Source organism: Ursus americanus, chromosome 4, assembly GCF_024610735.1.
Source record: "Ursus americanus isolate L20-20 chromosome 4, mUrsAme1.1.p, whole genome shotgun sequence".
Classification (NCBI taxonomy): Eukaryota; Metazoa; Chordata; class Mammalia; order Carnivora; family Ursidae; genus Ursus; species Ursus americanus.
Window position 1 is genome coordinate 6,544,205 of NC_142130.1, and position 144,179 is coordinate 6,688,383.

General features: G+C 38.1%; 1 protein-coding gene across 1 annotated transcript; it reads right to left on the reverse strand.

The window, feature by feature from the left end:
• Positions 1-24,504: 24,504 nt before the first annotated feature.
• On the reverse strand, positions 24,505-115,907 carry ZBBX (zinc finger B-box domain containing). Its single transcript, XM_087861371.1, has 18 exons — positions 115,840-115,907; positions 111,536-111,649; positions 109,136-109,226; positions 102,226-102,274; positions 100,992-101,101; positions 94,958-95,053; positions 86,029-86,184; positions 80,844-81,018; positions 75,984-76,104; positions 62,230-62,339; positions 61,741-61,841; positions 60,515-60,594; positions 58,209-58,348; positions 53,242-53,549; positions 49,015-49,168; positions 48,124-48,240; positions 39,289-39,546; positions 24,505-24,602 (listed from the first exon to the last, which is right to left on the reverse strand). Exons 1-18 carry the CDS (start codon positions 115,905-115,907, stop codon positions 24,505-24,507), a joined length of 2,346 nt encoding a protein of 781 aa, XP_087717497.1.
• Between the last annotated feature and the right edge of the window lie 28,272 nt (positions 115,908-144,179).

The following is a 144,179-nucleotide window of genomic DNA, read 5'->3' on the forward strand; positions in this document are numbered from 1 at the left end:
AACTTCTGTCGTGAAGATGGAAGCCTTGGCAAGAGTGTGTGTGAGCAGGTAAAAAAAGTGCCGTCTACTTAATTCTGAGAACCAAATCTGTGTAGATAGAATACAATATTGAACCCACCTCCTGATGAATGGATCAACTAGGGTTTTCTTCCCTGTGTGTTGAACCTTAAGGAAAGTGCAATAAACTTAATAGTAGGTGAGAACACTGGATAGATAACATCTTTTTTTTTAATGATTTTTTTATTATATTATGTTAGTCACCATACAGTACATCCCCGGTTTGGATAGATAACATCTTACAACCCACAACTTCTGTCATGAAGACGGAAACTTTTGCAAAGTTGTGCTGAAAGCATAAGGAAAGTGGCAGAGACTTAGCTTCAAGAAAGGACTGTACTGAATCCATCCTTCAAGGCACATCTGTCATGAAGTTGGAATCATTCTCAGAAGTGCGTTTCTCAGCATAAGGGAATTATCGTAAGCTTAACTTTATGAAAGAACTCCATAGAAAACCATCTGAAACTCACATCTTCTCTCATGAAGCTGGAAGCATTGGGTCAAGCGTGAGGGAACGTGTAAAGAAATGCCATTTACTCAACTCTAAGCACCAAGCCTCTATAGAGAGAATGCAACTTCAAGCATCCTGATGCATGAAGAGGAAAGCTTTTTCAAATATCTGTGTTGAATGGTAAGAGAAGTGCCATATGCTTAACACTAAGAAAAAGCACCATCTAGAGACGACCTTCCAAATCACACCTACCTTCATGAAGTTGGATATATTTTCCATAAGCGCATATGAAAACCTAAGTAACGTGCTGCATGCTCAAGGAAGAACACCCTTTGGAAAAGATCATCCAACTCACATCTTCTGTAATGAAGATGGAAGTACTTGCAGAAGTGTGAGTGAAAGTGTAAGGAGAGGTTCTATCTAAGTAGTTGTGAGAACCAAGTCTGTCTTGATAGAAGGCAACATTGAACTCACATCGTGACCCATGAATATACACGTGTTTTCCAATACGTGTGTTGAACCTTAGGAAAGGGCAATATACACAAATCTCAGTCATATTACTGGTGGACATTATCTTGACACCATTGTTTCCTAGGGAAAACGGTGTGGACTTTTCCCTATTACTACAAACCCAATTTTGAGAAGGGATACCTATGCATGAGGGAGCTTTAGTTGAAGGATGGTTCCTAGACACTGTGGTCTATAACATATAAGAATGTGACACAATGTTCATGTTTCCAAACCACTTTGTTAAACCCTTCGTTACTGGTGAAAGATGATGTTCATTGATCTTTAATTGTATAGTGTTGTGTCTTTGAGAGAAGTGTTTGGCACTTTCGTCAGGCTTCCAGACCACTTTGGTTAATGCTTCCATATTCATGAATAATGATGTTAGGGCTAAATAGGTTCGAGTACACTGTTGTTTCTTTTCTTTTCTTTTTTTTTTTTTAATTTTCTACCAGGTTTTATTCATGTGGATGATATATTTTGTCACTTGTCAACTGTCATTGGCCCCTGGCTAAATCATGTTTATCTTTAATTATACTAATTTTATTATTGGAAAATCACGTAAAATTAAATTATTCCTCAGAAAGAAGCACATACATTGAAAAAATTAGAGTTCTCTTAATGGATGTGTACTGGACAGAAAAGTAAAATATCACTCTAATTTTTGCTTAAAATATTTGAATAGGTTTATGATCTCTGCAACCCCACATAGAAATACTATTGAAAAATAGGTTGGTGCTCCAGCTTCATGAGGTGAGAATATAAAAACTGCATTTTAGATTTTTCTATTCTTTTGAGTGAGGTTTGGATGGCTATCTATTTCCCCCTTAGGACTGCCTTTGCAGTATCCCATAGGTTTGGACCATTGTGTTTTCATTCACGTTGGTCTCCATAAATTGTTTAAATTGATTTTTGATTTCCTGGTTTATCGAGTCATTCCTGAGCAGGATGGTTCTTAGTCTCCAAGTGTTTGAGGTTCTTCCAAATTTTTCCTTGTGGTTGAGTTTCAATTCAAAGCGTTGTGGTCTGAGAATATGCAGGAAATAATTTCAGTCTTTTGGCATCGGTTGAGACGTGTTTTGTGTCCCAGAACATGGTCTATTCTTGAGAATGTTCCATGGGCATTAGTATAGAAAGAGTACTTTGGTTCTGGGATATAGTGTTCTATATATATATCTATGAGGTCCAACTCGTCCAGTATGGCATTCAAAGCTCTTGTTTCTTTGCTGATTTCTTGCTTAGGTGATCTGTCTATTGCTGAGAGTGGAGTGTTGAGGTCTCCTACTATTAGTGTATTTTTATCTATTGTCTCTTTATTGTGGTTAAGAGTTGGCTTGTGTATCTTGCTGCTCCCCTGTTGGGGGCATATATATTTATAATTGTCATATCCACTTGTTGGATACATCCTTTAAGAATAATATAGTGCCCTTCTGTGTCTCTAACTATAGTCTTTAGTTTAAAATCCAATCTGTCTGATATGAGAGTTGCTACCCCAGCTTTCTTTTGAGGTCCATTGTTGTGAAAGATGGTATTCCATCCCTTTACTTTCAGTCTGAATGTATCTTTAGGTTCAAAATTAGTCTCTTGTAGACAGCAAATAGATGGGTCATGTCTTTTTATCCAATCTGCAACCCTGTGGTGGTTTGTGGGAGCATTTAGGCCATTTACATTGAGACTGATTATTGAGAGATATGATTTTAATGATGCCATATTGCGAGTAAAGTCTTTGTTTCTATAGATTGTGACTTTCTCTTCTGTATCACTCTTGGGGCCTTTTTACTTTTATAGAACCCCCCCTTAATACCTCCTGTAGGGCTGGTTTCGTGGTTACGAAATTGGTCAATGACTGGAGATTCTGGAAGATCTTTATTTCTCCATCAATTCTGAATGAAAGCCTTGCTGGAAAAAGGATCCTTGGCTGCATGTTTTTCTCTGAAAGAGCTTTAAAAATGCCCCCCCGACCCCTTCTCTCGTTCCAGGTCTGTGTAGACAGGTCTCACGTAATTCTGATCCTTTGCCTTGGTACGTGAGAAATTTCTTTGCCCTGGCTGCTTTCAATACTGTATCTTTGGATCTAATATTTGCGAAATGCACTATGATGTGACATGGTGTAGGTTTGTCATGGTTGAGCTTGGGAGGGGTTCTCTCTGCCTCTTGGACACGAATGTTTGTTCCCCTTGCTAGATTAGGGAAGTTTTCAACTACAATTTGTTCAAATATCTCTTCTAGACCTCTGTTTTTCTCCACCCCCTCGGGGATGCTGATGATTCTGCCATTGGAACTTTTCATTGAGTCAGTAATCTCCTGTAACCTACATTCCTGAGTGTGAATTTTTTTGAGTCCAGATTCTATTTTAGCTTTTTCTTCTACTAACCCAACCTCCAATTCGCTGATACGTTCTTCTGCCTCATTCATGCTTGCTGTCAGAGCCTCTAAATCAAAATCATTAGCCATGAGGGAAATTCAAATCAAAATCACACTAAGATACCACCTTACACCAGTTAGAATGGCAAAAATTGACAAGGCAAGAAACAACAATTGCTGGAGAGGATGTGGAGAAAGGGGATCCCTCCTACATTGTTGGTGGGAATGCAAGTTGCTACAGCCACTCTGGAAAACAGTGTGGAGGTCCCTTAAAAAGGTAAAAATTGAGCTACCCTATGACCTAGCCATTGCACTACTGGGTATTTACCCCAAAGATACAGACGTAGTAAAGAGAAGGGCCATATGCACCCCAATGTTCATAGCAGCATTGTCCACAATAGCTAAATCGTGGAAGGAACCGAGATGCCCTTTAATGGATGACTGGATTAAGAAGCTGTGGTCCATATATACAATGGAATATTACTCAGCTATCAGAAAGAATGATTTCTCAACATTTGCTGCAACATGGACGGCACTGGAGTAGATAATGCTAAATGAAATAAGTCTAGCAGAGAAAGACAATATCATATGATTTCTCTCATCTATGGAACATAAGAACTAGGAAGATCGGTAGGGGAAGAAAGAGATAAAGAAAGGGAGGTAATCAGAAGGGGGAATGAAGCATGAGAGACTATGGACTCTGAGAAACAAACTGAGGGCTTCAGAGGGTAGTGGGGTGGGGGAATGGGATAGACTGGTGATGGGTAGTAAGGAGGGCACGTATTGCATGGTGCACTGGGTCTTATACTCAACTAATGAATCATCGAACTTTACATCAGAAACCAGGGATGTACTGTATGGTGACTAACATAATAAAAAAATTAAAATAAAAAAAAGAGATGTTGGGAGGCTGTGTTTAATGTAAAATTTGGTCATTTCTGAAGCAACTTCTAAATCTTGATGCCATTAGATGTCAAGAAACCTAAAATAGTTTAAATGCACTATATTTTACTTTTTGTATATAATGATTTCCTTCTTTTCTATTTCTTTTTTTTACACTGTTTTTTCTTACAAGTAAGTTTATTGCATTTTCGTTACATTACCACAATCACTTACGATAGGGATTCCACATTAACCAAAGATATTTAAGTTGTAAGATGGTTCCTGTACACTGTTGTTTCTCAGTTATAAGATCGTAGGCCTTACGTAATGGTACCAAAACCACTTTGATTTATGATTCCATATTCAGGAATGCTGATGTGACTTGAAGGGAATAATCCTGACACAGTTGTTTCTTAGCTATGAGTATGTGGACGTATCCTTAGGCCTACACAACCAATGTTGAATAGGAATCAGTATTGAGATGGCTGATGTTAGTTGAAGCTGTTTTCCTGTACACTGTGGTTTATTTCCAATAATGATGGGGCACAGTCCTTGAGACTCCAGAACCTTTTCATTAATGCTTCCATATTCGTGAAAGATGATGTTAACTGTTAATGCTATTCTGTAAAGTGGTTTTGTCTAATAGGTATGTGGTCCTTTCCTTCTGATTCCACCTCAACCTTGGTTCATGTTTCCATATGTGAGAATGGGGATGTTCGTTGTAAGGGCTTCTATCCTATACACGGTTGTTTCTTAGATATATGTATGTGGTCCATTGGTGATTCATACACCCCCTATTTCCTGAAGGGATGTAGAATCACGAGGGTGATGTTAGTTGAGGGCGGTTCCTATACACTGTTGTTTCTTACAAATATGTACGTAGACCTTTCCTAATACTTCTACCACCACTTTGATTCATGCTTCCCTATTCAGAATCAATGATGATACTGGTGGACATTATCTTGACACCATTGTTTCATAGACATAAGGGAGTGGACGACTCCCTATTACTACAAACCCAATTTTGAGAAGGGTTACCTATGCATGAGGGAGCATAGTTGAAGGACGGTTCCTAGACACTATTGTCTATTACATATAAGAATGTGGCACAATGTTCATGTTTCCATACCACTATGGTGAACTCTTCCTTACTCGTGAAAGAGGATGTTCATTGGTCTTTCCTTGTATAGTGTTGTGTCTCAGAGATAAGTGTTTAGCACTTTCGTCAGGCTTCCAGAACCACTGTGGTTAATGCTTCCATATTCATAAATGATGATGTTAGGGCTACGTGGGTTCCGGTACACTGTTGTTTCTTACAGATAAGTTTATGCCATTTAAATTAGGGTCCACATACTTATAGCTAAGAAACAACGGTGTCAGGATAATGCACTTCAAGTCACATCAGCCTTCCCAAAGATTGAAGCAGGAATCAAGGTAGTATGGTACCCTTCGTAAGTCCTACCAACATACCTGAGAACAACAGTGTACAGGAACACTCTTACAACGCACAATATCTTTGGTTAATGTGGAATCCCTGTCGTAAGTGGTTGTGGCAACGTAACGTAAGTGCCATAAAATTATCTGTAAGAACAAACAGTGTACAGAAACCCACATAGCACTAACAACATCATTCATGAACATGGAAGCATTAACCAAAGAGGTCGTGGAAGCCTGACAAAAGTGCCAAACACTTATCTCTGAGACACAACACTAAACAAGGAAAGACCAATGAACATCATCTTTCACGAGTAAGGAAGCATTAATGAAAAGGTTCTGGAATCTCGAGGACTCTTCCCCAACCTTATTGGTAATAAACAACCGTGTACAGGTAAACACCTTCAACTCACATCAGTCTACTCAGTACTGATCCCGATTCAACACTGGGTGTGCAGGCCTAGGGAAAGGTCCACATACTTATAGCTAAGAAACAATGCTGTCAGGATAATGTCCATTAAGGCACATCAGCCTTCCTGAAGATGGAAGTAGGAATCAAGGCATTATGTTACCCTTAAGTAATGCCTACGAACATATAACTGAGAAACAACAGTGTACAGGAACCCTCTTACAATGTACATATCTTTGGTTAATGTGGAATCCATATCATAAGTGGTTGTGGCAACGTAAGGAAAATGCCATAAACTTATCTGTAAGAAACAACAGTGTACAGGAACCCACGTAGCCCTAACATCATCATTCGTGAATATGGATGCATTATCCAAAGTGGTTTTGGAAGCCTGACGAAAGTGCCAAACACTTATTTCTGAGACACAGCACTATGAAAACAAAGAACAATGATCATCGTCTTTCATGATAAGGAACGTTGACCATAATGGCATGCAAAGATGAACATTGTGCCACATTGCTTTATGTAATAGACAACAGTGTCGAGGAACCGTCCTGCAACTAAAGCACCCTCATGCATAGGTATCCCTTTTCAAAAATGGGTTTGCAGACCTAGGAAAAAGTCCACACCCTTTTCTGTAAGAAACAATGGTGTGAAGATAATATCCACCAGTAACATCATCAATTATGAAGAGGGAAGCATGAATCAAAGTGGTTGTGGAAACATTAGGAAAGGTCTACGTACATATCGGTAAGAAACAACAGTGTATATGAACCACACTCAACTAACATCACCCTCATGATTCTACATCGCTTCAGAAAATAGGGGGTTATGAATCACCAAAGCACCGCATACATACATCTAGGAAACAACAGTGTATAGCAAAGAATCCCATACAATGAACATCACCATTCACGAATATGGAAACATGAACCAAGGAGGAGGAGGAATCAGAAGGAAAGTACCACATACTTAACCCTAGACAACATCGCTTTACAGAGTAGCATTAATAATTAACATCATCTTTCACGAATATGGAAGCATTAATGAAAAAGTTTTGGATTTTCAAGGACTGTGCCCCATCCTTATTGGTAATAAACCACATTGTACAGGAAAACACCTTCAACTAACATCAGCCTCCTCAATACTGATCTCTATTCAACATTGGGTGTGTAGGTCTAGGGAAAGGTCCACATACTTATAGCTAAGAAACAACAGTGTCGGATGGCAGAGGAGTAGGGGACCCCTTTTTCAGCCGGTCCCCTGAGTCGAGTTGGATAGGTACCAAAAACAGATATCGGAAGATAAGCGGAAGGGGGAGGGAGATGCCATGTTCGGGCACCAGGAAGTGGTAGCCACCTACACGGGGGAGCAGGTGGAAATGCGGACCGGCACCAGCGAGAGAGCAGACTGAGACCGTGAGCCAGGAACGTGTGCCACCAGATTGAAACAGAGCTCCGGTGTGCTCACTGGAACTAGACTGAGACCGGGAGCTCTGGGAGCATGCTGGGGCAGCTGGTGGCTGGCGGTGTTAGAAACACAAAGGACAGAGACGGGCCGGCCCTGGAAGTGAGGGCTGGGACCAGGGGTATGGGGCACACATCCCATGACGCTGCAGGGCTGAGCAGCACCAACAGAAACAGAGTTAAAGTGGCCAGAACATCAGTGGAGAGCAGTCTGCGATCCCTCTGTTTGGAGACAGACTGGGAAACAAACATTCGTGTTCAAGAGGCAGAGAGGACCCCTCCCAAGCTCAACCACGACAAACCTACGCCATGTCACGTCACAGTGCAATTCGCAAATATTAGATCCAAGGATACAGTATTGAAAGCGGTCAGGGCAAAGAAATTTCTCACGTACCAAGGCAAAGGTATCAGAATTACATCAGACCTGTCTACACAGACCTGGAATTAGAGAAAGGGTTGGGGGGCATTTTTAAAGCTCTTTCAGAGAAAAACATGCAGCCAAGGATTCTTTATCCAGCAAGGCTGTCATTCAGAATTGATGGAGAAATAAAGACCTTCCAGAATCGCCAGTCATTGACCAATTTCGTAACCACGAGATTATCCCTACAGGAGGTATTAAGGGGGTTTCTATAAAAGTAAAAAGGCCCCAAGAGTGATACAGAAGAGAAAGTCACAATCTATAGAAACAAAGACTTTACTGGCAATATGGCATCATTAAAATCATATTTCTCAATAATCAGTCTCAATGTAAATGGCCTAAATGCTCCCACAAACCACCACAGGGTTGCAGATTGGATAAAAAGACATGACCCATCTATTTGCTGTCTACAAGAGACTAATTTTGAACCTAAAGATACATTCAGACTGAAAGTAAGGGGCTGGAGTACCATCTTTAATACCAATGGACCTCAAAAGAAACCTGGGGTAGTAATTCTCATATCAGACAGATTGGATTTTAAACTATAGGCTATAGTTAGAGACACAGAAGGGCACTATATTATTCTTAAAGGATGTATCCAACAAGTGGATATGACAATTATAAATATATATGCCCCCAACAGGGGAGCAGCAAGATACACAAGCCAACTCTTAACCACAATAAAGAGACATGTGATGAGTAGTAAGGAGGGTACGTATTGCATGGTGCAGTGGGTGTTATACGCAACCAATGAATCATGGAACCTTACATCAGAAACCAGGGATGTACTGTATGGTGACTAACATAATAAAAAAAACATTAAAATTAAAAAAATACACTAATAGTAGGAAACCTCAACACTCCACTCTCAGCAATAGACAGATCACCTAAGCAAGAAATCAGCAAAGAAACAAGAGCTTTGAATTCCATTCATGACAAGTTGGACCTCAAAGATATATTATATAGAACACTACACCACAGAACCAAAGAATACACTCTATTTTAATGCCCATGGAACTTTCTCAAGAACACACCATGTTCTGGGTCACAAAACAGGTCACAACCGATACCAAAAGACTGAAATTATTTCCTGCATATTCTCAGACCACAACGCTCTGAAATTGGAACTCAACCACAAGGAAAAATTTGGAAGAAACTCAAACACTTGGAGACTAAGAACCATCCTGCTCAGGAATGACTCGATAAACCAGGAAATCAAAAATCAATTTAAACAATTTATGGAGACCAACATGAATGAAAACATAATGGTCCAAAACCTATGGGATACTGCAAAGGCAGTCCTAAGGGGGAAATACATAACCATCCAAACCTCACTCAAAAGAATAGAAAAATCTAAAATGCAGTTTTTATATTCTCACCTCAAGAAGCTGGAAAGCAACAGAAGGACAGGCCTAATCCACACACAAGGAAGCAGTTGACCAAGATTAGAGCAGAAACCAATGAATTAGAAACCAGGAGTACAGTTGAGCAGATCAACAGACTAGAAGCTGGTTCTTTGAGAGAATCAATAAAATTGACAGACCACTTGCATGACTTATCCAAAAGAATAGAGAAAGGACCCAAATTAATAAAATTATGAATGAAAAAGGAGAGGTCACAACCAACACCAATGAAATTGGAAGGATTATTAGAAACTTTTATCAACAGCTTTATGCCAATAAATTAAGCAATCTGGAAGAGGTGGAGGACTTCCTTGAAACCTATAAACTACCAAGACTGATACAGGAAGAAATTGATTTTTTAAGAGGCCAATTAATTATGAAGAGAATGAGTCATCGATAAACAACTTTCCAAATAACAAAACTCCACGCCTGGATGGTTTTCCTGGGGAATTCTACCAAACATTCAAAGAAGAAATAATACCTATTCTCCTAAAGCTATTTTAAAAAAGAGAAACAGAAGGAAAGCTACCAAAGTCATTCTATGAGGCCAATATTACCTTGATCCCCAAACCAGGCAAAGACCGCATCAAAAGGGAGAATTACAGACCAATTTCCCTAAGGAATATGGATGCCACAATTCTCAACAAGAACCTTGCTAATAGAATCCAACAGTACATTAAAAGGATTATCCATCATGACCAAGTGGGATTCATCCCTGGGATGTAAGGGTGGTCCAACATTTGCAAATCTATCAGTGTCATAGATTTTATCAACAAGAAAAAAGCCAAAAATCCTACGATCCTCTCAATAGATGCAGAAAAAGCATTTGACAAAATACAGCATCCTTTCCTGATTAAAATCCTTCAGTGTAGGAATAGAGGGTACATTCCTCAATCCCATAAAAACTAGCTATGAAAAGCCTACAGCAAATATCATTCTCAATGGGGAAAAGCTGGAAGACTTTCCCTTAAGATCAGGAACACGACAAGGATGCCCACTCTCGCCACTATTATTCAACATAGTACTAGAAGTCCTTGCAACAGCAATCAGACAACAAAATGGGATCAAAGGTATCCACATCGGCAAAGAAGAAGTCAAAATGTCTCTCTTCGCAGATGACATGATACTCTATATGGAAAACCCAAAAGAATCCATGCACAAACTATTAGAAGTTATGGAGCAATTCAGTAATGTGGCGGGATACAAAATCAATGCTCAGAAATCAGTTGCATTTCTATACATGAATAATGAGACTGAAGAAAGATAAATTAGGGAATCCATCCAATTTAAAATAGCACCAAAAATCATACGTTACCTTGGAATTAACCAGAGACGTAAAGGACCTATATTCTAGAAACTACAAATCACTCTTGAAAAACATTGAGGAAGACACAAAAAGATGGAAGAATATTCCATGCTCATGGATCGTTAGAATTAACATAGTTAAAATGTCCATGTTACCCAGAGCAATCTACACTTTCAATGCCATCCCAATCAAAATACCAATGACAATTTTCAAAGAACTGGAACAAATAGCCCTTAAATTTGTATGGAACCAGAAAAGGCCCCGAATCACCAAGGAAGTGTTGAAAAGGAAAGACAAAGCTGGCATCACAATGCCGGATTTCAAGCTGTACTACAAAGCTGTGATCACAAAGACAGCATGGTACTGGCACAAAAACAGACACATAGACCAATGGAACAGAATAGAGAACCCAGAAATGGACTCTCGGCTCTTTGGGCAACTAATCTTTGACAAAGCAGGAAAAAACATCCAGTGGAAAAAAGACAATCTCTTCAGTAAATGGTGCTGGGAAAATTGGACAGCTACATGCAAAAGAATGAAACTTGACCACTCTCCCACACCATACACAGAGATAAACTCCAAATGGATGAAAGACCTTGATGTGAGACAGGAATCCATCAAAATCCTAGAGGAGAGCATAGGCAACAACCTCTACGACATCAGCCAAAGCAACCTTTTTCATGACACATCTCCAAAGGCAAGAGAAACAAAAGATAAAATGAACTTGTGGGACATCATCAAGATAAAAAGCTTCTGCACAGCCAAGGAAACAGTCAAAAAAACTAAGAGGGAGCCCACGGAATGGGAGAAAATATTTGCAAATGGTACTACAGATAAAGGACTGGTATCCAAGATCTACAAAGAACTTCTCAAACTCAATACGTGAGAAACAAATAAACAAATCATAAAATGGGCAGAAGATATGAACAGACACTTTTCCGATGAAGACATACAAATGGCTAACAGACACATGAAAAAATGTTTGAAATCTTTAGCCATCAGGGAAATTCTCGTCAAAACCACACTGAGATACCACCTTACACCAGTTAGAATGGCAAAAATTAAGAAGGCAAGAAACAACAATTGCTGGAGAGGATGTGGAGAAAGGGGGCCCCTCTTACATTGTTGGTGGGAATGCACATTGGTACAGCCACTCTGGAAAACAGTGTGGAGGTCCCTTAAAAAGTTAAAAATTGAGCTACCCTATGATCCAGCCATTGCAATACTGGGTATTTACCCCAAAGATACAGATGTAGTGAAGAGAAGGGCCATACGCACCCCAAAGTTCATAGTAGCATTGTCTACAATAGCTAAATCTTGGAAGGCGCTGAGATGCCCTTCAACGGATGATTGGATTAAGAAGTTGTGGTCCATATATACAATGGAATATTATTCAGCTATCAAAAAGAATGATTTCTCAATATTTGCTGCAACATAGACGGCACTGGAGGAGTTAATGCTAAGTGAAATAAGTCAGGAAGAGAAAGACAATTATATGGTTTCTCTCATCTATGGAACATAAGAACTGGAAGATCGGTAGGAGAAGAAAGGGATTAAGAAAGGGGGGGTAATCAGAAGGGGGAATGAAGCATGAGAGACTATGGACTCTGAGAAACAATCTGAGGGCTTTAGAGGGGAGGGGTGGGGGATGGGGATAAGCTGGTGATGGGTAATGAGGAGGGCACGTATTGCATGGTGCACTGGGTGTTATACGCACCTAATAAATCATCGAACTTTACTTAAAAAACCAGGGATGTACTGTATGGTGACTAACATAATATAATAAAAACTATTTTTAAAAAAAGACTTCCTTTGATTAAAGGGAACTCTTATTACATTCAGCTTCACCATTTGAACATGGGCTTTTAATGGTTTCCTTTCCAAGCCTTTCTCTTTGCCTTCTTCTTACCTGTGTGAATCCCTGATCCCACATCACAACATCCCCCCCACACCAGAACACACACACATGGATAAAAACTGTTCTCTGTACACCATACACCCTGAGTACTGCGAAAGTAAATGAGGAAATGCAGACAAGAGAGAAATCAAGCAAGTACTGTAACTCTGAAGGCTGGACATCTACTGAGTTGAAAGAATTGACCAAACATCAGAAACTTGAAAAGAAGGTTTTCCTTTAAAGTTGATTCTTCCTTAGTGGGCTTAAGTACCTACGTTCTTTACTGGTATTTCCTCAAGAGTGCGACAATCCAAAGGCGGTTTTGCGGTAAAAATTTGTGGGTGCTGTCTTCATATTTGTTTTGCAAGTACACATATTTCAGGACACCAGGCTGGCTCGGTCAGTCAGAGGACCATGCGACTGCAACTCTTGGTCTGCGGGAGGTCGTGAGTTCCAGCACCACACTGGATGGGTGTGGAGATTACATAAACAACCATCCGGCAAAAGGAATTAGAATCGCTACGGTGATTTCAAACAAAACAAAACAAATGAAAACAAAACAAAACTTGGAAATAAAGTCGCCCCTGGTTTAATGCTTATTTCTAGACACGACGACAGAGACCCTGTGAGTTTGCCAGACAGAGACATGTGGATTGATGGCACGGAACAGATACCCAAACAGATATGCTCAAGCCCTACAGAAGTTTGACAAATTCTAAGTGAAATAAGTCAAGCAGAGAAAGACAATTATCATACGGTTTTCTCATCTATGGAACATAAGAACTAGGAAGATCAGTAGGGGAAGAAAGGGATAAAGAAGCAGGGGTAATCAGAAGCGGGAATGAAGGATGAGAGACTATGGACTCTGAGAAACAAACTGAGGGCTTCAGAGGGGAGGGGGTTGGGGAATGGGATAGGCTGGTGATGGGTAGTAAGGAGGGCACGTATTGCATGGTGCACTGGGTGTTATACGCAACTAATGAATCATCGAACTTTACATGAGAAACCGGGGATGTACTGTATGGTGACTAACATAATAAAAAAAACATTTAAAAAAAAGAAGTTTGACAAATTCTCAAAGGCCATTCGAAGGAGGAAGGATGACCCACCTCCCCATGACATCAGACGGTAATCAGACATCCACAGACCAAACACGCAGGCAGGCAGGCAGGCAGACAAAGGAACAAGAAAGCTGGGGCACCCGGGTGGCTCAGTCGGTTAAGCGTCTCCCTTTGGCTCAGGTCATGATCAAAGGGTCCTGGGATCAAGCCCCCCCATCGGGGGCTCCGTGTTCACCAGGGAATTTGCTTCTCTCTCTCACCCTCCTCCCCACTTGTCCACCCCCTCAAAATTGTTTTAATTAAAGAAAGAAGGAAAGCAAGCAAGCAAGCAAGCAAGCAAGCTTTGACCTAAACAGCCACACTTCCCCCCTAAGACAAATGTGAACTTAAAATGGATCACACACTGCCATGGGAAGCATAAAACTGGAACACACCTGGGGGGGCAGGGGGTGACTCTAAGAGAAAATTTAAGGAACTAGAACCAGGTAAAGAGAGTTTAAGACTTGACACCAGAGGTGTTATCCATGAAAAAGAAACGGGGAGGTTGGAGGTCATCAAAATTAAAAACCTAGGCTCTGTGAAACACCCTCTCAAGAGGGCCAAATGACAAAGGACACACAGAGGCCTGGGGGATTTGTGTGGGGGGGGGGCTTGTGGCTCAGAAAGAAACAAAATGAATAAATGCTCCCAGAGGTTGGATCAGGGTCACCAGGTGAACAGCGGTACAATCCGTTCAGATGGGAGGTCTGGCACATGGCCAAGGCAAGGAAGAAGACCAAGATTTTAGGATTAGGTCCCCTTGAATAGGTCGTGTCCACGAGGCTACTGAGTCAGAAAGTCAGCTAGGCAGTTTTATGTCTAATTCCGAATGGACATGAAGTCTGGGGTTTATAAGCAGAAAGTCCATAATCGGTCACCCAGAGGTGATTAAACACAGAGAAAAACCGTAGCGACAATAGACTCTGTAGGGCCCAGGGTCAAACTACGGCCGGTGGGGGTGGGGGTGGGGGTGGGGGTACACTTCACATTTTAACACTCAGCCTAAGGAGCCCATGCTGAGGAACACTGCCACTGCAGAGGAGGACCGTCAGGAACGGTAGGAACAACAGGAGCAAGACATCGCCGGCTGTCAGGAACCACGGAGGGGATGAGAGATTCCCAAGGAACAAGGACCAGTGAGCCACTTACCCAGACTGCACTCAAGGAAACCAGAACTTGTCATCCCTAAAAGGTGCCACTTTGGTAAATGGCTTACTTTGAATTCAACCCACTGGAAACACAGCAGCTGCAAGAAGGATATTCTGACCCTTCTTTTCTTCATGAGAGCAAGAGATCGAACTTCCGTGTGAAAGGTACCTGCCCCGGAACCAGGAAGAAGACAGACATTCTTCATCACCAGAGACAAGGGGAGGGGACCGGGAGAATTAGGGTCTGAACAATCCACGTCAATAAACCCTCTTCCACTAGCCCCTGTCTTCCCGGGGACGTCTCTCACCATGGCCTAGTGGCCTGCCTGTCCCTTTCCCAAACCCCTTTGTCTTCTCCATTCTTCACAAGTTGGCTGATGCCTTGTCTTTATTCTCGTGTGAAGGCTCCCGTGCCCCATGTAAACACCCACTAACCGTCGTATGCCCTTCTCCCGTGAGTCTCTTGTGTCGGTCACCATCCTAGGCCCAGCCAGAGACCCCCAAGAGGGTAGAGGAGAATCTCTCCTTCCCTGCCCCCCGGGGGCCTAGATTGTCAACTGGAATGTCGGTGTCGGGCTTGATGAGGAGAGCGAAGAAAAGAGAAATGAAGCGACAATGTGGTCTCCTTACAACTTGCAGCCCGCCGATAAATCCCTGAGACATACAGGTGTAACACCCCTATAACTCTCTCAGGGATTTTTTTTTTACGTTTTACCAATGAAGATTTGCTGTAGTCAGTGTCACTTTACTCTCATAACCACAGACGCCCGGGATATGCTAACACCCCTCTATCAACCTGTGGCCCACTGACACACATCTAAAGGGCCTCATGACTCGTGCTTTGCTAAAACAATAGGGACTGACCTTACCTTGACAAGAGCTAGCCCTGCAAGGTCTTGGAGACCTTTCTCTCAGGATACACAAATTCCTTAGAGACTTACCTTAGCCCTAACGCCCAGTCACTAGAAGCTGTGTCACCAGTTAATGCCTCACAGTCCCAGTGCGGCTCTTTCCGCCCATAGGTCCTGTCCCCATGCTATAATAAAAGCACCTTGTTGCACCAGAAACATCTCAAGAATTCTTTCTTGACCGCATGCTTGGCAGCTCCCCATCAGGTTTGCTTGTCTGTCCCTTCTTGTGTTTGTTCCTTCGTGTGTGTGTGTGTGTGTGTGTGTGTGTGTGTGTGTGCACATTTGTCTGTCTGTCTAGTGGGGCTTTATTTATTTTTTTAGAGTGATTTCAGGTTCACCACAAAACTGACTGGCGAATGCCCATATGCCACCTGCTCTGCCATCGCTCACTGCTCCCAGCCCCACCACCCAACATGCAGAGGCGCAGGTGTGCTCCCTCAGAGCTTCCCACTCACCCATCTGTGCCAGAGCCGGTGTGTTATTACAATGGATCAATCCACACTGAGGCATCATCATCACCCACTCAGAGTACAGAGTTTACAATAGGGTTCACTCTTGGTGTTGTCCATTCTATGGGTCTTGACAAAGGTATCTTACCATCATAGTAGCCTACTCAGTAGTTCCACTGCCTTAAAAATCCTCTGTGTTCTGCCTATTCATCATCCCCCGCCACACACCCAACCCCGCCAAAACCCCTGGCAACTTACAGATCTTTTTTTTTCTTCCCTCCCTCCCTTCATCTTTTTAAAAAATTTTTTTAATTTTTTTATTATGTTAGTCACCATACAGTACATCCCTGGTTTCTGATGTAAAGTTCGATGATTCATTAGTTGCGTATAACACCCAGTGCACCATGCAATACGTGCACCAGCCTATCCCATTTCCCCACTCCCCTCCCCTCTGAAACCCTCAGTTTCTCAGAGTCCTTTGTCTCCCATGCTTTATTTCCCTTTCTGATTACTCCCCCTTTCTTTATCCCTTTCTTCTCCTACAGATCTTCCTAGTTCTTACGTTCCATAAATGAGAGAATCCATATGATAGTTGTCATTCTCTGCTTGTCTTATTTCACTTAGCATTATCTCCTCCAGTGCTGTCCATATTGCATCAAATGTTGAGAAATCGTTGGTCTTTCCTTGTATACTGCTGTGTCTCCGAGATAAGTGTTTGGCACTTTCGTCAGGCTTCCACGACTACTTTGGTTAATGCTTCCATATTCATGTATGATGATGATAGGACTAAGTGCATTCGAGTACACTGTTGTTTCTTACAGATTAAGTTTATGGCATTTTCGTTACATTGTCACAACCACTTACGATAGGATTCCACATTAACCAAAGATAGTGTACGTTGTAAGATGGTTCCTGTACACGGCTGTTTCTCCCCTATATGTTTGTAGGCCTTACGTAGTGGTACCATAACCACTTTGATTCCTACTTCCATCTTCAGGAATGCTGATGTGACTTGAAGGGCATTATCCTGACACCATTGTTTCTTAGCTATAAGTATGTGGGCCTTTCACCAGGCCTACACACCCAATGTTGAATAGGGATCAGTATTGAGGAGGCTGATGTTAGTTGAAGGTGTTTTCCTGTACACAGTGTTTTATTACCAATAAGGATGAAGCACATGCTACGAGATTCCAGAAAGTTTTGATTAATACTTCCATATTCGTGAAAGATAATGTTAATTGTTAATGCTATTCTGTAAGGTGGTGTTGTCTAGGGAATCATATGTGGTCCTTTCCTTCTGATTCCACCTCCACCTTGTTTCATTTTTCCTTATGCATGTACAGTGATGTTCGTTTTAAGGGGTTCTTTCCTGTACACTGTTGTTTCTTAGATATATGTATGCGGTACTTTGGTGATTCATACACCCCCCCTATTTACTGAAGGGATGTAGAATCATGAGGGTGATGTTGAGACGGTTCCTATGCAATGTTGTTTCTTACAGATATGTACGTACACCTTTCCTAATGCTTCCAAAAGCACTTTGATTCATGCTTCCCTATTCATAATCGATGATGTTACTGGTGGACATTCTCTTGACACCATTGTTTCCTAGAGTTAAGGGTGTGGACGTTTCCCTAGGACTACAAACATAATTTTGAGAAGGGATACCTATGCATGAGGGAGCATTAGTTGAAGGACTGTTCCTAGACACAGTTGTCTATTACATATAAGAATGGGCACAATTTTATGTTTCCATACAACTGTGGTGAATGTTTCCTTACTCATGAAAGATGATGTTCATTGGTCTTTCCTTGCATAGTGTTGTGTCTCAGAGATAAGTGTTTGGCACTTTCATCAGGCTTCCACGACTACTTTGGTTAATGCTTCCATATTCATGAATAATGATGTTAGGGCTAAGTGGGTTCCCGTACAGTGTTGTTTCTTACAGATAAGTTTATGGCACTTTTGTTTCATTGCCACAACCACTTACGATAGGGATTCCATATCAACCAAACATATTGTACGTTGTAAGATGGTTCCTGTACATTGTTGCTTCACAACTATATGTTTGTAGACCTTTCCTAATGGTACCATAACCACCTTTATTCATGCTTCCATCTTCAGGAAGGCTAATGTTGACTTGAAGGGCATTATACTGACACTGATGTTTCTTAACTATAAGTATGCTGACCTTTCCCTAGGCCTATTCACCCAATGTTGAATAGGGATCACTATTGAGGAGGCTGATGCTGGTTGAAGGTGTTTTCCTGTAAACAGTGGTGTATTACCAATAAGGAAGGGGCACAGTCCTAGAGATTCCAGAACCTTTTTATTAAAGCTTCCATATTCGTGAAAGATGATGTTAATTATTAATGCTATTCTGTAAACTGATGTTGTCTAGGGACAGGTATGTGGTCCTTTCCTTCTGATTCCACCTCCAACATGGCTCATGATTCCATATGCGTGAATGGTGATGCTCGCTGTAAGTGCTATTTTGCTGTACTCAGTTGTTTCTTAGATATATGTATGCGGGCTTTTCGTAATTCATTCACCCCCTATTTTCTGAAGGGATGTAGAATCATGAGGGTGATGTTAGTTCAGGGCGGTTGCTATACACTGTTTTTTTTTTTAATGTTTTTTATTATATTATGTTAGTCACCATACAGTACATCCCTGGTTTCTGACGTAAAGTTCGATGATTCATTAGTTGCGTATAACACCCAGTACACCATGCAATACGTGCCCTCCTTACTACCCATCCCGTCTATCCCATTCCCCCAACCTCCCTCCCCTCTGAAGCCCTCAGTTTGTTTCTCAGAGTCCATAGTCTCTCATGCTTCATTCCCCCTTCTGATTACCCCCCCTTCTTCATCCCTTTCTTCCCCTACTGATCTTCACAGTACTTATGTTCCATAGATAAGAGAAATCATACGATAATTGTCTTTCTCTGCTTGACTTATTTCACATAGCTTTATCTCCTCCAGTGCCGTCCATGTTGCAGCAAATGTTGAGAAATCATTCTTTCTGATAGCTGAGTAATATTCCATTGTATATATGGACCACAGCTTCTTAATCCAGTCATCTGTTAAAGGGCATCTCGATTCCTTCCACGATTTAGCTATTGTGGACAATGCTGCTATGAATATTGGGGTGCATATGGACCTTCTCTTCACTACGTCTGTATCTTTGGGGTAAATACCAGTAGTGCAATGGCTGGGTCATAGGGTAGCTCAATTTTTAACCTTTTTTTTTTAAATGATTTTTTATTATATTGTTAGTCACCATACAGTAAATCCCCGGTTTCCGATGTAAGGCTTGATGATTCATTAGTTGTGTATAACACCCAGTGCACCATGCAATACGTGCCCTCCTTACTACCCATCACCGGTCTATCCCATTCTCCCACCCCCTCCCCTCTGAGGCCCTCAGTTTGTTTCTCATAGTCCATAGTCTCTCATGTTTCATTCCCCCTTCTGATTACCACCCCTTTCTTTATCCCTTTCTTCCCCTACTGATCATCCTAGTTCTTATGTTCCATAGATGAGAGAAATCATATGATAATTGTCTTTCTCTGCTTTACTTATTTCACTTAGCATTTTTAACCTTTTAAGGGACCTCCACACTGTTTTCCAGAGTGGCTGTACCAATTTGCATTCCCACAAACAATGTAGGAGGGATCCCCTTTCTCCACATCCTCTCCAGCAATTGTTGTTTCTTGCCTTGTCAATTTTTGCCATTCTAACTGGCATAAGGTGGTATCTTAGTGTGGTTTTGATTTGAATTTCCCTGATGACTAATGATTTTGAACATTTTTTCATGTGTTGTTTCTTACAGATATGTACGTAGACCTTTCCTAATGCTTCCACAACCACTTTGATTCATGCTTCCCTATTCATAATCGATGATCTTACTGGTAGATATTATCTTGACACTGTTGTTTCCTAGAGAAAAGTTTGTGACTTATCCCTAGGACTGCAAACACAATTTTGAGAAGGGATACCTATGCAAGAGTTGGCATTAATTGGAGGACTGTTCCTGGACACTGCTGTCTATTACATATAAGAATGTGGCACAATGTTCATATTTCCAAACCACTATGGTGAACTCTTCCTTACTCATGAAAGATGATGTTCGTTGGTCTTTCCTTGTATAGTGTTGTGTCTCAGAGATAAATGTTTGGCCCTTTCTTCAGGCTTCCATGACCACTTTGGTTAATGCTTCCATATTCATGAATGATGATGTATGGGCTAAGTGGGTTCCCATACACTGTTGTTTCTTACAGATAAGTTTATGGCATCTTTGTTACATTGCCACAAATACTTATGATGGGAATCCACATTAACCAATGATATTGTATGTTGTAAGATGGTTCCTGTATACTGTTGTTTCTCAGGTATATGTTCGTAGGCCTTACCTAATGGTACCAAAACCACCTTAATTCATGCTTCCATCTTCAGGAAGGCTGATGTGACTTGAAGGGCATTGTCCTGACACCATTGTTTCTTAGCTATATGTATGCTGACCTTTCCCTAAGCCTACACACCCAATGTTGAATAGGGATCAGTATTGAGGAGACTGATATTAGTTGAAGGTGTTTTCCTGTACACAGTGGTTTATTACCAGTAAGGATGGGGCACAGTCCTTGAGTTTCCAGAACCTTTTCATTAATGCTTCCATATTTGTGAAAGATGATGTTAACTGTTAATGCTATTCTGTAAAGTGGTGTTGTCTAGAGATAGGTATGTGGTCCTTTCCTTCTGATTCTACCTCCACCTTGGTTCATGTTTCCACATGCGTGAATGTCGATGTCTGTTGTAAGGGGTTCTTTCCTGTACAGTGTTGTTTCTTAGATATATGTATGCGATCATTGGTGATTCATACATCCCCTATTTTCTGAAGGGATGCAGAATCATGAGGGTGATGTTAATTGAGGGCGGTTCCTATACACTGTTGTTTCTTACAGATATGTATGTAGACCTTTCCTAATGCTTCCACAACCACTTTGATTCATGGTTCCCTATTCATACTTGATGATGTTAATGGTGGACATTATCTTGACACCGTTGTTTCCTTGAGATAAGGGTGCAGACGTTTCCCTAGGACTACAAACCCAATTTTGAGCAGGGATAACTATGCAGGAGGTTGCTTTAATTGGAGGACGGTTCCTAGACCCTGATCTCAACTATGTTTAGGAATGTGGCACAATGTTTTTGTTTCAAACCACTTTTGTAAACCTTTCCTTACTCGTGAAAGATGATGTTCATTGGCCTTTCCTTGTATAGTGTTGTGTCTCAGAGATAAGTGTTTGGCACTTTCGTCAGGCTTCCACTACGAGTTTGGTGAATGCTTCCATTTTCATGAATGATGATGTTAGGGCTATGTGGTTTCCCGTACACTGGTGCTTCTAACAGATGATTTTATGGAACTTTGGTTATGTTGCCACAACAACTTATGATAGGGATTCCACATTCACCAAAGATATTGTACGCTGTAAGATGGTTCCCGTACACTCTTGTTTCTTAGCTATATGTTCTCAGACCTTTCCTTTTTTTTTATAATAATATTTTTTTGTTATATTATGTTAGTCAACATACAGTACATCCCTGGTTTCTGATGTAAAGTTTGATGATTCATTAGTTGCGTATAACACCTAGTGTTCCATGCAATACGTGTCCTCCTTACTACCCATTAGCAGCCTATCCCATTCCCCCAGCCCCTCCCCTCTGAAGCCCTCTGTTTGTTTCCCAGAGTGCATAATCTCTCATGGTTCATTCCTTTTCTTTAACCCCCCCTTTCTTCTTCCAATTCTTCTCCTACCAATCTTCCTACTTCTTATGTTCCATAAATGAGTGAAACCATATGATAATTGTCTTTCTCTGCTTGAGTTATTTCACTTACCATTATCTCCTCCAGTGCCATCCATGTTGCAGCAAATGTTGAGAAATCATTCGTTTTGATAGCTGAGTAATATTCCATTGTATATATGGACCATAGCTTCTTAATCCAGTCATCTGTTGAAGGGCATCTCAGCTCCTTCCATGATTCAGCTATTGTGGACAATGCCGCTATGAACATTGGGGTGCATATGGCCTTCTCTTCACTACGTCTGTATATTTGGGCTATATACCCAGTAGTGCAGTGGCTGTATCATAGGTAGCTCAATTTTTAACTTTTTAAGGGACCTCCACACTGTTTTCCAGAGTGGCTGTACCAACTTGCATTCCCACCAACAATGTAGAAGGGATCCCCTTTCTCCACATCCTCTCCAACAATTGTTGTTTCTTGCCTTGTCAGTTTTTGCCATTCTAACTGGCTTAAGGTGGTATCTTAGTATGGTTTTGATTTGATTTTCCTTGATGGCTAATGATTTTGAACATTTTTTCATGTGTCTGTTAGCCATTTGAATATCTTCATTGGAGAAGTGTCTGTTCATATCTTTTGCCCATTTTATGATTTGTTTACTTGTTTCTCATGTATTGAGTTTGAGAAGTTCTTTGTAGATTTTGGATACCAGTCTTTTCTCTGTGATATCTTTTGCAAATATATTCTCCATTCTCAGGGCTTCCTCTTAGTTTTTTTGACTGTTACCTTGGCTCTGCAAAAGCTTTTTATGTGCTCCATCCTTATATGTGATAAACCACTGTATACATGAAAACACCTTCAACTAACATCACCATTCTTTTTTTTTTTTAAAGATTTTATTTATTTATGTGACAGAGAGACAACCAGTGAAAGAGGGAAAACAGCAGGGGGAGTGGGAGAGGAAGAAGCAGGCACCCAGTGGAGGAGCCCGATATGGGACTCGATCCCAGAACGCCGGGATCACGCCCTGAGCCAAAGGCAGACACTTAATGACTGTGCCACCCAGGCGCCCCAATATCACCATTTTTAATAGTGATCCCTATTCAACATTGGGTGTATAGGCGTAGGGAAATGTCCACGTATATATAGCTAAGAAACAACAGTGACAGTATAATGCCCTTCAAGTCACATCAGCTGTCCAGAAGATGGAAGCATGAATTAAAGTGATTATGGTACCATAAGGAAAGCCCTGCGAACATATAGCTACAAAACAATAGTGTAGAGGAACCATCTTACAACATACAATATCTTTGGTTAATATGGAATTCCAATCATAAGTGGTTGTGGTAATGTAACGAAGGTGCCATAAACTTATCTGTAAGAAAAAACAGTGTTCAGGAACCCACATAGCCCTAACATCATCATTCATGAATTTGGAAGCATTAACCAAAGTGGCAGTGGAAGCCTGACGAAAGTGCCAAACACTTATCTTTGAGACACAACACTATACAAGGAACAACCAATGAACATCATCTTTCACGAGTAAGGAAGAGTTCACCATAGTGGTATGGAAATATGAACATTGTGCCACATTCTTATATGTAATATACGACAGTGTCTAGGAACCATCCTTCAAGTAAAGCTCACTCATGCATAGGTATCCCTTCTCAAAATTGGGTTTATAGTCTTGAGAAACATCCACACCCTTATCTCTAGGAAACAACGGTGTCAAGATAATGTCCACCAGTAACATCATCAATTATGAATAGGGAAGCATGAATCAAAGTGGTTGGGGAAGCATTAGGAAAGGTCTATGTACATATCTGTAAGAAACAACAGTGTATAGGAACCACCCTCAACTAACATCACCCTCATGACTCTACATCCCTTCAGAAGATAGGGGGTGTGTGAATCACCAAAGCACTGCATACATATATCTAAGAAACAACAGTGTACAGGAAAGAACCCCTTACAACGAACATCGCCATTCACACATATGGAAACATGAACCAAGGTGGAGGTGGAATCAGAAGTAAAGGACCACATACCTATCCCTAGACAACACCACTTTACAGAAGAGCATTAATAATTAACATCATCTTTCACAAATATGGAAGCATTAATGAAAAGTTCTGGAATCTCGAGGACTGTGCCCCATCCTTATTGGTAATAAAACACTGTGTACAGGAAAACACCTTCAACTAACATCACCCTCCTCAGTACTGATCTCTATTCAACATTGGGTGTGTAGGCCTAGGGAAAGGTCTACATACTTATAGTTAAGAAACAACGGTATCAGGACAATGCCCTTCAAGTCACATCAGCCTTCCTGAAGATGGAAGCATGAATTAAGTTGGTACAGTACCTTTAGGTAAGGCCTACAAACATATATCTGAGAAACAACAGTGTACAGGAACCATCTTAGAACATACAATAACTTTGGTTAATGTGGAATCCCTATCGTAAGTGGTTGTGGCAACATAATGAAAATGCCATTGAGTTATCTGTGGTGAGTGCTGTAGAATCCCGCCTGCTGGGAGCTGCCTATGAGGTAGCCGGGGCAGGCGGGCCAGCGGCAGCGGCAGCAGAGGACAGTTTCTGCAAACAAAACCAAATGACAGAGGAGGAGTTAAGATTGTGGAGGAGTAGTGGTCCCCTTTTTCAGCCGGTCCCCTGAGTCGAGTTGGATAGGTACCAGACCATCCTGAACATAGACGGAATCAGATTGAGATGCAGGAAGATACATCTAGATCTCTACAAATGAACATCTCCAGCACTGAGTATTGAGGTACGAAGCAGGGAGCCATGAAGCCACGCACAGTTATCGGATGACAAATGGAAGGGGGAGGGAGCCGCCGCCATTGGGCGCCAGAAAGCGTAGTCACCTGCACTGGGAAGCGGGCAGACTCTCGGACTGGCACCTGCTAGAGAGCAGACTGAGACCTTGAGCCAGGGAATGCATGTGACCAGACTGAAACGGAGCTCCGGAGCACGTGCGAACCACACTGAAACGGAGATCTGGAGCACGTGGGGGCAGCTGGTGGCTGGCGGCTGGTGGTATTAGAAGTACAAAGGACAGAGATGTGCCGGCCCTAGAAGTGAGGGCTGGGATGCCGAGTGTGGGGCGCACATGCCGGGAAGGTGCAGGGTTGAGCAGCACCAATAGAAACAGAGTTAAAGTGGCCAGAACACCAGTGGAGAATGGTGCACGATCCCTCTGTTCTGAGACAGAGGCTGAGATTCGGCTACTGCTGCTCTGACTCTCAGAAGAGGCACAGCATACCACCAGTGAAAGCCACCAGAGAACAAAAGCCTGGAATTACAGGCTCACAGTGTGCCCATCCACATTCCCCATCCCAGGGGATATGGAGACTCTACCCACACAGGGTTGCCCGAGTATCGGAGCAGCAGGCCCCCCTCCAGAAGGCAGGCTGAAAAAGCAAGAAGCCCACATGCCTAAGGTCCCTATAAAACAAGTTAGCACTGCCTGGGTCCTGGTCAATAATTTGGGCTCTGGACAACCCTGCAACCTCTCCTCATTAGAATGACGAGAAGAAGAAATCTCCCCCAGCAAAGAAAAGACAATGAGTCTGTGGCCTCTGCCACAGAACTAATGGATATGGATATAACCAAATTATCAGAAATGGAATTCAGAGTAACAATGGGCAAGATGATGTGTAGACTTGAAAAAAGTATTAACAAAAATGTTAATGAGAATATAGAATCTCTAAGGGTGGAAATGAGAGTGAATCTGGCAGAAATTAAAAATTCCATGAATCAAATGAAGTCAAAACTAGAGGCTCTGGGGCGCCTGGGTGGCACAGCGGTTAAGCGTCTGCCTTCGGCTCAGGGTGTGATTGCGGCATTCTGGGATCGAGCCCCACATCAGGTTCTTCCGCTATGAGCCTGCTTCTTCCTCTCCCACTCCCCCTGCTTGTGTTCCCTCTCTCGCTGGCTGTCTCTATCTCTGTCAAATAAATAAATAAAATCTTTAAAAAAAAAAAACCTAGAGGCTCTGATGGCCAGGGTAAATGAGGCAGAAGAACGTATTGGTGAATTGGAGGATGGGTTAGTACAAGAGAAAGCTAAAATAGAAAATTGGCTCCAAAAATCCAATTTCAAAATGTAGGTTATGGGATATTACTGACTCAATGAAACGTTCCAATGTCACAATCATCAGCATCCCCGAGGGGGTGGAGAAAAACAGAGGACTAGAAGAGATGTTGGAAGCAATTGTAGCTGAAAACTTCCCTAATCTAGCAAAGGAAACAAGCATGCATGTCCAAGAGGCAGAGGGGACCCCTCCCAAGCTCAACCAGGACAAACCTACACCACGTCACGTCATAGTGCATTTCACAAATATTAGATCCAAAGTTACAGTATTGACAGCGGCCAGGGCAATGAAATTTCTCACGTACCAAGGCAAAGGTATCAGAATTATGTCAGACCTGTCTACACCTGGAATGAGAGAAAGGGTTGGGGAGGCATTTTTAAAGCTCTTTCAGAGAAAAACATGCAGAAAAGGATCCTTTATCCAGCAAGGCTGTCATTCAGAATTGATGGAGAAATAAAGACCTTCCAGAATCGCCAGTCATTGACCAATTTCATAACCACGAAACCAGCCCTACAGGAGGTATTAAGGGGGGTTCTATAAAAGTAAAAAGACCCTAAGAGTGATACAGAACAGAAAGTCACAATCTATAGAAACAAAGACTTACAGGCAACATGGCATCATTAAAATCATATCTCTCAATAATTAGTCTCAATGTAAATGGCCTAAATGCTCCCATAAACTGACACAGGGTTGCCGATTGGATAAAAAAAAAACATGACCCATCCATTTGCTCTCTACAAGAGACTCATTTTGAACCTAAAGATACATCCAAACTGAAAGTAAAGGGATGGAATACCATCTATCATGCCAATAGACCTCAAAAGAAAGCTGGGGTAGCAATTCTCATATCAGATAGATTGGATTTTAAACTAAAGGCTATAGTTAGAGATACAGAAGGGCACTATATTATTCTTAAAGGATGTATCCAACAAGTGGATATGACAATTATAAGTATATATATGCCCCCAACAGGGGAGCAGCAAGATACACAAGCCAACTCTTAACCACAATAAAGAGACATATAGATAAAAATACAATAATAGTAGGGGACCTCAACACTCCACTATCAGCAATAGAGAGCACCTAAGCAGAAAATGGACAAAGAAGCAGGAGCTTTGAATGCCATACATGAGGAGTTGGACCTCAAAGATATATATAGAAAAATACACCCCAGAAGCAAAGAATACTCTTTCTATTTTAATGCCCATGGAACATTCTCAAGAATAGACCATGTTCTGGGTCACAAAACATGTCTCAACCGATACCAGAAGACTGAAATTATTCCCTGCATATTCTCAGACCACAACGCTCTGAAATTGGAACTCAACCACAAGGAAAAATTTGGAAGAACCTCAAACACTTGGAGACTAAGAACCATCCTGCTCAGGAATGATTCGATAAATGAGGAAATCAAAAATCAAATTAAACAAGAGGAGTTAAGATGGCAGAGGAGTAGGGGACCCCTTTTTCAGCCGGTCCCCTGAGTTGAGCTGGATAGGTAACAGACCAGCCTAAATAACCACAGAATCAGCCTGAGACGCAGGAAGATACATCTGGATCTCTACAAATGAACATCTCCAGCGCTGAGTATTGAGGTACCAAGAGGGGAGCCGTAAAACAGCGCACAGATATCGGAAGATAAACAGAAGGGGGAGGGAGCCGCCGCGTTTGGGCACCGGGAAACGGCAGCCACCTGCACGGGGGAGCGGGCGGACCCATGGTGGGCACCCACGAGAAAGTGGACTGACAGTGAGCCGTGAATGCGCGCCACCAGGCATCTCACGGAACACCGTTATCCCGGTGTGCTCACGGGATCCAGACTGAGACCGGGAGCTCCCAGAGCGTGCGCAGGGCGGCTGGCGGCTGGCGGGCCACCTGCACGGGGGAGCGGGCGGACTTGCGGTCGGCACCCGTGAAACAGCAGACTGAGACCCTGAACCGGGTGCGCGCGCCACCAGGCTTCTCACGGAACTCCGCAATCGAGGTGTGCTCACCGGGCATAGACTTAGACCAGGAGACCCGGGAGCGCGCGGGGCAGCCGGTGGCTGGCGGCATTAGAAACACAAAGGACAGAGACGCGCCGGCCCTGGACGTGAGGGCAGGGACGCCGGGTGTGGGGTGCACATCCCAGGATGCTGCAGGGTTGAGCAGCACCAACAGCAACAGAGTTAAAGTGGCCAGAACATCAGTGGAGAATGGGCCGCAATCCCTCTGTTCTGTGACAATGCAGCCTCTGCGGCTCTGACTCTCAGAAGAGGCATAGCCGACTGCCAGGGAAAGCAGCCAGAGAACAAAAGCCTGGAAATACCGGCTCACAGCGTGCCCATCCCCATCCCCCCTTGCGGGGGACACGGAGACTCTACCCAAACAGGGTTGCCTGAGTATCGGCGCGGCAGGCCCCTACCCCAGAACACAGAAGGCAGGCTGAAAAATCAAGAAGCCCACAACCCGGGGGCGCCTGGGTGGCGCAGTCATTGAGCGCATGTCTCCGGCTTAGGGCGTGATCCCAGCGTTCCGGAAAGGAGTCCCTCATCGGGCTCCTCCACTGGGAACCTGCTTCTTCCTCTCCCACTCCCCTACTTCTATTTCCCGTTCTTGCTGACTGTCTGTCTCCCTCTCTTAGATAAATAAATAAATAAAATCTTTAAAGAAGCAGCCCACATCTCTAAGATCCCTATAAAACAAGGGGCACGGCCTGGGACCCAGTCAATAATTTGGGCTCTGGACAACCCCGCAACATCTCCTCATCAGAATGACAAGAAGAAGCCCCCCCCCCAGCAAAGAAAAGACAGTGAGTCTGTGGCCTCTGCCACAGAAATAATGGATATGGATGTAACCAAATTATCAGAAATGGAATTCAGAGTAACGATGGTCAAAATTATGAGCAGAATTGAAAAAAGTATTAATGAAAAGGTTTCTGAGAATATAGAATCCCTAAGGTCAGAAATGAGAGCGAATTTGACAGAAATTAAAAATTCTATGAGCCAAATGCAGGCAAAACTACAGGCTCTGACGGCCAGGGTCACTGAAGCAGAGGAAAGGGTTAGTGAATTGGAGGATGGGTTAATAGAGGAAAAAATGAAAATAGAAGATGCTTTTAAAAAAATCCACGTCCACGAATGTTGGCTACGGGAGATTACTGACTCAACGAAACGATCCAATGTTAGAATCATCGTCATCCCCGAGGGGGTGGAGAAAAACAGAGGTCTAGAAGAGATATTTGAACAAATTGTAGCTGAAAACTTCCCTAATCTAGCAAGGGAAACAAACATTCATGTCCAAGAGGCAGAGAGGACCCCTCCCAAGCTCAACCACGACAAACCTATGCCACGTCACGTCATAGTGCATTTCGCAAATATTAGATCCAAGGATACAGTATTGAAAGTGGCCAGGACAAAGAAATTTCTCATGTACCAAGGCAAAGGCATCAGAATTACGTGAGACCTGTCTACACAGACCTGGAATGAGAGAAAGTGTTGGGGGAGCATTTTTAAAGCTCTTTCAGAGAAAAACATGCAGCCAAGGATCCTTTATCCAGCAAGGCTGTCATTCAGAATTGATGGAGAAATAAAGACATTTCAGAATCGCCAGTCACTAACCAATTTCGTAACCACGAAACCAGCCCTACAGGAGATATTAAGGGGGGTTCTATAAAAGTAAAAAGGCCCCAAGAGTGATACAGAACAGAAAGTCACAGCCAATACAAAGACTTTACTGACAACATGGCAGAATTAAAAGCATATCTCTCAGTACTCAGTCTTAATATTAATGGCTTAAATTCTTCCTTAAGTGACACAGGGTTGCAGATTGGATAAAAAGAGACGACGCATCCATTTGCTGTCTACAAGAGACTCATTTCGAACCCAAAGATGCATTCAGACTGAGAGTAAGGGGATGGAGTACCATCTTTCACGCAAATGGACCTCAAAAGAAAGCTGGGGTAGCAATTCTCATATCAGATAAATTGGATTTTAAACTACAGACTATAGTTAGAGACGCAGAAGGGCACTATATTATTCTTAAAGGAAGTATTCAAAAGTGGATATGACAATTATAAATATATATGCCCCCAACAGGGGAGCAGCAAGATACACAAGCCAACTCTTAACCAGAATAAAGAGACATATAAATAAAAATACATTAATAGTAGGGGACCTCAACACTCCACTCTCAGAAATAGAACACCCTGGCAAAAACTAAGCAAAGAATCAAAGGCTTTGAATGCCATACTCGACGAGTTGGACCTCATAGATATATATAGAACACTACACCCCAGAACCAAAGAATACTCATTCTATTCTAATGCCCATGGGACATTCTCAAGAATAGACCATGTTCTGGGACACAAAACAGGTCTCAGCCGATACCAAAAGATTGAAATTATCCCCTGCATATTCTCAGACCACAACGCTCTGAAAGTGGAACTCAACCACAAGGAAAAATTTGGAAGAAACTCAAACACTTGGAGACTAAGAACCATCCTGCTCAGGAATGACTCAATAAACCAGGAAATCAAAAATCAATTTAAACAATTTATGGAGACCAATGAGAATGAAAATACAACAGTCCAAAACCTATGGGATACTGCAAAGGCAGTCCTAAGGGGGAAATACATAGCCATCCAAGCCTCACTCAAAAGAATAGAAAAATCTAAAATGCAGTTTTTATATTCTCACCTCAAGAAGCTGGAACAGCACCAGAGGGACAGGCCTAATCCACACACGAGGAAGCAGTTGACCAAAATTAGAGCTGAAATCAATCAAGCAGAAACCAGAAGTACAGTAGAGCAGATCAACAGGACTAGAAGCTGGTTCTTGGAGAGAATCAATAAAATTGACAGACCACTGGCAAGACGTATCCAAAAGAAAAGAGAAAGGACCCAGATTATTAAAATTATGAATGAAAAAGGAGAGGTCACGACGAACACCATTGAAATTGGAAGGATTATTAGAAATTTTTATCAACAGCTATATGCCAATAAACTAAGCAATCTGGAAGAGATGGAATCCTTCCTGGAAACCTATAAACTACCAAGATTGAAACAGGAAGAAATTGATTTCTTAAACTGGTCAATTAATTATGAAGAAATTGAATCAGTGATAAACAACCTTCCAAATAACAAAACTCCAGGCCTGGACGTTTTTCCTGGGGAATTCTACCAAACATTCAAAGAAGAAATAATACCTATTCTCCTAAAGCTATTTCAAAAAATAGAAACAGAAGGAAAGCTACCAAGCTCATTCTATGAGGCCAATATTACCTTGATCCCCAAACCAGGCAAAGACCCCCTCAAAAAGGAGAATTACAGACCGATTTCCCTAATGAATATGGACGCCAAAATCCTCAACAAGATACTTGCTAATAGAATCCAGCAATTCATTAAAAGGATTATCCATCACGATCAAGTGGGATTCATACCTGGGATGCAAGCGTGGTTCAATATTCGCAAATCAATCAGCGTGATACATCATATCAACAAGAAAAGACTCAGGAAACATATGATCCTCTCAATCGATGCCAAAAAAGCATTTGACAAAATACAGCATCCTTTCCTGATTAAAACCCTTCAGAGTGTAGGAATAGAAGGTACATTTCTCAATCTCATAAAAGCCATCTATGAAAAGCCTACTGCAAATATTATTCTCAATGGGGAAAAGCTGGAAGCCTTTCCCTTAAGATCAGGAACACGACAAGGATGCCCACTCTCGCCACTATTATTCAACATAGTACTAGAAGTCCTTGCAACACCAATCAGACGACAAAAAGGGATCAAAGGTATTCAAATCGGCAAAGAAGAAGTCAAAATGTCTCTCTTCGCAGATGACATGATACTCTATATGGAAAACCCCAAAGAAGCCACTCCCAAACTATTAGAAGTTATAGAGCAATTCAGTAACGTGGTGGGATACAAAATCAATGCTCAGAAATCAGTTGCATTTCTGTACATGAATAACGAGACAGAAGAAAGAGAAATTAGGGAATCCATTCCATTTACAATAGCACCAAAAACCAAAGTTACCTTGGAATTAACTTAACCAGAGACATAAAGGACCTATATTCTAGAAACTATAAATCACTCTTGAAAGACATTGAGGAAGACATAAAAAGATGGAAAGATATTCCATGCTCATGGATCGGAAGAATTAACATAGTTAAAATGTCCATGCTACCCAGAGCAATCTACACTTTCAATGCTATCCCGATCAAAATACCGATGACATTTTTCAAAGAACTGGAACAAATAGTCCTTAAATTTGTATGGAAACAGAAAAGGCCCCGAATCTCCAAGGATCTGTTGAAAAGGAAAAACAAAGCTGGGGGCATCACAATGCCAGATTTCGAGCTGTACTACAAAGCTGTGATCACAAAGACAGGATGGTACTGGCACAAAAACAGACACATAGACCAATGGAACAGAATAGAGAGCCCAGAAATGGACCCTCAGCTCTTTGGGCAACTAATATTTGATAAAGCAGGAAAAAACATCTGGTGGAAAAAAGACAGTCTCTTCAATAAATGGTGCTGGGAAAATTGGACAGCTACATGCAAAAGAATGAAACTTGACCACTATCTCACACCATACACAAAAATAAACTCCAAATGGATGACAGACCTCGATGTGAGACAGGAATCCATCAAAATTCTAGAGGAGAACATAGGCAGCAACCTCTACGACATCGGCCAAAGCAACCTTTTTCATGGTACATCCCCAAAGGCAAGAGAAACAAAAGATAAAATGAATTTATGGGACTTCATCAAGATTAAAAGTTTCTGCACAGCCAAGGAAACAGTCAGAAAAACTAAGAGGCAGCCCACGGAATGGGAGAATATATTTGCAAATGACACTACAGATAAAGGACTGGTATCCAAGGTCTACAAACAACTTCTCAAACTCAATACACGAGAAACAAATAAACAAATCAAAAAATGGGCAGAAGATATGAACAGACACTTTTCCAATGAAGACATACAAATGGCTAACAGACACATGAAAAAAGGTTCAAAATCATTAGCCATCAAGGAAATTCAAATCAAAACCACACTGAGATACCACCTTACGCCAGTTAGAATGGCAAAAATAGACAAGGCAAGAAACAACAATTGTTGGAGAGGATGTGGAGAAAGGGGATCCCTCCTATATTGTTGGTGGGAATGCAAGTTGGTACAGCAACCCTGGAAAACAGAGTGGAGGTCCCTTAAAAAGTTAAAAATTGAGCTACCCTATGATCCAGTCATTGCACTACTGGGTGTTTACCCCAAAGATACAGACGTAGTAAAGAGAAGGGCCACATGCACACCAATGTTCATAGCAGCAATGTCCACAATAGCTAAATCGTGGATGGAGCCGAGATGCCCTTCAACAGATGACTGGATTAAGAAGTTGTGGTCCATATATACAATGGAATATTACTCAGCTATCAGAAAGAACGAGTTCTCAACATTTGCTACAACATGGACGGCACTGGAGGAGATAATGCTAAGTGAAATAAGTCAAGCAGACAAAGACAACTATCATATGATTTCCCTCATCTATGGAACATAAGAACTAGGATGATCAGTAGGGGAAGAAAGGGATAAAGAAAGGGGGGGTAATCAGAGGGGGGAATGAAACATGAGAGCCTATGGACTATGAGAAACAAACTGAGGGCCACAGAGTGGAGGGGGGTGGGTGAATGGGATAGGCCGGTGATGGGTAGTAAGGAGGGCATGTATTGCATGGTGCACTGGGTGTTATACACAACTAATGAATCATCGAGCCTTACATCGGAAACCGGGGATGTACTGTATGGTGACTAACATAATATAATAAAAAATCATTATAAAAAAAAATAAAGCATACAAGCTGCAGGATGACATACTTAGCCAAAAAAAAAAAAAAAATCAAATTAAACAATTTATGGAAACCAACGAGAATGAGAACACAACAGTCCAAAACCTATGGGATACTGCAAAGGCAGTCCTAAGGGGAAAATATATAGCCATCCAAGCCTCACTCAAAAGGATAGAAAAATCTAAAATGCAGTTTTTATATTCTCACCTCAAGAAGCTGGAACAGCAACAGAGGAACAGGCCTAATCCACGCACAAGGAAGCAGTTGATCAAGACTAGAGCAGAAATCAATGAATTAGAAACCAGGAGCACAGTAGAGCAGATCAACAGAACTAGAAGCTGGTTCTTTGAAAGAGTAAATAAAAATTGACAGACCACTGGCAAGACTTATCCAAAAAATAGAGAAAGGACCCAAATTAATAAAATTATGAATGAAGAGGTTGAGGTCACAACCAACACCAAAGAAATTGGAAGGCTTATTAGACACTTTTATCAACAGCTTTATGCCAATAAATTTAGTAATCTGGAAGAGATGGAGGCCTCCTGGAAACCTATAAACTGCCAAGACTGAAACAGGAAGAAATTGATTTTCTAAAGAGGCCAATTAATTATGAAGAGGTTGAAACAGTGATAAAAAACCTTCCAAGATACAAAACGCCAGGAACGGATGGTTTTCCCAGGGAATTCTACCAAACATTCAAAGAAGAAATAATACCTATTCTCCTAAAGCTATTTCAAAAAATAGAAACAGAAGGAAAGCTACCAAACTCATTCTATGAGGTCAATATTACCTTAATCCCCAAAACAGGCAAAGACCCCATCAAAAAGGAGAATTACAGACCGATTTCCCTAATGAATATGGACGCCAAAATACTCAACAAGATCCTTGCTAATAGAATCCAACAGCACATTAAAACGATTATCCATCATGACCAAGTGGGATTCATCCCTGGGACACAAGGGTGCTTCAACATTTGCAAATCTATCAGTGTCATAGATTTTATCAACAAGAAAAAAGCCAAAAATCATATGATCCTCTCAATAGATGCAGAAAAAGCATTTGACAAAATACAGCATCCTTTCCTGATTAAAACCCTTCAGAGTGTAGGGATAGAGGGTACATTCCTCAATCTCATAATAACCATCTATGAAAAGCCTACGTAAATATCATTCTCAATGGTGAAAAGCTGGAAACCTTTCCCTTAAGGTCAGGAACACGACAAGGATGCCCACTCTTGCCACTATTATTCAACATAGTACTAGAAGTCCTTGCAACAGCAATCAAGCAAAAAAAAGGAATAAAATGTATCCAACTCAGCAAACAAGAAGTCAAAATGTCTCTCTTTGCAGATGACATGATACTTTATATGGAAAACCCAAAAGAATCCACTCCCAAACTATTAGAAGTTATAGAGCAATTCAGTAACATGGTGGGATATAAAATCAATGCTCAGAAATCAGTTGCATTTCTATACACGAACAATGAGACTGAAGAAAGAAAAATTAGGGAATCCATTCCATTTACAATAGCACCAAAAACCATACGTTACCTTGGAATTAATGTAACCAGAGATGTAAAGGACCTATATTCTATAAACTACAAATCATTCTCAAAAAACATTGAAGAAGACACAAAAAGATGGAAAAATATTCCATGCTCATGGATCGTTAGAATTAACATAGTTAAAATGTCCATGCTACCCAGAGCAATGTACACTTTAATCCTATCCTGATCAAAATACCGATGACATTTTTCAAAGAACTGGAACAAACAGCCCTTAAATTTGTGTGGAAGCAGAAAAGGCCCCAAATCGCCAAGGAAGTGTTGAAAAGGAAAGACAAAGCTGGGGGTACCACAATGCCGGATTTCAAGCTGTACTACAAAGCTGTGATCACAAAGACAGTATGATACTGGCACAAAAACAGACACATAGACCAATGGAATAGAATAGAAAACCCAGAAATGGACTCTCGGCTCTTTGGGTAACTAATCTTTGACAAAGCAGGAAAAAACATCTGGTGGAAAAAAAGACAGTCTTTTCAATAAATGGTTCTGGGAAAATTGGACAGCTACATGCAAAAGAATGAAACTTGACCACTCTCTCATACCATAGACAAAGATAAACTCTAAATGGATGAATGTCCTCGATGTGAGACAGGAATCCATCAAAATCCTAGAGGAGAGCATAGGCAGCAACCTCTACGACATCGGCCACAGCAACCTTTTTCATGACACATCTCCAAAGGAAAGAGAACAAAAGATAAAATGAACTTGTGGGACTTCATCAAGATAAAAACTTCTGCACAGCCAAGGAAACAGTCAAAAAAACTAAGAGGGAGCCCACGGAATGGGAGAAAATATTTGCAAATGGTACTACAGATAAAAGACTGGTATCCAAGGTCTACAAACAACTTCTCAAACTCAATACGTGAGAAACAAATAAACAAATCATAAAGTGGGCAGAAGATATGAACAGACACTTTTCCAATGAAGACATACAAATGGCTAACAGACACATGAAAAAGTGTTCAAAATCATTATCCATCAGGGAAATTCCAATCAAAACCACAGTAAGATACCACCTTACACCAGTTAGAATGGCAAAAATTGACAAGGCAAGAAACAACAAATGCTGGAGAGGATGTGGAGAAAGGGGATCCCTCCTACATTGTTGGTGGGAATGCAAGTTGGTACAGCCACTCTGGAAAACAGTGTGGAGGTCCCTTAAAAAGTTAAAAATTGAGTTACCCTATGATCCAGCCATTGCAATACTGGGTATTTACCCCAACGATACAGACGTAGTGAATAGAAGGGCCATATGCACACCAATGTTCATAGCAGCAATGTCCACAATAGGTAAATCGTGGAAGGAACCGAGATGCCCTTCAACAGATGATTGGATTAAGAAGCTGTGGTCCAGGGGCGCCTGGGTGGCACAGCGGTTAAGCGTCTGCCTTCAGCTCAGGGCGTCATCCTGGCATTATGGGATCGAGCCCCACATCAGGCTCTTCCGCTATGAACCTGCTTCTTCCTCTCCCACTCCCCCTGCTTGTGTTCCCTCTCTTGCTGGCTGTCTCTATCTCTGTCGAATAAATAAATAAAATCTTAAAAAAAAAAGAAGCTGTGGTCCATTTATACAATGGAATTTACTCAGGTATCAAAAGGAATGATTTCTCAACATTTGCTGCAACACTGGACGGCATTGGAGGAGATAATGCTAAGTGAAATAAGAAGAGAAAGACAATTATCATATGGTTTCTCTCATCTATGGAACATAAGATTTAGAAAGATTGGTAGAAGAAAGGGATTAAGAAAGGGGTGCAATCAGAAGGGGGAATGAAGCATGAGAGACTATGGACTCTGAGAAACAAACTGCGGGCTTCAGAGGGGAGGGGAGTGGGGGAATGCGATAGGCTGATGATGGGTAGTAAGGAGGGCACGTATTGCATGGTGCACTGGGTGTTATACGCAACTAATGAATCATCAAATTTTACATCGGAACCCAGGGATGTACTGTATGGTGACTAACATAATATAATAAAAAAATATTACTATAAAAAATAAATGAAAAATTAAGGCCTGAAAGAAAATAAATAAATAAATATATTTAACCAAAAGTTAACAGGGAAAACTGTGCTAAACTAACTAGTATCAAAAATCAGGGACGGAAGACAGTTGAGAAATGTCTACTAAGTGCAGAGGAAAAAACTATGATCCACTAAATTAAGCTAGCTAACTTGCCAATCGAACATAAAGATGAAACAGGCATTCTCAAGATTTCCACAATCAAATCTTCTACAAAAGAATCAAAATAAAAGGCTCAAAATTGGAAAGTCATAATGAAAATGCTAGTTCTGGTCATTTAATGTAATATGAATTTTTACTAAGAAAAAGAAAAGAAAAGGAAACCTCAAAAACGAAAAAAAAATAGCAATATATTCAATTACATAAATGTAATTTATATATGTATTTATATATATAATTTTTGTATAAAATACAATTATAATCACACGTTAAAAAAAAAGAACAGGGGTGCCTAGGTGAGCCTCCTACTCTTAGTTTCTGCTCTGGTCCTTATCTCAGGGTCATGGGGATCAAGCCCGCCCTCGGGCTCACTGGCTTAATGAGGTCTGCTGAAATTTCTCTCTCCCTCCCGCTGCCCCTCCCCTGTGTGCTCTCTCTCTCTCTCTCAAATAAATGGATAAATCTTTAAAAAACGAAAAAAGAAACAAAAAAATGAGTCCTCCTCTTATATAGGGATTTAATTGTGATTGCCTAAAACTAAGTCATATATAGTTACAAATGGCCTTCATAGTTTAGTGTTTCTTTTTTCCTTTTTCCTTAATTTTTAAAGGGATATTTATAAAAAGTTACAGGATAGACCATATAAACTTGCCAATATCCCACTGTTTCTTGTGTACAAAATGTCAGTTTCATATATTTCCGCTTAATATTTTTGTGATGAAAAAATACTTCTCTGAAATGTACAATTTCCTTTAGTTTCACTTCAATTTTTCTTTTGTTAAACTGGGTAAAAACATAATTATTTAAAAATATGTAGAGCATAAATATATTTTCATAAAATTTTTACTGTCTTTCCTTCAATCTATTCATCCTTCTATGTATTTTTATATGTACACTCATGATATAAACAGATGTTTAAAATGATGCTTATCAAATAATATGGTTGTTTTCGGAGGAGTAAGATTTTTGTGGGGATTTGGGCTTCCTTTTTAGTATTTTGTTGTATTTCTTTCAAGGATATGGGTATGATTTGCTAGACTCCAACCACTGAGGTTTAGGAAAGAGAATGCACAAGTATAATTTCTCCTTCAACTGGTCAACATTGATAACCAGCAGCACTGACATCAACTGGGTACTTGTCAGATGTGCAGAATCCTGGGCCCCACCCCAGAATTTTAACAAGACTCCCGGGGCATTTGTATACACATTGAAATTTGACAAATACTTCTTTAAAAGATCTAACAGCTCAATTCTCCAACAAGGGTGTTGGGCGGTTGCTTTCATAAAAGCTACAGAGATTAGCTGCTCAGCAGATTTGTAGAAAGGAGAAAAAAATTATTTTTTTTGTCCACATGAAGTTCTTTATGCTATATTTTAACTGTGTATTACATAGGAGAAGGGGGCCATCTCTGGTGTGGGCGTCCATACACTTTAGAACATTCTCAGGGTGATGTCAAGAGACATCCAAGGAAACAAACACAAAGGTTGGTGGTTAAATAAGGGAGAGGGACAGCCTTGTTTTTGTGGAGAGTGATATGAAGAATCAAGCAGAAGGCAGAGTTAACATTGTCTAAAGTGAAAAAAAATAGCATTACCTGCAAGATTTCTCAGCACATTTAACTCTTTTTCCAAACTGTCTAAGGTTTGCTCATCAGCAGTGTCATCTAAGAAAGGCTCACTATGGTCAGTAACATCAATATATTCAATTTCTGAAATTTCAGAAGCAGCTCTAGATAATGATCGAGCAGCTGCACTTCTTGATCGAGGATGGGAGGAGACACGGCAGCTGGAGCCTTTTTTAACAGAGTTGGAAAGGGATAAATTTGCTGTTGAAGGTCTCTGTGATATCTGGCCTAAAATGAAAAATAAAAAAATTTTACATCAACTTTAAAAAAAATTCTGAATGAATGCTTAAAGATATAAAATACCAGCCCCCTAAATCTAGAGCAGTTAAGGTCATGCAACAGAGTTTAAGGGAAAGTGGGCTCAAAATTATCATGCATTCTGGTTTACCACAATGTTTTAATCCCAAGTTACTTTCCTATGTCATAAAGAACACTTCTGGGTTATTATTCCCTTTTTTTCTACCTTCAGAAAAAGACAGCTAATTTTGATATTAACTAAAACAAAACATCTGTAAACCAAGTTAATTCAAGACAAATTTAGTATCTAATCTTTTTTAGTTTCCAATGTTCAATCTTATAATCTATTCCATAAACATTCCAAACTGTGTCGTGTTTCTTAAATTCTCAGATGATACCACACTGTGCCTTGTAAGAGAGAAAAACTCATAGAATAGACATGGTAGCACTTCCTAATGAATTTTAGTTGATGATGTGTAACATTCTTCTATTAAGACAAACATGGAGACAAAATACTAGTATGCAAAATCTTTTAGAAAAACACAGGTTTTCAAGAAATTGAGATCATATTTCTAATTTTCCTAAATAGTTCACTTTCTGCTGCTTTGGAGGGCACTTTAGTGGAAAAGTTCCAGAAACATAGATCTAACTCAGGTTATTACTTTGTTCCACTAAGGCAGTCACAAGTTGGTCTTGACCTATTTCAAAGGTTGATTTAGTTGTTTTCTTCAACATGTGTGTTTCTTTCATAGGAGGAAAAAAATCCCTTCAAATCTTACACTATCACAAAATAACTATATTTCTCTCTCTCTCTATGTACATATACCTATTGATAGATAGATACATATATCTATCTTTTTGTACTGCTCATAAGATTCTTTAATGAAGGCCAAGGGAATATTCAAAGTACAAATTTAGAAATTCATAGTGTAGGTATATTTTTATATGTATTAAATCAGTGTTCTGATTTAGATTAATATATTTATATTAAATATAAATAATTTATAAGATAACCTTGTATTCCCTTAATACAAATGGGCTTTGTGTAAAATATGGATTATTTAAAGAAGCGCTATTGTCAATATCATGAAAATCATGATTTGAATGAATGTATGCCATTATAACATTATGCCCACTCAACTCGAATGAAAATGTAAGATTCAGAAGAGTAACTACAGGTAGTTGTCATGTATTAAACATTTAATAACTACTGAGTTTGTCTTTTTTTAAACTTAAAAATCTACTTTGAATGTAGCTAGTATTCTAAGAAGCATCCTAATGCAGTGTGTAATTAAGCAATTAAAACTGACAAAGGTAAGTCCCAAAGGGCACCAATTTTAATGAACATTTCAGAAATCAATTTTGAAAACATTTTTTGTTGGAATGAAATTATGAATAAATTAAAATAAGATTCTGACCTTTTAGTCTATGTACACAGAGACAATTATGAAGAAAAATTATTGACAAAAATGCATCTATGTTTGAGGACATATAAATGTAAATATCCCTATGGATTACTTTAATGGCTAGAATTTGGAAATAATTTCCCCTTTCACCTGTAACACACGAGTACATCATATATAAAATACACAAATACATAAAAATACATGATACACAAAAAGCAATCTTGCCATTCCTACATAATAAAACAGTGGTAGGAACAGCCATCGTGGAAGTACGTGAGTGTAACAGTAATTCAACTATATGAATTGAAACTTCTGCATCTACAGAGAACATGAGACCCTTCTATTTGTATTGTGCTCTGTGCCAGTCAAGTAAACTTCAGAGGAATGCAGAACTCTGATTAAAATAAAGCAAGTGGAAAACGTTATGAGGAAGACCCGGACTTCTGCCAACACAGGCAAATATAAGTTGATAAAAATTTAGCATAATATAGATGTCCTTCAGAGGATTCAGAAGAGCACAAACACTTTGCAAACTCTTGTGACAACATCTGGTTGCCACAGTATTAGAGGTTAATTGATCCCAATCAAGAAGGAATGTACATTGAGGGTGGGCCAGACCTAACGCTTAGCATTCAGCAAACAGACCATCTTTTTAATGGAAAATATGTTTAAAGAATAATTTAAAGTCCCCAAAACATAGAAAGAGTCAGAAGAAGCTTCAATCTGGTCCTTGATTTATTTATTTTGTTTATTTAGGGGAGTATATCATTCTTTCTACAAGCTTATTAATGTAGAAGCTTATTAATGCTATCACCGGGGTTAAGATTTGAAACACTGTTAAGACTGACACTAATGAGAAATGCAACGATTGAAGGAAGCATTCCATATTTTTTTAAAAAGTCCAGTTTGTAGATTATAAACATAAGAAATTCCTTTTGGAGTAACTTGTGCCATTGCTGGCAGTGTAATCTTAGGAAATTATAGATTACCACTGACCACAGTTACACTCTAAAAATAACTAAAGAAATTGTTCTTGGTATTAGCTAAAGAATATATGCTCTATGACTACTAATGAGACCATGCCATATATTGGTAAGATAAAAGAGAAGGGTGCTTTGCACTATATTAATGGGCATAAGAATGCTGACAAGGTTATGAAAGTATGCATCACTCACTGAATGGTATTTAGTACAATAACTTTTATTGCCAGTCTAAATAAAAACATTAGAATTGGATGAAACATCAGTGAGGAACATGCTTTTTGCACCGTGTTTCAATAACAAATAACATCTGATAAGGAGCCACTATTTTATTCCTGAATAAAGGTTGCAAAGCATCATTGCCTTTTGACATTCTTGTTCTCCTAAACATTTATACATAAAACATAAAAACGTATTTTCTAAGAGTTCTTAACACATATATGGACGTTTTATTTAGCAGTATGGGTTAGTAGAAAGAAGACTAAACTGGGAAGCACTTGCCCAGTCTCACTGAATTAGAAATCACCTTGTGACCTGAGACATGCAAATTCATATTTCACCTGCAAAAGTTAGGAGTAATTTAGGAGTTTGACAGAATGAGGTCTTAAATCCCCTTCAACTCTGAGAGCCTATGAATTAATAACCAATCCAATTAAATTACAAAATCATTTGTCAAATCCTAAAATTGCCAGGCACTGTGTCAGGATCAGGGTACTCAAAAGTGAATGAGACATTGCCTCTACCCTCAAGTTGTACTCCAAATCAATACATAGTCCTGCTCTCCTGCTTCACTCCTTCAGACACACTTGCTAAGTGATGACAATATGCCAGGCTGTGTTCCATCACTCAGGACACCACAAAGAAAAGGACAAGCTAGGTTCTCACTTTCTTTCCAACCAAGTATAAGGTGAGCAGAAAATAAACAAGTAGGATAATTTAATCTAGTAATAGGATCTAGGAGAAGGACAAAAGAAGGTAAATGTGACTGAGGGGTTTCAAGAGGCTGGCATTAGGTAGGGTGGTTTCAGAAGACCTCTCTAAGGAGGAAGCATCTGGGCTGAGCTGGAAAAATGGGAAAGAATCAATCATATGAAAAAGGTGTGAAGAGGGAGAAAGAGGCTACAAACCATCCCAGGTTAGACAGAAGAGCAAATTCTAAATGTAACAAGCAAGAGAGAGTGTGGCCTGTGTGAGAACAAAAAGAAGCCATTTTAGCTGCACTGTGGGAGAGGATGCGGTTGGCTGAGTTGGGCAAGGCTAACTCAGTACTGCTGTGTGATATCTGGTAAGAAATGCTGTTTTTTTGTTTTTCTTTTTTATTCTGTCTTCTACAAGAAGCTATAAAATGCTTTTAAGCAGGAGATTGACAAGGTGCCATTTATGCTTTAAGTTTACAGAAAATGTGATTAGTTCCCTATAAATTATAAACAATTCACTCACTGACTATAAATGGTAGAATTTGATGGAAACTACTTATTGAAACTTGTTTTCAGGAAAGGCAAAAAGTGAAATTGAGACACAAATGAGAGAGGATGGACAACTGGCTTGGGCCCATCTTGGGCAATAAAGGTAGAAGCAGTCAGATCTGGGATCAGTATTAGAGCTGAACTCAGCAGGCTCTAGGGATGACCAGGCTGTGGTGGGGAGGAGAAAGACAAGATGGCTCCTGATTTGGAGACTTACCGATGTTTACACGGTTGTGCAGACAGAGATAGGAAGATGCGGTGGGCAAGCAGGAGGTTTTGGTGGGGGTTGGGGAGGCTCAAAGGGCTTGCTGCTAAACATGGCTGTATTTCATAGCTATTAGGTTTCTACATTCACAAACTTAAAAATCTTACAGAAGAATTCCTTTATACACTAGCATAATTTCAGAATATACTATTTTGATAACTTGCGGCACAGCCAGAAAAATTTTATTTTTATTTCAGGCTACTGCTTCTGTTCAGAAAGTCCTTTCCCTCTGGCCCTAACTGGTAAATCTTACTAATTTTTTAAGACTAAGCTGAAATGTCATCTGGTCTCCAACACCTTGGTGATCTACACCTTTTAATGGCAAAGCAATCACTTTACTATCTCCATTCCTAAAAAGACTTTGCACGTACCTACCTCTGTTATAGCTGGTCACATGTACCTGTTGGTCTCCAAAAGTATGTTGCTCACAGTCCTTTCATAAAATGTGTATTTAATATGGGGTGATTTATACACATAAATGCATGTATCTATACAGAAGTTTTCCCTGAGTATGATTTTTAGACTGTCTACAGTAGCATAACATGGAATTGTTGATAAAATAAATGCAAATTCCTAGACCCTATCTCAGCTTTAATAAATGAGAATCTTAAGAGTGAGGTGGCAAAATCCACACCACAACAGGTTTCCCAGGTGGTTGTGCTCAAACTAACATTTGAGAACCTCTGCACTAGACTAAGCTCTTGGAATACAGGGACGAGAGCTGATTCTGTATCGCCAGTGTCTGGCAGTGCTCCTACAAATATTTCTTATAGTAAATTATTGATTTCAACTGATCACTCCAAATTGAGACTTTAAGGCATTTGGCTACTTATCTATAAAGATTTGCCTTAGTAAGATCAGGAACACGACAAGGATGCCCACTCTCACCACTATTATTCAACATAGTACTAGAAGTCCTTGCAACAGCAATCAGACAACAAAAAGGGATAAAATGTATCAACATCGGCAAAGAAGAAGTCAAACTGTCTCTCTTCGCAGATGACATGATACTCTATATGGAAAACCCAAAAGAATCCACTCCCAAACTATTAGAAGTTATAGAGCAATTCAGTAATGTGGCGGGATACAAAATCAGTGCTCAGAAATCAGTTGCATTTCCATATACGAATAATGAGACTGAAGAAAGAGAAATTAGGGAATCCATCCCATTTACAATAGCACCAAAAATCATATGTTACCTTGGAATTAACTTAACCAGAGACGTAAAGGACCTATATTCTAGAAACTACAAATCACTGATGAAAGACATTCAAGAAGACACAAAAAGATGGAAAAATATCCCATGCTCATGGATCAGAAGAATTTACATAGTTAAAATGTCCATGCTACCCAGAGCAATCTACACTTTCAATGCTATCCCGATCAAAATACCGAGGACATTTTTCAAAGAACTGGAACAAATAGCCCTTAAATTTGTATGGAACCAGAAAAGGCCCTGAATCACCAAGGAATTGTTGAAAAAGAAAGACAAAGCTGGGGGCATCACAATGCCGGATTTCAAGCTGTACTACAAAGCTGTGATCACAAAGACAGCATGGTACTGGCACAAAAACAGACACATAGACCAATGGAACAGAATAGAGAACCCAGAAATGGACTCTCGGCTCTTTGGGCAGCTAATTTTTGATAAAGCAGGAAAAAACATCTGGTGGAAAAAAGACAGTCTCTTCAATAAATGGTTCTGGGAAAATTGGACAGCTACATGCAAAAGAATGAAACTTGACCACTCTCTCACACCATAGACAAAGATAAACTCTAAATGGATGAAAGACCTCGATGTGAGAAAGGAATCCATCAAAATCCTAGAGGAGAGCATAGGCAACAACCTCTACGACATCAGCCACAGCAACCTTTTTCATGACACATCTCCAAAGGCAAGAGAAACAAAAGATAAAATGAACTTGTGGGACTTCGTCAAGATAAAAATCCTCTGGGGCGCCTGGGTGGCACAGCGGTTAAGCGTCTGCCTTCGGCTCAGGGTGTGATCCCAGTGTTGTGGAATCGAGCCCCACATCAGGCTTCTCTGCTATGAGCCTGCTTCTTCCTCTCCCGCTCCCCCTGCTTGTGTTCCCTCTCTCGCTGGCTGTCTGTCTCTCTGTCAAATAAATAAATAAAATCTTAAAAAAAAAAAAAAAGATAAAAATCCTCTGCACAGCCAAGGAAAGAGTCAAAAAAACTAAGAGGCAGCCCACGGAATGGGAGAATGTATTTGCAAATGGTACTACAGATAAAAGACTGGTTTCTAAGATCTACAAAGAACTTCTGAAACTCAATACGCGAGAAACAAATAAACAAATCATAAAGTGGGCAGAAGATATGAACAGACACTTTTCCAATGAAGACATACAAATGGCTAACAGACACATGAAAAAATGTTCAAAATCATTATCCGTCAGGGAAATTCAAATCAAAACCACACTGAGATACCACCTTACGCCAGTTAGAATGGCAAAAATTGACAAGGCAAAAAACAATTGCTGGAGAGGATGTGGAGAAAGGGGATCCCTCCTACATTGTTGTTGGGAATGCAATTTGGTACAGCCACTCTGGAAAACAGTGTGGAGGTCCCTTAAAAAGTTAAAAATTGAGCTACCCTATGACCCAGCCACTGCACTACTGGGTATTTACCCCAACGATACAGACATAGTGAAGAGAAGGGCCATATGCACCCCAATGTTCATAGCAGCTTTGTCCACAATAGCTAAATCATGGAAGGAACCGAGATGCCCTTCAACAGATGATTGGATTAAGAAGTTGTGGTCCATATATACAATGGAATATTACTCAGCTATCAGAAAGAACGATTTCTCAACATTTGCTGCAACATGGATGGCACTGGAGGAGATAATGCTAAGTGAAATAAGAAGAGAAAGACAATTATCATATGATTTCTCTCATCTATGGAACATAAGAACTAGGAAGATCGGTAGGAGAAGAAAGGGATAAAGAAAGGAGAGGGTAATCAGAAGGGGGAATGAAGCATGAGAGACTATGGACTCTGAGAAACAAACTGCGGGCTTCAGAGGGGAGGGCGGTGGGGAATGGGATAGACTGGTGATGGGTAGTAAGGAGGGCACGTATTGCATGGTGCACTGGGTGTTATACGCAACTAATGAATCATCGAACTTTACATCAAAAACCAAGGATGTACTGTATGGTGACTAATATAATAAAAAAACATTTAAAAAGAAAGATTTGTCTTAGTAACAAATTTCTCATAGCATGCATGTGCTTTTCGGCACATATGGTAACTTAAAACAGTTCCTTTGACCACCTCGGAAGGAAGCTCCCAGACTTTTTGAAGCTGCTTGAGACATTGACAGGAGAACAGGTACCTAATTATAGAGCCAAAAAACATTTATCATAAATGGATGGTTTTTCCACACACACACACAAAATTCTAAATCTCACAGGTTCTCAACATAAATGCATATGAAAGGGAAATAAGCTAGCCAAGGAGTTTGAATCATAGGATTTAGGGCAAGAGAGACATATAAATCTTACGCATTTGGACAAATCATATGTAATTAAATCTCTGGCTTGAAGATGGCCCTCAGACGAAGGCAAATAACCCCTTTTGTCAAGTGTTCCTCTAAACCTGTGTGCTCCTGGAGATCAGGGAACATACTTATGCGTCCCTTTTCCCTCGGGGCCCAGCATCAGGCCAACATACTCAACACACATCTGTTGAATTACCTTAATTCATCAGTCATGTACAGCAACTTCACATGAAATTCAGCATAAAGCAAACTTACTGCAGCAGGTGTTAGTAGATAACAATAACGACCTAATGAAACTACTGATTTTAATGATGTCAAAATCTCTGTGTACACTCTCTAGGAAAATATTACGATGAGATTCAACATGTCAAAAGAGTTATCCTATAGACAATCTTGCAATTATTTGGGTTTGAGAATGGAGTTAATGAATTTAAATCAAGATCCTAGGGTTAACACATTTAGCACTAGGTGTAGAACAGAGGTGTCTCAACCACAGCTACAAGCAGCAATCTTAACCTAATACATTCCTTTCACAAATGGCTATGTCTGATCATAATATGAACCAAGTGGATGATATGCAAAATCTAGTACAAATCCACCATTTCCTAAGAGTGTAATAAAACTGAGTATGTATTTTATAAGTATTGTTTAAAATATACACCATACCCTGAGCTCCATTTCAAAAAATACTATTCACTAATACATTGTTGCAAAAATAACCAAGACTTAACTCTTACTGTTGAGAAGAACATGACTAGTCTTGCTCTTTTGGGTTTGGAAGAAAAATGGAAGGCAGCCAGTTAAAATGAATAAGTTCACATTATGAAACTGCAAAAACTAATTTTCAGGTACCCACTAAACTTCTCAGAGACAAACTAAAAAACACAGTGAGTCATCAGCACGGCACTGCGGCCTTCCCGCTGATCTTACCCATCCTTTGTTGTGTTCTACTCATTGACGGGTTCTGGGCACTCGGCAGAACACCCAAGGCGACTGCACTATCAGCATATGCACTTATGCTATTGTCTGGAATCCACTCTCTGTCTCCTGAAATGGAAAAATGGCAAACTAATTTAAATCTTAAAAAGGAGAGAAATCCATGTTATTGCTTTATTTTATTTATCGTCTTACTGGATAATACTTAACTAACTAAGGATCATTGATAACAGTGAGGTATATATTATAAAAGACAGAAATCTCATAATTATACAATAAAAACCATGAGATTTGCATAGCATAATAAAAAGAAATAAACTCTAAATTGCAAAGATACTACACACACATTTGAATAAAAACAAATACTTTTCTGAGTATATAACAATATAACATAACGTATAATAGTCAGTACATGAATAAACACATCTGAATACATGGGAAGCCTAAGAATATAGGTGACACCATGACCTAACTTTCAGAAGGAAATTCCATCTATGTTTCAAAAATCTCACAGATTCTGAGATTTTGAGATTTGCTTCTAAGATGGTATTTAAGAATCATCATACAACACTTAGCAGCTAATGAACTGATTCAAAGAGTTTCTATTTCACAATTTAGTAAAGGCTACATTTCTAAATTCTAAAAATAATCTCTCCTCAGTCTCATTATACTTATATTCTCTCACATTCTGAGAGTAGCCTTAAATATAAATATGTGGCAACTCACACGGGGTTAATAATTTCAGCTGGAGAAGCAGAAAATGACTTAACTCATTGAATAGAATTGCCCAGTATTTCCTAAAATGAGGATGAGCTGTTTAAAAAAAAAGTGTCAGAAAATTGTTAGGTTGGTCCACAAGCCATCTGATTTCATGTCTGAATTTACCTGCAATTGTAATCCTAGTACTGGAATAGCTGCATTCTAAGCTATGAGAAGGAAGTAAGTTGAGTCTTTCATTTTTATCAAAAATAAAGAATCTTTCAAGTCCTTGATATTGTTCAGTTATAGGCTTACTTCTGAGGGCTATTTCTTGTAACAACTAGGAAACAAAATATTCAACAAAATTAAGTTTATTTTATCTCATCAACATAAAGCAGCACATTCATTCATTGAGCACCTACTGTATTCTTGGCACAGATTCTGCCCTAATCGGATTTAGGTTCTAACACAACATTTATATATAGTAAGTTCTGAAAAATATATAAACTGCAATTATAATTATCTGAAAGTTGCCATCAATCCAAGGAGAACAGAAGTTCACAAAAGAAAAAGTTCTCCTTTCTCCCTTCTTTTACTTTCTTCCCTTAGTGTCTTTGTGCATAAGTTACTCTGGGAAATGGAATCTCCCTCATATGCTGTGTTTTTGAATTAGTATCTTTGTTTATACATAAACTAATTTCAAAGATGAAAGTAGAATACCAAGGGGAATAAATCTGGTCATAGACAAAATCCAAGTTAACAAAATACTCATCATGAAGCAAACATCCATGTAGTAAAACTGAAGCAAGAGCAAGCTCAGTAATTTGAGAAGTTCATACAATTAGAAACTAGCAGACCTAGGTCTGGCTGATGTGAAGCTTAGGCTTATTTCTCCATCCTATGAATTCATTTTGTGATATGCTTTCATCCTAGGGAAGAATATTAATGGGATTAAAACATACATGAGTCTAGTAAGAAACAGATCAGAGATTCAGAAGTGAGAGCTCTAGATGGACTTAAAAGGTAATCAGAGTTCTCTCAGTACTTAACAGTTCCCTAATGGATCTAATTAATGTACAAATGCAGTCTGTTTCGGACTAGTAAACAATTCACAAAAAATATTATAACTCAATTCAAATGTATAAATCAGATAAATGATAAAGTATTACAAAACAAAGCTAGCGACTGATAAAGCACCTCCTTCAAAGACAAGTCCAAGTTGGCTCTACTCATGGCATCTTCCCTGGCTGTCCCGGACACTGATTATCAATTTATAGCACCCCTTCAGCTCTAGTGCAGCTCTTATATGGATTAGACAACTGCAAATCTGGTACGTTTTTTAAAGCATCAGTTGAGAGATAAGAAGAAATTGGGTTGGTTTGTTTCCCAAACTCACAAAGTTAACTACCGGTGGTTTCAGAACCAGAACCAAGAGCCCCTAACTAGTCCGTGTTCTTCCTGGCACCCAACCCTACCCCCTGCTGCTGCTCTACAACCTGGTACTGAAATCCATAGCTTCCACTTTTATGAAGGACTCAGTTTCTGAAAAGTGAAGCGCAAAATGAACTATCGTGCACTCAAGTGGAAGTCAAGTAATTCTACTGCTAAAAATCGCCCCTACTGCTCACTCTTAAATTTTCTACTACAGCAAAATAGATTTTTTAAAAATTTTTTTATAATGTTTTTTTTTATTATATTATGTTAGTCACCATACAGTACATCCCTGGTTTCTGATGTAAAGTTTGAGGACTCCATCAAGATAAAAAGCAAAATAGATTTTTAAGTAGTCTCTGCTCAAGGAATGGCTTCTACTAGAGCAGGAAGAGAATAAAAACAGTTCATGTCTAGTCATCACGGATGAAATCAAAGTAGATTCTACTGCTGTATATAAAGCACCATTCTCTATATGACATAATCATTTACTTTTTTTTACAATAGTAGTATAAGGAATCAAAATATGGTTAGTAGTTTTGTAACATTTCAATTTTAATTATGAAATACTTTAAATATGTAGATATGTATTACATATGACATGACTTGATCACACAATTTAATATCAGTAATTAAAAATATTTGTTTCACGAGCACCTGGGTGGCACAGTCAGTCGAATGTCTGGCTCTTGGTTTCAGCTCGGGTCGTGATCTCGAAGTAGTGTAATTGAGCCCCCTGTCTGGCTCCACGCTCAGCATGTAGTCTTCTTCAGATTCTCTCTGCCCCTCCCCCACCCTCTCAAATAAATAAATAAAATCTTTAAAAAAAATTTGCTTCAGATAGCCATATCAAAAAAAATAGGCTTTAGAGCTAATTGTATTATTGCATTGAAGTAGACATACTTAATTCCAATGCATGTTTTTGACTATTACTACATCTGAATGTATCCATAAAATGTTATAAATTTCTTAAATATTTCCAAAAATACTTATCTCCATGTGTCCTTTTACATTTAAATTTTAATGTCATATTTTTGAGATGTATCCATATAAATAGAAGTAGTCCTATGTCATTCATTTTAACTGCTTGATTGCTTTCCATTATACAAATTACCACAGATTACATATCTGTGAGCTTTGGCCAAATGCCTTTTATTAGGTTACAGCAGAGAATGTCTCCCCCTAGGGCACAGCTCAGGAAGGCTTGCACTCAGTATAAAAGAATTGGGGTCCTTATGCTCAGGAATCCTCTCCCATAACACAGGACACTGCACGTGTAGGTTGTCACCTAGTCCTCTTCATGAGGCCATGTGGAAATTGAAAATTAGAGTTCTGCTTGCAGAAATTCATTCTGATTATTTTCTTCACTGGGGGAGGAGGAAGAAAAGCTCATCTGCAATGAGGCTTTGTTTTTGAGATCTATTATCGGCTAAATTGTGAGAACATCTTCTAGAAGGGATTGGATTTCTTTTGGCAGACACATTAAGGTATCAATAGACACAGATTAAAATTAATGTGAATTTGTTGGCTTGGAGCTTCTGAGCAAGAAATCTGTATCTAAACTGTAAACCTATGTTAAATGAAAGCCCAAGATTTCCATTTTTCAGGTAAGATATTTTATTGACCTGTCCCAGATCCTATGCAGAAATCAGTTTCTCTTCATCTTGTTGCATCTGTAAGTATGTCTCCCAGGGTAGTCCTTCAGGGACAGAGAAGACTTCTAGGGATCAAAAGTTTTTGCAAAGGTCTCAGTTCCAACTTTGCACTTCAAAAAGGAAGAAGACCCGCCACAGAGTGGGCCCAAAAATCCAATCCCCAAGCAGACGTGGCAACAGCTCAATAGTCATTCTTCTATGTTTTGGTCCCACCTTCACTTTAGACACCATGGAGATTCATTTCAAATGACTTTGAAGGGTTGTTACAATATTTGACTTGCCTAATTTCCAAAAAAATGTATTAGGTAATCACAATTACCTAAGATTTTTAATATATAGAACAGAGATTCAAATATAGCTTCAAAACTTGGCATTAATGTAACAATGAGCTACTTTACTTGTTCTCTAAGATGAAATGAAAACTATACCCCTATTTCTTTATTAGCCGTGTTTCTAAAGGAACTGCCTTTAAAACTATGAGAAACAAACTGAGGGCCTCAGAGGGGAGGGGCGTGGGGGAATGGGATAGACCAGTGATGGGTAGTAAGGAGGGCACGTATTGCATGGTGCACTGGGTGTTGTACGCAACTAATGAATCATCGAGCCTTACATCGGAAACCAGGGATGTACTGTATGGTGACTACCATAATATAATAAAAAATCATTAAAAAAAATAAAAAATAAATAAAACCTTATACTAACATTAAGCTACAAAAACTGGTTCTAATCTACATATCTGCATTTATTTCATTTTAACCAGTGACTATACAGTAAAAAGCTAGAAAGGATTTATTATACTAAGTTATTCATAATAATAAATTTCATTTAGAAAAGTAACAGCTCTCTTAGTATGGTGCATGAGGTGGGCCTTAAAGTGTTATTTGTCACATAAAACCATTTGTTATAATGGCATTTACCATATTAGAATTTGTCCTGTAGGTCATTAACATTCTTTCCCATATGAGTCATCTTCGACTATCTCAAGATAATATAAGGTAGCACATTTTAACTTCAATAGGTAGTAATGTTTAAGAATATACGGTGTCGGGGTGCCTGGGTGGCACAGCGGTTAAGCGTCTGCCTTCGGCTCAGGGCGTGATCCCGGCGTTATGGGATCGAGCCCCACATCAGGCTCCTCTGCTATGAGCCTGCTTCTTCCTCTCCCACTCCCCCTGCTTGTGTTCCCTCTCTCGCTGGCTGTCTCTATCTCTGTCAAATAAATAAATAAAATCTTAAAAAAAAAAAAAGAATATATGGTGTCAATATAAAATTTTCTTATGACATTTTGTATAACATTTTTAATCTAATAAACATAACAGAGATTTACCAGAGGTGACTCTGTAGTTTTAGAATCTTCAAAGTTTGGCCTCTCGTGCAGATTGCTAAATTCCAAGGATTCTTTGATGTCCTGAGATAATTGCTCCTTAATGGAAGGTTTTTCTAAATCTATACTTGGCAAATAATCCTTGCTCTCAAGTGATACGCAGGAATCACCAGACTTTTGATTACTTTTCATATCTATCATTTTCTCCTTGAAATTTCTTTCAGAAAAGCTGCTTTCCCCTAATTTCTCAATGGCAGGAGAATAAACATCAGGATCCACACTGATGTCAAATTTTGCATTTGAAGTTCCTGCTGTTGAAAACAATTATTTACAAAAGTTAAATAAGCTGATTAGACTGTTAATAAACCAAAACTTCTGTGGTATAAACCTTTATCAATAAGCACTATTTTAGCAACATTTCTTTACTGAGATCTCAGTGGTAAAATACTTTTACTCTGCTTATGTTTATAAATGATAATCATAATTACTGATGTATTCAAACCTTGATGAACCAGACTAATGGAAAAAGGCAAGATTTTATTTGTAATGAAATTTCAAAATTGATGCACATTTTTATTTCAGCCTGTGGTTCAATTCCCCCCTTCCCACATCCTCTCCCACTCAAGTTTTACAATGGCAATTTATGAAAAATAATGCAGAGAGAACTGAATTTCCACATTTTGCCTCTTTTCCTTAGCATGCCTGGTGATGAGGTGAGGGCAAGGGGAAATCTGAAGATGAAGGAACAGTACAAGTTAGGGGCACAGAAAATGTTTCAGCTGGGACACCTGCCTCTGGAAAGCTACAAAATGAGCAAGATTATATTAGTCACCACCTCCTTATGTCTGCTTTAAATAAATGAGTTTCTTTAGATCATTGGTTTTCAACCTTGGTGCACAATGGAATCATCTGAAGGTACTCTTTAAAATTGTCAAATGTATATAAAACTTCAAATGTATATAAGCCTGACCCCAAACCAATTAAATCAGACACTGGGAGTGGGATTCAAGCACTGTTTTTTTCCACCTCCGTCCACCAAGTTCTCCAGGTGATTATAATGTGCAGCCAGGGTTGTGAAACATTGGTCTAAATTTTAGAAAGAATAAAAATCCTTTAACAATTTTTGCACCATACTGCACTCATTTTAAATAAAAATATGTATATTGTTATCCAGACTGAATATAGCTTCATCTGATTATCTCTATGCTCTTTCCAATATAAATATCTTATCTCTATAAATAGATGGTATAAAATAGTAAAGGCTATGACTAAAATACTATCCAGTGATGTAAATTCTGCCTTGCTGCCCAAAGGACTTACTCGTTGCAATCAAATGTTTGTATCACTTGGCAATTACACATAGTATTTAGAACCTCCATTTCCAACAACTATCACCTCTTAAATCACACAAGTACTATCAGAAATACAGTAACTTGTATATCAGAGAAATACTTTTACAAGTAAAACTTTATAAAAGCTATTCAGTTTAAGGAAACTTCCATTAAAATGCTGTATTTTCTTCCTAAACTTGAATAGAAATTAGTTGATTTTTTTGGTACAAAGAGTTGCCATTTCCTATACATAAATGTCTATAACTAACCTCTGCAGTATTTTTGTAAAATTGCAAAACTCCATTATTAGGATCAGTTGATGCTCAAGAGGGGACAAAGCAGCATTTTAATAATCTTTAAAAATGTGATGCAGAAAGTATAGGTATGATTTAATTTAGTTTATTCATTGGAAGTTCCATTAAGTCATAAAAATCAGATGCCTTGGCTCAACATTTGAAAATCAATTAATTTGTCACATCAATAGGCTAAGGAAGAAAAATCACAGGATCATATCAGTAGATGCAAACCAGAAATGAAAGGGAACTTCCTCAACTTGATAAAGATATAAAAAGCCCTAGAGTTAACATCATACTTAATAATGATAAACTAGATGCTTTAATCCTAAGATCAGGAACTAGTTAAGGAGCTCCCCTCTTACAACTCCTTTCCAACATCGCACTACTAATAACACAATACCATTAGCAAACAAAAAATGAAATACTTAAGAATGAACCTAACAAAATACGTATAAGAGCTATATGAGGAAAACTACAAATATCTGATGAAAGAAATCAAAGAACTAAATAAATGGAGAGATAGTCCATGTTCACAAATAGGAAGACTCAACATTGTCAAAATGTCACTTCTTCCCAACTTGATCTATAGATTCAGTGCAACCCCAGTTAAAATCCCAGCAAGTTATTTTGTGAATATTGATAAACTGATTCTAAAGCTTATATGGAGAGGTAAAAGACCCCGAAAAGCCAACACAATATGGAAGGAGAAGAACGTCACAGGACTGACACTACACAACTTCAAAAACTACTAAACAATTATAGTAACCAAAACAATGTGGTAATAGTAAAAGTATAGAAAAATAGATCAATAGAACATAATGGAGAATCTATAGATAGTCCCACATAAATACAGTCAACTGATCTTTGCCAAACAGCAAAGGCAAAGTGATAGAGAAAAGACAGTCTTTATAAGTGATACTAGAACTAGACATCCACATGCCCCCAAATTAATCCGGACACAGACTTTCCACCCTTCACAAAAATTAACTCAAAAGAGTGACAGACCTAAATGGGAAATGCAAAACTGTAAAACCCTTAGGACATAAAAAATCTAGATGATCCTGGGTATGTTAATGACATTTTAAGATACACACCAAGGACAGGATCCATGAAAGAAATAATTGATAAGGTGAATGTCATTAAAATTAAAATTCTGTTCTGTAAAAGACACTGTCAAGAGAATGAGAAGACAAGCCATAGACTTAGAGAAAATATTTGCAAAACACATATCTGATAGAGTACTGTTATCCCAAATATTAAAAAATCTAAAATTTCAACAGTAAGAAAGTGGAGAGTTCAATTAAAAAGTAGGCCAACAACCTTAATAGACACTTCATCAAAGAAGATATACAGATGGCAAATAAGCATATGAAAATCTGTTCAACATCATATGCTATTGGGGAATTGCAAGTTAAAACAACAATGAAATCTATTCCACAATTTTTGGAATGACAAAAATCCAAAACTCTGACAATACCAAATGCTGGCAAGAATGTGGAGAACAGGAACTCTCATTCATTGCTGATGGGAATGCAAAATGGTACAGCCACTTTGGAAGACAGTTTGGTGATTTCTTACAAAACTAAACATATTCTTACCATGTGATCTAACAATTCCAATCCTTGGTATTTATCCAAATGAGTTGAAAAGTTATGTTCAAATATACATGGATGTTTATAGCAGCTTTATTCATAATTGCCAAAACTCAGAATCAACCAAGTTGTCCTTCAATAGGTGAATATCTAAATAAATTGTGATACACCCAGACAATGAAGGATTATTCAGTACTAAAAAAAAAAAAAAGGAGCTATCAAGCCATAAAAAGACATGGAGGCACCTTTAAGTGCATATTACTAGGTGAAAAAAGCCAATATGAAAAGATTACATAGTGTATCATTCCAGCTCCATGACATTCTGGAAAAGGCTAAATTATAAAGTAAAAAGATCAGTAGTTGCCAGGAGTTAGGAGGGAGGGTGGTAACACAAAAAGGCAGGGCACAGAGTATTTTTAGGGCAATATAATGATTTTTTATGATACTATAATGGTAGATACATGTCATTATAAATTTGTCTAAGCCCACAGAATGTACAATACCAAGAGTGAACCCTAATGTGAACTATGGACTTTGGGTGATAATAGTGTGTCAACGTATGTTTGTTGATTGTAGCAAATGTACTACTCTCATTTGGGAAGTTGATAGTAGGACGAGCTATGAGTTTGTGAAGACACAGTGTATATGGGAACATTCTGTATTTCCTGCCCAATTTTGTTGTGAACCTAAAACTGCTCTAAAAAATAAAGCCTATTTACATAAATTATCTTTAAAGTAACACTTAGTGGGTATTTATATTCAGCATTTTCCCAAAGGTAACTGGAACACCATACTCCAGGTAGGTAAGAAAATATCTTTTTGGAGCCTTGTAAAGTCCTAAATTCCCATGTGGATATAGTTCATAGTTGGTCATAATAATTTAGAGGTTTATTAGTTGCAGATGTCAAGACCAGCAGGATTACCACAGATTATGGTTCTCTACTACCCAATCAGAAGGTAATCATCAGTTTTACAACTAGTTATTTTAAATAATGATCTTAAGTATCTCTCAAATCCTTCATATTAGATATATTTGTCTTTCTGAAAATCCTAAATAGATTAAACATAATATTTGAAAGGCAGATTAGAAACAATCTAGTTCCTATGTTTTAGTTTAGGAAAATGCGATCTAAGAAAGCAAGTGACGTGTTCAAGGTCACACAATGATTTAAGGCAGAAATGGAAATGAAATTTGACTCCCAGACCAAGATAATTTATTGTGACTGTCTTTAAATGGTGCTCTCACCATCTAGAAATTGAAACCAGACATTTGCATACAGCATTCTAATCTATAAATTCTAAGGAAACTACTAGTAACAACAATGTAGATATATAAATGTGACGATTTGTTTGGTTTGGTTTTATCAATTATGTGAAACTTTACATCAAATTCAAATATTTTGGGAGAAGATTTAATGCAAGGGAGGGCAACAGGGTGCCAATTAGATTTTCATTACTAAAATCCCACCCATGTAACCTTTGAAATGCTAGCTCAGTCCACAATAACTTTTAGAGACACCAGCCAACATTGGCTGCTTTCCTTCTGAATATAGACATTGTTGCCCATTGACTGAAAAGAGTATTTGCTAGAAAATTATTTATTTTCAACCAAGTTTTTCTAAGTATTAAATTTTCTGGGCTTAAAATGAACAGCATAATAGGTAAAGTTTCACATACTGCAATACCTACAGGTTTTATTAACTTGCCAACATTCATTGTTAATAATATTAATCCATAAGAAAAAAAGTTACCTTTTGAGTTATTTTTACAGTAAGAAGAGCTGTTGTTCAGATGAAGATGTAAGAGCTCTGTTTTTCCCTTGGTGAAAACATGATGTTGATGGATGTCAGTTTCATATAGAAAAGTGTTCTGATAATCATGAAATGTGCAACTTTCATGTTTCAGGACAAGCAAAAGAGAAGAGTTGAAAGAAATGATATAGAAAAGAAAGTAAAAAGTCCCATCTTATTAAAACAAATACAGTAAAACCTTTAGGGAATAGGGTTATTCACATTAATTTAATATTTTTTTTAACCTTACTGTGGACACATTCTAAACCACAAGTAACTAAATAGTATTATGGATTTTAAAGAAAGAGGCAACTGGGCCAAATCTGATTTAACTGAACAATGTCAAATGAAAACTTCTTTTAAAAAATATTCTGAAATAAGTTTGGTTCTTTATATTCTTTCTTCTAAAAATGGAGAGTTACCTTTTAAGCTCATTGAAATCTGATAAAACCAGGGTTTTATTACTTAAATAAACTTTTTGTTTGTCAATGAACTATCAGAGTCAAAAAGCCATATGTGATATTTATTTTCAATTTTTAATGATGGTTACTATATACTAGCATACATACAATTTAAATAACATTTTCTATGAATTGAATGATATATTCAATAATATCCAATATTTTTTGCAAGCTTTACATAGTACCACCATAAAAATTGATTATGTTCCTGTGTCACTTATGATTCTTTATGGTTCTTCTTAGAAAAGAAGAAACACGGGACACCCGGGTGGCACAGTGTGTTAAGTGTCTGCCTTTTGCTCAGGTCATGATCCCAGGACATGGAGTCCTGCATCTGGCTCCTTGCTTAGCAGGGAGCCTGCTTCTCCCCCTGATGGCTGCTCCCCCTGCTTGTGCTCTCTCTTTCTCTCAGACAAATAAATAAAATCTTTTTTTTTTTAAAGATTTTATTTATTTATTCGACAGAGATAGAGACAGCCAGCGAGAGAGGGAACACAAGCAGGGGGACTGGGAGAGGAAGAAGCAGGCTCATAGCGGAGGAGCCTGATGTGGGGCTCGATCCCATAACACCGGGATCACGCCCTGAGCCGAAGGCAGACGCTTAACCGCTATGCCACCCAGGCGCCCCAATAAATAAAATCTTTTAAAAAAAGGAAGGAAGGAACTCTATAGGCACCTCCAAACCCAAGATGCAAAACCAGTGCCAAACCATGATCAGTAACATTCTCTGCCTTCTGTAACACCCTACATGGAGGTCAAAGCAGGGCATGTGATAAGATATATAAAAGAATCAAATTAGAGAGCAGATATGTCATTCATTTCCTTAGGAATACAGTAGTCCATACAAATCTCTTATCTACTGACTAAAAGGTTATCTCCTGCCAAAAGCACATTTGCTGCTAGGTATCTGGGTCTATGTCTCCAAACATGGGGCTTTCAGGTCCAAGGGCATCCCTTAGGCCCACTGCTGTTCCAAAATGCTGATAGGGCCTGTGCTGATCTGAACATATAAACAAAAAATTGGTGTAGGGGCTACTTAATAGGAACTTCACTCTGCTCTTTACCCAATTTAATACTTTGTAGTCAAAACACATGAAACCCTAGCTAAAGTTTCAACAGCAAAGGAGTCCTTTTATCATTACTAACAGATACAGCTAGATATTATTTTTCACTTGGAAATGACAAAATTCTAAAAAAAGTTATAAAGTGAACTATTATACTTCACTTGTTTAATTTACCACACAGTGGTAAATTAATGTACCTAGTAAGTAATCTATAGTTTGGGAGTTCTTTTGTCTTTCAAACTAATCATTAATATATCTGTTTTTATTTAGGGTTCATAGCAAACTGAAATAAGAAAAATCCAAAGAGTATCTTTGGAGAAAAGAAGAAAGCTCATATGACATATGTCATCCTTGGTAAGCCATTTCAAATAATAACGCTGAAGTCAGAAGTTATCTATTAAGTAATCCAGATATTAGGTAAGAATATAAATGTATCATTACAGCCACTTTTCTAATTACTGAATGTTGGCAAATATTAGCAATATTGTACACAAATTTAAATGCGGCTTTAGTAGAATATATTCTAACATTGAAGTCACATGTTTTTTACATCATGAATTTCTTTTTTTTAATGTTTTTTTATTATATTATGTTAGTCACCATACAGTACATCCCTGGTTTCTGATGTAAAGTTCGATGATTCATTAGTTGCGTATAACATCATGAATTTCTCATTTAAAGAGATAGTTGATTTGGGGGTAGGTTTTTAATTAGCATCAAAAGTGAATTAGAAAGATCTTACCTTTGTTGACTGTCTGCATCTGCTAACTCAACTTTATAGGGCACTATGTCTCCTGGTTCTTCAAATTCCTCTTCATAAGTCTTATTAAATGCACGTAGTATAATATTAGTATGTTCAATAAATGTATTTTACATTAACCAGTTAACTTGTATGTAGTATTTAGAGAATTTTCTTCCTACAAAGAATGTCATTAGCTTTCTGGCTATGTGCCATAGAACATTAGTTCTAGAAGATCTAAACAAATTCAACAACTATTTGTTGAGGGCATTTGCTTTGTCAGCCATTTTATCACTACTATCACACCTAGAAATAACACTAACAGCCATTTGATTATGTAACTACTGAGTGCCAAGTAGGCTAGTGACTGAAATGTTTTTAGTTCTCTGCATAGCATGTTATAAGCTTACTCTGTGCATCAACAAAACAGAGAGAAACACACATACATATGTAAGCACACGTGCTTATTTGTTAAATATCTTAAATTTATCCAGAGGAGAATTAAAATGTCTCTAGGCACACATGCACATAGAGGAGAAGCTATTAACCGAAAGAAGAAAGTAGTATTTAAAGAGATATTTCTTCCCTTCTAGTCTTTTTCTGTGACAGCCACAGGGAGAGAATTATCAAGGACAAGTAGTACATTTAGCTACCAGATGACTAGAAAGTCAGAAATGTGCTAAGTTTGTCAAAACTTAAACTTTCAGCATAAGCTCTACCCCTGATTGGCTCAAGCTCCAGTTGATTCTACTTTGTATCTTCTAGAGGTTTGTATTCAAATTATTATTATACTAAATCCCTTAAATATTATTACTATTTTTCCTTTAAATAGAAAATAATATTAGATGACATTCAAGAAATTACATGTATACAAATTATATTAAATAGATACCATATTAGGAGACTAATTTTTGCTTAAAAAGACTAGTAACATAAAGAACTAAATAAAACAAACACTAAACTACATTTCTATAAGCTAAAAGTAGTACATTTCCCACGCTACATGCTTCCAAAAATGGCACAGTATCAGTACAGCTCACAAATTTACTGCCTACATTAAAGATAATACTGTTTTATTCCTTTCAACATATTTAATTCAAACTCTTGTAAATTTCCTTTCCAACAATATTGAATTATGAAAAAAGTCTTGTTGAAAATACTATGTAGTTGTAATTACATGTTATGAATTTCTTGTTTATTAAGTAATAGAGTAGTCATTATGCACTTACATCATCCAGTTCAACTATTTTTAGAGATGGCTCAGGTCTCTCTATGTTTAATTCTTCTACTGGCAGAAAAAGCTCTGGGTATTGTACTTTGGTCTCCTCAACTAGGATATAAGATTAGGAAATAATATCATCAAAGAATATACTTCACCTGATAATTCCCTATCTTCAAATAACATAGTCAACAATAAAAGAATAATGTTCTCTTGTGCATCCACACTGATATGTAAATGCTATCAGTTTCCCCAGCTCAAGTTAAAATACACATTTTCTTAACATTCAGTGTTTAAATAAACAAAATGATTTATTTTAAGGCAAAGTAAATCTATGGAATGGGAAGAGGAGTGTGCTTGAGTCTGATCTAGAGATAAAGAGTGCATAGCCCAGTTGAGGATAACATAGTAAAAAAACCAAAAGCAGATGCTGACTAATGTTTAGTGTGTAAAATTTGAAATAATAAATTAGAAAATATCTAATCAAGTCTGAACTAACCATCACTATCTTCATCACTTTCATTCTGGGAACACTGTGCCTCACTAGCAGTTTTACATTGAGGTATGAATGTATCCGGTAGCATGTTTTGAAGTTGCTCCTGTGGTGTTCTACAAAACAAGAAAGAAGCATTATAAGACTAAAATTTATTATCTGAAATTTTCCCAGATGAGGTCTGGATTTATTTCACAATCGAGTGAGTATGCAAAATTAATGATGAAACCAAAGCTGTGCCTCTAATTCACAGAAGTATGATTGCATAATAGAATCTTAATCTACTAAAATAATTTTGTAAACCAAATTAACATCACACAAGATTTTTCTTTTTTTTTTAATTTTTATTTATTTATTTTTTGAGAGAGAGATGAGCACAAGCAGGGTAGGGGCATAGGAGAGGGAGAAGCAGACTCCCCGCTCAGCAGGCAAGCCAGATGTGGGGCTCCATCCCAGGACCCTGGGATCAGGACCTGAGCCATCCAGGCACCCACACACAAGATTTTTCAATTTCAGGTCCTACTATTTTTCGTTTAGGATGAAAATCCAAGTTATGATAGAAGTCAGTGTTCTTGCAGAAGCCACCTGGAGTCCATGAAACATACTACACTATTTAAAAAGCTAATTTATGTGGGCCCCTGGGTGGCTCAGTTGGTTAAGTGGCTGACTCTTGGTTTCAGTTTAGGTCATGATCTCAGGATCCTGGAATCAAATCCTGCATCAGGCTCCACACTTAGTGGGGAATCTGCTTGAGGATTCTCTTTCTCCTTCTCCCTCTGCCCCTCTCCCCATCACGTTCTCTCTTTCTCTCAAATAAATAAATCTTTTTTTAAAAAAGCACTGATTTATGAATGTGTGTTATATATTACAGCCTAGGTAATGTGTTGATAAGTACTAAGGGAACCTAAAGACATTCTTTTAAACTTTCACCAAGCCAGTAGGGTGATAAAATCTGCTCCCACAATATGAACATAGTATGTTCTGGCTGTCCCATTTATCACCCAATTAATGAGGTCTGATATGGCCCATCTCGTATAGAAGGCAATGAAATACAGGAATTCTCAAAGGTCAAGATTATGCATCTGGTTCCAGAGGATAGTCCCAAGTTATTGAGAAGGTGGCACTTTTCAATCAAGAATATAAGTAGCTACAGCCCTTCCAGACCATAACAGCTCATGGAGTCGTCATGTAAAAGTCAGGGCCTTCTTAATGATAATAGTATGTAGCATTGATACAAAGCTTAAAATGTACCAGGCTCCACTCTAACTAATTTGGGGTATTAAATATTCATAGGTATGTTAAATAGGCACCAGTATTATCTTACTTTTACAGATGAGAAAACTGAGGCACAAAGAAGTAAATCAACCTGTTCAAAGTCATTCAGGTAGTAAATGCAGAAGAGAATTTGAACCCAAGGAGTCCATCTCCCCAAGTCAATGTTCTTAACCATTACTCTATATGGCCTCTCTCCCAGTTTGCAAAGGCAATAAAATTTGATAATCTGGCAGTCTATGGCTAACTGCATTTTCCCAATATATGTAATGTATATATCAGAACACTCCAAAATATTTATAAATTATTCAGCTTTGTGTCTTAACAAATTTGATGGGTGTGACATCTTACATCTATAATTTAATTAAGTGATGAAAAACATTAAAGAGTAAAGGTCAAAACAAACTGGCACCTGGGCACCAGAAACCTCTTTCCAGTTTGACACAGATATACTGTACAAAAAACTCAATCATAGATGCACACGAATGTACTTTTATCCAGGACTCCTCTCTGAAGTAAAAATTTACCTAATTTAATGAGCAAAGCCCTGAACCAAGGCTTATACTCCAGACAACAGAGTATTGGAACTACTGATTGCTTATTCTAAACTACAATATTTTGTAGACCAAGATATTTTACAGGATTTGCTCACAAACAAACTACTAATTAGTCAATGAACTAGGTCTGTATTCTGGCTTTTGGGACCTTGGCACCATTCCTTGCTTAAAAGGTCATGCCACATAAATAAAGGGTGAAATATCTTTTAGAATAAGATTTCCTCACCAGATTTTCCTCAAAATTTAAACAAATATTTATTGAAGACTGACTAATTGATGGGTACACACTACTGAATGTCATACCTAAAAGACTGTTATGGGCATTACACTTTACAAGAGATATAAACAGCATGGACAGCAGTTGCATAGGAATAACGAGAAGAGTATTTGAATGAACTTAAAGCCCTGCCACATAAACCACAAGGGGATACAACTATATACCTAGTAAAATGACCACCACTGGAGTTAAGATGGCAGAGGAGTAGGAGACCCCTTTTTCAGCCGGTCCCCTGAGTCGAGTTGAATAGGTACCAGACCATCCTGAACATTAACGGAATCAGCATGAGACACAGGAGATCTGGATCTCTACAAATGAACATCTCCAGTGCTGAGTATTGAGGTAGGAAGCGGGGAGCCGCGAAACCGTGCAAGATATTGGAAGATAAATGGAAGGGGGAGGGAGCCACCGCGTTCGGGCGCCGGGAAGCGGTAGCCACCTGCACAGAGGAGTGAGCGGTCTCACGGACCAGCACCCGCGAGAGAGCGGACTGAGACCATGAGCCAGGGGACACATGCCACCAGACTGAAATGGAGCTCCAGTGTGCTCACTGGAACCAGACTGAGACCTGGAGCTCCGGGAGTGTGCAGGGGTGGCTGGCAGCTAGCAGCTGGCATCTAGCAGCTGGCGGTGTTAGAAACACAAAGGACAGAGGAAGTGAGGGCTGGGACGCCCGGTGTGGGGCGCAAATCCCGGGACACTGCAGGGCTGAGCAGCACCAATAGAAACAGAGGTAAAGTGGCCAGAATATCAGTGGAGAATGGTCCACGATCCCTCTGTTCTGAGACAGAGGCTGAGATTCAGCCACTGCTGCTCTGACTCTCAGAAGAGGCACAGCAAACCACCAGCGAAAGCCGCCAGAGAACAAAAGCCTGGAAAGACCGGCTCACAGTATGCCCACCACCATCCCCCCTCGCAGGGGACACAGAGACGCTACCCAAACAGGGTTGCCTGAGTATCGGTGCAGCAGGCCCCTCCCAGAGAAGGCAGACTGAAAAATCAAGAAGCCCACATCCCTAAGATCCCTATAAAACAAGGGCTCACGGCCTGGGTCCCGGTCAATAATTTGGGCTCTGGACAACCCCGCAACCTCTCCTCATCATAATGATGAGAAGGAGAAATCCCCCACAGCAAAGAAAAGACAATGAGTCTGTGGCCTCTGTCACAGAACTAATGGTTACGGATATAACCAAATTATCAGAAATGGAATTCAGAGTAACAATGGACAAGATGATGTGTAGACTTGAAAAAGTATTAACTAAAACGTTAATGAGAATATAGAATCTCTAAGGGTGGAAATGAGAGCGAATCTGGCAGAAATTAAAAATTCTGTGAGCCAAATGCAGTCAAAACTAGAGGATCTGACAGGCACGGTGACTGAGGCAGAAGAACGTATTGGCGAATTGGAGGATGGGTTAGTACAAGAGAAAGCTAAAATAGAAACTTGGCTCAAAAAAATCCAATCCCAAGAATGTAGGTTACGGGAGATTACTGACTCAATGAAACGTTCCAATGTCAGAATCATCGGCATCCCCAAGGGGGTGGAGAATAACAGAGGTCTAGAAGAGATATTTGAACAAATTGTAGCTGAAAACAACCCTAATCTAGCAAGGGAAACAAACATTCGTATCCAAGAGGCAGAGAGGACCTCTCCCAAGCTCAACCACGACAAACCTACACCACATCACGTCATAGTGAAATTGCAAATATTAGATCCAAGGATACATTATTGAAAGCGGGCAGGACAAAGAAATTTCTCATGTACCAAGGCAAAGGCATCAGAATTACGTCAGACCTGTCTACACAGACCTGGAATGAGAGAAAGGATTGGGCGGGGGGGGGCATTTTTAAAGCTCTTTCAGAGAAAAACATGCAGCCAAGGATCCTTTATCCAGCAAGGCTGTCATTCAGAATTGATGGAGAAATAAAGAACTTACAGAATCGCCAGTCATTGACCAATTTCATAACCACGAAACCAGCCCTACAGGAGATGTCAAGGGGGTTCTATAAAGGTGAAAAGGCCCCAAGAGTGATACAGAACAGAAAGTCACAATCTATAAAAACAAAGACTTTACAGGCAACATGGCATCTTTAAAATCATATCTCTCAATATTCAGTCTCAATGTAAATGGCTTAAATGCTCCCATAATGACACAGGGTTGCAGATTGGATAAAAAGACATGACCCATCCATGTGCTGTCTACAAGGGACTCATTTTGAACCTAAAGATGCATTCAGACTGAAAGTAAAGGCATGGAATACCATCTTTCACGCCAATGGACCTCACAAGAAAGCTGGGGTAGCAATTCTCATATCAGACAGATTGGATTTTAAACTAAAGACTATAGGTAGAGACACCGAAGGTCACTATATTATTCTTAAAGGATGTCTCCAACAAGTGGATATGACAATTGTAAATATATATGCCCCCGAAAGGAGAGCAGCAAGATACACAAGCCAACTCTTAACCACAATAAAGAGACATATAGATAAAAATATGTTAATAGTAGAGGACCTCAACACTCCACTATCAGAAATAGACAGAATACCTATGCAAAAAATCGACAAAGAAACAAGAGCTTTGAATGCCATACTCGACCAGTTGGACCTCATAGATATGTATAGAACACTACACCCCAAAACCAAAGAATACTCATTCTATTCTAATGCCCATGGAACATTCTCAAGAATAGACTATGTTCTGGGACACAAAAAAGGTCTCAACCGATACCAAAAGACTGAAATTATTCCTGCATATTCTCAGACCACAACGCTTTGAAATTGGAACTCAACCACAAGGAAAAATTTGGAAGAAACTCAAACATTTGGAGACTAAGAACCATCCTGCTCAGGAATGATTCAATAAACCAGGAAATCAAAAATCGATTTAAACAATTTATGGAGACCAACGAGAATGAAAACACAACAGTCCAAAACCTATGGGATACTGCAAAGGCAGTCCTAAGGGGGAAATACATAGCCATTCAAGCCTCACTCAAAAGAATAGAAAATTCTAAAATGCAGTTTTTATATTCTCACCTCAAGAAGCTGGAACAGCAACAGAGGGACAGGCCTAATCCACGCACGAGGAAGCAGTTGACCAAAATTAGAGCTGAAATCAATCAGGTAGAAACCAGAAGTACAGTAGAGCAGATCAACAGGACTAGAAGCTTGTTCTTGGAGAGAATCAATAAAATTGACAGACCACTGGCAAGACTTATCCAAAAGAATAGAGAAAGGACCCAAATTAATGAAATTATGAATGAAAAGGTAGAGGTCACAACCAACACCAATGAAATTGGAAGGATTATTAGAAACTTTTATCAACAGCTATATGCCAATAAATTAAGCAATCTGGAAGAGATGGAGGCCTTCCTGGAAACCCATAAACTAACAAGACTGAAACAGGAAGAAATTGATTTTTAAGAGGCCAATTAATTATGAAGAGATTGAGTCAGTGATAAACAACCTTCCAAATAACAAAACTCCAGGCCCGGACGGTTTTTGGGGAATTCTACCAAACATTCAAAGAAGAAATAATACCTATTCTCCTAAAGCTTTTGAAAACATAGAGACAGAAGGAAAGCTACCAAACTCATTCTATGAGGCCAGTATTACCTTGATCCCCAAACCAGGCAAAGACCCCAACAAAAAGGAGAATTACACACCGATTTCCCTAATGAATATGGATGCCAAAATCCTCAAGAAGATCCTGGCAAATAAAATCCAACTGTACATTAAAAGGATTATCCATCATGACCAAGTGGGATTCAGCCCTGGGATGCAGGGGTGGTACAACATTCGCAAATCTATCAGTGTCTTAGATTTTATTCAGAAACAAAAATTTAGAAACCATATGATTCTCTCAATTGATGCTGATTAAAACCCTTCAGAGTGTAGGAAGAGAGGGTTCATTTCTCAAGACCATAAAAGCCATCTATGAAAAGCCTACAGCAATTATTATTCTCAATGGGGAAAAGCTGGAAGCCTTTCCCTTAAGATCAGGAACACGACAAGGATGCCCACTCTCGCCACTATTATTCAACATAGCACTAGAAGTCCTTGCAACAGCAATCAGACGACAAAAAGGGATCAAAGGTATCCAAATCGGCAAAGAAGAAGTCAAAATGTACTGTATGGTGACTAACATAATATAATAAAAAATCATTATTAAAAAAAAAATGTCTCTCTTCGCAGATGACATGATACTCTATATGGAAAACCCAAAAGAAGCCACTCCCAAACTATTAGAAGTTATAGAGCAATTCAGTAATGTGGCGGGATACAAAATCAATGCTCAGAAATCAGTTGCATTTCTACACACGAACAATGAGACTGAAGAAAGAGAAATTAGGGACTCCATCCCATTTAAAATAGCACCAAAAATTATACGTTACCTTGGAATTAACTTAACCAGAGATGTAAAGGACCTATATTCTAGAAACTATAAATCAATCTTGAAAGACATTGAGGAAGACACAAAAGATGGAAGAATATTCCATGCTCATGGATCGGAAGAATTAACATAGTTAAAATGTCCATGCTACCCAGTGCAATGTATATCTTCAACGCTATCCCGATCAAAATACCGAGGACATTTTTCAAAGAACTGGCACAAATAGCCCTTAAATTTGTATGGAACCAGAAAAGGCCCTGAATCACCAAGGAAGTGTTGAAAAGGAAAAACAAAACTGGGGGTATCACAATGCCGGATTTCGAGCTGTACTACAAAGCTGTGATCACAAAGAAAGCATGGTACTGGCACAAAAACAGACACATAGACCAATGGAACAGATTAGAGAACCCAGAAATGGACCCTCGGCTCTTTGGGCAACTCATCTTTGATAAAGTAGGAAAAAACAGCCGGTGGAAAAAAGACAGTCTCTTCAATAAATGGTGCTGGGAAAATTGGACAGCTACATACAAAAGAATGAAACCTGACCACTCTCTCACACCATAGACAAAGATAAACTCCAAATGGATGAAAGACCTCAATGTGAGACAGGAATCCATCAAATTCCTGGAGGACAACATAGGCAAGAACCTCTACGACATCGGCCACAGCAACCTTTTTCATGATACATCCCCAAAGGCAAGAGAAACAAAAGATAAAATGAACTTGTGGGACTTCATCAAGATTAAAAGTTTCTGCACAGCCAAGGAAACAATCAAAAAAACCTAAGAGGCAGTCCACAGAATGGGAGAATATATTTGCAAATGATGCTACAGATAAAAGACTGGTATCCAAGATCTATAAAGAACTTCTCAAACTCAATACACGAGAAACAAATAAACAAATCAAAAAATGGGCAGAAGATATGAACAGACACTTTTCCAATGATGACATACAAATGGCTAATAGGCACATGAAAAAATGTCAAAATCATTATCCACCAGGGAAATTCAAATCAAAACCACACTGAAATACCACCTTACACCAGTTAGAATGGCAAAAATTGACAAGGCAAGAAACAACAATTGCTGGAGAGGATGTGGAGAAAGGGGATCCCTCCTACATTGTTGGTGGGAATGCAAGTTGGTACAGCAACCCTGGAAAACAGAGTGGAGGTCCCTTAAAAAGTTAAAAATTGAGCTACCCTATGACCCAGCCATTGCACTACTGGGTATTTACCCCAAAGATACAGGCATAGTGAAGAGAAGGGAGTTCTCAACATTTGCTGCAACATGGATGGCACTGGAAGAGATAATGCTAAGTGAAATAAGTCAAGCAGAGAAAGACAATTATCATATGATTTCTCTCATCTATGGAACATAAGAACTAGGAAGATTGGTAGGGGAAGAAGGGGATAAAGAAAGGGGGTAATTAGAAGGGGGAATGAAGCATGAGAGACTATGGACTCTGAGAAACATACTGAGGGCTTCAGAGGGGAGGGGGATGGGGGAATGGGATAGGCTGGTTATGCGTAGTAAGGAGGGCACATATTGCATGGTGCACTGGGTGTTATACGCAACTAATGAATCATCGAACTTTACATCAGAAACCAGGGATGTACTGTATGGTGACTAACATAATATAATTTAAAAATTTTTTTAAAAAGAGTAGATATAAAGCAGAAGGTTTGGAGTGTTACAAGTTGAATGTTTAAAAGTATACTATACTATATACTAAAAAGTATACTATATACTAAAATCACTAATGAATTACTTGTCATTCAAAAAAAAAAAATGACCACCACCAAACAAACAAAAAACCCTGAAAATACCAGGCTCTGTTGAAGTTAGAGAGCAACCAGAAGTCATACATTGAGGGAAAGGACACAAACTGTGCAGCTGCTTTGCAGAAATGGTCAGAGAGTTTCTCATAAAGATAAACATCCACTTACTATATGATCTAGCCATCTCAGTCCCAGGTATTTACCCGGGGAATTAAAAACTTATATTCAAGCAAAAACCTATCTGCAAATCTTTCTAACCCGTTTAGTCATAATTGCCAAAAACTAGAAATCAGCAGGATGTTCTTCAATAGATTAATGGATAAACTGTACATCAGGATGATGAAATCTCCCCCACAATAAAAAAAGAATGGATTTTGATTCACTGAAGAACACAGATGACTCTTAAATGCATTTTGCTAAGGAAAGGACACAAAAGACTACATATGGTGTGGTCTCATTTATATGACATTCAGAAAAAGGCAAATATGTATGGATAGAAACAGATTGATGGTTGTCATGTGTTGAGGAAGAAGGGCTGAGTACAAAGGGGAAGCAAAAGGGAATTTGGGGGCAATGAAAATGTGGTGTTTGGTACTATGGAGAACACTTGACTCCAGGCATTTGTAAAAACCCACAGAACTGTATACAAGTTCATGCTATTCAAATTTTAAAAAGTACTTGGGATATGGACATAACCCAGTAAATGGCAGAACTACTCTAAAGAAGATGGGGAAGAAATGAGGGCCACGGCCTCAGTAACTTTGGAGAAAAAAGATTCTGACTGTATAGTGTAGGCTAAAGATAAAAAGCACCGCACACAAACAATGCACTGTAGTGTATATACAGAGAGAGTAGTGTATATATACACATATACACACGGGATGATAAATGAATAAATATATCATAGATAATGAAAGCCAAGGTTCTCACTGTAGGTGAAAGAAACTAAAAATAAGCAAAGGGAGAACGTGATGCTGGTTTAGAGTCAGAGGTATGAGTACACTCATGTTTACTTTAACAGATATTCAGGTAGATAGATACAGAAATATATTTGGCTGTATGTTTATAGTGGGTAAGTATACATACATATATTTCCTAGATGATCTCTGGGAAAACCTAGGCTCTGTGGTACCTTTGTAGCCATGAACATACCTATAATCCAGATCTTGGTTTTTGAATACCATTTTCCAAATAATTCAAATAATCAAGATTATTTGGAAAATTTATTTCTGGCCTAGGGCACAAAAATGCATCTTGGGTGCCAGAAAAATGAAGGATGTTACAAGCAAACCAACCAATAAACAAAAAAGGATGAGACTATGTTGAAAGCAGAGAGGAGTCAACCTGAATCAGCTCTCAAGCCAGGAGCCATTTGAGTCACAAAATAAGTAACAATAGTATGGGATATCAATCCAAAAAACAAAACACATATCCATGCGTCTACACAAATTAATAACTGAGTAAATAAATGAAAGAGGGGAAGGGATAGTCTTCCTTGAAGGATTCTAATTAATAAGTATAGTAGAAATGGAGGAAACAGAAAATCCCTAGCTATTCTGCTTCTGGCAAAAGCCACTGATATATGAAAATTAGTAGAGGAAAGTTGAAGGAAAAACAGGATTTTTGTATCACCTCAAGGTATCTCCCCTAAAACCTTTATTACTTACTATGATATGAATGTACCCCCTCCCCAAATTCCTATGTTGAGATCCTAACACCCAACATGATGGCATTAAGAGGTGGGGTCTCTGGGAGGTGATTAGGTCATGAAGGTATAGACCTCATGTGGGACTGATGCCCTTATAGAAGAGAGCCAAAAGAGTGATGTGAGGACACAGCAAAAAGATGGCCTTCTATGAACTAGGAAGCAGGCCATCACTAGGCTCTGAGTATGCCAATATCTTGATCTTGGACTTCCAACCTCCAGAACTCTGAGAAATAACTCTCTGTTGTTTTCAAGGCACCCAATTTATGTTATTCTGTTACAACATCCCAAATGGACAAAGCCAAAAATTGGTACCAGAAGTGGGGTGCTGCTAAAAATGTGGAAGCAGCCTTGGAACTCACTGATGGGTAGAGGCTGAAAGAGGTTTAAAGTTGGTACTAGAAAAAAATATATACTGCTATGAAAGAACCCTTAAAGACAATTCTGGTGAGGACCCAAAAAGAGGAGAACAGAGGAAAAGCCTCAGTCTTCTTACAGAATACCTAAGTAATCCTGAACAGAGTGTCAGTAGAAATATGGATGGATGGTAAATGCCATTCTGCTTAGGTATCAAATGGAAATAAGAAACATATTATTGGATACTGGAGGAAAGGCAATTTTCATTAATAAAGTGGTAAAGAACTTGGCTGAATTGTGTCTATGTCCTGGTATTTTATGTAAAGTAGAACTTACAAGCGAAATTATTTCTATGGCTGAGGCAATTTCTAAGCAAAGTATTGGAGGAGAGGCTTGGTTTCTCTTGACTGCTCATAGTAAAATGCAAGAAGGGAGAAATGACTTAAAGACAGAATTATTAATCAAAATATAAGCAAAACTGAAATATTTGGAATATTCTCAGAATATACATATTGAAAAAGAATGAGAGGGTCTATTCAGGAGAGAAGAAGAAGTAAATGGCCAAAGGGTCACCTGACAGGGAGATTAATCAGAGTCGTCCAAATAGAAGTCATGACTTTTATCAGAGACAATGGAAAAAATGACCTCCAAAGGCAATTAAAAAATCATCAGGGCTATCCCTCCCACTTCAGGCACAGAAAGCTCCAGGCCACAAGAGCACCTATTGGGGCAATGCCTGGTGAAACTATGGGGGCAAGGAAGCCCTGGTAATCCCAAGCTAGAAAAGCCACATGATTTCAGCCCAAGGGAATCACAGGATGCAACCCCACATAGAGCCATCATATGAATGGGACCACACAAAGCCATAGGGGTAGAGCCACCCAAAGTCTTGGGAGCCAGCCCCTGCCCAGCATAGCCATAGGGACACTGCCTTAGTGTGTCTGGAAGGCAGAACCCCTACTCTAGTGTGTCTGGAAGGTGGGATCTCCATCCCAGTGGGCCTTGGAGTGCAGAGCATCAATGAAGAGGATAATTTTAAGACAAGGTTTAGTAGAATTTGCCCTGTGGGGTTTCAGACTTGCTTAGAACCTGCTACTCCTTTCTTTTTTCCTATTTCTCTCTTTTGGAATGGAAATATTATCCCATGCCTGTCCCACCATTATATTTTAGAAACACATAATGTGTTTGATTTCATAGGTTCATAGAAAGCAATTTGCCTCAGAATGAATCATACATTGAATCTTATCCATATCTGATTTAGGTGATATTTAGATGAGACTCTGGACTTTAAACGTGAGTTTATGCTAGAAGAAGTGAAACTTTCGGGGCTTTTAGGATAGAATGAATATATTTTGCCTGTGAGACTGACGAACCTTGCAGGGGCCAGGGCAGAAAGCTCTGTTTGGAGTGGTTCGTATGTTGCAATCCTAACTCCAAAGTGATAGTATTAGGAGGTGGGCCTTTGGGAGGTGATGGAGTCATAAGGATAGAGCCCTCATGAATGGGATTAGTGCCCTTACAAAAGAGACCTGAGAGAGTTCCCTTGCCCACTCTGCCACATGAGGACGCAGTGGGAAGGCCATCTGTGAACCAAGAAGCTGGCTCTCTCCAGATACCTAATCTGCTGGCACCCTTTACTTGGATTTCCCATCCTTAAAAACTGAAACATGAATGTTTGTGTACATAAGCTACCTGGTCTATGGTACTCTGTGTAATAGCCCAAGACATTATTTACAAAGGAAAAGAGTGAGTGTGCAGTGGAGAAACTCGGTGAGCACCACTTTAACCACGGGCTTAAAGGTTAACATACTGGTAATGAGATATACTGACAGTATGATCCTGTGATGCCACACACTGAGAAGGGCGCATCCTCTCTGTGTTATCCTTCCTCAAAATGCACAACCTCAATCTAATTATGAAAAAAAAATCAGATCCAAATTGAGTATATTCTATGAAACACCTGGCAAGTACTCTTGAAAAATGTCAGGGTCTGAGAAAAACAAGGAAAGACTGAGGAAGTGTAATGGATGAGAAGTTATGATTAAAAAAAAAAAAAAGGCAATGTGAGATCTGGATTGGATCCTGAAGTGGAATAGACAACAGTGGAAAAACTGATGAAATCCGAATAAAGTCTGTAGTTTAATTAATAATATTGTACCAATGTTAATTTCTTGGCTTTGATACATGCACTATGGTTATGTAAGATGTTGCCATTATGGAAAGCTGAATGAATGATATGTGGGAAATCTTAATACTGTTTTACAACTCCTCAGTATGCCTTATTTCAAAATTTAAAAAAAATTTAAACCTTGCCACATGAAAAACAGTTAAATGTGCATAGAAGTAGATAGTAACCTGTCAAACAAAAGTTTCAAGGAAGGTATAAGGGCTGACTTCAAAAATCTAAAGGAATGCCATGGAGAGGAAGAATTCGATTTGCTCTGTATTGGCTTAATTGGTAGAGTTGAGACCATGTTTAGAAACCAGTCAGAAACAAATTACAGCTCACTAAGAGGTCAGCAGGCAGAAATTTCCAAAGATGGAATGGGCCATCTCAGGGGATAGTTTTATATGATTGAAGGTGAAGCAAGGGCTTGATGACCACTCCTCAGGTACATTCTAGACAGGTCCTCCAACACATTGCTCCCCAAAATGCAGCTCAGAGACCAGAATTACCCACACTAGTATCAGCTGGGAGCTGTTAGAAATTCAGAATTGCAGAGTGTCAGGTCCCACCCAGACCTAGTGAAGAAGAATCTGTATTTTGCCAGTCTACCGGTGATTCACAGGCACAATAAAATGTGAGCAGTACTGCCATAGGGCAAAGTGAGCCTTTAAAGGTACCTCCCAATACAGATCTTATTTGATCATAAAATTGTAAATGACTCTAACATGTACCTAGTCGTAATTCTGGTCTGATATTTAATAGTTTAACTTTTAAACAATTTATGAAATGGCACCTCTAATGATATAGTCTTTGAATAAAATAATTAAATACTATTAATAAAACTATAATATTAAAGGTCTAATTAACTTAAAAGTAGATTCTGAAAGTAGAGCCTCAAAAGTTTATGCTAATGTAAAAAAATGAGAGCAATATCTTTTCAAAGTAATCTTTCATTATCACATTGTTTTTGCTATTATTCTTAAATTCTATACCATATTTGTGCATTTCCTCAGATGCACATTTGCATTTCTCCTAGCAAACTCTAAATTAATGGTGCATCACATACATAAATAAAATTTAAATTCTTATTAAACAGTAGAAGCTTCACAGGGATTTAATATTGCTTTAAAATTATTTATGCAAATGTGAAGCACACATATAAAATTGCTACAGAAAAGCATGTCACACAAGCCAGGAACATAAATAGCTTTTATATTTCTTATTAATAATGCAAGACTTCAGAAAATACCTTCTGTGTTTTTTAAGCCATAATTTTTCCATATAGGATAGACTGTCTTCTTTAAATTCAATGTTGAGTGGTTCTCTCCAAATTTTCAGATTAGTTTGTACTTCACATTCTTCCAATGAGTCTATAAAAATAAATATAATGTGCAAAATTAAGGTAATCTATAAATTACATCTCTCAATATACAAAACTTACCATTTTTGAAACAAATATGCTTTGATATTTATCTATGCAATCAACAGTTCTAGGTTTAATTAATGCAAATGTGTTAAATACTAGTGATTTATTAAATGACTGTATAGACAGTTTTCTTCAATAATCCCTTGAAATGAAAGAATCTTATGATTCATAAGGTTTTTAAAAGCAACCAATTCTCAGGGATGTACTGTATGGTGACTAACATAATATAATAAAAAAAAACATTAAAATAAAAAAATTTTTAAAAAGCAACCAATTCTTTTCAATGATAAATACAAACAGGTTCATTATATATTCTATCAATGCACACACACATAAAGGTATGTATTATAGCCACTGACAATAATATTTACATATTATGGGAAACAGAAAATAAATAACTCAGAATGGCACCTGGAGGAGACAACTGTCCTCATGAATTTATATCTACATGGCAATTCACTTCCAGATGCTTAAGATGTTTCTGAAGTACTACTAAATTAAAACCACTATTCAGAGATATTTAAAACTGATGGAGATTTCTGGGAAAGAAAGCAGTGTAAATCCAGGATTACCAGTCTCTCCACCTTCCTGGATACTATCCCTCTCTCCAAACTGATCATCATAGGAGGAGAAAAATTGCTGAAGGAGAAGAAAGGGAAGTAGTAAAGAGGAGAAAAATTATTTTCAAAGACTGAAATTAGAGATTAGTTCCAACTTCATACAACATGGCTGTTAATGAATAGCTTCCAGAACAGCCAAATGCAGAAACTAAATAGAAAGAAACCAAAATAATTTAAGTCACACTACCCCTATTCTTCCCAAAAAGTGGAACTGTGTTGAAGAAAGCAATTGGAGGAAGTACTGAGCAACACCTCCAGAATACACTAAACTGAAAGAATGGGAGTTAAGGATGTGAGCAAAAGGAGATCCCTCTACTATGGGTCCTCCTTTCCAGTGCAAAACAAAGTATCTCTTGATAGGAAAGCTGAAGCTAAAAATGAGGATTCACTTTTTTCTCTGTCTAGTCATAAAGAAGAGCCACTCTGCTTGAGAGATAACCCCCAGATCTATCAGGTGAGGAGGAGGAAGGAAGTAAAGCAGCTGACCTGTGATTCACTCTTCTCCCATTACCAATGGTACATCCCCAGGAAATAAAGATGGCAGGTGACCTAGGTTAATTTGTTTGTGAATATGTTAATAACTGGACCTTCTGGCAAATAGATTAATGATATTTATGGAAGCAGACTCTTATCTGTTTAATGCATTTAACAGGACAGCCCTTGTTTAGAATTACTTATAGAAAACATATCTAGGACACATGGATCTATGAAACATGTCCCCTTGAAAAGTGCCACAGAAGCTACATAACTAAGGTTTTGGTTTGCTCCCTTGTTTTCACGGGTCTCTGGCTACCTTTTGTGAGAATTTGTGTGAGATACCCCAGTATTCATACTGATTGGATGGTGGGTGTTTTTCTCAATAGACAGTGCCAAAGTCTTAAGGTGAACATAGCTTTTGATGTGTTTCAAGAGGTGTTGGAAGAACAGCCAGGCAGCCAGTGTAGCTGAAACAGAACAAGCCAGAAGGAGAATAAGTGGGAGGTGAGATCACAGAGATAACGGACTTCAGATTACCTTGAACCCTCCACGCCATTGTAAGTACTTGCCTTTCACACTAAAGGAAATGAGCCTTTGGAGTTCACTTAAAATGAAACTAAATTAGAAACTAAATTAGAGGGGTGCCTGAGTGGCTCAGTTGGTTAAGCGTCTGCCTTCAGCTCAGGTCATGATTCCAGGGTCCTGGGATTGAGTTGTGTGTATCAGGGTCCCTCCTCAGTGGGGAGTCTGTTTCTCCCTCTCCCTCTCCTTTTGCCCCTCCCCCTGCTCATGCTATCTCTCTGTCAAATAAAAAATAAAATCTTTGAAAAGACAAAAAATGAAATCAATATCAGAAATAACTAGAAAACTTGAAAATTCAAAGCATGTTACTAAGCTAAATGGCCAAGAAGCATATAAAAAGATACTCAATATCATTTGTAATGAGTTACACAAAATAAATATGCCATTTCATCTTTATCAGAGCAGCAAAAATTTAAAAATCTGACAAAGTGTTGATGATAATGGGAGGCGATCAAACCTCTTATCTACTGCAGCTGGCAGTATAAACTGATACAAATACTTTGGTAAATAATTCAGTTTTACCTAGTATAGTCAAAGACATACACAGCCTATGACCCAGCTATTCCACTCCCAGGAAAAGACATCCTAGAAATGTCTGCACATGTGTACCAAGAGACCTACAGACAAATATTCATACCAGCATTGTTTGTAATGGCAAAATGGGAACCAATCCCAAAACCCATCAACATTTAAACAGGTAAATAGTGGTATTTTCATATAGCAGACGACTTAGGCAGTAAAAATGAATAAAATACAACTATCCACATCTTCATGGGTAAATCTCAGTAAATAATAGTGAGTGAAGTAGGTTGCAAAAGAATACCTACAATAGCTTTCCACTTACCGAATGTTCAAATACATGCAAATTTAACAATTTATTGTTTAGAGATACACACGTATAGTAAACTACAAGGAAATTTTTTTTAAAATGAAAAAATACAGAATCTAGGTTAGTGACAATCTCTTAGAGAGGAGGAAAGAGAGGTGCCTGGGTGGCTCAGTGGGTTAAGCGTCTGCCCTCAGCTCAGGTAATGATCTCAGGGTCCTGGGATTAAGTCCGGAATAAGCTCCTTGCTCAGCAGGGAGTCTCTTTCTCCCTCCCTCTCTTCCACCTCCCCCCTTTCATGCTCTCTTTCCCTCTGTCAACTAAATAAACAAAATCTTAAAAAAAAAAAAGAGGAGGAAAGAAGAGAACAGGTGCTTACTGCTTTTTCTCCAGAATCTATACAAATTTTGTAAATGTTCTTTTGTATCAACTTAATATGTTAGGAAAAGAAAAATATTGGCAAACATATATATATGGTACACACAGAGTTTTTTATATATATATATAAATACTCTGGGTCAAAAATATCATATATCAACAGAGGTCCTCATCTTAATGATTTCTCTTCAGCAACCACTGACACAACATTTCTACATTTAAAAATTTATTTTAAGGTAATTGTACAAGCACACAAATAGCTAAGATGGTCATTATAACTTATTTTACCATACTGAAAATTAGAAACAAAATATCCATCAATAAAATTCTGATTAAGTAAATCATGGCATACAGAGTATTATGCAACAGTTACAAATGATGATACACAACTGTATTTATATGGAAAGCTGTCCATACAGAATCTAAGCAAAACAGTTACAAATAGCATGTATAGTGTCACCCCATTTATGCCTGTGTTTGTGCAACTGTGTCTATTGAAAAACATGTACCAACATGTTAACATTGCTTATCTTTAGATGGTTGAATTAGGTTATTTTCATTTTCTTCTTGGTTAACTTTTTGTTATAACAAAATCATGTAAAATAATCATTATATTATTATTATAATATAGTTATCTACACTATGAAAAACAATTTTTTTTCTTCTCTAACCCTATCTGATTTTTCAAATCAGTCCCTTTATTATTTTAAACACTATGTCTTTCAAAGTAAACAATCAAAAAGGTATTTTTATAGAAGACTTTTCCCTTTCAGAGTAGAAAAGTAAAAAATACATCAAAATTTGAAAGTTCAAATAAAAAGCACATAAAATAACATAGTCAATGAGAATTACATTAAGATACATGCTACAAAGAGAGTATATAAATAAAATCTTGGAAATATTAATGAAACTGATGTAGCATGAATAAGGGTAGGGAAAAATACTTCAAACAATATTATTTGGTAAAAAATCCAATTCTAATTGGAAGATGGTATGTAATACCTTGACATTAGGAATTACACTGTTATGAAGAATGAATAATCAGGAAAGTTCTTGTGCTGGAAAAAAAATGAAGTAAAAATAATAAAATTGGATGCTGACAATAAAGATTCATGATTGAAATTCATTATCTAACATTTTATTTTCAGTGAAAAGCAATTGAGAGTCGCTATAAGATTCTGAGTAATAAAATTAATAAATCAAATAGTTTTAAAAGTATGATATTCCTCAAGAGATTCTGGGAAATGTAAAGCTGAGACAGTATGCGCCTCAGTCGTCCAATCTGCAATGTCTAGAATATGGGGGCAAAAACCATCAAGAAAAAATAAAAATAAGAAATATCCTTTCGACAGGAAAAAAAAAGATAAGTCAATTCTCCTTCTTAAGTTCATAGCCATCCTTGAACTATATTTTTTCAAGACACATACAAAAAAGTTCTTTACTTCTCTATATCACAGATTCTCTTGTTTTATGTATACATACAGTTCAATAAAGGAACAGTTGTCCTGATGACACTTTCTGCCAGGAGTGGGGAAGCTGAAAGCATCCAATTCTCCATTCATTTGACAGTCTGAGTTTACATAGGAAACAAACACAAATCTCCCCAGTGCTCAAGTCAGGGCTCTATAAATATCAAACCACTTACCCCTGGTTGTGCAGTGAGTGCTCTTTTGAGGAGTTACATCAGACTGTTATCCTAATGCTAACAGTTTTTGAACATTGCATTTATATTCACAGAGAATGGAGATAAAATAAATTCAGGTTCATTTTATAACATTCATTTTATAAAAATAGCTGTACCTGCTTTTGCTTCATGTAAGTTGTGTTTCTCATTGTCATCTTGATGTCCAGTTCTCCATTGATTTAAAGCTTCCTGAAAGGACTGGGCAGAAGCTTCTTCATCAAATGACCCTTCACAGAGGAGCCTATCTTTTGGATTCGAACATTCTGCTTTTTTTGTGGTTGGAACTTCTACCTAAATCAATTAAAAGTGCATCTAAGTGTGCTTTCCTAAATTTTTCATATCTTAAAATGCAGGTAGCATTAATTATTAGGCATTTTGGATCATACACTACTTTTTAACTGAAAAACGGAATGCTTTTAAGTTGCACTTATGTATATGTTTTCCTGATTTCTTTTTCTTTCTTTCTTTTCTTTCTTTCTTTCTTTTCTTTCTTTCTTTCTTTCTTTCTTTCTTTCTTTCTTTCTTTCTTTCTTTCTTTCTTTCTTTCTTTCTTTCTTTTTCTCTCTTTCTCTCTTTCTTTCTTTCTTTCTTAATATCTTTTTATTACATTATGTTAGTCACCACACAGTACATCCCTGGTTTCTGATGTAAAGTTTGATGATTCATTAGCTGCATATAACACCCAGTACACCATGCAATATGTGCCCTCCTTACTACCTATCACCGGTCTATCCCATTCCCCCACCGCCCTCCCCTCTGAAGCCCGCAGTTTGTTTCTCAGAGTCCATAGTCTCTTATGCTTCATTCCCCCTTCTGATTACCCCCCCCCCTTTCTTTACCACTTTCTCCTCCTACCGATCTTTCTAGTTCTTATGTTCCATATGAGAGAAACCATATGATACTTGTCTTTCTCTGCTTGACTTATTTCAATTAGCATTATATCCTCCAGTGCCGTCCATGTTGCAGCAAATGTTGAGAAATCATTCTTTTTAATGGCTGAATAATATTCCATTATATATATGGACCACAACTTCTTAATCCAGTCATCTGTTGAAGGGCATCTCAGTTCCTTCCACGAGTTAGCTATTGTGGACAATGTTGCTATGAACACTGGAGTGCATATGGCCCTTCTCTTCACTATATCTGTATCTTTGGGGTAAATACCCAGTATTGCAATGGCTGGGTCATAGGGTAGCTCAATTTTTAACTTTCTAAGGGACCTCCACACTGTTTTCCAGAGTGGCTGTCCCAACTTGCATTCCCACCAACAATGTAGGAGGGATCCCCTTTCTCCACATCCTCTCCGACAATTGTTGTTTCTTGCCTTGTCTATTTTTGCCATTCTAACTGGTGTAAGGTGGCATCTTACTATGGTTTTCATTTGAATTTCCCTGATGGATAATGATTTTGAACATTTTTTCATGTGTCTGTTAGCCATTTGTATTTCTTCATTGGAAAAGTATCTCTTCATATCTTCTGCCCATTTTATGATTTGTTTATCTGTTTCTCGTGTATTGAGTTTGAGAAGTTCTTTATAGATCTTGGATACCAGTCTTTTATCTGTAGTATCATTTGCAAATATATTCTGATTCCTGATTTCTTTAAAACCATATCAACAATTAGAAATGGTGCAAGAGACAAATAAAAGATTAGTTGCCCAAAGAGCCTAAGGTCCATTTCTGGGTTCTCTATTCTGTTCCATTGGTCCATGTGTCTATTTTTGTGCCAGTACCATGCTGTCTTTGTGATCACAGCTTTGTAATACAGCTTGAAATCCAGCATTGTGATGCCCCCAGCTTTGTTTTTCCTTTTCAACAGTTCCTTGGTGATTCAGGGCCTTTTCTGGTTCCATACAAATTTAAGGACTATTTGTGCCAATTCTTTGAATAATGTCCTCGGTATTTTGATCGGGATAGCATTGAAAGTGTAGATTACTCTGAGTAGCATGGACATTTTAACTATGTTAATGCTTCCGATCCATGAGCATGGAATATTTTTCCATCTTTTTGTGTCTTCTTCAATGTCTTTCAAGAGTGATTTATAGTTTCTAGAATATAGATCCTTTACATCTCTGGTTAAGTTAATTCCAAGGTAACGTATGGTTTTTGGTGCTATTGTAATGGGATGGATTCCCTGATTTCTCTTTCTTCAGTCTCATTATTCATGTACAGAAGATAAAATGAACTTGTGGGACTTCATCAAGATAAAAATCTTCTGCACAGCCAAGGAAACAGTCAAAAAAACTAAGAGGCATCCCACAGAATGGGAGAATATATTTGCAAATGATGCTACAGATAAAAGACTGGTATCCAAGATCTACAAAGAACTTCTCAAACTCAATACGCGAGAAACAAATAAACAAATCAAAAAATGGGCAGAAGATATGAACAGACACTTTTCCAATGAAGACATACAAATGGCTAACAGACACATGAAAAAAGGTTCAAAATCATTAGCCATCAGGGAAATTCAAATCAAAACCACACTGAGATACCACCTTACGCCAGTTAGAATGGCAAAAATAGACAAGGCAAGAAACAACAATTGTTGGAGAGGATGTGGAGAAAGGGGATCCCTCCTACATTGTTGGTGGGAATGCAGGTTGGTGCAGCCACTCTGGAAAACAGTGTGGAGGTCCCTTAAAAAGTTAAAAATTGAGCTACCCTATGACCCAGCCATTGCAATACTGGGTATTTACCCCAAAGATACAGACATAGTGAAGAGAAGGGCGATATGCACCCCAATGTTCATAGCAGCATTGTCCACAATAGCCAAATCATGGAAGGAACCGAGACGCCCTTCAACAGATGACTGGATTCAGAAGTTGTGGTCCATATATACAATGGAATATTCCTCAGCTATCAGAAGGAATGAGTTCTCAACATTTGCTGCAACATGGATGGCACTGGAGGATATAATGCTAAGTGAAATAAGTCAAGCAGAGAAAGACAATTATCATATGATTTCTCTCCTCTATGGAACATAAGAACTAGGAAGATCGGTAGGGGAAGAAAGGGATAAAGAAAGGGGGGGTAATCAGAAGGGGGAATGAAGCATGAGAGACTATGGACTCTGAGAAACAAACTGCGGGCTTCAGAGGGGAGGGGGGTGAGAGAATGGGATGGGCTGGTGATGGGTAGTGAGGAGCACACGTGTTGCATGGTGCACTTGGTGTTATACGCAACCAGGAAGCATCGAGCTTTACATCGCAAACCAGGGATGTACTGTATGGCGACTAACATAATATAATAGAAAAACAGTAAAATAAAAAAAATGTTTATAAATAGTAAAAAAAGTTAAAAAAATAAAAATAAAAATATAGTATGAAAAAGATTTTATGGAGAAATTCTCAAAACTTTTTTTTATTCAAGAGTATTACTAATTTCCAATTGTATTGATATGTTCAGAGTATATAGCCTTAATGTTCTCTTTTTTTCCTAATTTGTTGAGATTTTTGTAAACTTACACAAATTTTATGCATGTCCCATATATGCTTAGAAATACCAATTCTCTCCTTGTTGGATATATGCATGTACATGTCTGTTGTATCAAACTCATGGGTTCTACCAATTCTCTTCCTTTGTATTCATGTTTCTAATTGATCTATCACTGGGTTTCTGAGTGAAAGTTGTGTCAAAGTTTCCCATTAATGTTGTGGATTTCCAGTCTCTTCTTGTTTTCTTATCCATATTTATTTCATTTACTTCAGAGTTATGTTTTTATGACTAATCTAATAATTGGTATAATTAATCAACTAATTGGTACAATAGTTCAATAATTTGTATATCCTCCTGGTGGGTTATACCAATATGAAATATTCCTCTTGTCCCTTTTGATTTTTGTCTTTTGCTTTCTTTTGCTTGGTGTTACTATTGTTACACCTGACTTCAGTTTTGTTAGCATTTTCTTCATGTGCCTTTCTCAAATTTGTTTTCAGTTTCATGTGTCATTTTGATTAAAATGTGTTCCTTTTAAACTGGAAACAAATAAAAAAATAATAAAATAAACAACATATTGCTTTTTGCTGTCTACAAGAGACTCATTTTGAACCCAAAGATACATTCAGACTGAAAGTAAAGGGAAGGAATACCATCTTTCACGCAAATGGACCTCAAAAGAAAGCTGGGGTAGCAATTCTCCTAGCAGATAGATTGGATTTTAAACTAAAGACTATAGTTAGAGACGCAGAAGGGCACTATATTATTCTTAAAGGATGTATCCAACAAGTGGATATGACAATTATAAATATATATGCCCCCAACAGGGGAGCAGCAAGATACACAAGCCAACTCTTAACCACAATAAAGAGACATATAGATAAAAATACATTAATAGTAGGGAACCTCAACACCCCACTATCAGAAATAGACAGAACACCTTGCAAATACTAAGCAAAGAATCAAAGGCTTTGAATGCCATACTCGACGAGTTGGACCTCATAGATATGTATAGAACACTACACCCCAGAACCAAAGAATACTCATTCTATTCTAATGCCCATGGAACATTCTCAAGAATAGACTATGTTCTGGGACACAAAACAGGTCTCAACCAATACCAAAAGATTGAAATTATCCCCTGCATATTCTCAGACCACAACGCTCTGAAATTGGAACTCAACCACAAGGAAAAATTTGGAAGAAACTCAAACACTTGGAGACTAAGAACCATTATTAAAAAAAATTAAAAAAATAAAAATAAAGGAATGAGGATTATTACATAGATCAAAATTTGAGGAAGCTTGTTTTTTTGCTAAAGAATCAATATAACAAGTCTATTACAAAATAATCATGAGCTGATGAAAGCTTATCTAGCACATCATGGGTTCCATAGTTAATCTGAATAACGACCAGAATTTGGTGTAAATTCAATTTTAAATAACTATAAAATTGCCTGTCACCTAAAAAAACAAAAAACCAAAAAAACCTAACAACTTGGCAGAGCCTCTCTGAAATCCTGACTAAAATAAAATTGTTATATTACATTGTGTTATTTTTTTTTCATGTTTCTCCCAAATACTCATTCATTTCCTAACATGGTAGCAATGTCCAGAAAGCAACATGATCAAATAATCATTTATTTAAAAAAAACAGTCTTCAGTAGAATCAAACCAGTCTCCTTAAAAGGATTTTTATAGTCAAGATGTTTTTAAGTCATAAAACAAACAAACAAATAAATAAATATTAAACAACAATGTGATAAAATAATCTACAAAACTCTATAGCTCTAGTTAAGTCTGTAAATGACAGTGTCCATGATCATGTATGACAGAAAATATCTACTCTGTTTTCCTTAGCTTACCCCAGAGTTGCTCCCCTGTAGAAGAAACCTGGGTTTATTCTGACTTTTACTAATCTCTTTTGTAGAGTGATTCTCCCCTTTGGGTTCATCTGGATTGACTTCCTTGATAAATCGATGGGCAACATCCAATACATTGGATAATATTTGAGATTTTGCCTGTTAAAAAAGAAGCAAAATAGGACTAAAAAGACTAATTATGTCAGTCTAAGTAACTTAGATACATTAAATCCTATTTTTATTATGCTGTGATTACTAAAATCCAATACATTTCATTTAATATTTCAAAATACAAATTGACATTTACATCAACCAATATAATAGTGGCAGTTGCCATCTATTGAGCAGCTAGTTTGGTCTCATACTATCCCAAGTATCTTAAAAACATATCATTTAATCTTCAACTTTAAAGCATTACTATTTTTCTCTCTGTTTTAAGGATAAAGAAATGAAAGCTCTGATGTTTAAGTAACTTAGGCCTGGTCACATGGTGAGAGGGTGGCAGAGCTGGGAAATAACCCCAGGTGTGTATAATTCTAATGACTCATAGCCTTTCTACCATGTCAACTCCAAATAGACAGATGTGTTATTTTTGTGCAACAGAAAGAAGTAAATATAACTAATACAGTAGGAGCCTGAATAAGCAGTAATGAGTATGGCTTGGTGATAAAACATCTTTAGAAAGTATTAACTATTCAAAAATGAACATCAGGAAGTGCCTCTACCTGTAGGTTCCTAGTAAAGTCCAAGCTGTTCCTCATTTAGTATCTTTGCTTATGAGTTTCACTTACCAGGGAGGCCTTCCCTCCTCTACCATCTTCTTTGCCTGGCAGACTCCTACTTCTCCTTCTAGAGTCATCCCAAATTCCTCCCACAGGTCTAGGAACCTTTCTTTGCCCTCCTCGCTCTGGCTGTGTGAGGTGCCCATCCTCTGTACCTCTTCATATCCAAAGTAGATCTTTAGTAGCCCTACAATATTGATTGTACATCACCTTTTGGTGTCTATCTATTCCATCATACCATATAAGTTCACAGAAGGAAAAAATTTTGTCTTAAATCTTTCTACAGCTACCACAGTGCCTGGCATATAACATATGGTAAAAATAAGGTGGTGGTGGAGGGAGAGGAAGATCTCCCACCAGCAACTACTCTGATCTGCCCTAGGACTCTGTAGGATTCTGGGCTCCATGTGAGCTTGAACCAAACCACCTACAGGGTGAGACTCTGAAAACCTGGTATTAGAAAGACAAGCAATAGGTCGTACTCCTTTAGCAAATGTCCTCAAGACAGAGAAAAACTTCAGCAGGGGTTAGAAATAATTATTTTGTACTTTCCCATGGAAATATTCCTATTTTTAAATTTTCATCTAGTTACCTATTTAAATAACTAAGATTACATTGAAACTTCCCAGTTACGACCTTTTATAGATCTGTTAAGAGTCACTGCAATCTCTATCGCTTCTCGGCCTTTTGGCTAAGATCAAGTGAAGAGTCACTGCAATCTCATTCTGGAATAAACCACTGAAGATCAAATTAATTAGTGTTATTTCATGCTGAATTAATGAATTACCTATGAAAAATGACTAATGTCATCTATGCACATTTAAATATACATATATGTAGGCACAGATATCAGTGATATAGCTGCTCTAAATTTTCCTAGTGATCATCAAAAAGCCTATATAGACCTATATAATACTTATTTTTCAAAGAAATTCAAGCCAATGGTAATGCTTTACCAAAAAAATATTTTTTAAACAGAGTAATCCAATATAAACCTGATTTTAAATTCCCTAGACTAGAGATCTATTGATTTCAAAAGTTGTTAGGAGGTCTAGTTTTCATTTTACACATTCATAAAAGTAGTAAAAACAACAGTATTAATTTTACATAAAATTATGAAGGTAGAATTATTTTTCAAATACATGTTTATTTACATAACACAAAACAAAGGTTATTCCTGTGCTAAAATGGATCCTGCTATCAATGTTCCAATTGATGGTTATAACATTTTTAGGTAGCATATTAAGAGACTCTGAAATGGCACACACACAAAAATGATTTCATTTCTACATTTACTGCTAAAATGTAAGATAAACATCATGGATAATTAATAAAGTGAAATGCTATAAATGAATATCTTAAAATTCTATTAATTTGGTATAAACAAAATGCCAATAAATGGGAATTTTCTTTCCTAGAATATCTTACATTTAAATATTACATTTCTTAAAAAAATTTTTTTTTTTTGACAGAGAGACAGACAGCCAGCGAGAGAGGGAACACAAGCAGGGGGAGTGGGAGAGGAAGAAGCAGGCTCACAGCAGAGGAGCCTGATGTGGGGCTCGATCCCATAATGCCAGGATCATGCCCTGAGCCGGAGGCAGACGCCCAACCACTGTGCCACCCAGGCGCCGCTAAAAAATTTGTTTTTAATTAAAAAAATTACTTTTCTCAGTCGTAAGAGTGTATATACATTTTTCTTATTCTTGGACAGATATTATGATCCCCATTACATAGACAAGGAAACTCAAGCTCATAAAGCTTAGATGAAAGCCAAATGGTACAAAATATTGCAACTTGAGTTAGAACCAAGATCTTTCGGGGAGTGGAGTTAAGATGCCAGAGGAGTAGGGGACCCCTTTTTCAGCTGGTCCCCTGAGTCGAGCTGAATAGGTACGAGACTATCCTGAACATCCACGGAATCAGCCTTAGATGCAGGAAGATATATCTGGATCTCTACAAATGAACATCTCCAGCAATGAGTATAGAGGTACGAAGCAGGGAGCCATGAAACCGCGCACAGATATCGGAAGATAAATGGAAGGGGGAGGGAGCCACCGCATTCAGGCGCCGGGAAGAAGTAGGCACCTGCACAGGGGAGCAGGCGGACTCGCGGACCAGCACCCGCGAGAGAGCAGACTGAGACCGAGAGCCGGGGAATGCATGCCACCAGACTGACAGAGCTCCGGTGCGCTCACTGGAACCAGACTGACTGGGAGCTCCAGAGTGCACGGGGGTGGCTGGCAGCTGGCAGTGTTAGAAACACAAATGACAGAGACGCGCCAGCCCTGGAAGTGAGGGCTGCGACGCCGGGTGTGGGGCGCACATCCCAGGACGCTGCAGGGTTGAGCAGCACCAACAGAAACAGAGTTAAAGTGGCCAGAACATCAGTGGAGAGTGGTCTGCGATCCCTCTGCTCTGAGACAGGCTGGGATTCGGCCACTGCTGCTCTGACTCTCAGAAGAGGCACAGCAAACTGCCAGGGAAAGCCGCCAGAGAACAAAAGCCTGGAAATACCAGCTCACAGTGTGCCCATCCCCATCCCCCCTCGCAGGACATGGAGACTCTACCCAAACAGGGTTGCCTGAGTATCAGAGCGGCAGGACCCTCCCCCAGAAGGCAGGTTGAAAAAGAAAGAAGCCCACATCCCTAAGGTCCCTATAAAACAAGTGCGCACTGCATGGGTCCTGGTCAATAATTTGGGCTCTGGACAATCCCGCAACCTCCCCTCATCAGAATGACAAGAAGGAGAAATCCCCCCCCAGCAAAGAAAAGACGATGAGTCTGTGGCCTCTGCCACAGAACTAATGGATATGGATATAATCAAATTATCAGAAATGGAGTTCAGAGTAACAATGGTCAAGATGATGTGTAGACTTGACAAAAGTATTAACGGAAATGTTAATGAGAATATAGAATCTCTAAGGGTGGAAATGAGAGCGAAACTGGCAGAAATTAAAAATTCTATGAATCAAACACAGTCAAAACTAGAGGCTCTGACGGCCAGGGTGAATGAGGCAGAAGAACATATTGGCGAACTGGAGGATGGGTTAGTACAAGAGAAAGCTAAAATAGAAACTTGGCTCAAAAAAATCCAATCTCAAGAATGTAGGTTACGGGAGATTACGAACTCAATGAAACATTCCAATGTCAGAATCATCGGCATCCCGAGGGGGTGGAGAAAAACAGAGGTCTAGAAGAGATATTGGAACCAATTGTAGCTGAAAACTTCCCTAATATAGCAAAGGCAACAAGCATTCGTGTCCAAGAGGCAGAGAGGGCCCCTCCCAAGCTCAACCACGAGAAACCTACGCCACGTCACGTCATAGTTCATTTCGCAAATATTAGATCCAAGGATACAGTATTGAAAGCGGCCAGGACAAAGAAATTTCTCACGGACCAAGGCAAAGGTATCATAATTATGTCAGACCTGTCTACACAGACCTGGAATGAGAGAAAGGGATGGGGGGGGGCATTTTTAAAGCTCTTTCAGAGAAAAACATGCAGCCAAGGATCCTTTATCCAGCAAGGCTGTCATTCAGAATTGATGGAGAAATAAAGACCTTCCAGAATCGCCAGTCATTGACCAATTTTGTAACCACGAACCAGACTTACAGGAGGTATTAAGGGGGTTCCATAAAGGTAAAAAGGCCCCAAGAGTGATACAGAACAGAAATTTACAATCTATAGAAACAAAGACGTTACAGGCAACATGGCATCATTAAAATAATCTCTCTCAATAATCAGTCTCAATGTAAATGGCCTAAATGCTCCCATAAAGCACCACGGGGTTGCAGATTGGATAAAAAGACATGACCCATCCATGTGCTGTCTACAAGAGGCTAATTTTGAACCTAAAGATACATTCAGACTGAAAGTAAAGGCATGGATTACCATCTTTCATGCCAATGGACCTCAAAAGAAAGCTGGGGTAGCAATTCTCATATCAGACAGATTGGATTTGAAACTAAAGACTATAGTTAGAGATACAGAAGGGAACTATATTATTTTTAAAGGATGTATCCAACAAGTGGATATGACAATTATAAGTATATATGCCCCAACAGGAGAGCAGCAAGATACACAAGCCAACTCTTAACCACAATAAAGAGACATATAGATGAAAATACATTAATAGTAGGGGACCTCAACACTCCACTATCAGAAATAGACAGAGCACCGGAGCAGAAAATCGACAAAGAAACAAAAGCTTTGAATGCCATACTCGACGAGTTGGACCTCATAGATATGTATAGAACACTACACCCCAGAACCAAAGAATACTCATTCTATTCTAATGCCCATGGAACATTCTCAAGAATAGACTATGTTCTGGGACACAAAAAAGGTCTCAACCGATACCAAAAGACTGAAATTATTCCTGCATATTCTCAGACCACAACGCTTTGAAATTGGAACTCAACCACAAGGAAAAATTTGGAAGATACTCAAACACGTGGAGACTAAGAACCATCCTGCTCAGGAATGACTCAATAAACCAGAAAATCAAAAATCAATCTAAACAATTTATGGAGACACCAAGGAGAATGACAACACAACGGTCCAAAACCTATAGGATACTGCAAAGGCAGTCCTAAGAGGGAAATACATAGCCATCCAAGCCTCACTCAAAGAATAGAAAAATCTAAAATGCAGTTTTTATATTCTCACCTCAAGAAGCTGGGACAGCAACAGAGGAACAGGCCTAATCCACACACGAGAAAGCAGTTGACCAAGATTAGAGCGGAAATCAATGAATTAGAAACCAGGAGTACAGTAGAGCAGATCAACAGAACTAGAAGCTGGTTCTTTGAAAGAGTAAATAAAATTGACAGACCACTGGCAAGACTTATCCAAAAGAATAGAGAAAGGACCCAAATTAATGAAATTATGAATGAAAAGGTAGAGGTCACAACCAACACCAATGAAATTGGAAGGATTATTAGAAACTTTTATCAACAGCTTTATGCCAATAAATTAAGCAATCTGGAAGAGATGGAGGACTTCCTGGAAACTTATAAACTACCAAGACTGAAACAAGAAGAAATTGATTTTTTACACAGCCCAATTAATTATGAAGAGATTGAAACAGTGATTAAAAAAAACCTTCCAAAAAACAAAACTCCAGGCCCGGACAGTTTTCCTGGGGTATTCTACCAAACATTCAAAGAAGAAATAATACTTATTCTACTAAAGCTATTTCAAAAAATAGAAACAGAAGGAAAGCTACCAAACTCATTCTATGAGGCCAATATTACCTTGATCCCCAAACCAGGCAAAGACCCCAGCAAAAAGGAGATTTACAGACCGATTTCCCTAATGAATATCGACGCCAAAATCCTCAACAAGATCCTTGCTAATAGAATCCAACAGTACATTAAAAGGATTATCCATCATGACCAAGTGGGATTCATCACTGGGATGCAAGCGTGGTTCAACATTTGCAAATCGATCAGCGTGATACATCATATCAACAAGAAAAGACTCAGGAACCATATGATCCTCTCAATTGATGCAGAAAAAGCATTTGACAAAATACAGCATCCTTTTCTGATTAAAACCCTTCAGAGTGTAGGAATAGAGGGTACTTTTCTCAATCTCATAAAAGCCATCTATGAAAGCCTACAGCTAATATTATACTCAATGGGGAAAAGCTGGAAGCCTTTCCCTTAAGATCAGGAACACGACAAGGATGCCCACTCTCACCACTATTATTCAACATAGTACTAGAAGTCCTTGCAACAGCAATCAGACAACAAAAAGGGATAAAAGGTATCCACATCGGCAAAGAAGAAGTCAAACTGTCTCTCTTCGCAGATGACATGATACTCTATATGGAATATCCAAAAGAAGCCACTCCCAAACTATTAGAAGTTATACAGCAATTCAGTTATGTGGCGGGATACAAAATCAATGCTCAGAAATCAGTTGCATTTCTATATACGAATAATGAGACTGAAGAAAGAGAAATTAGGGACTCCATCCCATTTACAATAGCACCAAAAACCATACGTTACCTTGGAATTAACTTAACCAGAGTCGTAAAGGACCTATATTCTAGAAACTACAAATCACTCACGAAAAACTTTGAGGAAGACACAAAAAGATGGAAAAATATCCCATGCTCATGGATTGGAAGAATTTACATAGTTAAAATGTCCATGCTACCCGGAGCAATCTACACTTTCAATGCTATCCCGATCAAAATACCGAGGACATATTTCAAAGAACTGGAACAAAGAGTCCTTAAATTTGTATGGAACCAGAAAAGGCCCTGAATCGCTAAGGAATTGTTGAAAAAGAAAGACAAAGCTGGGGGCATCACAATGCCGGATTTCAAGCTGTACTACAAAGCTGTGATCACAAAGACAGCATGGTACTGGCACAAAAATAGACACATAGACCAACGGAACAGAATAGAGAACCCAGAAATGGACCCTCGGCTCTTTGGGCAACTAATTTTTGATAAAGCAGGAAAAAACATCCGGTGGAAAAAAGACAATCTCTTCAATAAATTGTGCTGGGAAAATTGGACAGCTAAATGCAAAAGAATGAAACTTGACCACTCTCTCACACCGTACACAAAGATAAACTCTAAATGGTTGAAAGACCTCGATGGGGACAGGAATCCATCAAAATCCTAGAGGAGAACATAGGCAACAACCTCTACAGCATCAGCCAAAGCAACCTTTTTCATGACACATCTCCAAAGGCAAGAGAAACAAAAGATAAAATGAACATGTGGGACTTCATCAAAATAAAAAGCTTCTTCACAGCCATGGATACAATCAATTAAACTAGGAGGCAGCCCACGGAATGGGAGAATACATTTGCAAATGATGCTACAGATAAAAGACTGGTATCCAAGATCTACAAAGAACTTCTCAAACTCAATATGCAAGAAACAAATAAACAAATCATAAAGTGGGCAGAAGATAAGAACAGACACTTCTCCAATGAAGACATACAAATGGCTAACAAACACATGAAAAAAGGTTCAAAATCATTAGCCATCAGGGAAATTCAAATCAAAACCACACTAAGATACCACCTTACACCAGCTAGAGTGGCAAAAGTAGAGAAGGCAGGAAACAGCAATTGCTGGAGAGGATTTGGAGAAAGGGGATCCCTCCTACATTGTTGGTGGGAATGCAGGTTGGTGCAGCCACTCTGGAAAACAGTGTGGAGGTCCCTTAAAAAGTTAAAAATTGAGCTACCCTATGACCCAGCCATTGCAATACTGGGTATTTACCCCAAAGATACAGGCATAGTGAAGGGAAGGGCCATATGCACCCCAATGTTCATAGCAGCATTGTCCACAATAGCTAAATCGTGGAAGGAACCGAGATGCCCTGCAACAGATGACTAGATTAAGAAGTTGTGGTCCATATATACAATGGAATATTACTCAGCTATCAGAAAGAATGAGTTCTCAACATTTGCTGCAACATGGACGGCACTGGAGGAGATAATGCTAAGTGAAATAAGTCAAGCAGAGAAAGACAATTATCATATGGTTTCTCTCATCTATGGAACATAAGAACTAGGAAGATCGGTAGGGGAAGAAAGGGATAAAGAAAGGGGGGGTAATCAGAAGGGGGAATGAAGCATGAGAGACTATGGACTCTGAGAAACAAACTGAGGGCTTCAGAGGGGAGGGGTGTGGGGGAATGCGATAGACTGGTGATGGGTAGTAAGGAGGGCATGTACTGCATGGTGCACTGGCTGTTATATGCAACTAATGAATCATCGAACTTTGCATCAGAAACCAGGGATGTACTGTATGGTTACTAACATAATAAAAAAACATTAAAACAAATACTTAAACTATGTGTTCATTTGAAACCACAATAGATAAAAATACTGTCTAATTTTTAAATGTCAAGTTCACAGATAAAATGCGTGATCTAAAAACTCTAATCAAGCTAATGTCTCGAACTATATTAAAAACACAGTTTAAATAGCAAACTAGAACCCAGATTAGCACTTAGCAAAATATTTTTAATATATATGTAAAGACTGTACAAAATAGAATTTTAGAAATTAATATAAGTCATCCTAAATTCTAGATAATTAAGCATGTTTTAAATGTCTTTGTTTTGAAACATTTTATAAATACGTTTCGAGTAAAGCATTTTAAAAAGTCGTACCTGTAAATGAGTTGTTCTATGGAGCTTCAGTGCCCCCTTCTGGTGAATTTTATCAAAGCAACCCAAACAATAATCTTCTCCACATTCAAGGCACACCTTAAAAAGATATTAAAATATCACACAATCTTTTTCAGAGGGGAGGGGGTGGGGGAATGGGATAGACCGGTGATGGGTAGTAAGGAGGGCATGTATTTCATGGTGCACTGGGTGTTATACGCAACTAATGAATCATCGAACTTTACATCAGAAACCAGGGATGGTTTGGTGACTAACATAATATAATAAAAAAACATTTAAAAAAAAGAATATTTGAATAAACCCAAAATTCTCCCACAAAAGTACTTATTAACTACAAAAGGAAAAAAATGGTAAGTTAACAGTGGAAAGATCCAATGGACATCACCTTAACAAATGACTGATGTTTGTATCATCAATAATGAAATCAGCCCACAATGTACACCTCATGATAAGGTGCACTGAGAAGGACACGATATCACTTCTGGGATATTCTGGCCAAAGTGCATAATCAGAACCTAATAATGAGAAAACTTCAGAGACACCCAAGCTGTGTCAAATGTCAAAGTCGTGAAAGACAAAGAAAGGCTGGGGAAGTGTTCCAAATTTAAAAACCCTAGAGAGGCATGAAAGCCAAATGCAATGTGTGAGCCTGGGTTAGAAATAAAAATATCTGTAAACAACTCTAATGAAATAATTGGTGAATTGGAATGTAGACAATAAATCAGAAAATAGTAAAAAAATGTCACAATCTTTAATAATATGACTTTGAGAAAACATTTGCATAAAGAAGTCAGCGTTCTCATCTTTATTTCTCCATTTGCATGCCTAGATGTCATCAGAATTGAGAAGCCCAAGGAAACTAGAACAATTTGACCTGAAAAATTAACTTGCAAACTTTAATTACTCTCATATCAAAATAAATATAGTGGCTGCAAGTAGCTTTTAGATATATGTGTTTGATGCATAGCCACACATTTACCAAACACTTACTGTTCTAAGGGCTTCATATGTTTCATCACTGAATCCTCACAACAACCCTATAAGATTAACATGATTATTGTATCTCCATTGTGAAGAGGAAGTAACAAAGGAATATAATGATTGGGAATATGCCCAGTCACACAGCTAATGGAGCCAGGATTTTAATCCCACAGTCTGGCTCAAAACACAAGCTCTCAAGAAACCAGGGATGTACTGTATGGTGACTAACATAATATAATAAAAAAACATTAAAAAAAAAAAAACTCAAGCTCTCGCCCATGACCCAAATTACTAAAAATCGCATTGACCATTAATCAAAGCACTAATCATTTATTGAAAAACCTTGATAAAATCTGCAATAAAATAAAACCCAATTTGTCAAATGACTACATGGGAGATATTTATCAAAATCCAAATGTATTTTTTTCAAAAGTGATTAGCTATTCAGAACTGGATTTTTTATTTAAGTGAAAGAAAAATAAACCCTGTCCCTAATACCAGAACTAGTCCTAACATCCTTTCAACTCATGTTTCAAGAACAACAGTCTCTTACAGAAATGATGATTAAAACATTATCTAGATCCATAATTTTTAAGTGCAAAATCAAATATAAAGCTATAATTTCACATACATAAATGGTGTTACTATTGTATTAAGGTATATTTCAAAATGTATTCTGCATAATTTTTATTTAACATATCTGTTAATATTTTAATAAATTTCTCAGACATATTTGGCACTGTCTTTACAATGTAATATAGAAGACTGAAAATCAGTTTGAACATCAAATTCTAAGCCAAGTATTTGTTAACAACAGATTTTTAATGAAAGTAGCCAAACAGATGTTGTAGACTGGAAGATCAAAGCTGGAATTGCAGAGTAAGCTTATATATTTTGTTATACAAGCATATTTGGATTTAAATTGAGTTAAAATAACCACAAACTGGAAAATCTTTTTAGGCAGTTTGTATAACTGGCAGAAACATACTAAAAACGTAGATAAGGACTCCATTCCACCACAGATGCTTGTTCAATGATGGAATACCCAAGTGCAGTTTTAGCAAATATCTTTTTAATTTGATCAAGCCTAGATCAGTTGTGCTAAGCCTTTAGAATCCCTTTGAGTTTAATTAAATTATCTACATTTGCCAAATTAATATGTAATTTTTAACGATCCATTTCACTTTTGCCATGCACAAACAGCCTAAAGCTACTGGAATTTCTTTTAAAAATAAGAAATGTGGAGGTCTGGGGTTTTATTTTTACCATCAATGTATGTGAATGCATCAGGAGATATGAAAATGTGCCAACAACAAAAAACATAATTTACTGTCTCCTTTCCATGTGCCAGGCACAATGCTAACTATTTCATATGCATTAACCATTATTTCATTAGATGTGCCTAACTTGAATTTTTAAATAACTTATTGTGATGCTTGACAAATATCATGGGACATTACTTTCATTTCAAATCGAACAACATACTTTCTTAAAATCCAAGCAAAATTGTTTAAGAATGTGTAGGGTCTAAATCCTGGCTTCTACTCGTAACAGTTTTAAGGCAAATCAGACTTTTAATCACTGCACACATCATCACTCTTGTCCGCTTTCCAGACAAGGCATGTGCCATTTATCTTAGTCTGGGATGTCCTCTTCTTGCTTTTCCTTCTCTTTGGAAAAACGCATCCTTTATTTCCAGGTCAGGTTTTCCTACCTACATGCCATATTGTTCAAATTCCATGGCCTTTAAACAGTGCTCAACACAGAACAGGATTCACAAGAAACATTGACAGCTCCTACATAAATACTTTGTTCAGATGATGGACGGTGGACCCCCGCAATTCAATTCAGCCAGTAAGTTTCTTTTAGCTTTCATACTTCCAACTTCAGGAATATTAACATCGTTTGTATTTTTTAAACATTTATGGATAGGTAAATTTGTGAAGATTTCTTAAATTTTTGTCCATCACTACATCAAATAAGATAAGAAAACAGCATGATGTAATAGTAAGAGCATTGTACCAAGAGCCAAGATTTTATATTTAATATTGCTATTAGCACTTTATTTGACTTAACAGAATTCTAACTCTCTTTGACCAGCTAAAACTGCCATGGAAATAGGATAGTAATAGAATCTCAAATCAGAAATGATGATGGCCAAATTCTCTGAAACTATAACAAATATCATTATAGTATTAGATATAATATTAGATATTAGATATAATATTAGATATAATATTAGATATATTAGATATTAGATATGATCATTAAATATTATATATATAAATATTTATATTTATATATAAATTAAATATATTATAAATATATTATATTTTTATATAATAATAATTATATTACTATATATAATATATATAATATAATATATATATAATATATATACTATATTATATATATTATATATAATATATAAATATATAATAATTATATTAATTAATATATATTAATTAATATATAATATAATATATAAAATATATTAATTAATTAATATTAATATAATAATTATAATAAATATATTATAAATTAAATATATTAAATATTTATATATATATAAATATTAGATATAATCATTAAATTCTTTTGGGGGAAACTGCTTCTGAAGTATGTGTAATATTTCAAATTACATCAGATATTGGAGTACTTTTAATACTAACTGAAAGGAAGATATATCTGAAGTCTTTATTACAGAAAAAAATGGATTCATTCAACAAATATTTGCTAAGTGCCTACTAAATTGCAGGCATAATTCCAGGTGGTGGGCAAACGACAGTGAACAAAACTAAATCCTTACTCTCATGAACTTGACATAGGTAGGTAGAAAATAAACACATAAATATATATTAAAGGGTAATAAATGCAATGTGGTTGCAGGGGCAGTTCCACAAAATTCAGGGCTACTCAGCTGTTGCTCATTTACAAAGGGCTGCCAGGGCAGGGAACATTTGAATCAACCCTTATTCCGAGGAGAATGTGTGAGGGAGAAAATATATTGAAGAGATACTAAAGGTTCAATTTTGAACATGTTAAGTTAGTGATTACTGTTAGACATCCAAGTAGAGGTGTTGAGTAGGCAGTCTGAGTTGGAAAATTTCAGGGGTAGGAGATGAGAAAGAGATGTAAATTTGGGAACCATCCATGTAGAGATGGTCTTTAAAGCCAAGAGAGTAGATGAAATTACCCATCAAGAGTAAGTAAGTGGACTAGGGAAGAGAGTTAAGGGCTAAGCCCTGGAGCACTCGAACATTCAGGGGTCTAGAATACAGAAAACCAACAAAGGCTGAGAAGGGACAGCTAGCAAAGTAAAATGAAACCAAGAGAGAATCATGTCCTAGAGGAAGCCAAGCGAAGAGTCACAAAAGAGGAATACTGTATCAAATAATACTGATAGATTAAGATAAGAACTGAGAATTGGCCACTGTATTTAAGAATATGGATGCTACTGGTGACCTTGGTAGGAGCAGTTGCTGGATAGAGATCCAGTCCTGAATGGAGAGGGTTCAAGAGAGAATGGGAATTTAGCAATTCCACTCTGGGCACATATGCAAAAGAACTGAAAGTAGAAACCTGGACAGATATTCATACCCATGTTCAATGCAGCGTTATTCACAATAGTCAAAAGGTGGAAACAACCCAAGTGTCCACTGATGGATGAACAAAATGTGGAATATACATGCAATGGAATATTATTTAGCCTTGAAAAGGAAGGAAATTCTGACACATGGTACTGTACGGATGAAGCCCAAAGAGATTAAGTGAAATAAGCCAGGCACAAAAGGACAAATACCATAGCTTCCACTTGTATGAGGCACCTAGAATAGTCAAATTCATAGAGACAGAAAGTAGAATGAGAAAGTAAAATGATAGTTGCCAGGGGCTGACAGGAGGCGGGGAATGCGAGTTATTGTTCAATTAGTACAGAGTTCCAGTTTTGTAAGATGGGAAGAGTTTTACAGATGGATGGTGGTGATGGCATCACAACCGTGTGAATGCATTTAACACCATTGAACTGTACTCTTAAAATGGCTAAAATGGTAACTTTTAAATTCTGGTGTATTTTGGCGTATTTTTTTTTTTAAGTTCATGAAATCAGCAACAATGAGAAGCTAGAGAACTGTCAGAACCCATTTTGGGGCTCTTTTTTTTTTTTTTTCCCAATTTCATTTCAGAACTTCTAAGGAAAAAAACTAAACAAAACATTATTTGAGGGGGAAAAAAGATTTGCAATAAATGTCCTTGGCAGCCTTAAACACAGCAGTCAAAAACTAGAAACAACCCGTCATTCAATATGCCAATAAATAAATTGTATATTATACAATGGAGTACTACTCATTAATTCAAATGAACAAACTACTAATAAATGTAATAACATGGGTGAATCTCCATGTGGAACAAAAGAAGCCTTACACAGAAAAATATATACCCTATCATTCCATTTACATAAAGTTCAAGAATAGGCGCCACTAAATGTATGGTGCTAAAAATGAGAACAATAGCTGGCTTTGTAGTAGAAATTAATTGTAAAAGGCACAAGGGAACTCTCAGGGGTATTCTATTATATTGATGGGGGTGTATAGATTTGTCAAAAGGCATCTAACTGCACATTTAAGGTCTCTCTATTTCATAGTTAGTACATTGTATCTCAGTAAAAAAAAAGAGAGAGAACAGGAAGAGAGACCATGAAGAAGTGTAGACAACTCTTCAGAAGTTTGACTAACAAGGGCCAGAGGGAGATGCGGTGCTCATGGAAGAACTTTTGTTGTCATTTTGGTTTGGAAAGTACTGCAGCATGTTTGTGTGCTGATAGGCATGATCCAAGAGAGTGAGGAAAGGAGGTAGGTGATATCCTTAAACTGGAATGAGAGGGTGAGATGCAGTGCATTGAATGGGGCGGGACATACACTTCCCCTTTAGCAATGGCAGAGAAGGAAAAGTATCTGGCTCCCAGAGCAGGTCTAGTTGGGAGAGGTGAGTGAGGCCATGTGAAAGTGATGTTCTAATATCTTTATAGTGCACATACCAGCAGAGCAGCTTTGTTCTCACACTGTCCACAAACCTTCCCTTTTATCTTGGGTTTTTCGCTTTCAGAAGGATTGGCCATCTTATAATTAAGTGTTGGTTTCACTGGCTCTGGAAGAAAAAAAAATGTCAGGTCAATCACATTAAAATATGATGTTCAGTTTTCTGACTGATAAAGTAATGAACTTCTGCACATTTCTGAATTCTCAAAGAGTACTTAAATATTAATTGCTCTGTAAGAATGGTGTGCAGCCAAGTCTACTCTTCCCAGTAACCCGTGGAGACCACAATCCCCCTCACAGTCCCCTGTGACCTCAGAGGCCACATACCTGCCCACACCCATTCTGCTAAAAACTCACTTGAATTGGATAAGTGAAATTACAGAATGTCAAAAACTATGCTCCTGATAGGCTCTCTATGGCACTCTGTCCCATCTCCAGATCAAACTAAATGAAGCTCATAGGGAACCACCTTCCTTAATAAATGTCACATAGATCTCCAGAACTTTTTCTACCAAATTGTCTTATCCATTTAAATTAAAAGTACTTATCCTCTATAAAAATTTTATTTCTTTTGGAATTACCGTGACTTCAAAATTGATTCTTGGGTTTTGCTATTGTGAAATAATTTATTAAAATATAAAGCCGTTTTCAATATTCTTTTAGATTCCTCGAGTACAAGTTCAATATATAATTTCATACTGCTCAATTATCTTCCTGGTTAAAAGATTATATAAATAAAGTTACAGAACAGTACTATCGAAGTCCTCACTTTGGAAAATGCTATTATTATATTCATATTTTAAGTTGACGTTTCTTAACATAAAATATGGCTGCCCCCCCAGCAAATAAGTAAAATGAATTTGAATATCAAAAGTCATATCAGAGTCATCATTTTGGGGTTTAGAATCTTTATACTGCACGAACAATTCTAGCACTTTAATTGTCTATGTAATTCAAATGAAAAAGAAAACAAGTTATATCTTTAGGATCTAATAACACAGTGGTAAACTGTTTACCTTTTTTTTTTTTTTAAAGATTTTATTTATTCATTCGACAGAGATAGAGACAGCCAGTGAGAGAGGGAACACAAGCAGGGGGAGTGGGAGAGGAAGAAGCAGGCTCATAGCGGAGGAGCCTGATGTGGGGTTCGATCCCAGAATGCCGGGATCACGCCCTGAGCCGAAGGCAGACGCTTAACCGCTGTGCCACCCAGGCGCCCCGTAAACTGTTTACCTTGAAGTTGCTCTTTCAGTAATTTTAATTTCACTTTTCCAGCAGAGAGCTGTATTAATGAAATAGATATTTTTTGTCAGGTATACATTCTCTTATTCAAAGAAAGTTTAAGTTATGAACAAAAATGATAGAGAGCTACAACGTTTCAGTGCATCTTGAGCAAAATAAACATTTTGAGAGAATAATATAAAATTAATAGAAAATCATGATTAAAGCATATATAGAGCCTTTAATTAAGAGAAAATATCAAAAAAAGAAAATAAATTTTGGAAATATCTAAACCACTTTTAAAAATATTCCATAAATTATGTTTTGAACAAAAATAATTATATATCATCATGAAATTATTTTAGGAAAGCACTAGTATTCAAATACTGTAAAGGCTCAGTAAGCCTTTTCTATCTCTGATCTTTCTGAAACACACAGTCTAATATTTGTGTAGACTAAATCTAAACTGAATTCTGACTGAGCCACTCTGCTTACATAACTGTAGAAGCCAATATTATCTTATTTGTCTAATTTGGAGAACCACATGTTTAAGCATCATAGATTTTACCTTCAATATATTAGCTGTGATCCCTGACTTTTCGAAGTTACAGCCAAAATATTGAGTAAATAAGCTTTGCTCTTAGGTGTTTCAAATAGTCACTTAAAATCCTTGGATCTTTAGATTTTAAGACATAAAATAGACTCACCAACTGTACATACTTGCCTTGGTCTTATTAAAACCAACATTCAAAGTACACAAACGAGCATGGAGGAATGGTGCACATTTATACAGACCCTGTCAATTCATGCCTAGTTTTCAATTTGCAATTTGCATGCTCAATTGCCCAATTTGTACATGAGAATATGAGAACAACAGTTGCCTCTATGTCGATGGCTGTACCAACTGCAGTCATCTTTGAAAATTTAGGCATAATTATTCTCAGTGAATCTCGTGGTTTTGCTTCAAAAGGGCATTTTTTTTTGTTCACATTCTTTAAGTAGCTGCTCAGATGCTATGTACCAAACACAGCAGAAAGAAAATAGGATTGAAATAATCAACTTTTATGTGAATCACACTTTTATTTTTAAACTAAAAATGTTATACAAGTTACAGATAATTTAATCTCATTTTTTTCATAATGAAATTATCCAATATTATTACCATAATGATACATCTGAATTGCAACATGATTGATGTGGTTATAGGCTACCTGGGCAGGATGGCTATGCCAAAGCAAATTGAACTCATTATTAGGGAAATTTTATAATTTGTTTTTATTATTGTGAATATTTTCCGGCTCTATAAATATGGCCAAATTTGCTTCAAATGATTCAAACTGCATAAAAATATTTCAGTGAACAAACAGCTACCTGCTATTTTTGGGCAGATAGAATTTCCTCCTAAGTCTTATTTTCATCTGTTTGAAAAAGTTGAGGGTCAGGTAGGGTCAGACCAGGGATATACACATAACACACACATCCATATGTATATACACATACATACATGTATATACACATAAGTGTCTATCCAAAACATCAGGAATTTGATATCTTGAAGCCTATGCCTTGTTAAGCCATTTATGCCTCCACCAGTGGGTGCTGAAGGGGTGTCATTAGGGGCCAGGGAAGCTTAGTGCCTGTACCATACCAACACGTCACCTGGACCATCGGAGTCAGACTACGCTGTCATCATCAGCCTCCTTGGCATTGACAAATGCCTCCAAACTCCCACCAATGCCCTATTTGGCCATGCTGGGCCCACATTCCTCCCATGAGCCACCTTTTCAAATATTCTTATTCTTAATTAGCTACATAACCTTTGCCATTTTCTACTGCTTGTCCTTCTATCCTGGTTCCCTGCTAGTCCATAGAACCCTTGTTAAATAGTTATTTATCCTATGCCTGAAACCTTTCCTAGAAATACCTCTTGCAACGGTTCACATTAACTGGACCCACCTTTCCTCAGACAACCTTTTCCAGAGAACTCTCCAGAGGAACTAGCTCCATTTCTATTCCCTTGCACTCACCAGGAGAGAAGAAAAGTTTTCTCCCTGTTTGCTCCTCAGGGCTGCTTCCAGAATATTGTTCTGATCTCATCCTTCAGCAAAGATGCCTCTGCTGAAGGGCCTCACCATCCACTGACTGCCTTTATCAATATCCACGATCCTCTTCCACCTGAACTGTAGCAATCTGCTCAGTATTTCTCTCCATCACAGTTCTGGGTGATGATCATGGAGACTTCAATGTCCATGTTCACCTGACCCCCTGATGCTGAAAACCCTCCAACATGCAGACTACTATGAACATCTAAGTGCCTCTTCAGCCACCTGACCATTATGACCAAACCTTCAACCTAAGCTGTGATCTGAATGGCCACACCTTCAAAAGCCCAGACTCAGAGCTTCTCAGTGCTTACCAGGATCACCTTACCTCCTTCCTCTTAGACCTCTATCTCCATCTACCTACCATTGTGATGAAATAATCCTGACTGGGTCCCTTACAAATCCATGCTCCTATGGCTCCTCAGCAGTCTACTTATTCATTTCGAGCTCATCCTCAATCATGACTTCCACAGTGGCTACTTCAAACTTTCTCCATTTCAAAAGACTCAAATTCACCCCATTTCCCCCTCTTTATTGTGAGCAGATGATCCTGCCTTCAAATTTACTACGAACGTTGAGGCTTTCCCATCAAAATCTTTCCATGGCTTCCTGCGTTACAACTCTAAAATTTTACCTTTACTGCCACCTGTTTTCTCTTCCATCTTTCTTATCAGATACAGTGTCCTCCTTCCATTGGTCAAGGCCTTCTTAAGGAGCCATCTCTTCAAAGACTACACCCCAGCAACTGGTACCTCTCTCATTTGCATATCTTTCCTCCACTAGTGAGTCCATCCCTCAGCTACAAACTGGCTCACATGTTTCTGATTCTAATAAACAATATACAGTTGACTCTTGAACAATATGGGGGCTGGGGCACTGATTTGGGCCCCCAAAACTTAACTACTGATAGCCTACTGTTGACTAGAAGGCTTATGGATAACATAAATAGTTGGTTAACACATATTTTGTATGTTATATGTATTATATGCTGTATTCCTACAATAAAGCTAGCTAGAGAAAAGAAAATGGTATTAAGAAAGTCATAAGGAAGAAAAAATAATTTATAGTACTGTACATACATTTATTGAAAAAAATCGCGTATTAAGTTGACCTGAACCATTCAAACCTGTGTCAACTGTAATAAAGTCTTTCCTTGATTCTGTTAAATCCTTAAGAGGTCACCCACCATTCTCATGGTCACTGCAACATTAGTCTTTACTCACTGCCACCCACCTTTCTTTTTGTAACCACTTGATATATATTTTTCCATCTAACATCAAATCAAATTCAGTGTTTTTAAAAAAATTCTCATTCGCCACAAACATTTTAATGTGATTTTCAGCCAATGTTACAATTGGTTTCACACATAAAATCTTAACATCGCTTAAAACTCTGTACACTAATAAGCAAGTATTGTTATGTATGTTTACAAATATGGTAACAGAAGCTCAGAGAAGTTAAGTGACTTGCCTAAAAGAGCTAATGAAATGAGTCAGGATTTAATCAATATAGACTTAAGACAGAGTTTCTTGACCTTGATACCATTGACATTTTAGGCCAAATAATTCTTTGGTGGGGAAGCTGTCCAGTGTGTTGCAGGACACATAGCAGCAGTCCTGGCCTGTAGCCACTATCTATCATTAACCAAAACCCAAAACCCTCTTGGCGGCAATAACTAAAAACGTCTCCAGACATTGCCAAATGTCTCCTGGGGGGCAAAACTAACCCCTGTTGGGAAACACTGGTCTAAAATCACAGTCAAAACACCCTTCTTTACTTTCATTTTCTATGAAATTACATTACTTTGATTCTACCATTCTTCCTCTTCTAAGGCTCCCCTTACTGGAGGGCTGGCAAATCACCTGAGAACCAGCTTGAAAGCCTGCATTCCCAAATCTTGGCCCTGACGCTTGACCTTGAGCAAGTGAACTTCTCTGATGTTAAATTACTTCATCTGTGGAATTGGAAAAATAGCAACTGCCTCTTAAGAGTGATATTAGCACTTACTGAGAAAAAAGGAAAAGCAGCTAAACTGTTGACTGGTATAAAATAGATAGTGATTATTAGTATTAAAGTTCTATTTTACCTCCATATTCCTTGAGCATATACCTGCCCTTTCTGAGCTTTATCCGTTATACCTTTCTTCTCCTTTTTATTAATTCTTAAGAAGCACATTTACTCTCTTGGCTTCAACTAACACATAAGAAGTCAAACAAAACTCTAAATCTTCAAAATTTGGTAGGTAGAACTTAAATGTCCTCACCAGGAAGAAAAAGAAAAGAAAGAAAAGAAAAGAAAAGAAAAGAAAAGAAAAGAAAAGAAAAGAAGGAAGAAAGGAGAGAGAGAGAGAGAAAAAGAAAGAAAGAAAGAAAAAGAAGAAAGAAAAGAAAGAAAGAAAGAAAGAAAGAAAGAAAGAAAGAAAGAAAGAAAGGAAGGGAGGGAGGGAGGGAGGGAGAGGGGGAGGAGGAGGGAGAGGGAGGAAGGAAGGAGTAAATATGCGAGGTGGGATGTGTTAATTAACCCCATGTGTGAAATCTTTTCACAATGTATATATGTACATCAAATCGTCATGCCGTTTCATTTTAAAATATCTTAAAATTGTAATTGTCAATTACCTCAATAAAGCTGGGAAAATAAGGAGAGGAAGGGAGAAAGGAAGGAAGAAAGGAAAGGAGGGAAGGAGGAAGGAAAGGAGGAAGGAAAGAAGGAGGGTGGGAGGGATTTCTAAATCCCAATTTTTTTTTTCAGCTTCCTTCTTTATTCTTCCTCTTGTCAATCAGCCTGATATCAGTTATACATTTGATTTCCTCCTTTCCTTTCTCACTGTTTTTTTTTTTTGGTCCCATAATTTTCTTCATATTTCTTCTGCTACATTCTAATTCAGACTCTCATTTGACCTCTAGATTCTTTTACTAGTGTTCTAAATAGTTTCTCTGCCTCTATTCTAGTGGCCTCCAAAGTAGCATGTATGCATACCTGAGGGAGCTCAGGAAAAGACCAGGAAGTAGAAACGAAGTTTATGTCAGCTGTAAATAATGTCCATAATTTGTTTTACAACATACATGATATATTAGTACACTATCATGTATATAAATAAATTCTATTTATAAATAAATAAAAAGTTCATGTATAGAAAAGTCCATGATCAAAATACATTCTTTATTGATGTGGGACATGATGAAAATTGTTTCAATATCATTTGTTCTATCCTCTATTTATAAACTCCTAATGCACTGGATATTTAAACAAGATCAGCCACCACAAATCATCACCTTAATCTTGCTATCCTCCTGCTCAAAAGCTGTCAGGGAATTCCATTCCCACAGTGAAAGAGTCAAGACTCTGAACTCTGGTATTCTCTCCTGCCCTGGCTCACTTTCTACACCCACCTTCTAGAGCTTCCGAAACCCCATGCTTTCACATCTCACTCAATTATGAGGTTCGTGGGGCCTGGCACTACGATTTATTCATCATTTTTTCCTTACAAAGACATCTAGGAGACTCTCAACTATTTGTAGAACCAAAGTATTTTTTCCCAAACACAGATGGTTCGTACACTAAATGGTTATGACAAAAATGACATACTGACTTTTCCTAATCTCATATGTGCATTCTGTTTCACATTAGATGAGGATCTCCTTGAGAACAAGGATAATGCACTATGTGACAAAGGAGGCACTTAATATTGCTATTGAATAAATAAGTCAGTAATCAGTCAGCATTTTTAATATATTATATTTCAATTACATCTGAAACATGGAACACTATCTCAAAAGACCATGAGAAGTGGGAAGTGGATTATAAAAAGTTTAATCTAAAAATTAAAGAAACAGGGGCGCCTGGGTGGCACAGCGGTTAAGCGTCTGCCTTCGGCTCAGGGCGTGATCCCAGCGTTCTGGGATCGAGCCCCACATCAGGCTCCTCCACTAAGAGCCTGCTTCTTCCTCTCCCACTCCCCCTGCTTGTGTTCGCTCTCTCGCTGGCTGTCTCTATCTCTGTCGAATAAATAAATAAAATCTTTAAAAAAAAAATTAAAGAAACATATCTCAGTAAGAGAATGACACTAAAGAGCAAAAGACTTTTTTGAAGACAAAAAGGTTAGAAGCACCAGGTAAGATGTTTAGGGATGTCAACTGGCCCAAAGGAAGTTTAATGATAGGTATATAAAAGAGAAAAAGGTATATAAAAGAGAAAAAGCTATATAAGTTAAAACTTACAGAGTCGCGGATCTTGTACTAAACAATCCAGAAACAAACAGCTTTCCTTACATAAAATCACTCATCTGGTTTTAATCCTAAATATAATGTAATATTATATTTTATAATACATAGTAAAGATAAAGCAATTCTACAGCTGGGAAACCTGAAAGCAGTTTTCCTTGGGTATCTTCACACATGGAATCAATAGCATAATAATAATTATTATTCAAGCAAAACAAACACTATTAAATGCGATATAATAAAAAGGCAGAAAAAAGTCTGTCCTTCGTTACATCAAATAACTTAATTTTCACCTTAATATAAAACTACATACTTGTATTTCACATACTTGAAACCAGGACTAAACTGTACGAAAAAAATTCAGTTTAGAAAAATTCAACTCAAGGTGAATTTTAAAAATCATCTTGCAGATGAAAAATGAAATATATCTGAATTATGAAAGCTACAGATTAACCCATAAAAATTCATCAAAATCTAATAATATGCAGTTGTTAAAATAAGAGTAGGTTCTTAAGTATAGAAGGGAATACAAGATCTGAAAAATTAATTTATATCTCTTCACTGAGTAAATTCCCTGAGAGCCAAATGGTACTTTCTTACCTTAATAATATTTCCTTTATTTTGTGACATCATGTGTGATTGATTACCCAATTTTCCCACTTGTCCAGATTTCCAGTGATATCCACTTGACCTTCAATATATATAAACAGAAGACAAAATGTAATTACTAAATACATTTCTCCTTTTAATGAAAACAAATATATTTTGCATATTTCAAGAAATGAAATTCAGTCATTAACATGTAACAGACCACCGCAAAATGAAAATGAAATATCAATAATGCCATGATATCCTCAGCAATTCTAAAATATAACTCTACCCTATTTGGAACTTTTGAAAAGAAATGAATAAAAGTAAAGTGTCCAAACACAGATGAAGGATGTCATTTTTTAGACATTTATGATGATTAAAGATAGCTTTACTGAGTTATAGGAAACTTTACAGATCGTCGTGCAGTTTTAAAAGCTAAGGGTCTACAAATGTAAAGAGGAAAAGGAAGCAAAACAATACCCAAAATATTTGGCAGATCTACTAACTGATGAATTCCATATTTAAAACTACAAATCAGCTCCCACATTGAAAGGTAACAGAGAGGACAAAGAAGGCAAACTGTTTAATTTCTAGTTTTCAAAGCACTTTTGAGTCTCACAAAATTTTTTGAAGTCAACAGGGCAGAGGTCCAATTCTCACTTAAAAAATGAGACAAAAACCTGCCCAAGGTCACACAGACAATAAATAATAAAGTCAAGGTCAGAACACTGGACTTCTATCTTCCTGACCAGTGAGTGGCAGGTTCTCTTTCTGGCTGTGACATTCACTATCTACGTGACCTTAGAAGAACACTTACCTCTTCTGAAAACTCAGTCAAGCTCTAGAACATTTAAAAAAAACATCTAGAAAAGGTTCCTCAGCTAATGAAAACCCAACTTTGGGGCTGATTTCAGGAACTCTGGTTCACAAATATTTCATGAGCCACTGAGAAGTGCAAATTAAGTTCATTGGATCATTAAAAGAAGAGCAGCAAAATATACAATATACTTTGTCACCTGGGATGACATACGCCATTGAGATCCTTGATTAAATCAATGCTCTGGTTAGAGAAGGTGTGTTTATGTGTCATGAATATTCTTCAAAGAATCAGACTTTAAAGATAAACACTACTAGAGCTATAGTAAACATCTGAATTTTCTTTAATGATTCAGAAGGTATTGCATGGATATTTGATAATATCACTTGGATATTTGATAAGACCAAACAAAAGCAAAATTAAAATACAAAAAGCCTGGTGATATTTAGCACCAGCCAAAGCACATGAGACATGAACTGTTATCCTCTGTAGGAGAAAGCTGTACATTTTTGAAGCCTATCTGAAAGACAATTTCTTCAATATCTACCAAAATGTAAACTGCATATACACTTTGACCTAAAATTTAACCTTTTGATACTCTTGCATATGTAAGCAAAAATATTACGTAGAAACATGTTCATGGTAGCACTTACAACTACAAAATAGAGAAAATTTAATAAAGATCTGAAAAATACACAAAGAAATATTATGTGGCCATTAAAAGAATGAGATCAATTGCATGCTTATATGGGAAGAGTGCTAAGATGTATTAAGTAAAAAAAATAGGGTGTGAATCATTTTATAGATAATTTCACTTGTAAAAACATAAAAGACATGAAATATACACAAACACACATTCATACACATAACATACATATACATAAGCTTATACAAAGATAAGATATTTGTGGGGAAAAAAACGTAATTGTTAAAAACAGAGCTACAAATGGGCTGGGAGTCAGCCTAGAGCTAAGAAGAAATAATTTCCATGATATAACTATTAGTTCTGTTTGACTTTTATCATCTACATTTATTATTTTTATAAAATGCCCAGTAAAATTAGTATAGATACAAAGCACAATATTCGAGAGTGCTCATCAATAAAATTTCAGCTAAAACACATTTGTCTAAAAATATTTTAAACATACTTGAGGGTGTGAATGGTTCTTATATATGAACATGTAAATTCCTGCCCCCGCAAAGTCTTTTCATAAGTAAAACGACCTTAAACACAAACACAATCTCCTAAGGATGGCAGCTTTATGAGAGCAAAGGCCAACTTCTGCATTGCTGTGCTAAACATCCCAGACTTTAATGGTTCAGAAGAGTCATGTAAGAAGAGAAATAAGAAAGTGTAAGATCAAATAAAGTTTAAAGGAGACAGAAGTAATGGTAATTTTAAAAAGCAACATGCCTTAGATAAAGGACACAAATAGAAAAAGTAGGAGAAATTTAATACTATTTGTTCATCAGGAAAAGCCCGAAATTATTCATTCGGGGCAGATCTTTTTTGGAATGACATATTAATATATGAAATAGTTCTTTACCCAATTCAGTTTATTCCTCTCAAATTCCCTAAAAATGTCACCTACTCTCTTTCTTCCTTTTCTTTGCTCCGAGCTGATTGGAATTCCTGTAGCTTCTTTTCCATCTGTTTGTTCTCCAATTCTAACTGGATCTTCTCCATCCTCAGTTCCTGAGCATTCCTGAGTAAGAGTTAAACACAGAATGTTCATTTGTGGTAAACAAACAAAAAAAAAACAAGGCAAAATAATTTTATATCATCTTTTGCCCTTAATTAAAATTATGAGTAGTAAGTAAGTGATGAAGTTTTCTAATTACTTCTTTTGCATTCTGTGAAATACGGTTTCTAAAGTTAGCATTACCTTCCATTAACATTCTCCTTAACATATGTATCTCTTCAAATCTCAGATTTATGTTTTTCCTATTACAGTGCTAGAGGTTTCAAATCATAATTCACTTTCCATATGAACTCTGCCTTTACATATGCACAGGTATCTATGCTATACAAATAGAAAGCAAAGAAAAAATATTTTCTAAGTTTCATACTATCTTTCCTCTAAGGAATTCAAGTAGTTTGAAGCATACTGTTAAAATAACTATTTTTTCTCTATAGACAGAATACACATTTTTGCTGACCTGATCATCTTAGAAACCTTCAATAAATTTCTACCTTTATGCTGTACAAGTACAATACAAGAAGAGAGAGAGAGCGAGCAGAGCCTGTTTGGGGCCTATTAGGGAGAAAGCACCTATTGAGGGTCTCAGTAGAGGAGCCATCAAAGGATTGAATGGGAACTGGGCCAACACTACCTAATGTTTCCTCGGAAGGAAGGCAATAAGAAAAGAACTTTTTTGAGGACAGAGAGGAGCCCTCTTATAGATTCTTGTGCAAGAGATTTTGATAATACTATCTGAAGCTCATCAAAATTTTAACACAAGCCAGTTGCTTCATTTTACAGTTCTGGTCTCTCGTCAGTATTAGTCACTGACTCTGTCCATAGGTCTACACCAACCTAGTTCTCTAGCTTTTACTATCATGAGTTTAAATCTCTTCCTTTATTACTACATTAGTGTTTGTCTACATTCAAGTTGTGTGCATACCCAAGGATTCGATGGCAAGGAATTGAAAAATAAAAATAATGGAGATCAGAAAAGGGAACTAATTTATAGAAGCGGTCGCCAAAGGGCAAGCAGGCCAGAGACACGTGCCCAAGTGGACACTATCCAGGGAGATATACGGAAAGTGAAAGGAGGCAAAGCCTGCCAGAGGGTTCAGAGAAGCTGGCAAAGATACTGAGGGGAGGCACTATTTCCATTATATCTGCCCCACAAGGAGTATTTTAGCCCCTAGCACAAACAGGCACTGTGATGACAGGACATGTGATAGTACATGATAGGGCAGGAGACCCAGTAGAGCTTCTAGTACAGACAGGAACAGCCAGGCCTGAAGGTAAGTGAAATATAGTCTAATGGTGCTGTCATTGCAGAAGTACGTGCAGGTACCTGAACACACAGAAAGGGCACACACTCAGCCGACGGGCCTACAAGAGCAGATCCAGGGGGAAGAGAAGTCTGAGCTGAGCCCTAAGGGATGAAAGAATCTAGCCAGTCAAAGGGAAGCGGTGAGAGCAGTGAAAAGTATGGGCATAAGTGGACACGGGTGATGTGTGGGTCCAGGCATTATGTGCAGGATGGGAAAGGTGGGAAGAAATGGAACTGCTGAAGTGGAGGGTGACCAGTTCACAAAGAGCCATGTAGGCCATGATGAGGATTTGTATTCTATAAGCAATGAGACTCACCAAAGAATTTTAAAAGAATTGATCAGACTTGCATTTTATTCAGAAAGATCACTCTGACTCAGAATGGGAAATTAGAGGGTGCAAGGCTGAAAGGCAAGGCAAGGCAACCAGTCGGGAGACTATTTCGGTAATCCTAATAATAGAGAGATGATGCTGGTTTGACTGGATAGAGACAGTGGAGAGAAAAATGGGAGCATTTGAGAAATCTAAGGAAAAAAAATTAACTGGACTTGGAGACTGACCAGAATTAGGTGACTCACCAGGGAAGGGACAAGGAAGGAATCTAAGATAATCCTAGGTTTCTTACTTGGACAACCAGAAGGATAATGATGCCTAGATCACTTTGGGATGGGACGGGGACACAGTTCAGGACTGATACCTGAGCTGGTCTGCCTGCCCAAAGTCTCAATGGCCCACAATGCTTTTCGCATGGCTTCCAGAGGAAGAGTTCAAGAGCACAAATGTGACTGTGTTACTCACTTGCTTAGAAAACTTTTAATGTTTCTGAAAACCCCACTGTGGGAGAGGAAAGGGCTGAGACTGAAAAAAAAAGACTGTCTTACTGACCACAAGTGGTCAAGTTGATAGGATGCTATGGGTGTGAAACAAGACAAGGGTTCCTCTTGGAGATAGCTTCAGACACAGAGCCAGAGGGCAGGCAGGACCACTGAGGAAAACTAGGCTTGATCCTGCAGAGACCAGGGCAACCCAACAAATCCAAGGGCCAGAAACAACCTGCTGAAATGAGTTGGGGGCTGAGAAAGAGGAAGACAAAAACTGGAGAACACCAATACATCAGACAAGATTAAGATAATCGTTAAGACAGTATCAAATGAAAATAGGGGGACAAGGGGAATAAGGAAAGGGGGACAAAGGGAACTCCAGAACAATTACCATAGAGTGGGTGTTCCTGTCCTAGCTTCTGTAGGTTATTGATCATGGGTGGATCAGGGAGACTTGCAGGCCATGGAACAGTGATCCCCCCCACCTCCAAAATAAATTCCAAACTCCTTAATGTAGCATACAAATTAATTTACTATCTATACAAAACCCTGTCCTTCTCTCCAACTTTGTTCTATAAATCTCTGTTCCATAAATCACTGGATGTGTCTGAAAGTTCCCAAACTATGTGGTCTCTGTGCCTTTGCACAAGTTTCCCCCAGTAACTACCCAACTAACTGCATCATTCAGGTGAAGCTTGGAGACCTCCTCCTCCCTGACCCAGTAGTTTGGGCCATGTTCTTATAGCCCCCTGTGCTTTCTCATCACACCACACTTCACACTATCTCATAAACGTGATTTTATCTATTTCTGTCTTCTACAAGCTACCTGAGAGCAAAGGTTGTGTTTCCTTACTTTCATAGCCACCATTCCCCAGCACAGTGTGTAGAACATGTGCACTTAATAAATGTTTGGATAAATGGTTTACAGACATATAAACACAGACTGGAAATGTATGACCAAAATCAAAGTTTGTATGCCCCTTTTCTTTTGTCACAAAAAGCAAAATTGGTAATAGTAGCAATTAGATAGCTCCCCTCCCACCAAAAATGGTAAAACAAATACAGCTGATCTTGAACAACAGGGGTTTGAACTGCATGGGTCCACTTATACACAAATTTTTTTTTTATAAATACAGTACAATATTGTCTTTTCCTTACGATTTTCTTAATAACATTTTTTCCCTCTAGCTTAGTTTATTGAAAGAATATGGTATATAATACATGTGACACATAAAATATGTGTTATTTGACTGTTTATGTTATCCATAAGGCTTCCAGTCAAGAGTAGGTTATTAGTAGTTAAGTTTTGGGGATGTCAAAACTTATACGTGGATTTCTGACTGTGGTAGGGGGTCAGTGCCCCTAATCCTCGTGTTGTTCAAGGGTCAACCATGCTGAGAATGCCATATATTTGTGTAACATTTTCCAGTTCACACATGCTCTTACACACAGTATCTCAAAAGTGAAGGAAGAATTAGGAAGACTCTGAAGACATTGAATAACCACAGGACTATTGATCTGATTCAGGGAACTCAAAACTAAAAGTCGACAGTCTATCCCTAACCCAAACCAGCTGGCCTTTATTGATACTTGAGAAAAAGGCTTGGGAATTTCCAGTGATTCTAGATGACCTCAAAGGGAAACAGTATATTGACACTTCCAGTACTCCTGCCATGTCATGAAATTCCCAGGATATGCAGAATTGCTTGGTTCTAGTTGAATTTCTTGTTGAACCAAATTTCAGTGTCTTTCAGTTTCTTCAGGGTGATTCCTTTTATTCTGAACAAGTGTCACAAACTATTTGTAACTTTGTTAGATTGCTTAAATAGTCAATGCAAAGTTTACTTAAAACTTTTCACCTCAATTTTGTGGCATAAATAATTTTAGTACTCATTTTAAAAACTATTATAGATTTATAATAGATAAAATACATCAAAGTAAAGAAAATGGAGATAAGAACTCACAAATTTAAGCTCAAGTCTAAACTGCCTCATATAAAAAGAATACTTTAAATTATAGCTTACAGAAATATTAGCAATTATTTCTATTTAAGTAATAAATAGCACTTACTTGTATTTCAGCTTTACAGAGTTTCCAGGTTTTCCCCATGGAAGAACTACAAAATCTTTGGTGTTCATGATCAGTCTTTTTTTCCCCACTGTTTTAATATTATATAAAAATCATTGTGATTTGCAAAAACTTCTGAAAAAGTAACAGTCAAAAGAATTATGTCGGAGTAAAGCAGGTAAATTACAAATTCAAAACTACATATAGTTCGGGCAAGTTTTAAAAATAAAAATCATTATAAGAGGAAAAGCTGAATGAAAGGTTAAACAATAAATATATATATGTTAAATATAAATTTTATAAATATTTATATACTAATAAAGTTATAAATAAAGCATATCTGATGAAACTAAAATTTTACCAATAATTATATAGCAAAAGACTATGGAAATAGTCAATTGAAAGTGAAGAATGCACTCAAGACAAACAGAGAACATAATCCGGCTCTTTCTATGGTAAAGAATATAAAAATAGATATCAGGTTTTGTTCCCATCCAAAAATAATATCCATGGCTAAATATAGGGAAAAGAAAAGAACTTTTGAGATACAATCCAAACTCTAAACCTTTTTTTGTCCAAATATAGTAATGTAAAATGAGAATTAAGGTATGTAATAGTTACCCAAAGGCATGTAATAGTTACCCAAAGGCATTCTAATATCCTCATTCATCAAAGAAAATTTTAATGATGCTTTGCCTAAGATCAGAAATTAGCATATTTAGAAATAATTTTTAACAAGAAATGGAACAAAAAAGATTTTCTGCCCAACTCCAAGTTAACCAGAAAATTAAATTATTCAGAACACACTATTTCCTGAGTATCCCAATTATTCATGGTTCTATAATTTACTCCGCAATGCTGAATTACTGAATCACATGCACAACTATTAGATTTTTATACCAATAAAAATTTCCAAATTCTGAACGCTCTTAAAGAAATATAAGAGGCATTACCATAGAGTCTATAGTCTTAAATGGCCAAACCATTTGATATTGTTGGTTTATATATGTGGTCTTATGTATTCACAACCCCCATAAATATTTACTAAGTCTCTGCTATATGCAAAGCACTGGGCTGAGAGGCATGAAGGAATGAAGGCCCAGGGAGATTTGTTTTCTGGCTCAAACGGCAAAGAGTCAAAAAGGGCCTATAAGACCTAAATATAAAAGCCATAAAACAGGGTAGAAATTATAAAGGCCATAAAACTAGATGTAATAATGTAAGAAGTGAGAGAAAGGAGAGAATTCGAGCTGGTTAGCATTGAAAGTGGGGTTTTGAGAAGAAAGGGGGCTTATATAAGAAGATATGGGGGGGCGCCAGGGTGGCCCTGTTGGTTAAGTGTCCAACTCTTGATTTCAGCTCATGTCATGATCTCAGCGTTGTGAGATGGAGCCCTACGATGGGCTCTGTGCTGGGCATGGAGTCTGCTTCAGATTCTTGCTCCCTTTTCCTCTCCCCCTCACTAAAAAATGAAGAAGAAGAAGGAGGAGGAGGAGAAGGAGGAGGGGGGGGGAGGGGGAGTAGAAAGAAGAAAGAAGAAAGAAGAAGGAAGAGGAAGAAGAAGAAGAGAAGGAGGAGGAGGAGGAGGAGGAGGAGGAGAGGAAGATGATATGGACTGGATGAACACTCCACACTATGAGAAAGAACAGCTTTTTGACTGGTTCCATTTGGTTGATGTGCAAGTTACATGGAGGGGAAAAAGTACGCATACACTTGGAAATATAGGCTGAGGGCCAATAATGAGTGGCTTGAAATGCAAAGTTAAGGCATTTGGAATTTATTCTCTAGCTAATGAGAGTCCCTGAAAGGTTTAGACAGAAGAACAGAAAATAATCTAGAAGCTTTGCTCAGAAACCTAAGGAGGGAAGGCATCAGAACGGGAGTAACCAAATGGAAGGCTATTGTAACATCAAAGTCTACATAATCAAATAAGCACTTCATCAGTTTTGTTCCTTTGGGACACTCTCTTGTAATTTCAATGATGCAACCACTGATCAAAACATTTTTAGAATGCTTCTTTTGATGGGCACCTGGGTGGCTCAGTTGGTTAAGCCTCTTCCTTCAGCTCAAGTCATGATCCCGGGGTCCTGGGATCAAGCCCCATGTCTGGCTCCCTGCTCAGTGGGGAGCCTGCTTCTCCCTCTCTCTGCAGCTCCTCCTGCTTGTGCTCTCTCTCAAATAAAAAAAAAACTTTTTTAAAGAATGCCTCTTTTGAAACCATCTGTAGAGTCCATCATATACCCAACAAACACACAGATCTACTTTGCTGTGCCTCTCTTAAAACTAAAAATGATATTGTCCAACAAGAGCAATTACTTTGTTCATTCAAATCTAGTTTCAAGTTACTCTACCTCTGAAAAATCAAATCTAGCCTGAAAGGATAGATTTGTACTACCTTGGAGAAAATTCTGAAGGAATTTATTCCCTGAAGATAATTCCAAAATGGAATTATACAAAATAATTTTATATTGTAAGCCATGTTGTGGATGTATCGTAGGACTAAGTGTATTTGTGCCTTCAATAAACAAACAATTAGCTACTCCTTTGGACTCCTTTATGGAGTCACAATGGTAAAAAAGACATAGTGTCTTCCTTCAAAGCACTCAAAATGAAAGAGAAAGCCACACAATGACAATACCATGGAACATTCCAACAGAAGGAAATACTTACGAGGGACATTTAACTCAGATTCTTTACTCAAGCACCAAGTCCTATCTCTCAAAGCTAAAATCAGTGTCAAAGAAAACCAAAGATACCACTGGAAATGAAGATTTGGTTTGCTTTGGGGAAGGGTGGATGCATCTTCTACCCCTTTGTAGATAAAACCTCTGTCATACTTAAAGCTACCTTCAAAAAAAAAGCTCCAGGGATAATCCTACTCAAAAAGAGTCTGTATCTCTTTTTGATTATAACCTGGAAATCCAACTGCTAGACCCTAGTCTACTGTGGCTAAGTTTTTCATGTAAAGTTCCATACTGTTATCATTACCCAAAAAATTGAAAGTCATATGTGGATTTTTAACTGTGTGGGGGCTGCTGTGCCTAATTCCCCCATTGTTCAGGGGTCAACTGCATACGTACATATGCATAAAACTGAACTAATACACGAAGACTGAGATGAATTTAAAAAAAAGTATAAATTTCATTAGGATGAGATGATTCAGATTTATAGCTCTGCTGATAATGTGATTTAACCAAGAAATGGTCTTATTCGGGGGTATTTCACTTCACTGAATGCAATTAGTAAGGCTTCTTCTCAGTTAAATGTTTTATCAAGTCACACACATAAGCCAATTTTCTTGTATGAAGAAAAAAGGAAGATTATAATTGTGAGTCATGCTGTTCTGCCTGTTTCCTTTCGTAAAACCAAAAGAGAATTAGTCACCTTTCTTGGGACAGCAAGGATATAACAATGTCAGCAGGAAGAATAGCAAGGACAAAACTTTTAGTCACTTAATGGAATCAGGGAAGTACAGATAAACTCTCTATTATGCAAACTTTGTAGTTCCACCTGTCCTTTGGTGACTCCATTTTTCCCTGATAATTAAATACCAAAACTTTAATACTTATTTGAAAAATTTTCTCATTACCTGATTTATTAGACTGCATATTTCTCCATCCCCAAACTTTTTCTTCCCCACACATATACACATAATATGACCTAATGTGGTCCATGATGGTTTGATTCTCCTTCTACGTAAGTTCCCATTCTGGGAATGCAGCCCAAGCATCAAGGCTGGCTACCACAGAATGGAAACAAAGAAATTATGATGATTTATAATCCTAGAAACTCAGAGCGTTCATCAAGAGTTGCCCTAGTCTCCTAGAATTTGCCATGACACCATTAGCAGAATGGAAGATTTAGGAAACCACTGTTTTCAAGATGGACAGTTTTTTAAAAAAGGTTTGGGCCTTCTCTCTCTCCTCATGGTAGAGGTGGGCTTCCAACGGGGCACTGAGTAGAACAGAATGGAGAGAGGGGCAGAGGAAAGAGGAGACTCCCCGCTGAGCAGGGAACGAGATGTGGGGCTTGATCCCAGGACCCCAGGATCATGACCTGAGCAGAAGGCAGATCCTTAACTGACTGAGCCACCCAGGCACCCAAGTTGGGACAATTTTTGTAACTGAGAACTTATCTAAGATGAGTTGGTTATTCTAATGACCCAGATCATCTTAGACCCGAAAACTTAAAAGCCAACGAATAAGAAATTTTCCTTACTTTATATGTTTAAGATCCAAAAACAAGCTCTTTTAGATGGATTAACATGTTTACCATAGTACTTAGAGACCCAAGAAAGAAATGTTTTAAAAAAATGAATTTAAATAAAAATAGTAGTTTTAAACTCTTAAAAGAATTATATTTTAATATTTTCACTATCTGATACTATATATATATATCTTTTGAAAAATCCAAGGAAAAGACTGGATAATACATGAACCCTAGCATAATGTCTTGTGCTTGAGTGGCCTACTAAATATATATACGCCATTTTCTCCTAGCACAGGCCATGAAACTAAATCAGGTATTGACTTCTCAGCTGCACTCAATCTGTCAGCCAGCCAACATATCTGATAAATACTGCCTCAGGGTACTAAATAGTACCCATGTCACCCAGTTCTTACCTTGCTTGTGCAGGTTCCCTTGGGAACAATTAAGAAAGTTTGCTTTCCGACATCAAGGGGCGAGGTATCTTTTTAAAGTATTTGCCAACAAAAAATGATAAGTAATATTAAAAAATACTAGGTTTAAGTTCAGAGGACCTTTGTGTCAGAGTGGTCTCTGAGCCTCAGTTTATCAATGTATTAAATGATGAGAGTTCCACCCCCCCACCTAATTTGCAGGATATCAAGCAAAAAGGCTCTAACTTGTGGCCTGTAAATCAGGAGGCTCCTTAAGGACCTCCAGAGAGCTCAGGGTTCCCAGAAGGGGCAGCCTTAGAAACTACCTTGAGAAGGCAATGAGGGAGCATCAAGGCTTTTCTTAAACCACAGCTTCTCTGATTTCATCTATTTTACATAATGAGCCTCTGGGTCAGATCTACTATAAAGAAACTCCTCTACAGCTTAAAAAAAATGTTTTAAAGGCACAACAGTAAATCAATATACAATCATTATTAATTCTGTATCAACTGAAAATTTCATATGATTACAAATAGCAATGAAAACATTAAATTTATGAATCACATCTTTCAGAAATCCAAGCCCTTTTATATGTATCTATCCCCTCCATTCTCATAAAGTCCACTATTAGCGTAAGTGGTATTTATGACTATATCAGGAATGAGAAAATTAAGGCATCCGTCCAAGATTAGTGACAAAGCCAGAAAGTACAGTTTTATTCCCAGTCCTGGTAGCTCCTTTAAAGTCTTGAAATCTAAATATTGTCCTACATACTTAAAATGATTAATTCATATCATTCCTATTCTTCCCCCTTTCACACTCTTAACCTGTCATAAAAAGGAAATTTAGAGAAAGAACTGTTTGGCATTAGATCACTTTCTAAATTTTACAGCAATATATTTAAACACCGGTGAAAACCTTTGGGGTGTCAAATTGCTCCCATGTAATAGATGGTAACAAATTTTTCTTTCTATATTTTTTCCCCATACCCAGAAGAAAAAAAATTACTCAGCTGCTCTGTTCAGTATCTTAAGAGCCTCAATTATGCATTCCAATCTTCCAAGCATTATACATTATTTTCCACTTCTCTGCTCACCAAGTGTTATTCTATTCAGTGCCCAGTTGGAAGGCCACCTCTACCATGAAGATTTCTTCCATCAAAAGTGAACTTCTGTAAGGGCACCATGTGTAACACACTCATTTGCTATTGCATGCTGCCTGTGTTATTTCTTGCCACCTTGGTTTTATAGATGTTGCTTCCCTAAGCATCTCAAATATGCCATTGATCTTTGAATCTCCAGCAATTAAAAGAGGGCCTACACATAATGTACTGACAGTAATAATATGCTAAGTTTTAAATATTTAGTTTTTTCCTACTGCTTTGAATTTATTGCACAACCTTATGAAAAAAATTTAAACAAACACACCCTCTTTCCCACTTCAACAAATACTTTTGTCTTTTTTTTTTTTCTATGTATCCTACCAGACTTTGATGAACATTCAACAAATATAGGAACACCTCTTTGGTAAGCACTGAAGAACAAAGTGAACCAAACAGGGATAGCATCAAAACTCATGGAACTTACACTTTGGTGAAGAAAGCAGGAAAAATCAAGAAGCAAATAAAATTACTGGGGTAAGTATTAAGCGTTCTGAAGGAAATACACAGAAGACCGAGGCACTTTCAAACACATTTGTAACACAACTGTAAATACTATGGGAGGTCAGGACAGGCCTCTAAGTAGCCTATAAATTAAGGTGCTAGAGGAGGTGGGGGCGTTTTTGTTCTTGTTTTTGTTTTCATTTTCCATAAGCATACAGTTTGCATAGTTTTAATCTGTGTAGCTTCAAATGTATGTGACTTTCTTTCTTCCTTAACTAACTCTGGTTTTAACTAATGCTGGATTTAAAAAATAAGGTTATAAAAATATATATATAACTGAACCTATATATGAGCACCTCTAATGCTGATTTGCGGAGAGAAGAAAAAACTCCCGGAGGGAGTTAAGATGGCGGAGGATTAGGGGACCCCTTTTTCAGCTGGTCGCCTGAGTTGAGTTGAATAGGTACCAGACCAGCCTGAACATCCACGGAATCAGCATGAGACACAGGAAGAAACATCTGGATCTCTACAAATGAACATCTCCAGCACTGAGTATTGAGGTATGAAGCGGGGAGCTGTGAAACCACGCACAGCTATCGGAAGATAAACGGAAGGGGGAGGGAGCCACCGCGTTCGGGCGCCGGGAAGCGGTAGCCACCTGCACGGGGGAGCAGGCGGACTCCCGGACCGGCACCCAGGAGAGAGCCAACTGAGACAGGGAGCCAGGGACACGCATGACAAGACTGAAACAGAGCTCCAGTGTGCTCACTGGAACCAGACTGAGACTGGGAGCTCCGCGAGCTCCGCGAGCTCCGGAGCACGTGGGGGGTGGCTGGTGGCTGGTGGCTGGCGGTGTTAGAAACACAAAGGACAGAGAGGCGCCGGCCCTGGAAATGAGGGCTGGGACGCCAGGTGTGGGGCACACATCCCGGGATGCTGCAGGGTTGAGCAGCACCAACAGAAACAAAGTTAAAGTGGCCAGAACATCAGTGGAGAACGGTCCACGATCCCTCTGTTCTGAGACGGAGGCTGAGATGCGGCCACTGCTGCTCTGACTCTCAGAAGAGGCACAGCAAACCGCCAGGGAAAGCCGCCAGAGAACAAAAGCCTGGAAATACCAGCTCACAGTGTATTCATCCCATGCCCCCTCGCAGGGGACACCGAGACTCAACCCAAACAGGGTTGCCTGATATCGGCACGGCAGGCCCTCCCCCAGAAGGCAGTCTGAAAAATCAAGAAGCCCACATCCCTAAGATCCCTATATAATGAGTGCGCACTGCCTGGGTCCCAGTCAATAATTTGGGCTCTGGACAACCCTGCAACCTCTCCTCATCAGAATGATGAGAAGGAGAAATCCCCCGCAGCAAAGAAAAGACAATGAGTCTGTGGCCTCTGCCACAGAACTAATGGATATAGATATAACCAAATTATCAGAAATGGAATTCAGAGTAGCAATGGTCAAGATGATGTGTAGACTTGAAAAAAGTATTAACGAAAATGTTAATGAGAATATAGAATCTCTAAGGGCAGAAATGAGAGCAAATCTGGCAGATATTAAAAATTCTATGAATCAAACGCAGTCAAAACTAGAGGCTCTGACGGCCAGGGTGAATGAGGCAGAAGAACATATCAGCAAATTAGAGGATGGGTTAGTAGAAGAGAAAGCTAAAATAGAATCTGGGCTCAAAAAAATCTAATCTCAAGAATGTAGGTTACGGGAGATTACTGACTCAATGAAACGTTCCAATGTCAGAATCATCGGCATCCCCTAGGGGGTGGAGAAAAACAGAGGTCTAGAAGAGATATTGGAACCAACTGTAGCTGAAAACTTCCCTAATCTAGCAAAGGAAACAAGCATTCATGTCCAAGAGGCAGAGAGGACCACTCCCAAGCTCAACCATGACACACCTATGCCACGTCACGTCATAGTGCATTTCGCAAATATTAGATCCAAGGATACAGTATTGAAAGTGGCCAGGACAAAGAATATTCTCACGTACCAAGGCAAAGGCATCAGAATTACGTCAGACCTGTCTACACAGACCTGGAATGAGAGAAAGCGTTGGGGGGCCATATTTAAAGCTCTTTCAGAGAAAAACATGCAGCCAAGGATCCTTTATCCAGCAAGGCTGTCATTCAGAATTGATGGAGAAATAAAGATCTTCCAGAATTGCCAGTCATTGACCAATTTCTAACCACAAAACCAGCCCTACAGGAGATATTAAGGGGGGTTCTATAAAAGTAAAAAGGCCCCAAGAGTGATACAGAACAGAAAGTCACAATCTATAGAAACAAAGACTTTACTGGCAACATGGCATCATTAAAATCACATCTCTCAATAATCAGTCTCAGTGTAAATGGCCTAAATGCTCCCATGAAACACCACAGGGTTGCAGATTGGATAAAAAGACATGACGCATCCATTTGCTGTCTACATGGGACTCATTTTGAACCTAAAGATGCATTCAGACTGAAAGTAAAGGCATGGAATACCATCTTTCATGCCAATGGACCTCAAAAGAAAGCTGGGGTAGCAATTCCCATATCAGACAGGTTGGATTTTAAACTAAAGACTATAGGTAGAGACACAGAAGGGCACTATATTATTCTTAAAGGATGTTTCCAACAAGTGGATATGACAATTATAAATATATATGCCCCAACAGGAGAGCAGCAAGATACACAAGCCAACTCTTAACCACAATAAAGAGACATATAGATAAAAATACGTTAATAGTAGGGGACCACAACACTCCACTATCAGAAATAGACAGAACGCCCATGCAAAAAATCGACAAAGAAACAAGGGCTTTGAATGCCATACTCGACGAGTTGGACCTCAAAGATATATATAGAACACTACACCCCAGAACCAAAGAATACTCATTCTATTCTAATGCCCATGGAACATTCTCAAGAATACACCATGTTCTGGGTCACAAAAAAGGTCTCAACCAATACCAAAAGACGGAAATTATTCCCTGCATATTCTCAGACCACAACGCTTTGAAATTGGAACTCAACCACAAGGAAAAATTTGGAAGAAACTCAATCACTTGGAGACTAAGAACCTTCCTGTTCAAGAATGATTTGATAAACCAGGAAATCAAAAATCAATTTAAACAATTTATGGAGACCAAGAGAATGAAAACACAATGGTCCAAAACCAATGGGATACTGCTAAGGGGGAAATACATAGCCATCCAACCTTCACTCAAAAGAATAGAAAAATCTAAAATGCAGTTTTTATATTCTCACCTCAAGAAGCTGGAACAGCAACAGAGGGACAGGCCTAATCCACGCACGAGGAAGCAGTTGACCAATTTTAGAGCAGAAATCAATGAATTAGAAACCAGGAGTACAGTAGAGCAGATCAACAGAACTAGAAGCTGGTTCTCTGAAAGAGTAAATAAAAATTGACAGACCACTGGCAAGACTTATCCAAAAGAAAAGAGAAAGGACCCAAATTAATAAAATTATGAATGAAAAGGGAGAGGTCACAAGCAATACCAATGAAATTGTAAAGATCATTAGAAACTTTTATCAACAGCTTTATGCCAATAAATTAAGCAATCTGGAAGAGATGGAGGCCTTCCTGGAAACCTATAAACTACCAAGACTGAAACAGGAAGAAATAGATTTTTTAAACAGGCCAATTAATTATGAAGAGATTGAGTCAGTGATAAACAACCTTCCAGAAAACAAAACTCCAGTCCCGGACAGTTTTCCTGGGGAATTCTACCAAACATTCAATGAAGAAATAATACCTATTCTCCTAAAGCTATTTCAAAAAAATAGAGACAGAAGGAAAGCTACCAAACTCATTCTATGAGGCCAATATTACCTTGATCCCCAAACCAGTCAAAGACCCCATCAAAAAGGAGAATTACAGAAAGATTTCCCTAATGAATATGGGTTCCAAAATCCTCAACAAGATCCTGGCTAATAGAATCCAACAGTACATTAAAAGGATTATCCATCATGACCAAGTGGGATTCATCCCTGGGATGCAAGGGTGGTACAACAATTGCAAATCTATCATTGTTATAGACTTTAACAGAAAGAAAAAAGCCAAAAATCATATGATTCTCTCAATAGATGCAGAAAAAGCGTTTGACAAAATACAGCATCCTTTCCTGAGTAAAACCCTTCAGAGTGTAGGGATAGAGGGTACATTCCTCAATCTCATAAAAACCAACTATGAAAAGCCTACAGCAAATATCATTCTCAATGGGGAAAAGCTGGAAGCCTTTCCCTTAAAATCAGGGAACACGACAAGGATGCCCACTCTCGCCACTATTATTCAACATAGTACTAGAAGTCCTTGCGACAGCAATCAGACAACAAAAAGGGGTAAAAGGTATCCAAATTGGCAAAGAAGAAATCAAACTATCTCTCTTTGCAGAAGACATGATACTCTATATGGAAAACCCAAAAGAATCCACGCCCAAACTATTAGAAGTTATAGAGCAATTCAGTAATGTGGCTGGATACAAAATCAATGCTCAGAAATCAGTTGCACGAATAATGAGACTGAAGAAAGAGAAATTAGGGAACCCATCCCATTTACAATAGCACCAAAAACCATACGTTACCTTGGAATTAACTTAACCAGAGATGTAAAGGATCTCTATTCTAGGAACTATAAATCACTCTTGAAAGACATTGAGGAAGACACAAAAAGATGGAAAAATATTCCATGCTCATGGATCGGAAGAATTTACATAGTTAAAATGTCCATGCTACCCAGAGCAATCTACACTTTCAATGCTATCCCAATCAAAATACCGATGACATTTTTCAAAGAACTGGCACAAATAGCCCTTAAATTTGTATGGAACCAGAAAAGGCCCCGAAACGCCAAGGAACTGTTGAAAAGGAAAAACAAAGCTGGGGGCATCACAATGCCGGATTTCGAGCTGTACTACAAAGCTGTGATCACAAAGACAGCATGGTACTGGCACAAAAATAGACACATAGACCAATGGAACAGAATAGAGAACCCAGAAATGGACCCTCAGCTCTTTGGGCAACTAATCTTTGATAAAGTAGGAAAAAACAGCCGGTGGAAAAAAGACAGTCTCTTCAGTAAATGGTGCTGGGAAAATTGGACAGCTACATGCAAAAGAATGAAACTTGACCACTCTCTCACACCATACACAAAGATAAACTCTAAATGGATGAAAGACCTCGATGGGAGACAGGAATCCGTCAAAATCCTAGAGGAGAGCATAGGCAGCAACCTCTACGACAACGGCAAAGCAACTTTTTTCATGACACATCTCCAAAGGCAAGAGAAACAAAAGATAAAATGAACTTGTGGGACATCATCAAGATAAAAATCTTCTGCACAGCCAAGGAAACAGTCAAAAAAACTAAGAGGCAGCCCATGGAATGGGAGAATATATTTGCAAATGATACTACAGATAAAAGACTGGTATCCAAGATCTACAAAGAACTTCTCAAACTCAATACGCGAGAAACAAATAAACAAATCATAAAATGGGCAGAAGATGTGAACAGACACTTTTCCAATGATGACATACAAATGGCTAACAGACACATGAAAAAATGTTCAAAATCTTTGGCTATCAGGGAAATTCAAATCTGAACCACACTAAGATACCACCTTATGCCAGTTAGAATGGCAAAAATTGACAAGGCAAGAAACAACAATTGCTGGAGAGGATGTGGAGAAAGGGGATCCCTCCTACATTGTTGGGGGGAATGCAGGTTGGTACAGCCACTCTGGAAAACAGTGTGGAGGTCCCTTAAAAAGGTAAAAATTGAGCTACCCTATGATCCAGCCATTGCAATACTGGGTATTTACCCCAAAGATACAGACATAGTGAAGAGAAGGGCCATATGCACTCCAATGTTCATAGCAGCATTGTCCACAATAGCTAAATCGTGTAATGAGCCGAGATGCCCTTCAACAATGACTGGATTAAGAAGTTGTGGTCCATATATACAATGGAATTTTACTCAGCTATCAGAAGGAACGAGTTCTCAACATTTGCTGCAACATGGACGGCACTGGAGGAGATAATGCTAAGTGAAATAAGTCAAGCAGGGAAAGACAAGTATCATATGGTTTCTCTCATCTATGGAACATAAGAACTAGGAAGATCGGTAGGGGAAGAAAGGGATAAAGAAAGGGGGGGTAATCAGAAGGGGGAATGAACCATGAGAGACTATGGACTCTGAGAAACAAACTGAGGGCTTCAGAGGGGAGGGGTGTGGGGGAATGCGATAGACTGGTGATGGGTAGTAAGGAGGGCATGTATTGCATGGTGCACTGGGTGTTATACGCAACTAATGAATCATCGAACTTTACATCAGAAACCAGGGTTGTACTGTATGGTGACTAACATAATATAATTTTAAAAAATTAAAAAAAAAAAAAGAAAGCTGGAGACGGCCAAAAAAAAAAAGTGTTGCATTCCTGGGAAGATGCTACAGATTTGCATTCTCAGTACAATGCAAATAAATACATGCTACTAGATCTCTGATTTGGCTGAGGATTTGTATGGCAGAGCTTGAAATGAAATGTTTTAAACATAAAGGAGTGAGGAGCCGAACTAGGGGAATCGGGAAGAGTTTATACCATCTGAATTCTATGAGTGGTAGGAGCAGCAAGGGCTGTCAGATCACGGCTAGATTCCCGTCCCAGCTTTATCAACGACTCTGACCTTGGCCACAATGTGTATTTAACTTATTTATGTCTTAGCATCCTCTTCTCTAAAGTGAGTGCAGCACCTTTCTCATGGTGTAGTTGTAAGAATGAAATAAAATATGGCGTGTACCGTTTCACCTAGTGCCTAGTGCATATAAAGGCCTCCTAGAGTAATGGCTGAGGCATTTGATAGTTGCTATTTTTGTGGTACCTTTAAACGCTTTTAGAGTATTTTACTAATAGACTCGAAGCTTGATTAATCCAGCCAACATTACAGGAATATGTTTTATCAAATCCTCTTCGAAAAGCGTTTTTGCATGCAGTTTAATTTTTAAACAATTGTATACTATATATAAGAATTAAAGTAATAATATAGAAAAAAAAAGTTGTGGTCCATATATACAATGGAATATTACTCAGCTATCAGAAGGAACAAATTCTCAACATTTGCTGCAACATGGACGGCACTGGAGGAGATAATGCTAAGTGAAATTAGTCAAGCAGAGAAAGACAATTATATGATTTCTCTCCTCTATGGAACATAAGAACTAGGAAGATCAGTAGGGGAAGAAAGGGATAAAGAAAGGAGGGGTAATCAGAAGGGGGAATGAAGCATGAGAGACTATGGACTCTGAGAAACAAACTGAGGGCTTCAGAGGGGAGGGGGTGGGGGAATGGGATAGGCTGGTGGTGAGTAGTAAGGAGGGCACTTATTGCATGGTGCACTGGGTGTTATACGCAAGTAATGAATCATCAAACTTTGCATCAAAAACCAGGGATGTACTGTATGGTGACTAACATAATATAATTTAAAAAAACAGTAAAAAGAAGAAGAAGAAGAAGAAGAAGAAGAAGAAGAAGAAGAAGAAGAAGAAGAAGAAGAAGAAGAAGAAGAAACTCCCACTGGACCTTCAGATTTCTTAGGAATCTGCCACCCCTCCCCATGACTTTTACTTATGGCTTCCATAAGATATCGGGCGCATGGGGCCAACGAGGTAGAAAGCAGGCTCCAAAAGGGGATGTGGTAATGACTGGTCAGGCACCAAAGTTTTCATCAGGCACCAATGACTTTAAAGGATAACAGATGGTGGCGGGCGTTTGAAAAGGTCAGGTTGTAGAGGGGGTACAATTGACAAACCCCTGGTTTCCCTGTCGGGTTCACTCTCAGTTCATGACTCCATTAGCATTATGGGCTCGGAAGTTCTTTGTTTATAGGAAAAAAAAGCTTGAACTCCTGGTTGATGCCGCGTGTGGCAGTCCATGGTCCTGGTACAGTGTCTGGCACATGGCGGCGGCTCAGCAAACACCCACTGGGCCGGAACCCCAGCTCCCCCTCAACTCAGTCTGCTTTCCCGCCGTCCCGCCCTGCTCCCCGCACCACCGCAGACCTGCTGGGCGCCTTGCCCCGCCAACTGCGAAGCCCTCCGCCGAGCACCGTCCTCTGCAGCCAGCCGACGCACCTGGAGACCCCCGCCGCCGGAGTCAGGGCCGCTGGCTCTAGCTACCCACAACTTCCGCCTCGGTCTCCTTGGTTACCGCGTCACCTCCGTACCCACGGCAACCAGAATGCTAGGTCCTACCGCTGTTAACCAGCAGAGGGCACAAAGGAGCCCGCCGAAAGAGGGAAGAGGGGAAGAGAAGCAAAAAAGCGGAGAGGGAGGAGAGGGACTGCAGGGAAGAGGAGAGAAAAGATCTTCTCAGAAAAGAAAGCACTGGGAAATTCAGCAGGCTCTAAAGGCTTTCTGCTGGAGGGGGTCCTACCACATTCACAGCAATATTCTAAAGTTTTATCTGTAATATTTAATTCATACTCATAACGGCCCAATTTATATCTAAGAAAATTAACGCACAGAAAGTTTGAATAATGACTCAAAATTGCAAAGCTAGCAAATTGCAAACCCAAGAAGAATTAACCCAAGCAATTAAGAACTCCCACATGTACGCTCTGTTCAGTCACTTATCAAAGGTCACAATAGGTAAAATCACTAGAATCCAGGTCTCAAGAACCCTCTTTTCTTTATACCAAATATATGACCCATGGGTATGTGTGAGTCATATATATATAATATATATAATATATATATATATATATTATATATAAGAGAGAAATAATCAACCCATGCTTCTCAAACTTTTTTTTTAAGATTTTATTTATTTGACAGAGAGAAACAGCCAGCGAGAGAAGGAACACAAGCAGGGGGAGCGGGAGAGGAAGAAACAGGCTCCCAGTGGAGGAGCATGATGTGGGGCTTGATCCCAGAACACCAGGATCACGCCCTGAGCCGAAGGCAGACGCTTAAGGATTGAGCCACCCAGGCGCCCCTCAAACTTTTCTGTTCCAGTCAACTGTGGTGAACTTGTTTTTTGCTTCCTAAATATGCTATAGTGTGTGTGTCCACTGTGTGTGTGTGTGTGTGTGTGTATTTTAATCTCTGTTTTTATATGTTTTATAAGTAGGATGTGTGGTTGGTTCTTCAGTCCGTTGGTCTAAAAAATATCTGTTTATCCACATTTTATCTATCTTGTTACTAGACTAATAATCCCAACTATTATGGTTAAGATACTAACCTTTGCACCATTGCTTTCCACATTAATGTGTCTGTCAATAGTCATTTAAGAACACATTTAATGTTTTCCCCTGGCAGGTTCAGACTTAACTCGCATAGATAAGAAAAGACAATGATAGTCTTGTGGCTATGATTCTGGACTTTGAAATGAAGGCAGATCTGAGTCTGAGTCCTGGTCCTGACACAACTTACCTATTGTGTGAGCTTGAGTGAGATATAAAACCGATTTAATCAGTTAAATGAGATAATAATATTTAGTCCATACATAGTTCAGCATGGAAGCGTAAATGAAATGGTGCATATTAAGTCTTTAGCACTAAGCCAGGCCCATAGTTGGTGCTTAATGAATGGTAAAAAAAAAAAAAAAAAAAATGGTGGTGGTGCTGTACAGTGATTGGTATCTAAGTGCTTGTGGTATAAATTCACCTACATCTTGAAAATACTGCAGTGAAGAAAACATAGCCCTTCCTGTTAGCAAACTTATATTTTAATAGGGGCAGAAAGACAATAAATAAAAATAATCAGGTGCTTTGAAAAAAATAAAGCAGAATAAAGAAATGGAAAATAATTAAGAATTCAAATTTAGGTTAGATAGTCAGGAAAGTCCCAGAATGCAGGGAGAGAGGAAGGCATGGGCAATTCTGGCCAGGAACATTCCAGACAGAGGGAAGAGTAAACAAACTTCAGTTCAGGCCCAATCAATACGAGGATTTTGCATAAAACCTCTCATTACTTCTGTACAGCACATTTTTACTTTAAAAAGCCATTCTTAAAATGCATTTACTGGTGCAATAGTAAAATTAAACTCATAAAAATAATGTATAAAATATTCTGGCACTTTTCAAAAGCATTAAAAGGACATTACCTTACTTATAGTTAGAGAAATAGCCTACCTTATGCACAGTTACGCAAAACAAAGCAGAGCCAAAAAATAAACCCATGCCAAGTTACATAGCAAAATGAAAAATATGAAGAGCTTGTCTTTCAGAACCGTGATTAGTGACAAAATGAAATGAAACATGTAAAAACAATGACACCTCTAGAGATAGGATTTCCTCTCTGCTGAAGCAGAGTGCATTTAACTGACACCAGCAATTCTGCAAATAGTTTACCACGTCTATATCGGGAGCACAGTATTCCTGAGGGTTTTTGCAAATTCATGCTTCATTGTGCCAGTACGAAGACAAGATTGGAACGCAAGTTTTCTGAACTAGGGATGTTCAATGTAGAGATAAAAATTACCCACGTTGAAGAAACTGAGAACACAGACTTACTGAATTCAAGGGATAGCTACAAGGTCATGCTTAAAAAGACATTCTCTCTCATGTGCACGTGTGCAGACACACACACACACACACACAAACACACACACACAAACACACATTAAGCAAGTCCTACTCATTAAGTAACCTTCTTTTGTACTTGGTAGGTTGCTGCCTACAGGAAAATTGCACAGGCCTGGGGATGTTCTGGTCACTCACAGGTGATAAAAGTTCTTAGATGAATAATAAAAATGTCCAGTTCCATATAATTGTCAAAATTTTGCATGTGATTTAGTATTAAGTTTTTTCCCTTCGCAGTGATTGGGCCTTCTGAATGGAGGGAGGCCTGAAGTCAAGGACCTGTTAAAAGAGCCTGTGTTTCCATTCCTCCTCATCCATTCTTGCTTCAGTCTTATTAATTGCCTACATTGAAATCATGGAAAAGGAGAAGGATTAAAGCAGAAAAGTCCTAACTGGACTGGTACTGAGCCTGCCAGGCATTTAGAGCAGGCCATTCAGCAGAGACCACCCCCTCCCCTCCACTGAGGACATCCACCTACATTCCTCTAGCTGTGGGTGACGCATTCTCCAACACCCTTGCTTACTGGGCTGCTAGCTGTCAAGTGATTATTCTTGCTTCTCTCTCTGGGGTCTCGGTGATTGGCCTGGACAGAATTTTAAGTGACCCATTTTCTCTTACATTTTTGACGTTCCCTGTCTGACCTACAGGAAATCCTCTCGCATACTTTGCCCTGCCACCCTGTGGGTGTGCAAGGCAGCCCGCATACTCTCCTCTCTTCGGCTCGTAAGCCAGCAGCCATCCAGCTAACAGCTGCACTTACGACTCCCCAAATGGAAGTCAAAAACCAGTCTGCTGCTCCCCAGTTGCAGGGACCACACTAGTGGATGTCTCACCAGGCTTCAAATAACAGTCAGGGACTGTTTACAGACGTTGCCCAAAACTTGGAAATAAGGTAAAGGAATAATTACACATCCTTCCAATGTCCCCTCTAAGAGCCCACTCAAAGGTCGCCTTATTTTCTAGGAAAATACACCTCTGTGCGATTATCATTTACTATTCCGTGCATAAGGCTATGTAAACTTACATGTTAATTGGTAGGTTTTTTCAACAATATCTTTGCATATAGATATGGAGCTAAGTTCTGTCTTTTAGATAAAATAATGCCAGAGGCTGGGGTTTTACTGCCCTGTCATACATCAATCAGTTTGGTATCTAACCTAGAAATCTTATACCAATATTTTTGGTCAATGTCTGCATATAGTTAGCCTCTCAAAATTTTTCGAACCAGCTTTACCACCCTGGTGGTTCCTTTTGTCATGAATTAAATACACTGTGGAACATATACTTTCTTATATTTATAGAACATCATGTTCAGACCTACTGAAATTATATTCTGATAGTACCAGGCCTTCCTCTTTGAAGGGAGATGGGACAGAGCTTACCAGCAGCTTTCCAGAAGGACTCTCTCAACCTTCACTCTACTTCTTGGCTCCTCAGACTCCTCTAGGTAGAAGTTGGTCAGGTCAGGACTGCAAAACCAGTTTTCTACCATCTCCACTTTACAAGGCCTGCAAGGCAACCTTACTTTGAAAGGGAGCATCTACTCCTTCATGCCTTGGCAGACACTGAATATAACAGCCTATTACATATGGATGGGATTTTTCAAATTGTCAAGGATAGCTGAGCTTTAGAGGCAACATAAAATTACAGAAAGATTTCACAAAAACCTAAATTAGTGTGATATAAATATACTGAAGTGCTTCTGAAGGGCTAAACTTAAAGAAGGAAAAAGAAGAAACTTGTAGTTAGGAGGTGACATTGTCCTTTTATAATTTCTCTCAGCCTTGTAATTTCTGGCTGTCACCAATGCCACAGAATTCTTCAGCAAATAAATTTCCATAACACAAGGCAATAATTACGGATGTTTCACAAGTGGAGGAAAATCATCAGGGCATATGATAAATTTCTGCTTCCTGTAGTGTGTGGTTCTTTCCCGGTTGAGAAATAAATGTACGGGCTTTTTGGACGGGCACAGCTTCATTTAACCCACACCTACTTGACACCTGCTCTATCCCAGGCACTGCCCTAATGTGGATACAGAGGAACAAAGGCTACTCCTCTGCCCTTGAGGAACCCACTGTCTATTGAGGGATGTGAGAGTTTACAAATAATTGATATGGAAGGTAGCAAGTACCGTATTCACAAAATACGGGAACAGGACATGTTTGTGGCATGGCCAGAATTTCTGGGTCATTCAGTATATATGACACAGAGATAAGGATAAAAAGCAGTGCTGTGGTCAAATTTAAAAGCATCTCAGACAAGACATTACCCTATTCATAATGGAAACCCCCAAATTGGTTTTGAGACAGAAAATAATCATCTCAGGATGCCTCTAGCAGCATCCTTCAAAGGTCACTCTGGTGGCAATGTGAGGATAGAGCAAAAGCAGAAGACAAAGGGACAATTTTGAAATACAGTTATATTGGTCAAAGAAATGGTGAATCTAGAACGAATCAATGAAGAGGTCACAGGTCAAGTGAGATAGATTCAAGGGGATTTCTTAAACTGCAACAGCACTAGGAGACTGAAGACAGGCGCTTGTCAAGGAATAAGTAACAGTTCACAGAGTGGGAACCAAGGAGATGGTGAAGAAAGTAGTTCAGTTTTGAAGGTTTTACTTCTGAGAAAGCAATAAAAAGTAATAAAAAAAAGATAAAATATAGGTCTAATTATTGGAAAGTGATGGGGGTTGGTCGTATATATTTGGGTGTCATCAGCATGTGGAGAATAACCAAAGATTAAAGAAGAGTTTACATGCAATTCACGTAAGCAGGTCCAAAGTAAGTGAAGCTAGAATTTGTGATGAGGGGCTTAGAAAGACACTTTATTTGAACATAACATTATTTTCTTTCATTTTTTTTACTATACCCTCTAATTTAATATGAGGTTAATATTCCTTGGTTCCACCCAAGGATTGATAAACAACCATGGTGGACACCAACAATCTGCTATTCATCTCCTTCCATTTGCCTGGCAGCAATCTGTTAGCCTTGGCAGCCATGTTTTCCCACACAGCCCAACCCACTCTTGTAACAGTTTATTGGACAGGAGTCCAAACTAGACCAGTCAGATTCTCTCTTGCAAGAATGTGGAATTGAGTCTGAGAGAGAGATTCTTAGGGTCACAATATTTTGTCATTTGGACCACAGAAAGAAAGAAAAGAAGAAAAGACAAAAAGGGGGGAAAAAGACAGAAAAGGAGGAGATTATCTGGAGGCTTTCCTTTTCCTGAAGACTAACTATAGCCTAGTCCTTGGGTTTCAAGATACACCCCTGTATCCTTAAAATAAATTCTCCTTTGTAACTTAAAGTAGTGTAGCTTGGTTTTGGTTGTTTAGAACAAAGAAACTTGACTGAGATGACTGCCAGAAGAATTGTAATATAAAGTAACTTTCTTTAAAGAGCAAGTCCAAAGTGTAGATTTTCAGAGAGTTCTTTGAAACAGCAGAATATTAATCTATGTCTCTCATAATTTTAAATTAATATTCCTACATACATAAAATAGGAAAGTCATCTTTTGAACCCATTCTCTCAAAAAATGCTAAAATCTCTTGTTTATTTTTTAATCAGTTTAATTTCTTAGTTTATTTGTTTTAAGTTTAGCTGTGCCAGTTTTGCTAGCAGACAATTATTTATAATTGATGTAGCTTTAGGGAAAAGCTAATCTTAAGAAGAAAAAAGCTGGCATTTCAGAGAAAAAGTCATTCATTCCTGATCCTTGCCAAGTTTTAATAAGTGTATCCTACTGTCTTCTTGAGATTTATGCACTGTTAGCTGTACTTCATTTGGAAAATTTGCATTTTTCTCTTATGCACTCAAGCTGGGAGGCACAAAACAAGAGTTACAAGGCTTGTTTGACATGAGATGTCTAACAGTAATTTTCTTTCATCAACTTTATTCTCCTACAGTTCTGATCCCCAAGGGCAGATTTTTCATCAGATTTTGTGAAACATTTTATAACAACCTTACCTTTGCAAAAGTTGCTTCCAAAACATTCCAAAGGAACTGTCACAACTCTCTCCACTATACAACAAACCAGATTTACTATTCTTATGCTCACTTTCAGTTAACATGATCTATGTCCCCATCTTCACATTAACTCAGAAAACCATATGCATCTAATGTAGTTAGCTTCTGGGAAGCTGTGGACAATCACTGAATACCCATGGAGGACCTACTACATAACAGGTACTTTGATAGATAATGGCTACAAACATAAACAAGACAGAATGGCATTCTGTCTTTGCAGAAAAAACATAGTCTAGATGTGAGCTACAGAGAAGAATTCAGAATAACAACTGCTAAAACTGTGTGAGAACATGATACTGTGGGAGCATAGAGGAAGAACACTAACCCAACAGTTGAGGCTCAAGAAAGGCTTCTTAGCCCAATGATGTCCTATCTAGGTTTGCCCCAGATGGTTGAGTAGGAGCTCCAGACTTGTTTTGGGGGGTGGGTGAGATTAGGGAATGTTCTGGGTAGAAAAAAAAAAGAAAAGAATATGCAAACTTCCCCACAGTGAGTTAAGATACGGTACGTTTAAAGAATCTAAAAATTTCCAGCATTACTGAAACACAAAAAGGGCTTGGGAGAAGTAGAGAAGGGGGAAGAAAAGAAGAGGGAGTCCTGCTCTGGCAAAAAGGAGAGTAAGAGAATATTGCTACAGTCTATGAGATACTAGTGGCCTAGGCATTGATCTTGAAGTAATATTAAAGGAAAGTGAAAAGAGCCACTATTTATATTGGAAAACTCATCAATGGACTTGGAATTGATTAGAGGAGAGGCTGAGAATCAGAGGATAACCCCCAGTAGTTATGGAACTGAAGATAAAATGTTTTCATTTATGTTCATGTGATAGTGGTTTGTAGTTTTCTTTTTATGCTTTTGTCTGGTTTTGGTATCAGGGTAATGCTGGCCTCGTAGAATGAATCAGGAAGTGTTCCCTCTGCTTCTATCTTCTGAAAAAGATCATACAGGATTGGTATAATTTCTTCCTTCAGTGTTTGGTGGAATTCACCAGTGAATCCTTTTGGGCCCGGTACTTTCTGTTTTTGAAGGTTATTAATTATTGATTCCATTTATGTAATATATACAGGCCTATTCAGATAGTCTATTTCTTCTTGTATGTTTTAGCACTTTGTATCTTTCAAGGGATTAGTCTATTTCATCTAGGTCATCAAATTTGTGGACCTAGAGTTGTTCATAGCATTCACTGATTATTCTTTTAATGTCCAGTAGATCTGAAGTGATCCTCCCCTCTTTCATTTCTGATATTAGTAATCTGTATCCTCTCTTTGTTCCTTAGGTAGCCTGGGTAGAGAGCTACTGATGTTGTTGATCATTTCAAAGAACCAGCGACTGGTTTTATTGATCTTCTCTATTGATTTCCTGTTTTCAATTTCATTGATTGCTGCTCTCTTATTATTTCTTTTCTTCTGCTTACTTTGGATTTAATTTGATCTTATTTTTCTAGTTTCCTAAGGAGGAAACTGAGATGACTGATTTTAGATCTTTTTTTTTTCTAAGGTATACATTCAATGTTATAAATTTCCCCCAAAGCACTGCTGCATCCCGCAAATATTGATAAGTTGTGTCTTCTTTTTCATTTAGTCCAAAATATTTTTTTTCATTTCTCTTGAGATTTCTATTTTGACCCATGTGCCATTTGGAAAAGTGTTGTTTAAACTCCAAGTATGTGGGGATTTTTTTAAGCTATCATTCTTCATTGATTTTTAGTTCCACTGTGGTCTGAGAGCAGACATTGTATGATTTCTATTCTTTCAAATTTGTTAATGTGTGTTTTATAGCCTAGAATGTAGTCTATCTTGGTGAAAATTCCATGTGATTTCAGAAGAATGTGTATTCTGCTGTTGTTGGGTAAAGTAGTCAATAGATGTCCTTTATATCCAGTTGATTGATGGTGTTGATAAGTTCAATTATGTCCTAATTGATTTTCTGCCTGCTGGATCTGTCCATTTCTGATAGAGGGGTGTTGAAATCTCTAACAAATAGTGGATTCATGTTTTGACTTACAGTTCTATCAGTATTTGCCTCACATAATTTGTCACTCTGTTGTTAAGCAGATAAATGTTAAGAGTCATGTCTTCTTGGAGAATTAACCCTTTTATCATCACATAATGCCCCTCTTTAGTCCTGACTCCTTTCCTTGCTCTGAAGTCAGCTCTGTCTGAATTTAACACTCCTGCTTTCCTTTGAGTAATGTTAGCATGTTTTGTATTTCTCCATTTACTTTTAAATCTGTATGTGTCCTTACATTTAAAGTGGGTTTCTTTTAGACAATATATAGTTGGGCTTTTTCTTTTTTCTTTTTTTGTTTCAAGTTTTTATTTTGATTCCAGTTAGTTAACATATGATGTACTATTACTTTCAGGGGTACCATATAATGATTCAACTCTTCCATACAAGACTTGGTGCTCATTGCAACAAGTGCCCTCTTTAATCTCCATCAAATATTTAACCCATCATCCCACCTACCTACCCTCTGGTAACCGTCAGTTTGTTTTCTATAGTTAAGAGTCTGTTTCTTGGTTTGCCTTTCTCTTTTTCTCCTCCCCTTCTTTTTTCATTTGCTTTGTTTCTTAAATTCTGCATATGAGTGATAGCATGTAGTACTTGTCTTCTCTGACTTACTTATTTCATTTAGCATAATACTGTCTAGCTCCATCCATGTCATTGCAAATGGCAAGATTTCATTATTTTTATGGCTGAGTAATATTCCATTCTATATTTATATATACCACATCTTCCTTATCCATTCATCAGTTGATGGACACTTGGGCTGTTTCCATAATTTGGCTATTGTAGAGAATGCTGCTATAAATATCAGGATGCGCGTATCCTTTTGAATTAGTATTTTTGTATTCTTTGGGTAAATACCTAGGAGTGCAATTGCTGGATCTTAGGGTCGTTCTATTTTTAACTTTTTGAGGAACCTCTGTACTGTTTTCCAGAGTGGCTACATCAATTTGCATTCCCACCAACAAAGCAAGAGAGTTAGGTCATTATTTTGTTACTCTGCTTCTTCCAGCCTGCTGTTACTGCATTAAGCCTGTTTCCAATATCATTCATTGCATTCGTCATCTCTGATTGATTCTTTCTTAACTATTTTATCTCTATGGGAAAGGTCTCACTGATGTCTTCTATTCTTTTCTCAAGCCCAGTGAGTATCCTTTGATTGTTGCTTTAAATTCTCCATCAGTCATGTTACTTACACTTATTTCACTTAGATCTCTAGCAGTGGCCTTACCTTGTTCTTTCATTTGGGATAAATTCCTCCATCTTCGCATTTTGTCTAAGTCTCTGCCTTCTTCTGTGTATTAGAAAAGCCTGTTATGTTTCCTGCTCTTTCTTTGATGTGGCCTCTTCTCTCCCTTCAGTTGTGGAATTTGTTGATTCAGTCTTCAAGTAGATTTTGGGGGTATCTAGAATGATTTGATAATTATCTAGTTGTGTTCATGGGATGGGGCAAGCCTAGGGTCCTCCTCCATGTCCACCATCTTCCTCTCTACCCAGATTTTGTTTTTCAAGCCACTCTGACACTCTGTCTTTTAATTGGCACATTTAGGCCACTGACATTCAAAGTGATTATTAATATAGTTCGATTAATATCTATAACATTTGGTACTTCTTAAAATTTGTTACTCTTGTTCTTCGCTCTTATTTTTGTTTTCCACTTTTTGTTTTTTGTAGTTTTAATTGAGCATTTTATATGATTCCATTTTCTCTCCTTTCTTAGCATATCAGTTATACCTTTTTAAAAAAAGTTTTAGTAGTTGTCCTAGTGTTTGTAGTTCACAATTATAACTCATCTCAGTCCACTTTCAAATAACACTGTGCCATTTGATGGGTAGTGTAAGTACCTCCTAATAACAATCTTAATTCTTCTCTCACTTTCATGGTACCATTGCTGTCATTCATTTCATTTATATATTAGCATATATATACTATAAATAAGTTTGCAAAGTTAAATGCTTGCTTTTCACTGTTTAATCATTGCTTTTATCATTTTGAGCAAACTGTTATTTGTTAAATCAATTAAGAATAAGAAAAAAACAAAAGTTTTTCTTCAACCCTCACTTTTTCCTTCTCCTTCTTCTTTATAGATATAGATATATATTTATAGATATAGATAGATAGATAGATAGATAGATAGATAGATAGATGATAGATAGAAAGTTATATATAGATCTGTTTCTTGCCTATATCGTTGTCCTCCTTCCTAAAGAAATTCTTTTAACATTTCAAGGCAAGCCTGCTAGAAACAGGTTCCCCAATGTTTGTCTGAAAAATTCTTTATTTCTCCTTCCTTCTTGAAGGATAATTCTAAAGAAACAAAAACAAAAACACTTTTTTTAAGCATACAGTTCTTTCCATAGGATTTTTTAAATTAGTTTCAAGTTTTTATTTAAATTCCAATTAGTTAACATATAGTGTAATATTAGTTTCAGGAGTAGAATTTAGTGATCCATCAGTTACATATAACACCCAGTGCTCATCACAAGTAGGTAAACTCTTTAGAATTCTAAGTTGGTGGGATTTTTTTTTTTTCTCAGCACGTTAACTATTTACTCTCTTTAGCTTGCATAGTTTGTAAGTGAAAATCAATATAATTCTTGTCTTTACTTCTCTCTAGGTAAGGTGTTTTCTTCCCCTGCCTTCTTTTTTTAAGTTTTTTTTTTATCTTTGATTTCTGTAATTTGAGAATGATATACCTAGGATATGGTTGTTGGCATATACTCTGCTTTGGTATTCTCTGAGCTTCCTAGATCTGTAGTTTGGTGTCTGACATTAATTTGGGGAAATTCTCTGCCCTTGTTCCAAATATTTCTTCTCCCCCCCCCCCTTTGTCTTCTGTTAATTCCATTACGTGTATCTTGCACCTCCACAGCACTTGGATATTCTGTTCTGGGTTTGTTTGGGTTTTTTCAGTCTTTTACCCATTTGTTTTTCAATTTTAGAGGTTTGTATTGAGATATTCTTTCCTCATGCTCAGAGATTCTTTCCTCAACCATATGCAGTCCACTAATAAGCTCATCAAGGCATCCTTCACTTCTGCTACAGCGTATTTGATTCCTAGCATTTCTCTTTGGTTCTTTCTTAGAATGTCTGCTGCTCTGCTTACATTGCCCATCTGTTCTTGCATGATGTCTATTTTATCCATTAAAGCCTTTAGTATATTAATCATAGTTGTTTCAAGTTATCAATCCAATCATTCCAAAACATGCCTGGCATATCTGAGTCTGGTTCTGATATTTGCTTTGTCTCTTAGAACTATGTTTTTTGCCTTTAAGTATCTTGTAACTTTTTTCCTTGATAGCTGGACATGATGTACTGGGTAAAAGGAATTGCTGTAAGGCCTTTAGTAATGTGGTGGAAAGTATGGGAGGAGGGGAACTAGTCCATTGAATAGGTATACCACAATTCATTTATACATTCATCTTTTAATGGACAGTTTTGTCTAGCTTTTCTCTGTTATGAATAAAGCTGCCTTAAACATTTGTGTGCGATATGAGAGTTCCATTTGCCATCACTTCTTTTATGAGCATGACCTGGAAAGTACATGTATGGCTTCCGTCTTTATCCAATTAAACAGAGCTTGGTCATGTGACTACATCTGACTACAAGGGAAGCTGGAAAAATAGTCTGTAACTCAAATGCCAGGTGCCTATCTAAAACTCAGGGTTTCTATTACCAGTGGAAGAAAGACAAAATGGAAATGTCAGGGATTGACTTCATGTGAACAGAAAAAATCAAATTTGGCTTCTGGATTTTGGGTGGATGTCGGTGCCATTAACTGACTTGACATGCTAAATTTGAGATGTTAGGTGCCCAAGTAGGTGGATGAGTGAACTGTTCACTATACCATTCTGGTATATTTCCATCAAGGATCAAAGCTTGGAATACAAATTTGAAAATCATCAACATATGGTATAATTTAAAGCAATGGGATGGGATAAGATCATGAGGGAATAAATGTAGTATATGGTTTCCTTCCAATGATGCAATCATTTCACAAGCTGTTTTCAAAAACTAAGCTAAGTATAAATACAACTAGCAGAATGCTACTTAGCCTGAAACAAAGCAACAAAATGTAAAACCTTTTTACCCCCTTTCCCTAATAATAGAGTTAACCACTTAGGGACTACATTTCCAAGCCTCTCTTAAAGCTGGGTGTGACTATATGACTAAATTCTTATAATTCAATGGAATGTTAGTGATAGTGTCTCTACCAGTCTGGATGCCCATTTCTAGACTCTTACATTAAAAAAAAAAATTGACTTCTATCTTATTTAAGCCACTGTATGTGATTTTTTTTTTTTTAGCAGCTTAAGGCTTAACTGATTCATGAAGCACATCCAATTATTTCTTATGTTCAAGTAAACAAATCTCCATTGCTACTTATTTTATACATTTTTATTGATTTTTATCAAGATCTTGTTTATTTTTTGGCATTACTTATTTAGGTTTAGTTTACAAAAAAGTTTTAGGTTGCTAGTATTTCTAAACTGCTCCAAGAAATAATGATATTATCTTGCAGAATATTAATGAATATTTTCTTCATGTACTAGCAATTCTTTCCAGTCATTGCCTCAATTAATTCTTGATGCTAAAGTTTAAAAAAAAGTTAATGTGGTTGTCTTCATTTCACTGAAGAAAACGAAGTAGAGATATTAAATTATTTGCCCATAATAGCAAACCAAGTTAATGGAAAAGGTGGAAGTAAAATGCAATTATCTCACTTCTGTTTTTATTGAACTATTGGATTACAAGTCACAACCAATTAAAAACAGGATACAGCATAACCTTTTTATCATGGAGACAGCCCCAAAAACCTGCCCATCGGAACTTTATAAAATGTTTCTTACTTTTTAAAAATGTATTTTGCTGACCTTTTTCATTATTAAGTTTACGTATATAAAGATATATATAGACAAACAGATGAAAATGTGGAAAATATTTTAAATATAGAAAATATATTCACCCCAAGTTTTCTGCACATATCAAAAGCTGTTTGTATATGTATGTATTTTCTTTCAGCCCTTTCTCTATCCATATCACTACTCGTTTAATCTTTACACAATTGTGATCAAATATAAATTCAGATGGCATCTCCTATATATATATATATATATAGTGTTTCTCAATACAAGTGAAATTCAACAGAAATCCATCGGGTGGAGTTGTACTATAACTTAACATTTCAAAGTGTTTCTCAACTTTTTCTTTTTAACTTTTCCTTCAGGCCTGATATAGTTTATGGATGAGCAATATTTGCTATCTGTAGACTTTAAAAATATTTTATTCCCATTGGAAATTGTTGGGAGATTGTTGGCATGAACGTTATTTTCTTTTCTGATTGTATAAATACAAGCCACATACAAATGGACACAATTTAGGATTTAATAATCCTGTCAAAGAACACCATTGCTTATTTTCCCCCAAATATGCAGACGATTGAGATTAATTACAAAATAACAATTGACTTGGTAAAAAATGCTGCTCTGTCCTTTC

Coding starts and splice junctions, on each gene's coding strand:
- ZBBX (XM_087861371.1), bottom strand. CDS start 115,907: ATGAACACCAAAGATTTTGTAGTTCTTCCATGGGGAAAACCTGGAAAC. Junction 76,105..80,843: donor CTTACATGAAGCAAAAGCAG/GTACAGCTATTT, acceptor TTATTTTTATAG/ACTCATTGGAAGAATGTGAA. Junction 53,550..58,208: donor CTGTAAAAATAACTCAAAAG/GTAACTTTTTTT, acceptor TGTTTTCAACAG/CAGGAACTTCAAATGCAAAA.